The sequence below is a fragment of the Arachis hypogaea genome, chromosome 11, assembly GCF_003086295.3.
Source record: "Arachis hypogaea cultivar Tifrunner chromosome 11, arahy.Tifrunner.gnm2.J5K5, whole genome shotgun sequence".
NCBI lineage: Eukaryota > Viridiplantae > Streptophyta > Magnoliopsida > Fabales > Fabaceae > Arachis > Arachis hypogaea.
The window spans coordinates 32,145,358-32,289,536 of NC_092046.1; the positions used below are offsets into that span (position 1 = coordinate 32,145,358).

At 36.1% G+C, this 144,179-nt stretch overlaps 5 protein-coding genes, 5 long non-coding RNA genes and 1 other non-coding gene across 35 annotated transcripts; 10 read left to right on the forward strand and 1 right to left on the reverse strand.

Annotated features, from left to right (window-relative positions):
- Positions 1-5,106: 5,106 nt before the first annotated feature.
- On the forward strand, positions 5,107-8,166 carry LOC112720629 (uncharacterized). 10 transcript variants are annotated; one of them, XR_003812229.2, is made up of 5 exons: positions 5,125-5,554; positions 5,674-6,560; positions 6,768-7,293; positions 7,424-7,521; positions 7,941-8,166. It is a non-coding gene; the product is annotated as an uncharacterized lncRNA (long non-coding RNA). The 10 variants fall into 10 exon arrangements; XR_003162299.3 differs by having other exon boundaries at positions 5,137-5,554; positions 5,674-5,837; positions 6,328-6,358; positions 6,459-6,560; positions 6,768-8,166; XR_003812226.2 differs by having other exon boundaries at positions 5,124-5,554; positions 6,768-7,521.
- Positions 8,167-19,900: 11,734 nt separating this feature from the next.
- LOC140176336 (uncharacterized) lies at positions 19,901-22,146 on the forward strand. The gene is made up of 4 exons (XR_011867468.1): positions 19,901-20,079; positions 20,171-20,225; positions 20,314-20,442; positions 21,871-22,146. It is a non-coding gene; the product is annotated as an uncharacterized lncRNA (long non-coding RNA).
- Positions 22,147-26,394: 4,248 nt separating this feature from the next.
- Positions 26,395-28,646, forward strand: LOC140176337 (uncharacterized). Its single transcript, XR_011867469.1, has 4 exons — positions 26,395-26,573; positions 26,665-26,719; positions 26,808-26,936; positions 28,365-28,646. It is a non-coding gene; the product is annotated as an uncharacterized lncRNA (long non-coding RNA).
- A 4,244-nt stretch (positions 28,647-32,890) lies between these two features.
- On the forward strand, positions 32,891-35,142 carry LOC140176339 (uncharacterized). Its single transcript, XR_011867471.1, has 4 exons — positions 32,891-33,069; positions 33,161-33,215; positions 33,304-33,432; positions 34,861-35,142. It is a non-coding gene; the product is annotated as an uncharacterized lncRNA (long non-coding RNA).
- A 4,244-nt stretch (positions 35,143-39,386) lies between these two features.
- LOC140176338 (uncharacterized) lies at positions 39,387-41,638 on the forward strand. The gene is made up of 4 exons (XR_011867470.1): positions 39,387-39,565; positions 39,657-39,711; positions 39,800-39,928; positions 41,357-41,638. It is a non-coding gene; the product is annotated as an uncharacterized lncRNA (long non-coding RNA).
- A 3,077-nt stretch (positions 41,639-44,715) lies between these two features.
- LOC112720630 (uncharacterized) lies at positions 44,716-45,986 on the forward strand. The gene is made up of 2 exons (XM_025771634.3): positions 44,716-44,886; positions 45,252-45,986. Exons 1-2 carry the CDS (start codon positions 44,847-44,849, stop codon positions 45,689-45,691), a joined length of 480 nt encoding a protein of 159 aa, XP_025627419.1. The 5' UTR covers positions 44,716-44,846; the 3' UTR covers positions 45,692-45,986.
- An 8,115-nt stretch (positions 45,987-54,101) lies between these two features.
- Positions 54,102-55,067, reverse strand: LOC140176080 (uncharacterized). The gene has a single exon (XM_072205942.1). It carries the CDS (start codon positions 55,065-55,067, stop codon positions 54,102-54,104), a length of 966 nt encoding a protein of 321 aa, XP_072062043.1.
- Positions 55,068-71,638: 16,571 nt separating this feature from the next.
- Positions 71,639-71,742, forward strand: LOC112724527 (small nucleolar RNA R71). The gene has a single exon (XR_003163685.1). It is a non-coding gene; the product is annotated as a small nucleolar RNA R71 (small nucleolar RNA).
- A 4,520-nt stretch (positions 71,743-76,262) lies between these two features.
- LOC140176081 (uncharacterized) lies at positions 76,263-79,876 on the forward strand. The gene is made up of 6 exons (XM_072205943.1): positions 76,263-76,986; positions 77,194-77,732; positions 77,832-77,972; positions 78,539-79,165; positions 79,243-79,374; positions 79,574-79,876. Exons 1-6 carry the CDS (start codon positions 76,263-76,265, stop codon positions 79,874-79,876), a joined length of 2,466 nt encoding a protein of 821 aa, XP_072062044.1.
- A 47,937-nt stretch (positions 79,877-127,813) lies between these two features.
- On the forward strand, positions 127,814-131,084 carry LOC112720631 (glucan endo-1,3-beta-glucosidase 13). Its single transcript, XM_025771635.3, has 3 exons — positions 127,814-128,069; positions 128,406-129,473; positions 130,758-131,084. Exons 1-3 carry the CDS (start codon positions 128,015-128,017, stop codon positions 130,787-130,789), a joined length of 1,155 nt encoding a protein of 384 aa, XP_025627420.1. The 5' UTR covers positions 127,814-128,014; the 3' UTR covers positions 130,790-131,084.
- A 4,792-nt stretch (positions 131,085-135,876) lies between these two features.
- On the forward strand, positions 135,877-141,796 carry LOC112720632 (chloride conductance regulatory protein ICln). 16 transcript variants are annotated; one of them, XM_072206688.1, is made up of 10 exons: positions 135,880-136,374; positions 137,540-137,587; positions 137,984-138,281; positions 138,404-138,657; positions 138,765-138,883; positions 138,971-139,085; positions 139,176-139,235; positions 139,325-139,384; positions 139,492-139,577; positions 141,429-141,796. In XM_072206688.1, exons 4-10 carry the CDS (start codon positions 138,537-138,539, stop codon positions 141,498-141,500), a joined length of 633 nt encoding a protein of 210 aa, XP_072062789.1. In that variant the 5' UTR covers positions 135,880-136,374; positions 137,540-137,587; positions 137,984-138,281; positions 138,404-138,536; the 3' UTR covers positions 141,501-141,796. The 16 variants fall into 16 exon arrangements, with proteins under 16 accessions (XP_025627428.1, XP_025627427.1, XP_025627429.1 ...); XM_072206690.1 differs by having other exon boundaries at positions 135,899-136,374; positions 137,540-137,607; XM_025771639.3 differs by having other exon boundaries at positions 135,915-136,374; positions 138,760-138,883.
- Positions 141,797-144,179: the final 2,383 nt, after the last annotated feature.

Consider the following 144,179-nt stretch of genomic DNA (forward strand, 5'->3'; position numbering starts at 1 on the left):
TTAATTTTGACTTTAGCTTGATTATTGGGTCTTTATTGATTAATCAATCAATTAATTAATTAATTCAAGACAGTTGATTTTATTCTATTCTTGATTTTTTCTGTTCTTACTATAGTTTATTGTTCTTTACTGTTATTTATTTGTTATTCTTGGCTTCTTGCTATTGTTTGTTTGTTATTGATTTTCTGTTCTTAATTTGTTGTTCTTCGTTGTTGCTAATTTTTTATTTGTTAATTTTTAATTTGTTGTTCTTTACTGTTGGCTACTTTTACTGTTATTTTTTTAATTTGTTAGTTTTTTATTTTAATTTATTGGTTCTATTATTTTTTGTTCTTGATTTTAATTTTTTATCTTCATTACTGTTCTGATAGCTACTATGCGTTTAATTTATTATTATTCTATTTTTGATTTTGATTAACTGATGTGATATTATTTGCTGATCTTATTTTTCTGTGATATTTTGCAGTTTGATCCCAGTATAAATGACAATATTAGTGAAACTGAAGGTGAAATTGGTGGACATATTCTTTGTGTAATTGATATGCCAAGTTTTAGGTGTTGTTTGTATTTTTATTTTTATTTTTAATTTTCAATGTGCAATGAAAAACTTAGATGTGTAATGTATAATGAATTTTATAAAAGCAGGAACACATTTGTGTAGCCAGATTGAAACATCTCTAAAAAAGTGAGTGAATACTTACTTTTACATTATATTATAAGTGAGCTTTTTTCTTTATTAGTTTACTAAATAAGTCATGTTATTGAGAGCTATTGAAAACATAGAGTAGGCATTTGATCAAGCCCAAAAGTTTTATTATTATCAGGTTAAGCTTCAATACATAATTTCTTAAAACATGGTTTGAACTTTTTTAAACATGTATAATTTTGATAAACTCATTTATTCTGTATGTGATATAATTTTTTTAGTTCAGTGACTAAAATAAAAAAATATGAGGTTTATTTTAGTATAGCGATATACTCGCTATTGATGATGGTGGCAAATTAAAGATTCTATTGCGACTGAAACATTTGTGAGATACCTATCGACTTGTTACTATTTTAAAAGGAATTTACAATGACATTTTGCGATAGTATTGCAACTAATTGACTATATATTATTTCCTAACAAATTAGCGACTAATTCATAACTCTACTTTATCATTTCGAATAGCTTTGGTTTAGCGACAAAATTCCTACAAATTTGATTAAGGATTTTCAAAGATTAACTATAGATTTGCTATAAAATGTGACAGATTTGCGACCATATTAGCGGACAACTTGCGACGAGTTAGGTTCGGAAAAATTTCTCGCTAATTAGTGTCAACTAATCTTTCTATTTTGTCTACGAAGTTAGCTTGCATTTAGCGATGAGTCTGCTATAGTAGAGTTTGTCGCTAATTAGCGACTACTGTTTAGTCCAATTCTTCTATGGAATTAGCTTTTATTTTAGTGATTGATTTGTGACTATCTAATAGCTAGCTAAAAAACTTTCCGATGAATTAGCGACTGTTGTGTTTGCCTCACTGATCTGCGACTTGTAATTAGCGAGGAAAGCATTAGTTGCTAGGCGGTAGCTAATCCGTCACAAATTATATTTTGCGTCAGATTAGCGATGATTTTACGACTCTTTTTGTGGTAGCTAATTGGCCATATTCTTGTAGTGATAGCGAGTTGCATCCGATGCATTTGCCAAGTATATGCAGCTTTTAAAATTTCTCAGATGATGCCTCGGATCGGTGGTTCCATTATAAAGATCCATGTCCAAGCTCTGAAAGCTTCTAGAAATTTTAGCCCGCATGATATCTTCTATGAATAGATCTTTACCCATCAAGAGTGTTTCTTCTCGGTCAGCTCCTCATACCCTTTAAGTCGGACTCCAATTTCAATAGCTTTTCTTCTAATTCCCCTCGTACACCTCCCTTCTTAGGGCTCTTTTAGATTTTCGTTATCGCTCTAGCACCTCCTCGAGTTATTCCAACCGACCTTGATTTTCGTGGACAAGTCCCATATCTTCGTGGGATCTCTTGGTCCAGATCCTTAAGGTCAGTGTACTTCCGAGCTTATCTTGTGTCCTTCCGAGTTCAAAGGATTTGTATCTCTGGCTACACCTTTTCCTCTATCAGCTCAGGAAGGTATGACTAATGCACGTTCATCGTTATGCTACTCCTCTTCTAGGGCTTTAAAGTCAAAAGCTGTATGTCCATTTTTTAGGATGTCGTCCGCCATCATATAGTCTTGAGGTCTCTGACAACGACGCCAATGTTTCGAGGGTTACCTGAAATGAGTGAATTTAGGCCTGAACATCAGGTCCAGACTCCTTTTTGAGGGGCAGTGTCTGACGTCTTCTGGAATTGAGGTGCCAACGTCCGAGTTCCTCGTGAGAAAGTGGAGGTGATACCTTTAGAAACTTCGATGCTTAAGTTAGTAAGGGATTTAGGCAGGTTTTTTGTATATTGGAATTCGAAAAATACCTGAAGATGTCAAGGTATTTATAAGTATAGGTGTAGAGTCAATAATCACTTTTTGATTAGTCTCACATTTGATGGTGGATTAGTTACTCCATTTTGGTAGGGAGGTTATTAGAATCTCCCTTCTAGATGAATGGGAATGATAGTAAGAGTTGATTACTTATTTTGATAAGTAGGGTTAAATTTACGTCATCGCAACAACCTCTGTGAGGTCGGGTATGGTATCAGGCTGGCTTATTATTTGTAAATTGGGTTTTATTCATTTTTGATCTAGTTAGGTAGTGAGCCAAAATATGAATAAGTATAATTGAATTCAAAATTTTTTTTAATGTAAATGATCAATCTCAGAGATCACTTTAAAATTTAACTCTATTAAATTTATATTGTTTACAAACCACATTCGATATAATTTTTTGTTGCTTAGTGAAAATAAGATACTTATATCTCTTTCATAATGCAAAAGAAATAAGTTATGTTATGTAAAAATTGTAAATAATTTTAAAAAAATATACAATATTATATAATAAATTTATTTTTTTTATTTAAAAAATCCGTTGTATATCTTTGTATTGTATCATAAATAAAACAAAAATAATCGTATCGGTCACCATCAGTAGAAAACATATAATAACACAAGTAAAAAGATTTTTTTATATTAATAAATATTTTATTATTTTTCCCCCAAAAATGGTAATCGTAATAATTTCAAAGGAAACAGCTGTAAAACAAATATATTTAGTAGAGAAATGTGTTGGTGGCAGCAAACCTTAGCAGTGGATTTTTCTTTGCCATTTTGGATGCAGTTGTCTTGTAAATATATGTTGGTCTAATTTTTTTTTTTGGTCTGTAGCAGTGGAATGATAGATATATTTAAATATTGTAATTTTTTGTATTTTTTAAAATTATGAAAGGTATATAAATTAAAAAATCTGATTTTTGTATCTCAAATTTTTAATTTTTTTGAAATAGAAATTGGACGATCTAATTTCAAAAATTAAAAGGTTCAATTTTAGTACTTCAATTAAATGGTCTAATTTATGTGCCTCTTAAAAATAAAAAAACTGATTTCTTTACCCAAAATTAAATAGGATCATATTTGAGATTAACACGTTAATAATTTATAATCTAAAAAAATGTCACTGTCAACAAAGTATCAAAAATAAAAAATTTAAATATCGATCCAATTCAACTTGAAGAAAGTGTGCTAAATAATAATGATGTTATATCAACGATTAAGCATCAGTTATTGGTAGTTAAACAAATTATTAACATAATTTTGGTGTTTTTCAGGTTCCACCCGAGTTAAGAGTCAAGACAAATTAGAACTTCCAATTTTCTTAGCCTGATAATTTCATTCCTCTATGTTATATTATATGTGCTTCAAATATATATTTTCTGCATTATTCTTTAGGTAAGATTCCATAGGTAAGAGAACTCGCCTAATAATAATAATAATAATCTATATATATATACCAAGAATATTGAAAAAAATATATTCTAAAAGACTGTTAGAGATATTTTATTATTAAAAAAGATTTTTAGTACTAAAATTATTAAAATTAATTTTTATAATATTTAATAAAAAAATCAAATTTTTTTGTAAAGAAATAAATATATTTTTTAAATTATTTTTTTATTTATTTCTTTTTTATGAACATATCTATTTTCTTTTTATTACTTATTATACTCAATTTTTTATTAATTTATATTTATCTATAACAAAAATTTGTTATTATAAATCATCAATTTATCGCTAATAAACAACTTCATTATTTTATTATATTTTCAAAAATCAACACATCACCATAAGAATGATGAAGAGATAAATAAATCATAAAATAATTATCGTAGTACTTTAATTTATTGCAAGTAATAATCATTCTATTTTTCTATCTCGATTCTTTTTTTCTCTTTATGTCTTGGTTTTTTTTTTGTCAGGAATATGTGGTTTCTTTGAGTGTATTTGATGTTTTTAGTTTTCTTATGTGTTCGCATCTTTTATTGTTTTTCTTGCTTTTAATTCTTTTTTTTAGGTTTAATTATAATTTCAACTTCTAATCTCATTATTTTTAGTTATCTTTTGCTATTAAGATGTTTGTTAAGTATTTTCAAGAAAATATAGTTAAAAGAAAGGCAAATCAAGTAGCAAAAGAAGGTTATTAAGGGAGCAAAGCATTGTATGGAAGATCAAGAGCCTAGCACGTAAGAATCAAGCCATGCAAAGCCATGCAGAAAAAGGAGAAGTTTAGGCGTGACATGCCTTAGAGAGGCAAGTAAAGGGGTGCCAAACCCTGAACATTGAGAAATAGGCGTGCCACAAGGATGCAGGGGCGTGCCACGCCCTGTCAAAATCAAACCAGACATGCCACATGAAGAAAGGAGTGTGTCACGCATGAAGGCAAGCCAATCCCTGGGAGCAAGCCCAAGCCCAGGCGTGCCACGCCTAGAATGGGTTGTGCCATGCTCTAGCCAACTAAAGAGAGGGCGTGCCACGCAGAGAAGAGGGTGAGCCACACCCTGACCCAAACACAAAGGGCGTGTCACGCTTAGTATCAAACTGTTTAGCCTAGTATGCTTCTAATGCTAAAGTCTCAAGGCCCAACTTCAAGGATTTGATCACTACAAGATTTCTGCTTGTTATTGGGATTTTTTTGCGGAAGTTTTAGAAAATCTCTACAACATATTTTATTTATGGCAAAATATGAAATCCCCATTGATTAATGTTAGTTTAAATTCTTAAGCCCAATTGTCCAAACACATGGCCCGTCCCTAACCTACTTTGATTAAATCCAAACAAATTTAACTCTAAACAAAAACTTGTCCAAAAAAATTAGAAGAGGAAGAAGAGTGAGAATGAAACCCTAGATCTACTCGCCGCCACCGTATTCATCTCTTCGCCATTGTCACCATCAATCTCGCCGTAGCATTTGAGATCAGAGGGAGAGTAACTGGCGACGCCCGCGACGCCATCCTTGCCGACATCCAGGAGCAGGTTTCCATCCTCAACTCCACTTTCTCATGGAAGGAGTCAGATCGAGCCGCCGCCAAGTGCGCCACTCACGTGCTCGTCGATCTTGCCAAAAACGGTAAATCCTCCGTTCTCATTCTTCGATCTCCTAGCGTGTTGCTCTCTTCATTTCGGTCTTTGGCAAATTCGGTTGTGCATGTCTCTCGATGTAAATCCTTTGGTGGTTGTATCTTACAGAAGAAGTGGTGAACGTGATTGTTGAAGGTGGAGCAATTCCAGCTTTGGTTTAGCACCTCCAAGCTCCTCCCGTGACAGAAGAAGACCTCGTTCAGAAGCTGTTGCCGTTTAAGCATGAGGTTGAGAAAGGGAGTACTTTTGCACTTGGACTTCTTGCCGTCAAGGTAACTTCTACTCCTCCCTCCCCTAGCATTAATTATGGTTTAGGAATTATTACATTAGAACTCATTTGTGCCGTGGGTTTTGTACTCTGAGGTGTATCTGATGTTTGATGTGATTCTGCAAAAGTGCAAGTTAAGATTATGGTTATTCTTCGATAACTACCAATTACTAGATAATATATTCCTGTAATAAATTACCAGAAGCGTTAGTTTATTTAAATTCTCTTACTCAGTGTTAATTTTAAAATGTTATATTTATGTTTTTTGGGAATACTAGGAAAATAATAACCCAAATTATCTTATTTAACTTAATATTTAAACTCTTGCATGTGTTTTATTTATAGTTGTTGTATTGAAAGGTTGAAAAGAAGATTGATTTGGTTTATGGTGGAAGAAGATTAGGACTAATGACTTATATACTATTATATATTGTTTTTATTGTAAATTTTTTCTAAACTGTCTTGAACTTTATTTCTTTATCTTTCATGGTTAGAGTGATTCCTAAAGCTCTGTTGCATTGTGAGGTACAATTCCATCTTTAGTTACTATATGATCATGTATGTGAATCTTTTGATCCGAATTTTTGCTTATGAAAAGCTTATGCTGATCAAATCCCTCGTTTAGATATCTGGAGAAACCTTTGGAAAAGTAAAAACAGTTGTGCAAACATGCATGAAAGGAAGTCAATAATGGCTAAACACGCTGATGCATTCATAACTCTTCCTGGTACATTCTCAATGTTTTTGTGGATTCTATTTCATAGCACTTCCTTTAGATTTGGTTTTTGCGTTTAAGTTTCACCTAGGTCTTGCTGGATTGTTCGTAGGGCTCTTGATTGGTGTTGTTAGCTGCTTTATTTTGTTATTAACATTCATTGCAAGAATAAATTGGATGAATGAAGCTGCCAAAGCTCAAACATTGGTTTGTGTACAGGTGCAGGATGTTCCAAGACATGACGTAAATCATGTCCATGAAGAAGAATAAGTTTAGAAGTATGTTTTAACATCCTCATCATCCCTTAATGCATGTATATCTCCAAATACTTGGTGTGGGGTTGAGAACAAATTTGAAACGTCTCAAACACCCTATGTACGAGAGGCTAGTTTTTGATGCTGTTAGTTATTTAATATCTAAAGATAGAGATGATGACGTGGCTTATGAATTACATGCTAAAGTGAGTTCACCTTCATATATAGTTTTCCCTTAATTCATTGTTCTTTTTCTATATCTATGCTTATTTATCTATAACAGTTATGTTCTACTTAATAACTGAGCTTTTATTCTCGAGTTTGAGGACTAGTTGTTACTCATGCTTGGAAAATTCAATATTAAATTTTGACTTATTTTATTTGGTATGCTACAGCCCTACTGCATATTCCTGCACTATGAGTGTTTAATAGAAATACCAATACACCAATTGACGGGATTTGAATGATCTGCTAACATAAAATATATACATGTATGTGAATGTAATTCACAGAAAATTATTATGTTATGCTATTTTCTCTTTATTAATTATTCTCTTTTATTTTCTTATTTTTATTTTACAAATTAAACTCACTCATGGATTTAATTTCTGATTTTATTAGGCATTTGCTTAGGTTTCTTCTATTTCTGGAATTAAAGTGGGTACTGATTTTTTTCTCGCCAGTTTTTTGCTATTGCTTTTGAATAAGTGCTTGTTGAGGTAAGATAATAATCATATCCTGTTTTATTGTAAATATGTTAGAAGTCTATTATAACTTTGTAGTTTATTCCCTGTTCTGAAAAGAAAATGAGTGTGAACAGAAAGGGAAAAAGCAAAGAAAATGTCCCTATTCTGTTGTGAATTTTTCATTCTCTTAATCTATACTGCTTTCACCCTTTTTCTGGCACCATTTTGTTTCAACCTCTTTTCTAGTTCCAACCTAATTTCTGAAAACTTTAAATTATTTAGTATAAAATTTCTCCTGTATCTTGATTCCTTTATAACATTGGATACGGGTTAGCCATAATGTTATGTATTTGATATCATGAAATGAATAGAGTAATTGGTTATTGATTTTGTTTTCATGGTTATTTGAAGTTAGGGTTGCAAACATTGAAAATGCTTGCATAATTGTGTAGGTATGAGTTCCAAGGTTTACCAGATGCATTCTCTCCTTCAGTTCCAAGGTCTTTTGGGATTGCATTCATATTTTCATTTTGAGATTTTTATGTAATTAAAATTTAGATGATATTGAAATATTGAAATTGTTGTTTTATTTTACTTTTTAAAGAAAAACAGTAATAGTTATGTAGAATAATACCATATGCAATTATGTTTGGAACTATTGATGTTGGGAATTTTTTATATTTAGAATCATGTCTTATATTGAGGAATTGTGTTATAAAAAAATTTAGTTTTTAAATTTTGATATTAAAAAATAAATTTTTAATTTGAGAATATGTAAATGAGATGAGATTAATGAATGATTTGAAATTAAAAATAAAATAATTACAGGATTTGTAGAGGTTTGAAAATCTCACAAAATAGTTAATTTGTGTTAAATTAAAAAATCAATTTGTGGGGTTTTAAACTGCCACAAAAGTGATTTAAAACTGTCACAAAAGTTTAATATAAAACCCCCACTAAACACACACAAAACCTCCACTGAATCGATTGGGGAGGTTTTTAAAAACTCCCACAAAAGATCTCGTGGCACCTCAAATTTTAGGGGTTTTAGAACCCCCCCCCCCACAAACCATTTGGTGGGGGTTATAAACCTCCACAAATAAGAAAAAAACTGCCACAAATAAACAAAAATCTTGTAGTGGATTTCAAGTGAAGATTGAAGAAGATTCTGTAATTAATTAGTTTTTTGAATTTGATTTGATTATGTTTTGAATTCTAGGATTTGAATTAATTAGAGATTATCTTAATTATTTTGATTAAGATAAGATTAGGTTTTAAGATTTCAATTAGAGGAAACCTAGGTATAAATAAGTGAATTACATTCACAATCGAAAGGGAGTTTCTCGCAGCAGTCCATTATTGATTTTGCACCCAACAGAAGTCACTAAACCCTTGTCAAAAGGTTAGGAGCTCTGTTCATGTTTCAATGGTTAATTAATCTAAGTTTTTTTTTCTTTTAAAGCTTTGCATTAATCTATTTATGATTGAGTATTTCGTTCTTCATCACTAAAGATTTAGTAGCATCGACAGGTGTGCTAATTCTGTTTTGGATTTGTTTACTGATTCGATAGAACTAATTTTCAAATCGTGCTTGAAAACTCTTTCACATAACTTTCTGAATCAACTAGACGTAGTGATTTTCTAAGTGTGCGACACAATACATGATTTTTTATTACCTTAGTTTTGAATACGTGGTATATAATTTGGATTAGGACAATTTTCGAAAATTGTGTTTTTTCATTGAGAAACTGAATCGGATTTTTGAACTTAACCTCTTTGATTAATTGATCGACCAAGACATTGGCGGTTGATTGATTAAAGAGAAATCGAGGAGCCGAAACATTGGAAATCGATTACTTTAATTCGTTATGAACAAAGATTTGCAAGCTTTAGAATTAAGTTAACAAGGTTTAATTCTCCTAAGAACATGAACATCTCCGAAACCCTAGACATCCATTACTATTAATTTTTTCAAACTCAACAAGCACTTTTCGAAGTATTCATTCTTTAAGTTTCAAGCCTTTCAAGTTTTCAGCAAGTTCCAACATTCATCAATTCTAGATTCTATTGATCTAATTAGTTTAATTCGGTATTTGCATACTCAGTTCTTTAATTTTTGTGAAAACAATATTCACTCAACGTGATATTACTTGAACAATTTGGTACACTACTTGTTGATATTCGTAAACTTTACTTTTTACTCATCATTCTCTAAATCTTATATTATGTATTTTAGAGTAATTTGTATATATAATTATGTCTATAGGAGATAAATAAATAAAAAAATAATTTAAGAATATATTTGTGTTTTTACAAAAAAAAAATTGGTTCTTTTTTTTAAATATTTTATAAGTTAATCTTTTTTAATAATTTTAGTATTAAAGATTCTTTTTAATAATTAAATATCTCTAACGATCTTTTACAGTAATTTTTTCAAGAATGTTAGAAAATTTTATATTCCTTTATATTGTGTTTCCAAGTTTTATATCATGATTTTTATAGTGTTTCAAAATATTAAAATTTTAAAAATAATTAAATCACGTTTCATTCATATTTTTTTAGAAATCCTTCTCTAGCTCCTCATGTCTCAGTTGGAAATAATATTTTTATTATTTATTTATATAAAAAAAATCCCTAAATAATAACATGTAAATATAAGTATTATAAAGTAAAACCTAAGATAATTTCAAAATATTAACTGGTGGAGACAGTAAAGTCATAACTATGAGTCTTCATCCAAATCCTAGTAATAATGTTCTTTCTTTTTTAAAAAAAAGATATGCTACTTATCTTTGATATTTGGGCCAAAGTTTTGAAGCCCAGCAGGTAAAGTTTTTTTTTTTCCCCTTTTATTCATGAGATTTCTTTTGATTTTGTTAATATTTATTTATTTATTATCATAAATTATATTTATCGTTAAAATAATAATATAATATATCTAATTTAGACTATATATATATTTTGTGTTTATTTTTTATATTTTATAACATATATATACTATATAATGTAACGAATTATATATATATAAGCTTTGATATTATTTTTTATATTTGACTATTGTGTTATATTTATATGAGATTGTGAGACCTTGTTTGGTATTGTATTTTTAATTTGTGTATTTTTTAATTATTTATGTACTTTTTAGGATTATATTAAATTATATTTATGATTTTGTGTGCTTAATTATAGTTTTATATATTATTTTTAAGAATTCAGTTATTCAGGTTAAATTATAGTTGAATTAGTTGAACCTCTAAACTAATAAATTAATAGTTAGAGCGGTTCAATAATCGGTTCGATTTTCACAACTCTAAAAAAAATATTAATTATTCCTCCCTTCTAAAATTACCCTCATTTTTCTCTTATATATTAATTTTTTTATTTCGAAAGCCATTTTAATATCTCTCTCTGATCTCTCTCTCCGCGATATAATACTGTCAATTCTGTAAAAAGATTTACAAACCAAAAGCAAAAATAATGGTAGTTTTCTTTTATATTACATTAGCATTTATTAAACCATACTTAGCTTTATAAATAGTGATTTAAAACTAAATATGAGATTTGTCACTTTAATATATTAATTTCTCTACTTCCAAGGACACTTTAATCACTCTCTCTTTCTCTCTCTCTATCTTTCCATAATATAATGTTTTTAATTCTGTGAAAAATTTGCCAACCACAAATAATTCTAATAGTAACTTTCATTTCAATTTTTAGATTCTATATAATATCACATCATTATTTATAAAATTATATATTATAAATAATAATTTAAAGTACTTCGTCTTAATTCAATTTATATTTTATATTATTTTTAATTATTTTATCAAAATAATTATATAAATAACAAAATTTTATTGGCTTTTATCAAGATATATAATACCGCCCCACTACAATAAGATCGATTTTATTTCATTAATATAAATTTTAATTTTAAATTAATTTTTTTAGAAAATAAAAAATAATATTTTTAAGAATACTTCATTGAAATTGCTCTTAACAATAGGCAATATTAGCACAAAAGGAAAAAATTTAAGGATGACTATTTGGAAAAAGTAACTAAATGAAGAAAAGTATATCCACCATATTCATCTATATATACGGGCAAAAGATATAACTTCAATGGAATTAAAGCAAGGTTTAGAGGTAAACATAAAGAGAATTATTCAAGAAATAAAATTAAAGAGGAGAATAACCTAACATTTATTCCATAATAAGCTAAGGCTCAAAAATCTCACAAAGTATGTCTCTTCACATTCAACCTAACGAAACAAGCTAGCTTGAAATATAAAATATTACCATATATTAAACAATAGAATATTTTATATAAAGTAAAAAAAAAATGTCTGACGGGATTGAATCAATTCAAAGTTTGTGTACTGCATCACAAGATGTGGTTACAATATATTATATTTTTGAATTATGTAATTTGATCACAATGTAACCGCATTAATTAGAACTTCAAGAAACTCTATAAAATCACCCTCGGTAATATTAAGAAGATAAAAAATAACTAAAATTTACTTTATTTAAAATTTATCAATTCTACCAATAATTAATAAATATTAAATAAAATAAATTTTAACTATTTTTAGTTAATTTTTTTATTTATTAAACATTTTCGATTCATAATAAATCATATAAACTTTGCAATTAGTTAAAATTTAAATTGTAAATATATATTAAAAAATAAAAAATACAAAGAATTAATTTTTGGTTAGTTAATATTTGCTAACTTTGTTTTAGAGTTTATATCTTGAGATTTAGAGTTAAATTTTTATAATTTAAAATTTAAAATTTAAAATAAATAAAATAATTTTTAAAACATGGGCTGATGTTGTCTAAAAACAATTAGTTTTCTAGCATTACTATTTAGGGTAGGTTGTATAATCAGTAACATCATATAGAGATGAAATTGCAGTCTAACATGAAATTGAACAAATCATGTCTAATTTTGAAAATCCCACGAGCAATTAACCTTACCCTCGGTCAATAAGTTGAGTTATCTAGTCATTATAGATATTTTCATTTAGAATTATGCTAGGTAATTAATGATTATTTTGAACAATATGAATAATGAAATTTAAAATTGGCCTAATTCAAGTAAAATATATTATACTCCAAATTACTCACCTAAATTTTAATATTAAAATAATTATTCGCACACCTGATAAATTGAATATCCAATATATTTATTATTTATATTATTTAATATTTTTATTGTCTAACTATTTTTTTCCTATCATCAATGGTAGAATTATGGAATAACATGCATATGGAGTGGATTAGACGTAAAATGTATCCGATTAAAGGTGAGTGCATCGGCATGTCTATAAACATTCCTTTTCCATATCCCTTTCTTAACATTCAGTTAAGAATATATACAAGAGAAACATTCTAGCTTCATCACTCTAGATTGGTCTAAAGCGGCTTCCTTTCCAAACTTTGTTTAAAGAACAAGATATATACATAACTGGACAAAGAAAAATTAAATTTGCTGTCACTCTCAAGAATTTATATGTAAATTACAGGATATTTAATATTATTAATGAATATTAAATAAGATAAATTTAGTTATTTTAATATTTATTAGTTCTAATAATAATTAATAAATATTAAATAACAAGATAAATTTTGGTTGTTTTTAGTTAATTTTTTTTATTATTAAATATTTTCGTTAATATTAATGTATCAAGATACACCTTCCTCGTGCAATGTTTTCTATATATAGAATGGTTAATGGTATATTGATTTTAGGAAAATAATAAATTAAACATGGTGTACATACATCAAATACAAAAGATGTAGGCCAGACATTAATTTAAAAAACAAAGGTAAGGGAAAACAAAAATATTACTCCTTTCTTTTTTCGTATGCAATATTGTTTTTTATTAATGTATGTCTCTATTTGTATCTAAATATATTGGTCTAAATATGTTCTACAAAATAAAAATGTTATTATTTTACAAAAAAGATATATAACACATACAATTGTTGGATTATACTGGGTTTAATATTTTTAGTATTAGGTGACATTATACACAATATCCTTTATATATATATATATTAGTCATCATCCTAAAAAATAGTTTATACACATTTGTACTATTCACTTTTGAAAATTATGATAATATATATTATCCTTTAAAATTATGGCACTCCGTGTATAGAAACTAAATAACAAAATCAAAAGTTGTGTTATGTGTAATATCATCTAGTATCATATCCTATCATGCGAGTTTTCGCACACGGATAGTTGTCCACGATGTTTCTCAGGTCAGGAATCGGTTTTACATTGTATTTGGGATTGTCTAAAAGTCCAATTTGTTTGGCAAGCTTTAGGGATCTCCGATCAACCAGTGGATTTGATGAATTGGTTCTTATATAATAGCAAACAACGCCCTTTTAGATTCTTTTCTGGTCTCTGGTGGATTTGGTGTTCGAGAAATAACAAGATCTTTCATCCTCACGAGCATTGGACCACAGACAAGGTGATTGGTATGGCTTTGTCCTTAGAAAAGGAGCTCCGAAATATTTTTTAGTTGCAACGACTATCTATCCCCTCAACCATTAGTGGCTCTTGGATTCCCCCCTCAGTGAGTACCTTTAAGATTAATTGTGATGCTAGCTATCCTGGCAGTGGTGCTCGAGTTAGTTTTGCTTGTGTTAGCAGAGATTGGAAGGGAAGGTGGCAACGAGGCTGTCTGGGAACAATTGAGAGTCGTAGCATTTTGCAAGGAGAGTTGTTTGCTATTTGGAGAGGCTTTCTTTTAGCATGGGACTCGGGACAAAGAGACATTATATGTGAGACAGACTGTGTGGAGGCATTTACTATTGTCAATAATTTACAAGATTGCTCTGGGTTTATTAATCTTTTGGTGTTAAAAATCCGAGATATCATGTCTTGGAAATGGCGTGCTGATCTTCGGTTGATCTTGAGAGATGCAAATACAGTAGCAGACATCATGGCAAAGACTGCAATGAGGACTATTTCTCCCCAAGTGGAGCTTCCATTGCCTTGGAAGGAGTTTGAGAGTAGTATTCAGCGGGACTGCCTTTCTTAAGCAGTTTCTTTTTTTTTTTTCTTTCTTAGTTTTTGTTTATTTTCTTTTAAGTCACCAAAAAAATATCCTATCATGCGAGTAAGTGTAACATGTCTTATTTTATGTGATTTAATTTTTGTAATGGCATGACCGATCACACACGCACGCGCACGCGCAAGTGTAACATGTCCTATTTTATGTGATTTAATTTTTGTAATGGCATGACCGATCACACACACGCGCACGCGCACACACGCGTGCACACACATATATTACATTCTGAAAATATCAAGTTAATAATATATATTTTATGTTATTTTTGACAAAAAAATGTTGAAATATTAATAAAAAAGTAAAATTTTTATTTTTATTTTTATTTTTTATTTTTTATTTTTTTATTAATTTTTATAATTATATATTTTATTATTATATTTTTTTAAAAATTTTTATGTAAAAAAATTAAAATAAATTATATTTTTATAATTTATTTTTTTATATTTAATTTATCACCAAATAATATAAAAAATACTAATTTTATAATTCTATTTTTTTAATTTTTATAATTCTATGTTTTTAATTTTCCATGTGAACATCCACATGGTTTGATCTTGTATCACAAAGTAGAAGCTCATTTGACTATAGAGTATAGATCACTTTTTAATTTAAATATGGAGGGAGAAATGATGTAGGATACAGTTATAGAATATATGAGTGTTTTATGCAGTTGTGGTGTCAAAAGCAAGTCAGACTCTTCGATTTGTGTTTAAAAATTTTAAAAAATTTGTAGTACACAAATTGGACGGTCCAATTTATGTTTTAGACAATTAAAAAAAAATTAATATTAAAATTAGACCATCCGATTTTTGTTTTCAAAATAAAAAAATTTTAAAATACAAATCGAATTCTCCATTTTTTTCTCCCACACAAATCGAACCGTCCGATTTGTGTTCTTAATTTTTTTAATAAAAAAATCAGACCGTTCATTTTTTTCACTTTTATAGTTAAAAAAAACTGTCCCCACATTCATATCTAACACTACCCACTTTCATAATCATGCATAAAATACACAGAATTTATATATCCAAAAAAAACGACGAGTATAGACAGTAGCAAATTAAATATGATGCCAATGGCCCAATATTGAAAGCAATCTTATTATATATGGCTTTTAAACTCTTCTGCTTGTGTTACTGTGCAAAGCTTCCATAGATTTGCTGATTCAGCCATATTTTCTGATTTTTCTAGTATTGTTGCTCTGTCAAAGAATTTGTTACACCATATTTTATTGATTAAATAATTGTTTGAAGATGAAATGTAATGTCGTATAAGGTGTATAGGCAATAGCGAAGCTTGAAAAAATATTTTAGGGGTCAATAAAAAATTTAAATATAAAAATTATATAATGATATTTATATTAAAATAAAATTTATAAATAAATTTATTTTTAAATTTGTTAAAAATATGACAAGAAATAAATAATTTTACAAATAAAGATAGTTTTAAAATACTACTCTTTGAATCTTGATTAACTTAAAATTTTTAATAATAACTAAATCAAAATAAAAAATTTTAGTAATATTTTTAATATAAATAAATAACCTATCATTAAAAAATTTTCTTCTAACTTATTTTTTTAAGGGTAAAGTATACTTTTCGTCCTAGAAGTTTGGTAAAAGTTTTAAAAATACTCTTAAGTTTTATTTTGTTTCAATTTTGTCCCAAAAGTTTTCGATTTGCATTAAATATACTCTCGACGGCTGCATTTTCACAAAATTTTAAGACCAATCTAACAATAATGCATGAAAATTATGTTTGATTTGCTTGTATTGAGGGTTGTTCTTATGTTTTGTTGTTGAATTGATCTTAAATTTTTTAAAAAATTAGCCGTCAGGAATATATTTTATGCAAATTGAAAACTTTTGGGACAAAATTAAAACTAAATAAAATTTAGGGATATTTTTGAAACTTTTATCAAACTTTAAGGACAAAAAGTATACTTTACTCTTTTTTTAATTTTGTCTACATTAGTTTTAAAATAACTAATTCATTGAGAGAGTGTGTAAGAACTTTGTTGACCTTCAATCAATTAGTGGTTATTTATTTGAAATAAAAAAAATGTATTGAGTAAATAATAAAGGTTTTTAAATTTTTTTAAAAATATGACAAGAAATAAATAATTTTATAAATAAAAATAATTTTAAAATAATACTCTTCAAATCTTAAATGACTTGAAATTTTTAATAATTAAATCAAAATAAAAAATTTTAATAATTTTTTAATATAAATAACCAAACTATCATTTAAAAAAATCATCTTCTAACTTATTTTTTAATCCTACCTATTTTAGCTTTAAAATAATTAATTCATTAAGTTGTAAATGTTTTATTGGTCTTCAATTTTATATAAAAAATATACTAATTGAATGATAAAATTAAGACTTGAACGCAGAGCACCTTAAGGTTGATTGGTTTGTAAAAATATTTTTTGTTTTCAATTTTTGTTTTTATTTTTAATTTTTCACGTTTTAGAAAATGTGATTAGTTTGTGAAAAGAATATTCATTTTAAAGTATCGAAAATAATAAAAATATGTTCGGTCGGTTTATTTTTAAAATATATTTTTAATACTTTAAAATCACATAATTATATTTTTATTAAATGTACCATTTTATTTATTTATTTTTATTAAATTAACAATTAATTTTTATACGATATCAATATGAAATAAATTGTTATCTTATTATATTATTTTAAAAAAATTTGGAATCTCTTGTATATATATATATATACTAAAGATAGAAAGACTCAAAACTATGTCATTTGAATTATAGTTCGTTGGCTATATATATATATATAGTTTTATATTTTTTATGACACTATATAACATTTAAAAACATCAATTGAAATAAAAAAATTACAATTAAAATTAGTTTTACACCAGACAAATCAATTAATTAATATTAAAATTTATTGATATAAATATTTTTTTAACAAATAAGTTATTAATAAAATAATAAATAATTAGATATTAAAGTTAAAAAATTTTAAAACAAAAAGCCAATTTTTTTAATCAATATTTTTAAGTTTTTATTATTGATATTTCATAATTGATTATTGATTTAAAAAAAATTTATATTAAAATTATTTTTTTAAACAAGTTGGTCTTGCTTTTGAAAGAATGAAGGTCAAAAACAAAAGAATTCAATAAATACAAGTTAATTTAGAGAATACATACTTTGTATTAAATAAAATAAAAACTTAATAAATACATATTTTAATTTTAATTAGTGCTTCACTTATTTCTTAATTACTTTTTGTTTATATAGTACAAAGATACAAAAATTAAGTCTAAAATAAATAAAAATTAAAAGGATCAAATAAAATTAAAAAAAAATCTTTATCTTTTCAAGAAATGTATATATAAATCGGAGATAAAAAATTAAATACCTTATCAACAAAACGGGTAGAGAAGGGTGGAGTTGATATGTAAAACTGTGACGGTAAAGAACAATAGAAAAAACCTAGCGTGAAAGTACACCACGTGAATGTGACGTGAGAAAAAAAAAAGTTTAATTATTCTATTGATCTTTATAGTTTTATAAAATTTTTAATTAGGTCTTTATATATATATTTTTTTAATTGGATCCCTATACCAATTTTTTTTAATTAAGTTTCTCTTAATAATAATTGGCTTAATTTTATAGGGATCCAACTAAAAAAAATTGGTATAAAAACTGAAATAAAAAAAATATATATAGGGACCAATTAAAAAAAATTTGATAGAAAGACTCAATTAAAATATATATATATATAAGAACCAATTGAAAATTTTGCAAAACTATAAAAATTAATAGAATAATTAAACAAAAAAAAAATATATAAAAAAGAGTATGAGAAATTTAAACATTTATCCCAAAATAAAAAATACCGTATTTTGAATTGAAAATATTTCAAAAGTTAAAACTGAAAATATTGAAATATAAAAATAACATTTTTAACTTACTCTTTTTTTAAAAGAAAATATTTTTATTAAAAATTTTAAAATATTTAATTAATCATATTTTTATGCTTTATTTTTATTTTCATAAAAAATAAAAATAAAAATACCCAAACCAATCAACCCTTAGTTTGAAAGAAAAACTCTAACTAATTGACTAATTATCTCAATTGATTAAGAATTACGGCTCATCCTTAAACGCTCCTTACTAAGTATGGAGTGCTGCACATCTTTTGTTAATTTGTTAAATCTGAAGTCTTTATTTATTATATTTTATTTGAATGGTCTGAATTTAAAAAGGTAACCTTTTAATCAGGTTAACCATTTTTTCTTTATAAATTTTAAATTTTTTTATAAATTTCAGATATTGGGCCGAAACAAAAAAAAGTATATAAATATTAAAAGCAACATATCTGTACAACAAAAAAATTACTGGGCTTTAGAATTAAAATAAATAATACATGAAAAATAAGTTAAAAATCTATGTAATAAATTAAAAAAAATATATTAGAATCTTAAAAAAAATAATATTAAATATATATTATTTATATAATATTAAAATTTAAATAAATTTTATTTTGTGTAAAACAAAATTATAATATTAAATATAAACACAATAATAAAAAATTTTGTGTTATATAAATTTAATTCATATATATATATATATATATATATATATATATATATAATTTTATTTTATATAATAACATTAAATATGAAGTGAATGATAAAATATTTTGTATTATATAAATTTAATTTAAAAAACATATATACAACGTAAGAAACAAACAAACATATAATAATTTTATTTTGTGTGAATAAAAAATTATATAAAAAAATATTTATATAATTTTTTTATTAACAATTTTTTTATTAAAATATGTTACTTTACTATATTTAAAATATATTATTTGAAATAATTATATTATTTTAGTTAATATATATTATTTAAAAAATATTTAAAATTTATTATTTTGTATTAAAAATATAATTAAAAATATATTATTAGTTTTTCTTAAAATAATAATTTTTTTTGTTCAAATATTATGACAAAAAAATTTTACGTAACTGTGACTATTCAATAAATATTATATAAGTTAATAAAGAAATAAGTACCTTTTTTTTTTATCAAAAATAGAAAGTGTAAACCCCGGTTAAATTAGTTAGTAAATTAGTTTTTAATAAGGAGGATTAGAAATGTGAATATTATATTAAATTAGGATAGAGCTCATCGAAACGAGAATTTTGACACCAATTTCGAAGAAAACGGTCTAAAATTGGACCGAACGAGCCGAACCGGTTGAACCGGACCCGAACCGGGCCGTCGGTCCAACCGGACCAACATATTAAATGAGCACGAAGCTCATTTCCTTCACAACACGCAATAGAGGCAGCAGCGCTCCAGGGAAGAAAAAGAAGGGAAAACATTCCCGAAACACTTACGGTGAGTTCCCGCTCCCGTAACTTCTCCGTCCGAGCTCCGATTACCGCACCGTTTGCGGCCACGCGTTCACCGCGTCGAGCTCTACATTTCTACCGGAACAATTTCTTTGGTAAGCCACTAATCACTTCCAGCCATTCTTTTCCCCCAATTTTCAAATAATTGGAAGAGATGTTGAATTCCTTTGATTTCTGATGTTTTAGGATCCAATTAACTTGAGGAAAACGTTTACTCTTGCTTATGTGAAGCTTGGATAAGGTGAGGATACCATAATTCTATTTTAATTTTACTGAATTTGAGCTTTGAGTATTAAATTGGGTATATATGTGTTATAAATGTGTATTAGGTTGTGAATAAATAATTGGAGCTTGAAATTGTGAATACTGGAACTTGGAGAAAGCGGATTAGTTGAGTTTTGAGGGGTTGTCTTGGTTTTGAATAAATAGCTTTGGTCGTTACGTGGAAATCGGCTAAGGTATGGTTTAGGTTTCTTGCATTTAATATATAATGTTCTGTGAAAACTTAGGCTAGACGGCCATTGGATAAGTTGGAATGCAGGTGTATGTTTAATGTTTAGTAATTTGTCGATGAATATATTTGGTTGAAGTTTATTGGATAATTAGTTATTAATCTTGGATGGTGAATGTTATTGTTGATGAACATGGTTGGTTTAGTGCTAATGATTTGGTGAATTATTGATTTGACATATTTTGTGTTAGAAGCCTAGGATTAGTGAACTATGATTCTTAGTTGAATTTTGGTTGTTAGATTTGAATATTGTATGAATATAATTGTTAATCTGAAGTAGATTTATTGTGGTGACTATTATGATGATGAGGAAGGGTATGTTGAATTGAAAAGAAAGCAGGTTTGGACCCGAAAAGGGTGGCAAAGTCCGAGTTTTAGAGGAGATGCTGCCGAAATTTTATAAAAAATTAGAGATTTTATTTAGATGATTATTTAAAAGAGATTTAGATTTAAAGGTTATATGGTTTGATTTTGAGTTATTAAGATAGTGAGTATGTTTTAAGTTTGAAGTTTGATTCTTAGAAAAGAATGAATTATGTTTTGAATTGAAACTATTGATGGATGGAATGGGAGGTGATATAATGAAGGATAAGGATTGAATATGTTTAATGTATGATGATGAATGAGATGCAATTGAGAATGATGTGGATGTTGATGAATTATAATTGAATTATTTATATGGCTTATGAATTTGAATAATCTGAGATACGAGATTCCCTGGATTAAGTGCCGTGGCTTGCCACCACGTGTACCAGGTTGAAAACTCGATACTCTGTTGACCCTACGACGTAAGTGTGACCGGGCACTATATAAATTCCCGGGAATGTTACCCCCATTGAGCAATATTGATTATTTGAGAAAAATCTATGCATAGACTCTTGGGGATGCACGTCGGGGGACAGTCTAAGGACAATTCAGACTTGTCGGGTTGGCTGGATAACCGACAGATGAGCCTCATCAGCCATAGGACAGGCATGCATCATATGCATATTACTTGAATTACTTGCTTGTGCTCTAATTGGGTGTGCCTATCTGTATTTGTCATGCTAAATGTGTATTTGCTACCTGCAATAGTTGTAACCTTCTTGTGTTTGCCTTTATCTGTCTATCTGTCTGTGAAATGCATGATGGAGTTGGAGGTATGGAGGAATGGCAAAAATGGGATTTAGAATTACGGTTAAGTTAAGTTAGGTCTAAATATCCTTAGTGAACCACCCTTTATGGCTTCTGTTTAATACTTTAAGCTCTATAATCTGAGTGTCGGTGTTCTAGGATTGCCTCCGGCATTCCCAGGACCTTATATATTATGTGTGTGGCACCTTTACCATACTGAGAACCTCCGGTTCTCATTCCATACTATGTTGTTATTTTTCAGATGCAGGTCGAGAGGCATCTCGTTAGGCTTCTGGACTCTTGAAGCGGAGTGGTTACTGGGATATTTTGTTATGCTATGATGTATATATATGTACTTTGCTTTCTCTCCGCATGACTTATTCTTTTTGATCCTCTTAGAGGTTTATGGAGAGGCAGGATTGTGTATATGTACTTTTGGGTTTTGGATATGTATGTATATATGTGTAAATATTCTCCGGCCAGTCTTGACTTCGCAGGCTGAGTCAGGAGCTTGTTATTTTGTATCTTTGGCACTCTATTCCTACTTCTGTTATCTTATGTTTGACAGTTACAGTTTTCTTAGCACGCAAGTTAACTCGTTCCTTGAGCGTTGCGCTTTTATCTTGCGAATTTTATTTCTCCTATTCTTCAAGGCTCCTAGCATATTATAATTCTTCTGCTATTATATGTACTCATTCTATTTTAGAGGTCGTAATACCACACCACCTCTGTTTTACGGCTTAAGCGTAAAGCTTAGTGTGGTAGGGTGTTACATTATGGTATCAGAGCAGTTCGTTCCTATAGAGCCTGAAAGACGGACTGATTGTGCTTCTGTGCATTCTCTGTATATGTGTGTATGTGCTATTAGGATATCTGATTGATATAAATGGCATAAACGTTTGTGAGCATGCATTTGGAACTAAAGCATTAAACCTGCGATATTAAGACTGATCAACTTAATATCACTTGTTTAGTGTGTATAAGAACCAGATGTCGACTCGCGGACGCGGTCGCGGGCGAGGTAGAGGTAGGACAGGCACCGTTACTCCTGTACCCACAGGGACTGATCCAGTAGACTTTATGGCTGCCTTGGGAAATATGGCTGCAGCTATGCAGGCAACAGCTGAGGCACTAGGTAATAAGATAAACCAGGGTAATCACGGGAACAATAATGATGAGGATGGTCCTATGACACTTGCTATATTTCTGAAAGTTTGCCCTCCAACTTTTAGGGGAACCTCAAATCCCACTGATGCAGATAATTGGATTCAAGCTATGGAACGGTCGTTGCAGGCCCAACAGGTTCCTGAGAAGTAATGAGTTGAATTTAGAACTTATCAACTGCAAGGTGAGGCTCAGTATTGGTGACAGGGGACACAATGTATCCTGCAGGCAGGTGACGCTGTAATAGTCGAGAGATTGGTTATTTAAGAATCATGTTTTGCTTGATTGTTTTGAGAAGCCAGTACAGTTTATGCCAGAAGGGTCAGAAGCACCGGTTGTGGTGAATAGTTACTATTTAAATTCTATGATAGTAAACTGTTATGGAACCGAATGTCAGGGTATTATGTTATTAACTGCGGGAGTATCAGGTGATGATCAGAGTTTAGCGCAGATTCCCGTTGTATGTAAATTTTCAGATGTGTTTCCAGATGATATTAATGAATTTCCACCTAATCGGAAAGTTGAATTCGAAATTGAGTTGGTGCCTGGAGCCGGTCCGATTTCAATTACTCCTTATAGGATGTCACCTTTAGAAATGGCTGAACTGAAAGCTCAGCTGGAAGATCTGTTGGGTAAGCATTTTATCCGACCAAGTGTTTCTCCGTGGGGAGCGCCAGTGTTACTGGTAAAGAAGAAGGATGGGAGTATGCGGCTGTGTGTCGATTATCGGCAATTGAATAAGATCACTGTGAAGAATAAATATCCGTTGCCTAGAATCGATGATCTAATGGATCAGCTACAGGGTGCCAGTGTGTTTTCTAAGATTGACCTGCGATCCGGATATCATCAGATAAGGGTTAGAGACGAGGATATTCCGAAAACTACTTTCAGAACCCATTATGGTCATTATGAGTATACAGTGATGTCTTTCGGGTTAACTAATGCCCCGGCAGTATTTATGGATTATATGAACAGGATTTTTCGACCGTATCTGGACAAGTTTGTTATTGTCTTCATTGATGACATTCTTGTTTATTCTAAGACTGAAGAGGAACATGCTGATCATTTGCGAACTGTGCTGCAAATTCTGAGAGACAGGAAGTTATATGCTAAGTTATCTAAATGTGAGTTCTGGAAGAGTGAAGTGAAGTTTCTCGGCCACGTGGTGAGTAAGCAGGGGATAGCTGTGGATCCTGCTAAGGTGGAAGCAGTGATGAATTGGGAGCGACCAACTTCAGTGACAGAGCAGAAGTTTCTTAGGTTTGGCGGGGTATTATCCCAGATTCATTAAAGGATTTTCACAGTTCGCCTTACCTTTAACTAAGTTGACTAGGAAGGATACACCTTTTATCTGGACTCCAGAATGAAGAGAGTTTCCAGGCATTGAAGCACAGGTTGACTACTGCACCTATATTGGTATTACCTGAACCAAGTGAATCGTTTGAAGTGTATTGTGATGCATCTCTAAAAGGGTTGGGGTGTGTTTTGATGCAGCACCAGAATGTTGTAGCATACGCCTCACGGCAGTTAAGGCCGCATGAGATGAACTACCTGACACACGATTTAGAACTTGCTGCTGTTGTGTTTGCTTTAAAGATTTGGAGGCACTACCTCTATGGTGTTAAGTTTCTTGTTTTTTCAGACCATAAGAGTTTGAAGTATCTTTTTGAGTAGAAAGAGTTGAATATGCGTCAGAGGAGGTGGATGGAGCTTTTGAAAGATTATGATTTTGAATTGAATTATCATCCAGGAAAAGCGAACGTTGTGGCGGACGCCTTGAGTCGAAAATCTTTATATGCAGCTTGGATGATGCTACGGGAAGAAGAATTACTAAAGGCATTTCAAGATTTGAAGTTGGGAATTAGAGAAGAATCTGGAATTTTGTGTTTGAGTCAGTTGCAGATTTCAAGTGATTTTAAATCAGAACTTCTGAAGGCTCATCAAGATAGTGAAGCGTTACGTAAGGTACTACCAGCAGTTGAACAGGGAAAACAGTGGAGAATGTCAGAAGGTCATGATGGTTTATGGAGGTTCAAGAACCGGATTATTGTGCCTGATGTTGGAGACCTGCGACAAAGTATCTTGAAGGAAGCTCATAAGAGCGGGTTTTCAATTCACCCAGGGAGCACTAAAATGTATCAGGATCTGAAAGCGATGTTCTGGTGGCCAGGTATGAAGAATGATGTGGCATTGCATGTATCTAAATGTTTAACGTGTCAGAAGGTTAAGATTGAGCATCAGAGACCATCAGGGACCCTTCAGCCTTTGGAGATTCCACAATGGAAATGGGAGAGTATCGCAATGGATTTTGTGATAGGTTTGCCTAGAACCCGATCTAGTTGTGACGCTATTTGGGTGGTTGTGGATCGACTAAAAAAATCAGCTCATTTTCTTCCTATCCGAATAAGTTGCACAATGGAGGAATTGGCTCGAATGTATATCAAAGAGATTGTCAGGTTGCATGGTGTGCCTTCTACTATCATATCTGACAGAGATCCTCGTTTCACATCAAGATTCTGGGGAGCTTTTCAGCGTGCATTTGGGACTCAGTTAAGCTTGAGTACTGCGTATCACCCTCAGACAGATGGTCAGTCAGAAAGAACTATTCAGACCTTGGAGGATATGCTAAGGGCTTGTGTTTTGGACCAGCCTACGAGTTGGGATCGGTATATGCCATTGATAGAATTTGCTTATAATAATAGCTATCATGCGAGCATCGGAATGGCTCCATATGAGGCTCTGTATGGCAGAAAATGTCAGTCTCCACTATGTTGGTATGAAACTGGAGAAAGGAGTTTATTAGGGCCTGAAATGATAGCTGAAATGACTGAGCAGATAAAGAAGATTCGTAGTCGAATGCTTATAGCCCAAAGCCGCCAGAAGAGCTATGCTGATCAGAGGCGAAAGCCTTTGGAATTCGAAGAAGGAGAACATGTCTTTTTGAAAGTTACACCAACCACTGGCGTGGGAAGAGCTATTAAGACCAAAAAACTGAATCCTCGTTATATTGGACCGTTTGAGATTCTGAAGAGAATTGGGCCAGTGGCTTATAGAATTGCCTTACCGTCATACCTTTCGAATTTGCACGATGTATTTCATGTATCACAGCTTCGGAAGTATACTCCTGATGCAAGTCATGTTCTAGAACCAGAACCAATCCAAGTGAGAGGAGATCTAACACTTCCAGTAGCCCCGGTAAGAATTGATGACACCAGTGTTAAACGATTACGAGGAAGGGAAGTATCATTGGTAAAAATAGCTTGGAGTCGAGCTGGTATCGAGGAACATACCTGGGAACTCGAATCAGATATGCGAAAGGACTATCCAAATCTCTTTTCAGGTAACTAGATTTGAATTTTGAGGGCAAAATTCTTTATTAGGTGGGTAGGATGTAAACCCCGGTTAAATTAGTTAGTAAATTAGTTTTTAATAAGGAGGATTAGAAATGTGAATATTATATTAAATTAGGATAGAGCTCATCGAAACGAGAATTTTGACACCAATTTCGAAGAAAACGGTCTAAAATTGGACCGAACGAGCCGAACCGGTTGAACCGGACCCGAACCGGGCCGTCGGTCCAACCGGACCAACATATTAAATGAGCACGGAGCTCATTTCCTTCACAACACGCAATAGAGGCAGCAGCGCTCCAGGGAAGAAAAAGAAGGGAAAACATTCCCGAAACACTTACGGTGAGTTCCCGCTCCCGTAACTTCTCCGTCCGAGCTCCGATTGCCGCACCATTTGCGGCCACGCGTTCACCGCGTCGAGCTCTACATTTCTACCGGAACAATTTCTTTGGTAAGCCACTAATCACTTCCAGCCATTCTTTTCCCCCAATTTTCAAATAATTGGAAGAGATGTTAAATTCCTTTGATTTCTGATGTTTTAGGATCCAATTAACTTGAGGAAAACGTTTACTCTTGCTTATGTGAAGCTTGGATAAGGTGAGGATACCATAATTCTATTTTAATTTTACTGAATTTGAGCTTTGAGTATTAAATTGGGTATATATGTGTTATAAATGTGTATTAGGTTGTGAATAAATAATTGGAGCTTGAAATTGTGAATACTGGAACTTGGAGAAAGCGGATTAGTTGAGTTTTGAGGGGTTGTCTTGGTTTTGAATAAATAGCTTTGGTCGTTACGTGGAAATCGGCTAAGGTATGGTTTAGGTTTCTTGCATTTAATATATAATGTTCTGTGAAAACTTAGGCTAGACGGCCATTGGATAAGTTGGAATGCAGGTGTATGTTTAATGTTTAGTAATTTGTCGATGAATATATTTGGTTGAAGTTTATTGGATAATTAGTTATTAATCTTGGATGGTGAATGTTATTGTTGATGAACATGGTTGGTTTAGTGCTAATGATTTGGTGAATTATTGATTTGACATATTTTGTGTTAGAAGCCTAGGATTAGTGAACTATGATTCTTAGTTGAATTTTGGTTGTTAGATTTGAATATTGTATGAATATAATTGTTAATCTGAAGTAGATTTATTGTGGTGACTATTATGATGATGAGGAAGGGTATGTTGAATTGAAAAGAAAGCAGGTTTGGACCCGAAAAGGGTGGCAAAGTCCGAGTTTTAGAGGAGATGCTGCCGAAATTTTATAAAAAATTAGAGATTTTATTTAGATGATTATTTAAAAGAGATTTAGATTTAAAGGTTATATGGTTTGATTTTGAGTTATTAAGATAGTGAGTATGTTTTAAGTTTGAAGTTTGATTCTTAGAAAAGAATGAATTATGTTTTGAATTGAAACTATTGATGGATGGAATGGGAGGTGATATAATGAAGGATAAGGATTGAATATGTTTAATGTATGATGATGAATGAGATGCAATTGAGAATGATGTGGATGTTGATGAATTATAATTGAATTATTTATATGGCTTATGAATTTGAATAATCTGAGATACGAGATTCCCTGGATTAAGTGCCGTGGCTTGCCACCACGTGTACCAGGTCGAAAACTCGATACTCTGTTGACCCTACGACGTAAGTGTGACCGGGCACTATATAAATTCCCGGGAATGTTACCCCCATTGAGCAATAATGATTATTTGAGAAAAATCTATGCCTAGACTCTTGGGGATGCACGTCGGGGGACAGTCTAAGGACAATTCAGACTTGTCGGGTTGGCTGGATAACCGACAGATGAGCCTCATCAGCCATAGGACAGGCATGCATCATATGCATATTACTTGAATTACTTGCTTGTGCTCTAATTGGGTGTGCCTATCTGTATTTGTCATGCTAAATGTGTATTTGCTACCTGCAATAGTTGTAACCTTCTTGTGTTTGCCTTTATCTGTCTATCTGTCTGTGAAATGCATGATGGAGTTGGAGGTATGGAGGAATGGCAAAAATGGGATTTAGAATTACGGTTAAGTTAAGTTAGGTCTAAATATCCTTAGTGAACCACCCTTTATGGCTTCTGTTTAATACTTTAAGCTCTATAATCTGAGTGTCGGTGTTCTAGGATTGCCTCCGGCATTCCCAGGACCTTATATATTATGTGTGTGGCACCTTTACCATACTGAGAACCTCCGGTTCTCATTCCATACTATGTTGTTATTTTTCAGATGCAGGTCGAGAGGCATCTCGTTAGGCTTCTGGACTCTTGAAGCGGAGTGGTTACTGGGATATTTTGTTATGCTATGATGTATATATATGTACTTAGCTTTCTCTCCGCATGACTTATTCTTTTTGATCCTCTTAGAGGTTTATGGAGAGGCAGGATTGTGTATATGTACTTTTGGGTTTTGGATATGTATGTATATATGTGTAAATATTCTCCGGCCAGTCTTGACTTCGCAGGCTGAGTCAGGAGCTTGTTATTTTGTATCTTTGGCACTCTATTCCTACTTCTGTTATCTTATGTTTGACAGTTACAGTTTTCTTAGCACGCAAGTTAACTCGTTCCTTGAGCGTTGCGCTTTTATCTTGCGAATTTTATTTCTCCTATTCTTCAAGGCTCCTAGCATATTATAATTCTTCTGCTATTATATGTACTCATTCTATTTTAGAGGTCGTAATACCACACCACCTCTGTTTTACGGCTTAAGCGTAAAGCTTAGTGTGGTAGGGTGTTACATTATGGTATCAGAGCAGTTCGTTCCTATAGAGCCTGAAAGACGGACTGATTGTGCTTCTGTGCATTCTCTGTATATGTGTGTATGTGCTATTAGGATATCTGATTGATATAAATGGCATAAACGTTTGTGAGCATGCATTTGGAACTAAAGCATTAAACCTGCGATATTAAGACTGATCAACTTAATATCACTTGTTTAGTGTGTATAAGAACCAGATGTCGACTCGCGGACGCGGTCGCGGGCGAGGTAGAGGTAGGACAGGCACCGTTACTCCTGTACCCACAGGGACTGATCCAGTAGACTTTATGGCTGCCTTGGGAAATATGGCTGCAGCTATGCAGGCAACAGCTGAGGCACTAGGTAATAAGATAAACCAGGGTAATCACGGGAACAATAATGATGAGGATGGTCCTATGACACTTGCTATATTTCTGAAAGTTCGCCCTCCAACTTTTAGGGGAACCTCAAATCCCACTGATGCAGATAATTGGATTCAAGCTATGGAACGGTCGTTGCAGGCCCAACAGGTTCCTGAGAAGTAATGAGTTGAATTTAGAACTTATCAACTGCAAGGTGAGGCTCAGTATTGGTGACAGGGGACACAATGTATCCTGCAGGCAGGTGACGCTGTAATAGTCGGGAGATTGGTTATTTAAGAATCATGTTTTGCTTGATTGTTTTGAGAAGCCAGTACAGTTTATGCCAGAAGGGTCAGAAGCACCGGTTGTGGTGAATAGTTACTATTTAAATTCTATGATAGTAAACTGTTATGGAACCGAATGTCAGGGTATTATGTTATTAACTGCGGGAGTATCAGGTGATGATCAGAGTTTAGCGCAGATTTCCGTTGTATGTAAATTTTCAGATGTGTTTCCAGATGATATTAATGAATTTCCACCTAATCGGAAAGTTGAATTCGAAATTGAGTTGGTGCCTGGAGCCGGTCCGATTTCAATTACTCCTTATAGGATGTCACCTTTAGAAATGGCTGAACTGAAAGCTCAGCTGGAAGATCTGTTGGGTAAGCATTTTATCCGACCAAGTGTTTCTCCGTGGGGAGCGCCAGTGTTACTGGTAAAGAAGAAGGATGGGAGTATGCGGCTGTGTGTCGATTATCGGCAATTGAATAAGATCACTGTGAAGAATAAATATCCGTTGCCTAGAATCGATGATCTAATGGATCAGCTACAGGGTGCCAGTGTGTTTTCTAAGATTGACCTGCGATCCGGATATCATCAGATAAGGGTTAGAGACGAGGATATTCCGAAAACTACTTTCAGAACCCATTATGGTCATTATGAGTATACAGTGATGTCTTTCGGGTTAACTAATGCCCCGGCAGTATTTATGGATTATATGAACAGGATTTTTCGACCGTATCTGGACAAGTTTGTTATTGTCTTCATTGATGACATTCTTGTTTATTCTAAGACTGAAGAGGAACATGCTGATCATTTGCGAACTGTGCTGCAAATTCTGAGAGACAGGAAGTTATATGCTAAGTTATCTAAATGTGAGTTCTGGAAGAGTGAAGTGAAGTTTCTCGGCCACGTGGTGAGTAAGCAGGGGATAGCTGTGGATCCTGCTAAGGTGGAAGCAGTGATGAATTGGGAGCGACCAACTTCAGTGACAGAGCAGAAGTTTCTTAGGTTTGGCGGGGTATTATCCCAGATTCATTAAAGGATTTTCACAGTTCGCCTTACCTTTAACTAAGTTGACTAGGAAGGATACACCTTTTATCTGGACTCCAGAATGTGAAGAGAGTTTCCAGGCATTGAAGCACAGGTTGACTACTGCACCTGTATTGGTATTACCTGAACCAAGTGAATCGTTTGAAGTGTATTGTGATGCATCTCTAAAAGGGTTGGGGTGTGTTTTGATGCAGCACCAGAATGTTGTAGCATACGCCTCACGGCAGTTAAGGCCGCATGAGATGAACTACCTGACACACGATTTAGAACTTGCTGCTGTTGTGTTTGCTTTAAAGATTTGGAGGCACTACCTCTATGGTGTTAAGTTTCTTGTTTTTTCAGACCATAAGAGTTTGAAGTATCTTTTTGAGCAGAAAGAGTTGAATATGCGTCAGAGGAGGTGGATGGAGCTTCTGAAAGATTATGATTTTGAATTGAATTATCATCCAGGAAAAGCGAACGTTGTGGCGGACGCCTTGAGTCGAAAATCTTTATATGCAGCTTGGATGATGCTACGGGAAGAAGAATTACTAAAGGCATTTCAAGATTTGAAGTTGGGAATTAGAGAAGAATCTGGAATTTTGTGTTTGAGTCAGTTGCAGATTTCAAGTGATTTTAAATCAGAACTTCTGAAGGCTCATCAAGATAGTGAAGCGTTACGTAAGGTACTACCAGCAGTTGAACAGGGAAAACAGTGGAGAATGTCAGAAGGTCATGATGGTTTATGGAGGTTCAAGAACCGGATTATTGTGCCTGATGTTGGAGACCTGCGACAAAGTATCTTGAAGGAAGCTCATAAGAGCGGGTTTTCAATTCACCCAGGGAGCACTAAAATGTATCAGGATCTGAAAGCGATGTTCTGGTGGCCAGGTATGAAGAATGATGTGGCATTGCATGTATCTAAATGTTTAACGTGTCAGAAGGTTAAGATTGAGCATCAGAGACCATCAGGGACCCTTCAGCCTTTGGAGATTCCACAATGGAAATGGGAGAGTATCGCAATGGATTTTGTGATAGGTTTGCCTAGAACCCGATCTAGTTGTGACGCTATTTGGGTGGTTGTGGATCGACTAAAAAAATCAGCTCATTTTCTTCCTATCCGAATAAGTTGCACAATGGAGGAATTGGCTCGAATGTATATCAAAGAGATTGTCAGGTTGCATGGTGTGCCTTCTACTATCATATCTGACAGAGATCCTCGTTTCACATCAAGATTCTGGGGAGCTTTTCAGCGTGCATTTGGGACTCAGTTAAGCTTGAGTACTGCGTATCACTCTCAGACAGATGGTCAGTCAGAAAGAACTATTCAGACCTTGGAGGATATGCTAAGGGCTTGTGTTTTGGACCAGCCTGCGAGTTGGGATCGGTATATGCCATTGATAGAATTTGCTTATAATAATAGCTATCATGCGAGCATCGGAATGGCTCCATATGAGGCTCTGTATGGCAGAAAATGTCAGTCTCCACTATGTTGGTATGAAACTGGAGAAAGGAGTTTATTAGGGCCTGAAATGATAGCTGAAACGACTGAGCAGATAAAGAAGATTCGTAGTCGAATGCTTATAGCCCAAAGCCGCCAGAAGAGCTATGCTGATCAGAGGCGAAAGCCTTTGGAATTCGAAGAAGGAGAACATGTCTTTTTGAAAGTTACACCAACCACTGGCGTGGGAAGAGCTATTAAGACCAAAAAACTGAATCCTCGTTATATTGGACCGTTTGAGATTCTGAAGAGAATTGGGCCAGTGGCTTATAGAATTGCCTTACCGTCATACCTTTCGAATTTGCACGATGTATTTCATGTATCACAGCTTCGGAAGTATACTCCTGATGCAAGTCATGTTCTAGAACCAGAACCAATCCAAGTGAGAGGAGATCTAACACTTCCAGTAGCCCCGGTAAGAATTGATGACACCAGTGTTAAACGATTACGAGGAAGGGAAGTATCATTGGTAAAAATAGCTTGGAGTCGAGCTGGTATCGAGGAACATACCTGGGAACTCGAATCAGATATGCGAAAGGACTATCCAAATCTCTTTTCAGGTAACTAGATTTGAATTTTGAGGGCAAAATTCTTTATTAGGTGGGTAGGATGTAAACCCCGGTTAAATTAGTTAGTAAATTAGTTTTTAATAAGGAGGATTAGAAATGTGAATATTATATTAAATTAGGATAGAGCTCATCGAAACGAGAATTTTGACACCAATTTCGAAGAAAACGGTCTAAAATTGGACCGAACGAGCCGAACCGGTTGAACCGGACCCGAACCGGGCCGTCGGTCCAACCGGACCAACATATTAAATGAGCACGGAGCTCATTTCCTTCACAACACGCAATAGAGGCAGCAGCGCTCCAGGGAAGAAAAAGAAGGGAAAACATTCCCGAAACACTTACGGTGAGTTCCCGCTCCCGTAACTTCTCCGTCCGAGCTCCGATTGCCGCACCATTTGCGGCCACGCGTTCACCGCGTCGAGCTCTACATTTCTACCGGAACAATTTCTTTGGTAAGCCACTAATCACTTCCAGCCATTCTTTTCCCCCAATTTTCAAATAATTGGAAGAGATGTTAAATTCCTTTGATTTCTGATGTTTTAGGATCCAATTAACTTGAGGAAAACGTTTACTCTTGCTTATGTGAAGCTTGGATAAGGTGAGGATACCATAATTCTATTTTAATTTTACTGAATTTGAGCTTTGAGTATTAAATTGGGTATATATGTGTTATAAATGTGTATTAGGTTGTGAATAAATAATTGGAGCTTGAAATTGTGAATACTGGAACTTGGAGAAAGCGGATTAGTTGAGTTTTGAGGGGTTGTCTTGGTTTTGAATAAATAGCTTTGGTCGTTACGTGGAAATCGGCTAAGGTATGGTTTAGGTTTCTTGCATTTAATATATAATGTTCTGTGAAAACTTAGGCTAGACGGCCATTGGATAAGTTGGAATGCAGGTGTATGTTTAATGTTTAGTAATTTGTCGATGAATATATTTGGTTGAAGTTTATTGGATAATTAGTTATTAATCTTGGATGGTGAATGTTATTGTTGATGAACATGGTTGGTTTAGTGCTAATGATTTGGTGAATTATTGATTTGACATATTTTGTGTTAGAAGCCTAGGATTAGTGAACTATGATTCTTAGTTGAATTTTGGTTGTTAGATTTGAATATTGTATAAATATAATTGTTAATCTGAAGTAGATTTATTGTGGTGACTATTATGATGATGAGGAAGGGTATGTTGAATTGAAAAGAAAGCAGGTTTGGACCCGAAAAGGGTGGCAAAGTCCGAGTTTTAGAGGAGATGCTGCCGAAATTTTATAAAAAATTAGAGATTTTATTTAGATGATTATTTAAAAGAGATTTAGATTTAAAGGTTATATGGTTTGATTTTGAGTTTTTAAGATAGTGAGTATGTTTTAAGTTTGAAGTTTGATTCTTAGAAAAGAATGAATTATGTTTTGAATTGAAACTATTGATGGATGGAATGGGAGGTGATATAATGAAGGATAAGGATTGAATATGTTTAATGTATGATGATGAATGAGATGCAATTGAGAATGATGTGGATGTTGATGAATTATAATTGAATTATTTATATGGCTTATGAATTTGAATAATCTGAGATACGAGATTCCCTGGATTAAGTGCCGTGGCTTGCCACCACGTGTACCAGGTCGAAAACTCGATACTCTGTTGACCCTACGACGTAAGTGTGACCGGGCACTATATAAATTCCCGGGAATGTTACCCCCATTGAGCAATATTGATTATTTGAGAAAAATCTATGCATAGACTCTTGGGGATGCACGTCGGGGGACAGTCTAAGGACAATTCAGACTTGTCGGGTTGGCTGGATAACCGACAGATGAGCCTCATCAGCCATAGGACAGGCATGCATCATATGCATATTACTTGAATTACTTGCTTGTGCTCTAATTGGGTGTGCCTATCTGTATTTGTCATGCTAAATGTGTATTTGCTACCTGCAATAGTTGTAACCTTCTTGTGTTTGCCTTTATCTGTCTATCTGTCTGTGAAATGCATGATGGAGTTGGAGGTATGGAGGAATGGCAAAAATGGGATTTAGAATTACGGTTAAGTTAAGTTAGGTCTAAATATCCTTAGTGAACCACCCTTTATGGCTTCTGTTTAATACTTTAAGCTCTATAATCTGAGTGTCGGTGTTCTAGGATTGCCTCCGGCATTCCCAGGACCTTATATATTATGTGTGTGGCACCTTTACCATACTGAGAACCTCCGGTTCTCATTCCATACTATGTTGTTATTTTTCAGATGCAGGTCGAGAGGCATCTCGTTAGGCTTCTGGACTCTTGAAGCGGAGTGGTTACTGGGATATTTTGTTATGCTATGATGTATATATATGTACTTAGCTTTCTCTCCGCATGACTTATTCTTTTTGATCCTCTTAGAGGTTTATGGAGAGGCAGGATTGTGTATATGTACTTTTGGGTTTTGGATATGTATGTATATATGTGTAAATATTCTCCAGCCAGTCTTGACTTCGCAGGCTGAGTCAGGAGCTTGTTATTTTGTATCTTTGGCACTCTATTCCTACTTCTGTTATCTTATGTTTGACAGTTACAGTTTTCTTAGCACGCAAGTTAACTCGTTCCTTGAGCGTTGCGCTTTTATCTTGCGAATTTTATTTCTCCTATTCTTCAAGGCTCCTAGCATATTATAATTCTTCTGCTATTATATGTACTCATTCTATTTTAGAGGTCGTAATACCACACCACCTCTGTTTTACGGCTTAAGCGTAAAGCTTAGTGTGGTAGGGTGTTACATTATGGTATCAGAGCAGTTCGTTCCTATAGAGCCTGAAAGACGGACTGATTGTGCTTCTGTGCATTCTCTGTATATGTGTGTATGTGCTATTAGGATATCTGATTGATATAAATGGCATAAACGTTTGTGAGCATGCATTTGGAACTAAAGCATTAAACCTGCGATATTAAGACTGATCAACTTAATATCACTTGTTTAGTGTGTATAAGAACCAGATGTCGACTCGCGGACGCGGTCGCGGGCGAGGTAGAGGTAGGACAGGCACCGTTACTCCTGTACCCACAGGGACTGATCCAGTAGACTTTATGGCTGCCTTGGGAAATATGGCTGCAGCTATGCAGGCAACAGCTGAGGCACTAGGTAATAAGATAAACCAGGGTAATCACGGGAACAATAATGATGAGGATGGTCCTATGACACTTGCTATATTTCTGAAAGTTCGCCCTCCAACTTTTAGGGGAACCTCAAATCCCACTGATGCAGATAATTGGATTCAAGCTATGGAACGGTCGTTGCAGGCCCAACAGGTTCCTGAGAAGTAATGAGTTGAATTTAGAACTTATCAACTGCAAGGTGAGGCTCAGTATTGGTGACAGGGGACACAATGTATCCTGCAGGCAGGTGACGCTGTAATAGTCGGGAGATTGGTTATTTAAGAATCATGTTTTGCTTGATTGTTTTGAGAAGCCAGTACAGTTTATGCCAGAAGGGTCAGAAGCACCGGTTGTGGTGAATAGTTACTATTTAAATTCTATGATAGTAAACTGTTATGGAACCGAATGTCAGGGTATTATGTTATTAACTGCGGGAGTATCAGGTGATGATCAGAGTTTAGAGCAGATTCCCGTTGTATGTAAATTTTCAGATGTGTTTCCAGATGATATTAATGAATTTCCACCTAATCGGAAAGTTGAATTCGAAATTGAGTTGGTGCCTGGAGCCGGTCCGATTTCAATTACTCCTTATAGGATGTCACCTTTAGAAATGGCTGAACTGAAAGCTCAGCTGGAAGATCTGTTGGGTAAGCATTTTATCCGACCAAGTGTTTCTCCGTGGGGAGCGCCAGTGTTACTGGTAAAGAAGAAGGATGGGAGTATGCGGCTGTGTGTCGATTATCGGCAATTGAATAAGATCACTGTGAAGAATAAATATCCGTTGCCTAGAATCGATGATCTAATGGATCAGCTACAGGGTGCCAGTGTGTTTTCTAAGATTGACCTGCGATCCGGATATCATCAGATAAGGGTTAGAGACGAGGATATTCCGAAAACTACTTTCAGAACCCATTATGGTCATTATGAGTATACAGTGATGTCTTTCGGGTTAACTAATGCCCCGGCAGTATTTATGGATTATATGAACAGGATTTTTCGACCGTATCTGGACAAGTTTGTTATTGTCTTCATTGATGACATTCTTGTTTATTCTAAGACTGAAGAGGAACATGCTGATCATTTGCGAACTGTGCTGCAAATTCTGAGAGACAGGAAGTTATATGCTAAGTTATCTAAATGTGAGTTCTGGAAGAGTGAAGTGAAGTTTCTCGGCCACGTGGTGAGTAAGCAGGGGATAGCTGTGGATCCTGCTAAGGTGGAAGCAGTGATGAATTGGGAGCGACCAACTTCAGTGACAGAGCAGAAGTTTCTTAGGTTTGGCGGGGTATTATCCCAGATTCATTAAAGGATTTTCACAGTTCGCCTTACCTTTAACTAAGTTGACTAGGAAGGATACACCTTTTATCTGGACTCCAGAATGTGAAGAGAGTTTCCAGGCATTGAAGCACAGGTTGACTACTGCACCTGTATTGGTATTACCTGAACCAAGTGAATCGTTTGAAGTGTATTGTGATGCATCTCTAAAAGGGTTGGGGTGTGTTTTGATGCAGCACCAGAATGTTGTAGCATACGCCTCACGGCAGTTAAGGCCGCATGAGATGAACTACCTGACACACGATTTAGAACTTGCTGCTGTTGTGTTTGCTTTAAAGATTTGGAGGCACTACCTCTATGGTGTTAAGTTTCTTGTTTTTTCAGACCATAAGAGTTTGAAGTATCTTTTTGAGTAGAAAGAGTTGAATATGCGTCAGAGGAGGTGGATGGAGCTTCTGAAAGATTATGATTTTGAATTGAATTATCATCCAGGAAAAGCGAACGTTGTGGCGGACGCCTTGAGTCGAAAATCTTTATATGCAGCTTGGATGATGCTACGGGAAGAAGAATTACTAAAGGCATTTCAAGATTTGAAGTTGGGAATTAGAGAAGAATCTGGAATTTTGTGTTTGAGTCAGTTGCAGATTTCAAGTGATTTTAAATCAGAACTTCTGAAGGCTCATCAAGATAGTGAAGCGTTACGTAAGGTACTACCAGCAGTTGAACAGGGAAAACAGTGGAGAATGTCAGAAGGTCATGATGGTTTATGGAGGTTCAAGAACCGGATTATTGTGCCTGATGTTGGAGACCTGCGACAAAGTATCTTGAAGGAAGCTCATAAGAGCGGGTTTTCAATTCACCCAGGGAGCACTAAAATGTATCAGGATCTGAAAGCGATGTTCTGGTGGCCAGGTATGAAGAATGATGTGGCATTGCATGTATCTAAATGTTTAACGTGTCAGAAGGTTAAGATTGAGCATCAGAGACCATCAGGGACCCTTCAGCCTTTGGAGATTCCACAATGGAAATGGGAGAGTATCGCAATGGATTTTGTGATAGGTTTGCCTAGAACCCGATCTAGTTGTGACGCTATTTGGGTGGTTGTGGATCGACTAAAAAAATCAGCTCATTTTCTTCCTATCCGAATAAGTTGCACAATGGAGGAATTGGCTCGAATGTATATCAAAGAGATTGTCAGGTTGCATGGTGTGCCTTCTACTATCATATCTGACAGAGATCCTCGTTTCACATCAAGATTCTGGGGAGCTTTTCAGCGTGCATTTGGGACTCAGTTAAGCTTGAGTACTGCGTATCACCCTCAGACAGATGGTCAGTCAGAAAGAACTATTCAGACCTTGGAGGATATGCTAAGGGCTTGTGTTTTGGACCAGCCTGCGAGTTGGGATCGGTATATGCCATTGATAGAATTTGCTTATAATAATAGCTATCATGCGAGCATCGGAATGGCTCCATATGAGGCTCTGTATGGCAGAAAATGTCAGTCTCCACTATGTTGGTATGAAACTGGAGAAAGGAGTTTATTAGGGCCTGAAATGATAGCTGAAACGACTGAGCAGATAAAGAAGATTCGTAGTCGAATGCTTATAGCCCAAAGCCGCCAGAAGAGCTATGCTGATCAGAGGCGAAAGCCTTTGGAATTCGAAGAAGGAGAACATGTCTTTTTGAAAGTTACACCAACCACTGGCGTGGGAAGAGCTATTAAGACCAAAAAACTGAATCCTCGTTATATTGGACCGTTTGAGATTCTGAAGAGAATTGGGCCAGTGGCTTATAGAATTGCCTTACCGTCGTACCTTTCGAATTTGCACGATGTATTTCATGTATCACAGCTTCGGAAGTATACTCCTGATGCAAGTCATGTTCTAGAACCAGAACCAATCCAAGTGAGAGGAGATCTAACACTTCCAGTAGCCCCGGTAAGAATTGATGACACCAGTGTTAAACGATTACGAGGAAGGGAAGTATCATTGGTAAAAATAGCTTGGAGTCGAGCTGGTATCGAGGAACATACCTGGGAACTCGAATCAGATATGCGAAAGGACTATCCAAATCTCTTTTCAGGTAACTAGATTTGAATTTTGAGGGCAAAATTCTTTATTAGGTGGGTAGGATGTAAACCCCGGTTAAATTAGTTAGTAAATTAGTTTTTAATAAGGAGGATTAGAAATGTGAATATTATATTAAATTAGGATAGAGCTCATCGAAACGAGAATTTTGACACCAATTTCGAAGAAAACGGTCTAAAATTGGACCGAACGAGCCGAACCGGTTGAACCGGACCCGAACCGGGCCGTCGGTCCAACCGGACCAACATATTAAATGAGCACGGAGCTCATTTCCTTCACAACACGCAATAGAGGCAGCAGCGCTCCAGGGAAGAAAAAGAAGGGAAAACATTCCCGAAACACTTACGGTGAGTTCCCGCTCCCGTAACTTCTCCGTCCGAGCTCCGATTGCCGCACCGTTTGCGGCCACGCGTTCACCGCGTCGAGCTCTACATTTCTACCGGAACAATTTCTTTGGTAAGCCACTAATCACTTCCAGCCATTCTTTTCCCCCAATTTTCAAATAATTGGAAGAGATGTTGAATTCCTTTGATTTCTGATGTTTTAGGATCCAATTAACTTGAGGAAAACGTTTACTCTTGCTTATGTGAAGCTTGGATAAGGTGAGGATACCATAATTCTATTTTAATTTTACTGAATTTGAGCTTTGAGTATTAAATTGGGTATATATGTGTTATAAATGTGTATTAGGTTGTGAATAAATAATTGGAGCTTGAAATTGTGAATACTGGAACTTGGAGAAAGCGGATTAGTTGAGTTTTGAGGGGTTGTCTTGGTTTTGAATAAATAGCTTTGGTCGTTACGTGGAAATCGGCTAAGGTATGGTTTAGGTTTCTTGCATTTAATATATAATGTTCTGTGAAAACTTAGGCTAGACGGCCATTGGATAAGTTGGAATGCAGGTGTATGTTTAATGTTTAGTAATTTGTCGATGAATATATTTGGTTGAAGTTTATTGGATAATTAGTTATTAATCTTGGATGGTGAATGTTATTGTTGATGAACATGGTTGGTTTAGTGCTAATGATTTGGTGAATTATTGATTTGACATATTTTGTGTTAGAAGCCTAGGATTAGTGAACTATGATTCTTAGTTGAATTTTGGTTGTTAGATTTGAATATTGTATGAATATAATTGTTAATCTGAAGTAGATTTATTGTGGTGACTATTATGATGATGAGGAAGGGTATGTTGAATTGAAAAGAAAGCAGGTTTGGACCCGAAAAGGGTGGCAAAGTCCGAGTTTTAGAGGAGATGCTGCCGAAATTTTATAAAAAATTAGAGATTTTATTTAGATGATTATTTAAAAGAGATTTAGATTTAAAGGTTATATGGTTTGATTTTGAGTTATTAAGATAGTGAGTATGTTTTAAGTTTGAAGTTTGATTCTTAGAAAAGAATGAATTATGTTTTGAATTGAAACTATTGATGGATGGAATGGGAGGTGATATAATGAAGGATAAGGATTGAATATGTTTAATGTATGATGATGAATGAGATGCAATTGAGAATGATGTGGATGTTGATGAATTATAATTGAATTATTTATATGGCTTATGAATTTGAATAATCTGAGATACGAGATTCCCTGGATTAAGTGCCGTGGCTTGCCACCACGTGTACCAGGTTGAAAACTCGATACTCTGTTGACCCTACGACGTAAGTGTGACCGGGCACTATATAAATTCCCGGGAATGTTACCCCCATTGAGCAATATTGATTATTTGAGAAAAATCTATGCATAGACTCTTGGGGATGCACGTCGGGGGACAGTCTAAGGACAATTCAGACTTGTCGGGTTGGCTGGATAACCGACAGATGAGCCTCATCAGCCATAGGACAGGCATGCATCATATGCATATTACTTGAATTACTTGCTTGTGCTCTAATTGGGTGTGCCTATCTGTATTTGTCATGCTAAATGTGTATTTGCTACCTGCAATAGTTGTAACCTTCTTGTGTTTGCCTTTATCTGTCTATCTGTCTGTGAAATGCATGATGGAGTTGGAGGTATGGAGGAATGGCAAAAATGGGATTTAGAATTACGGTTAAGTTAAGTTAGGTCTAAATATCCTTAGTGAACCACCCTTTATGGCTTCTGTTTAATACTATAAGCTCTATAATCTGAGTGTCGGTGTTCTAGGATTGCCTCCGGCATTCCCAGGACCTTATATATTATGTGTGTGGCACCTTTACCATACTGAGAACCTCCGGTTCTCATTCCATACTATGTTGTTATTTTTCAGATGCAGGTCGAGAGGCATCTCGTTAGGCTTCTGGACTCTTGAAGCGGAGTGGTTACTGGGATATTTTGTTATGCTATGATGTATATATATGTACTTAGCTTTCTCTCCGCATGACTTATTCTTTTTGATCCTCTTAGAGGTTTATGGAGAGGCAGGATTGTGTATATGTACTTTTGGGTTTTGGATATGTATGTATATATGTGTAAATATTCTCCGGCCAGTCTTGACTTCGCAGGCTGAGTCAGGAGCTTGTTATTTTGTATCTTTGGCACTCTATTCCTACTTCCGTTATCTTATGTTTGACAGTTACAGTTTTCTTAGCACGCAAGTTAACTCGTTCCTTGAGCGTTGCGCTTTTATCTTGCGAATTTTATTTCTCCTATTCTTCAAGGCTCCTAGCATATTATAATTCTTCTGCTATTATATGTACTCATTCTATTTTAGAGGTCGTAATACCACACCACCTCTGTTTTACGGCTTAAGCGTAAAGCTTAGTGTGGTAGGGTGTTACAGAAAGACTCAAATTCGCGACTTTTTAGGTGAATTTGAGAAGATTATATCATTTAAATTATACTTTGTTGGCAAAGAAAGAAATACTCTTAAATCTTAATTATATATTAAATAGACTAATTATTTATTAGGCTCATTCTTATACAAATAAAAATTTATCTTAGTTTTATATCTGTAATATTTTATACCAATTAGCTTTAAAGTTTAATTATTTTTTGAATAAACTAATAAAAAAGTAATACAAATAATTATTTAAATATAATTGTATTTTAATTTTTCATTCTATTACGTACACGTTAGGATAATTTGAAATAAAAGATAATGGACTTGTTGTAACTGCCATATATTTTGTGCTTTGACTGCGTCGTCATCTGAGAATTATGGCGCCTTCATAGAGACCGAATTTCTCCTACAGAGTCGATTTTGTGTTTGGAGATTCATGGCAGAGGTAGAAAAGAGTGGGTTCAAGAGCGTCAAAATCTATGGCTAACCAGAACGATAGTGGAAGCACCGCCAGAAATGAAGATGCTTAAAAGACATCGCATCGACAATAACAAAGTAATGGAAGAATTCGATCAAGTTTTCCTACATATTTTTGTAATGTAAAAGTCCTAATGTGTTAAACGAGAGAATTAGTTTTTTTTGTCAGTATCCAATTTGTTTATTCAGCCCATAACAAAAAAAAGAAAAAATAATAACAGTAATAAATAAATTTAATTTACCTCATAATTTTTAATAATATATTGACTTTTAAAGAGTACTGCACTTTTTACTTTACCTGAAATGCACCAGCTTTGCAAAAAATTACTAATAATTTTAATAAAAAAATTGGGACATATAAAGATCCGCCAGGGTGTATATATAGGGATAGTTTTGGCATTATGAATTATAAGGTGTATAGATACAAAGGTGTATGTATATGTGCATTTCAAGTGTAAATTGATCATTTGTCTTCCTTAACAATATAGTATATTTTAATAGCAGATTATTATTTTTACTCATAAAAATTTAGAATATCGATAAATCTATCCATAAATAAACAAACGAATATAATTTTGTACTCATGAAAGGTAAAAAACTGTCATTTCTATAAGAATAAAATTATATTTTTGGTATTTTTGTTATAAAAAAATTATTTTTTTGATACAAAACTAATTATATTTATTCATAATTAAATTTATTAGTATTGTAATTAGACTAATAATATACAGTTAAACACATATACATTTATACAAAAATTCATTATAAGATTTAATTTTTTTCTTTTTACACAGCACTTTTGATAGTGATACATATAAAAATACGGAACAACCATATATTTCACTTCAATTTAACATGTTAGAATCTTAACAATATTAAGGCTATTTATTTCTCTATCAGTGACTAATCCATTTTATAAGGCACGCTAATATGAGAATAAAGTTGTTTCAATCAATTTGATCCCATTGTTAAATCAATTTAATCATCAAGTATTAAGGAAAACAATTCAATTATCTTTATTTAACATTTAATTTACTAATACTACATATTATTAAATTTTAATATTATGTTAGGTAGCTCATAATTAGAACAACAAAATTTTTTAACTTTTTAATTAAAATATAAATAAATGATGTAATTATTACTTTTTAATTAGTAAATTTTAGTTAGAATAATTCTTCACATACAAATGTTTTTTTATACAAATCTTTACAACTCATTTAGGGGTGAGCACGGGTAGCGGGTACCCGAACCAATTAAATTGGTTTTGGAACCAATGGGTAATCGGGTCCAACCCAAACCAAACTGATGATCTTTGTTAGTGATTGGTTCGGATATCGGTTCTGGAGTGCGGAACCCGAACCAACCCGCGAATCCGATCATATATTAATTAAATAAAAAAATAAAAAATATATATGACTTTTTCATTAGACAAAAATAATCACTATTAATATGTATGGATTTTAATGAGTTTAGTTTTTAATGTATTTGGTATTTAACATGTTTGGATTATTTCTATTGATGTTACATGTTTATTGTACTTGTTGAATTTTTAAGATAAAAATTTGGTTTTTTTTATGAATTTCAAAGTCATTGGGTACCCAATTATCCGAACCGAACCAATCCATTCTTAATAGGTTTGGTTTGGTTTGGGTATATGTATCAAACAATACAAATCCGAACCAAACCAAACCAATTATATTTTGATCGGTTCGATTCTAATTTTACCATAAACCCGAACCAAACCAACCCATGCTCACCCCTAAAGTCATTTATATTAACGCGTTTCGAACCGTTACTGCACCTTTCTTCTTCTTCTTCTTACTTCACGTTCTTCTTCTTCTTCCTCTTCTTCTTCTTTTCTTTCGTTTCTTGCCATCTCTTTCTCCTTCTTCATTTACGTGCTTTTCTCTCTGTTTTCTTTCTTCATTATTTTCGATTTCTATTGTTTTTTGACATCAAGCTCTGAAATCATTTTTGAAGAAGAAGAAGCAGCAAAAGATGAGGAGGAGAAAGAAAAAGAATTCAGAATGAATTATGCATAAGGTGTACTTCAACGAATTTTGGGTGTATTTCTTAAATCCTTTGGGTATAGTTTTGTAATCCTTTTGGTGTCGTTTGGGTGTATTTCTGTAATCGTTTGGGTGTATTTCTGAAGTTCCATTATCTTCAAATATGGTAAGAAACTCGTTTTCATGGAGGAAGAAGAAGAAGAGTCGTTCATAATGTATGGTGAGTAACGCGCTTTGGAAACAGGAAATGGTTGAATAAAGTGCGTTTATTTACTCTTGAACGTGGGAGTATAATGCGTGTGTTTTGTTGAACTTGTGCCAATTTATAAGACTTATAATAAGCCAAAAAGACTTGTATGTGTACTCTTTTAATTAATTATTGTTTCCTTAACTTTATAGAGTTGCAAACTCCCGTTCACAACACATTTGGCAGAGACACGATTAACAGCTATTCATTCCCATTTGTTGAAGTCTTAGCTTCTAGCTAAATGGTTCGTAAGCGATTTCAGGCACAGGAACCCAAAACAGGTAGCTTTTCTAGCAACACAAAAATTGAATTATTGGATCTCACGTATTCTAGTACCATTTCAATTTCGGCTGACCATTTATAATAGTATCCAACCTTGCACACAAGCTGTTCGATGAAATGTTTCACACAAGTATCTTAGAGCTTTTGTTATTTTCTTTTAGTTTACAAATTGCATCACCAATAACTAGAATGCACTTAAGACTAGTTAATCTAGTTTGAGCCAAATCAGTTTATTATTTAGTTTTTTAATTTATTATTTATATGACTCACCCAACCACTTGAATCAGTCTGGAGGAAGCTTTATTTCATCTATTTATTGAAGTTTGATCGGGACATTGGGTTTCTTTACTGTTTTTAAATGCAGGTCTATACTATGCTCAGAACTTCCTAAAGAAAATTGGGTTAGGAAAAGAGAACTATTACTTCTGGAAACAAATCGGTAAGGCTTTGCTTTGCACCTACGCAATTGCAGGTGCAGTGTGGCTATACAACGAGACATCACCACTGGGGTGGTGGACATTGAAGCCGCGACCAAAAGAAGAGTGGGAACTAGCCCACTTGTATGAGTACCGGCAGTTCCCATACCCCGGAGATGAGGAAGCAATGCAGGAGTTCATTGCAAAGGGTGGAATGATTGGAACAACCATTGGTCCTAAAGGGACTATTGAGACTGATAAGGATGCATTGAATTACCAGAAACAGCTACAGGATAAGAAGTTTGAGCAAGAAGCTCTGAAAATGTGGATGAGGATGAGGAATGAGGTCATTGCTGAGCTTCAGGAACAAGACTTTGATTTGGAATGACTCTAGTGAAACTTGACAATTAGATAATATGAACTTTTTGTGTGGCTGAAAAACAAAATGTTGGGAAAACAGTTCATGGTAGTAAATAGATTTTGCATATTAAAGGGTTTCAGTTTTATAATCTCAATAAATAGACTTTGTATAAGTGTAAAAGGCTAATCATTCTGTTCTTTGATAATGAATAACGTGTCTTACCCTGTAATTTACCTTTTTGTTTGTAAGTTTTATTCTTTACAATGTTCATGCAGTTGGAATGCAATAGAATTATCAAATGGATAATTGCCGCTTTTGTAAAGCTTTTATCTATTCTAAAATAATAACAAGCAAACGCAAAACGAATATTCTAAAACGTGATTAGGAAAGTTTTTTTTTTCCTGCTGTTGGATTCACCAGTGAGTCAGTGACTTCTATTCTCGTTGCATAATGTAAATATTGTATAATTGGTAGAGTAAAGAAGAAGCAATCGGTACGCAAATTCATAGTAAAGCAATATTACTAACCGTGTATGGATGACTTAAACGGTTAAACCAAATGGAAAAAAGGAACACTTGGTTTGGTTGTTATGAACGGTGACGGTATACCAAAAATATAAATTTTTTGTATATAAATAATTTTAAAATGACTCAAAAATATGATAAAAAAAGAGTTAAATTTTTTTGAAAGGTGTTGGGTAAAAGAATGGAATCTAAAAAAAATACTTTGAAGAATTGAATTTTTTTAGTGGGAACTAAATGAGTGGAAATGGATTGATTGGATTTAGAGCGTAAAGAGTATCCTCTAGTTAAAAAGAAAATCAAACTAGATGTTCCTTCATTAATGCCACATGTCATGAGCATCCCTTTTATTTGGACACCTTCTTGTCATGGACACCCAAGAACTTTAGTTTAACTTGTGAGAATTAACTTCCTCTATTTTTAGTTAAAAAGACTTGAAATGATAGGAATACCTAAAAATATTTTCTGTCAACTACCTTATTTAGTAACAAGTCTTGAAGCAAAAGGAGTAGGTCAAAACATCACATTGTAATCATTGGACAATGGATTCTCTCCTCAAAATAGTTTTACACTATAAAAGGGCATCAAGCCACCTCTTTAAAGGATTTTTTTTTTCTGAAACTTAGAAGCTCAAAATCCTATCTTTTTCTCTCCTCAAATTTCTCTCATTGTTCTTCATTTTATTCATCAACTTTACAAGCAAAATTAGCATTTGGGTGTTACGTTCTACCAGAACACCCGACAACAAAACTAATCAACCTCTGTCCACTCTAAGAAAGTTTATTCATCCTCTTATGATATTAGTAGAGGTCTCAATACTTGTTCTCCACCTCTATTCTTCATCATTAGTTCTTGTATTATTTATTTGCCATTAATAAAAGTATTTTTCTTACAAATTTATTTACTCCAAATCTCTCATCTTAACCATTTTTCACTTAATCTATTTTTTCACAAAACTTATCCTACTCAAACGTTTTCCTCGAAAGAACGAGTGAATTTATAGTAAAATATTCACCTATTTTTACTCCACTTGTCCCCACTACCTATTATAAATAGGTGGATACTACAATGAAGACTTTATTATTGTCTTCATGTAAAAATATTTTCTTTTGACCTTTAAATGATGGATTGGAGAGTTAGATTTTGATATTTATAAAAGTGTTGTCTTTATTTAAAGTGTGGCTAAATAAATAAATCATACTTTTAAACAAAGCATTTTTATGAAAAGATGTTTTTGCCATCATTTAAGTAGTTGCCTTATAAATATCAAGTGTTTCATTGAAGTTATATAGGATGCACATTTTTATAGATAAATATCATTTATAATTTTACGCATCAAAACCGAACATGTCCTAACTGTTGGATGTTTCCGTTAATCTGAATAATTGTGATCAGCTTACAAGTTACAACCTTTTAGCTCATGCATCAGCAAGTTGTAAATACTATGAAGTAAAATGTTATTATAGCATTTGAGATATCATACTACCAGTTCATATAATTTCATACAACAAAATATAACATTTATTTTGTTTCTTTTACCAAAATCATTAGTAAATTTGCAACTAAAATTTATCATTGTAATTATTGTAGTTCATCTCTTGACAACAATAATTACATCTATATATTTTTCTACAACCAGATACAAATCCAAACAATACAATTTTAGAATACACTTCTGGATATTTGCTGCAAATCGTTGAGGCTACTACTCTTGCTAGACTTGCTTCTTCTATAACTCTTTGAAGATGTCAAATACTCAAATAGAATCTGTACAAGATGTCTCTGGTACAGATTGAGAGATGGATCGAGAACTTGCGGGTTGAGGCAGATGCCGGATCACTTGCCTGGAGCAATGGGGGGTGGTACCTGCAAAGACACTCCGACGCTCAAGTCAGAATGGATCTAAGAGGTAGAAAGTGTGAGGAATGAATGAATATCTGGAGGGACCTGGGTCCTCTATTTATAGACGATGATAGTTATCTTATCTTATCTTGTTTGGCTAAGATAAGAGAGGTGTTTGAATTTGAAAGTTGGTTAGGAGCTTTGAAGGGCCGGTTCTGGGCCTTCAGGTCGAAACGGTTCGTTCCCGAGTAACCGGGTACGAGGACCGTTCCGTGCGCAGGATCCGTGGGTCGGATCCGTAACAGTTGCCCCCGCAGCGGGAGAGCGAGCGAGATCGGTCTGTCGCTGGGAGACGTTTGTTTTCGTTGTGGGCTCAATTTTTTCTCGGGTGCCCGTCTGGTTCCTTTGAGATGAGGTCGGCGTCTTGGTTTCGTGTTGTGGAAGATTCGTCTGACCGTTTAGGTCTGACGTGACTCTTCCGTATCAGTCGCGCCCGTTGCGTTCTTCGAGGCGTCACTTTTTTCGATGGGGGTATTTATTGCGAGCCGCGTTTTTTCTTTTTTGCCCTTGCATTTGCTTTGCTTTCTGGGGGTATTTTCGTCGTTTTACTTTTTTCAAAAACCGTTTTGGTTTTCCTTCTTCAGTTCCCTCGTTTTTCTTTATTTCTCTATTGCTTCTTTTTCCAATCAGAGCATTTTCCATTCTCCATTTCGCATTCTGTGGTTTCGACTGGTCTTCTTCTGTGGCATTTTTCCTTTGGGTTCACTTCCTTTGATTTATCAGGTTGATATTTCTCTGTTTTTTTTGTTTCTTCTGCCTTATCTTCTTCTGCCTTTGTTTCATTTCTGCTAAGTGTGGATTGGGAGTAGTTTTATGGTGTAAGATAGCTTTGTTGGGGTAGTGGGTTCCATAAGGGGGGCGAGTGCCACCGTATAATTGGTGGTGTATGGTGGTGTTTGTTTTGGTTTCATCCGCCGTTTTCTGCCGTGGATTTTGGCTGACGGTGGTGCTCGTCGCTATTTTAGGTATGGCTCGTCGAAGGATGGAGGGTGTGAGGGCTCCGGTGGCCCCGGCGGGGGGTGTCCCCGGTCTTTTCTCTTGGGTCACTAGTGATGTCTGGGGGACGCCATCGCGGGTGACGGAGGCTGATCTCCAAAGGCTTCGTGATGAAGGGGCTGTCTGTGGGGGTGGCGATGCTGAACGCCACTATGAACTTTCTCTTCCTGGGGTTGACGAGAGGGTTTGTTATACCAATCTCAACTCCCCGACTGTGCCGGATTGGATGTGGGTGTATGAGGCGATGTTTACCCAGCTTGGTGTTCGGCTTCCCTTCTCCCCTTTTGTTCAGCAGTTATTGAGCCGGTGCTCCGTGGCACCGTCCCAGCTACATCCGAATAGCTGGGCGGCGATACGGTCTTTTGAGCTTGTCTGTGATTTTTTGGAGCTCCCTGCTTCCGTAAACGTTTTCCTTTTTCTTTTCTTGTGTACCCTTCCGACCAAGGAGGGAAAGCACAAGAAAGGGTATGTGTCTTTCAGTGCTCAGCCCCATCGTCGGGTTTTCGGTTTGTATGAAGATTCCTTTCATGGTTTTAAGAGTGGTTATTTTAAGGTTCGTCCCGTGAGGGGGCATCATCCTTTTTGGTTGACGTTGGAGGGTGAACGTCGATTCCCCACTTATTGGAACTTTAAGGCGGGTCCGTCCGTGTTTACTCGGGTTTCGAAGGAGTTCCTGTCCCCGAAGGAGCGGGATATCGCTCTTGTTCTGTGGCAGTTATTTGGAGAGCGTCCTCTTAATCCTCAGGACGTGATGGGTGATCCGGTTGCTTGCCGGTCGTATGTTGGTGTGTGTCTGTTTTTTCTTGGTTTTTATGTTTTGTTTCCCGTTTTCGTAACTTGGGATTTTTGTTTTCTTGCAGTTGAGATGGCTGGTGGCTTGACATCCTTGGCACGTTTGAAGGCGGCGATGGCCCAGGAGGAGAGGTCGTCGTCCCCGGCTACTCCTGTTTCTAACCCCGTCGTGGGGTCGCGGGCCGTTTCTCAAGAGGTGGTTTCCTCGGGTGTGCGGGCCGATGCCCAGGTTTCTCCTGGCCCTGCGAACTCGCCTGAGGTTGTCGTGGTGACGGCCGCTGAGGCTTCTCGGAAGAGAAAAAGGCATGAGGGGCCGAGCAGCGAGACCTTTGAGGAAGAGGATCTTGTGCCTAGCGTGATGGACCGACGCTTTGATGCCCTGGGGTTCCTCGGAGCCATTTTTTGATGGCTGTGATGTTTCGTTTCAGGCCAAGTCGGTGTATCGTGCCCTCCTTCGGTCTGCCGTTGTTGTTCGGAAGGCTGAGCCTGTGATGGCTCAGGTTGGTTTGTTGGATAAGAAGCTTCATCACTCCTAGACTGAGGTGGCTAAGTTGAAGGAGGAGCTTGAGGCTGCCGAGGCTGCGAAGGAGAGGGCAGTGAAGTCTTCTGAGGAAGCCGGGGCAGAGATTCTCCGACTTGCCGAGGTTGAGGCTTCGCTTCTTTCCCAATTGGCAGAGGAGCGGCAGCGGGATTCAGATGCGGGTTCTCAAGCTGCCGTGCTTCTCGCTGAGTCGGAGACTTTGAAGGCCGAGATTGTTGCCTTGAAGCGGGAGAAGACGGAGCTATTGGGTGATGCGAAGGATGCGATTGCGGCTACCGAGGAGACAATGAGGGCTCAGGCTTTAGTGCTGGCTCCGGGAGTGGATGGGTCCGTAATGGGAGCCTTCAAGACTGTTCGTGACGCCAGATTGTCGACCTTGAGTAGCTTTCTTATCTTTGTAATTTTGTATTTTTTGTTTAGACTTGATTTGTTTTTCGGAAATTTTGGTTTGGCCGTGGGCCGTGTAACCGTGACTTCATAATTTCGTTTTTCGTTTAATGACTATTTCGGCCGTTCGGGCCTTTTTATATATTCCGTTTAAAGCTATTCCGTTTTATTGGTTTCCTCGGGCCGTCGTTTGGTCGGGTTTTTGTGGATATCCGTGTGTTGGGCCTGGGGGGTGATCAGTCCCTCAATCGTGGCCGCGTTTTTGTTTTGTATTTGAAACGTTAAAAAAGGGTGGAAATAGCCTTTTGATGAAATATTTAAAGTTTGGGCCTCGTTAAAACCTTCCATTAGTGGGGGAAAGAGTACCCGAGTTTGATACTTAAGCGAAAGTAAAAGTTCAAGAGTCGAAAAATGGGAAGATACATAAATAAATAAAGGTGAGGGAAAGGGGGGGTGATTTAGTTGGGTTGGCCTAGGTGTAGTATCGCCGTAAATTGGCGGCGTTCCAAGTCCTCGGAACTTCGACGCCGTTAAGCCGTTCGAGTTTATATGCTCCCTTTCCGATTACCGCTTTGATCCTGTATGGTCCTTCCCAGTTGGGAGTGAGTTTCCCTTCTCCTGGGGTCGGGGGACCGATATCGTTTCGTCGTAAGATGAGGTCGTCAGTTGCGAATTCTCGCTGGATGACTCCGTGGTTGTATCTTAGGCTGATTCTCTGTTTTAGGGCTAGCTCTCTTAGATGGGCTATGCTTCTTGTTTCGTCAATGAGGTCTCGTTCTGCTTCTTCGTCGTTACCTCCGACCGTTTTTCTGGGGCTTGGGTCTCCGATCTCCACCGGAATGACCGCCTCCACACCGTATGTTAATCGGAAAGGTGTTTCTCCCGTGGTCGTCTGAGGTGTGGTTTGGTATGACCATAGGACCGATCCGAGTTCGTCGACCCATAGTCCTTTGGCTTCGCTGAGCTGCTTTTTGAGTCCTTTGACGATTATTTTGTTCGTGAATTCCACCTGTCCGTTTGTCTGAGGGTGTTCTACCGAGCTGAAGCGGTGAGATACACGTAGCCCTTCTAGAAATTCTCTGAACTTTTTGTCGGCAAATTGGGTTCCGTTGTCCGAGATAACGATCTCGGGGATCTCGAATCGGGTGATGATCTGTCACCAGAGGAATTTTCGGCATTGGGTTGCTGTTATGGAGGACAGGGGTTCGGCTTCGATCCATTTAGTGTAGTAGTCTATGGCAACGATGAGGTATCTGAGTTGGCCGGGTGCCGTAGGGAAGGGCCCGACAAGGTCGATACCCCAGGTGTCGAACGGCCGTTCTGCCGATATGGTGCTGAGCTGGTGAGGGGCGGCTTAGTGGATATTGGCGTGCCTTTGGCATTTGTCGCAGTTTTTAACTATTTGTATGGAGTCTCGGATGATTGCGGGCCAGAAGTAGCCTGCCCTGATGACCTTTTGGGCCAACGTTTTGCCTCCGACATGGTGGCCGCAGCAGCCTTCGTGGATTTCACAGAGTATGTACTCCGTGTCCCCGGGTTCAACACATTTGAGCAGGGGTTGCGAGAATCCGCGTTTGTAGAGTTGTCCTGCGACAATAGTATAGTTGGCGGCTTCCCTTGTTATTCGCTTTCCCTCTTTGGGGTCTGGCGGTAGTGTTCCATCGAGGAGGTACTGTAGGATAGGGTAGGTCCAAGATCCATGGTTTGAGAATGTCAGATGAGCGTTGGTGGTTGTTGACACGGAGGGTGATTTGACGACTTCCTGGATTAGCGACTTGTTACCGTGTCCAGGTTTAGTACTTGCTAGTTTGGAAAGCAGGTCTGCCCTGGCGTTTCGTTCTCTAGGAACGTGCTGTATGGTAACGTGCTCGAATCCTTCTTTTAGTTTGTTTACCTTGGCGAGGTATTGTTGGAGTAGGGGATCTCGTGTCTGGTAGTCTCCGTTAATTTGGGAGCTGATTACTTGGGAATCGGTATTTACCTCTATGATTTTCGCTCCGACCTCCCGGGCTAGGGCTAGGCCTGCCAAGAGGGCCTCGTATTCTGCCTGGTTGTTTGAGGTCGAGAATTCGTACCGTACTGACTGTTCGATTATGACTCCGTTGTGGCTTTCGAGTATGACTCCGGCGCCTCCGGAAGTGATGTTTGAGGAGCCGTCAACGTGTAGCTTCCATGACTCGGGGGTGGGGTCTCCTGGTGTCATTTCGGCGATAAAGTCGTCCATGGCTTGTGCTTTGATCGCGTATCGGGGTTCGAACTTGATATCGAACTGGGATAGTTCGATGGACCATGCTAGCATTCTACCTGCTAGGTCGGGTTTCTGTAATACCTGCTTAACCGCTTGGTCGGTTCGGACCGTCACGGAATGGGCCTGGAAGTATTGTCGCAGGCGCCGGGAGGCCGTAAGGAGTGCGAAAGCTAGCTTTTCTAAGCGTGAGTAACGGCTCTCCGCGTTCTGTAAGACCTTGCTTATGAAGTATACGGGTTTTTGCTCTTTTTTCTCGTCTTCACGGATAAGTGCTGTTGCGAGCACCTCTTCCGTTATGGAGAGGTACAGGTAGAGTGTTTCCCCTGTCTGGGGTTTGGCGAGGATTGGTGGTTCCGTTAGGACTTTCTTAAAATGTTGGAAAGCTTCTTCACATTCCGTCTCCCATTTGAAAGGTGTTCCTTTTTTCATTAGTTTGAAGAAGGGGATTGCCTTTTGAGCCGATGCCCCGAGGAAACGTGATAACGCCGTCAATTGGCCGGTGAGTTTTTGGATCTCTTTGAGGTTTTTTGGGCTTGTCATTTCGAGGATGGCACGACATTTTTCTGGGTTTGCTTCAACTCCGCGTTGTGTGATCATGAAGCCGAGAAATTTTCCTGCCTCCATTCCGAAGGCACATTTTGTTGGGTTGAGCCACATTTGGTGCTTTCGTAGGGTGTTCATGATGACTTTGAGGTCGTTAGTGAGTTGTTCGCCGGATTCAGTTTTGGCGAGCATGTCGTCTATATAGACTTCTAATTTGCTTCCGGACAGGCAGGAAAATATTTTGTTGATGAGTCTTTGATAGGTGGCTCCGGCATTTTTTAGGCCGAAGGGCATCATTGTGTAGCAGTATGTCCCGTCTGGGGTGATGAACGCTGTCTTCTCTTCGTCTGGTCGGTGCATCGGGATCTGGTTGTAGCCGGAATATGCGTCCATGAAGCTGAGGTATCGGTGGCCGGATGCGGCGTCTACTAGTCCATCGATGTTTGGTAGGGGAAAGGCATCTTTTGGGCAGGCCTTGTTGAGGTCCGTGTAGTCGACGCACATTCGCTATTTCCCGTTAGATTTCTTTACTAGCACGACGTTTACTAACCAGGTCGTGTAGGGGAGTTCCCTGATGAAGTTGGCTTCGAGTAGGGCTTTAACTTGCTTTTTGACCTCGGCGGCCCGGTCAGGTGACATTTTTCGTCTCCTTTGTGCCACGGGTTTGGCTTTGGGATCTACGGCGAGTCGGTGGGACATTAGGTCGGGGCTTATTCCCGGCATGTCGGCTGGTGTGAATGCAAACAAGTTTCTATTTTGTTTCAGGAGTTGAGAAAGTTCCTCTTTGAGGTCATATGGGAGGTTCCTATTAATGAAGGTGTATTCATCTTTGGTTGGCCCTATTTGTAGTTTTTCCATATCTCCTTCTGGTTCTGGCCTGGGTTGGCCGTCTTGTCGGGCGTCCAGATCGGCTAGGAATACCCCGGCCGCATCTCGGGACTTCTTCCTTAGGGCTAGGCTGGTGTTGTCGCATTCGGCTGCGACTTCTCGGTCCCCGTGGATGGTACCGACGGAGCCGTCGTCGGTTCTGAACTTCATAAGGAGGTATTTGGTAAAGATGACTGCGGAGAAGTCATTAATTGTTTTCCTTCCGAGGATCACGTTATAGGCTGTGGAGTCTTTTAGGACTACGAATTCAGATAGGATTGTTGTCTTCTGGCTACTCATTCCTATGGTGATGGGAAGTGTGATTGAGCCATCTGGTTTGAGAAAGTTGTCTCCGAGTCTCGTGACGCCGTTGCGGTGTGTTTGGAGGTTGTCGTTGTGGAGCCCAAGTTTATCGAAGGCTCCTCGGAAAAGAATGTTCGAGTCTGCCCCGGTGTCTACTAGTATCCTTCGCACTAGTCCTGTTCCGATTATTGCCGAGATGACGAAGGGGGCATCCTCGGGCGAGGTGCCGTGCTGGCAATCCTCTGGTAAGAAGGTTATCATGTTGTCGGCCGCAGCGGATGGGGTTTGGTTTCTGACAGCCATTACTTTGAGATCTTTTTTCATTGTTAGTTTTGACTTGCTTGATACGTCCTTGCCTGTGATGACATTTACTATGATGGTCGGATCTTCCTCCGGGCTTTCCCTGGGGGGTTGCTTTTGGGTTCTTGGGTTATGCCCTTCTCTTTCCGGCGACCTTTCTCTTTCCGCGCGTCTTGGTTCTCTGATGATTTTGGCAAATTCTGGGAGTTTGCCGTCTCGTATGGCTTGTTCAAGGGCGTCTTTAAGGTCAAAACAATCTTGTGTTTTGTGACCGTAACCCCGGTGGTAGTCGCAGTAGAGGGTTTTGTTGCCTGCCGTTCTTTCTTTGAGTTGTCGGGCTTTTGGAATGATGCCTCGATCTGCTATTTGGTGGTATATCTCGGTAATTGGTGCCGTCAGGGGCGTGTAGTTAGAGAATTTGCCGATTCTTGGTGGTCGGATGGTATTTGTCGGTCTGGGGTGGTCTCTTTGGTTCTCTCTGGGTGGTGGGTTTTGGCGAGAAGCCGAGTTGTCGTGTTGGGTGTTGCCGTTTGTTGGCGGCGACGACCTGGCTGACTTCTTCGTCATTGATGTAATCTCTGGCGACGTTCTGGATCTCGTGCATGGTCCATACTGGTTTAGTGGTGAGGTGTTTGCGAAAATCTTCGTTCATGAGTCCGTTGGTTAGGCAAAGGCTTGCGACGGAGTCCGTGAGTCCGTCGACCGTCAGGCATTCGTCGTTGAAGCGGTCGAGGTATTTCCTTGTGGATTCGTCTTGTTTTTGCGTGATCCCCAGTAAGCTGATGGGGTGTTTGGCTTTAGTGATTCTGGTTGTGAATTGGGCCATGAATTTTCGTGTTACATCGTGAAAATTGGCTATGGATCCGTTTGGGAGGGCGTTGAACCATTTGATCGCCGGTCCTGCCAGGGTTACCGGGAAGGCTCTGCATCGGACCGCATCGGCCGCTCCTTCCAGGTTCATTCTGGCCTCAAAGGCCGTTAGATGTTCCTGGGGATCTTTGGTTCCATCATATTTCATGTCGGTAGGTTTGTCGAAACCTTTGGGGAGTTTTGCTCTTAAGATTTTTTCTGTGAAGGGTGTAGCTCCCATTATTATATGGTCGTTTCTCGTGCGCTTGGTGTTTCGGTACCTCCGATCTTCGTCTGAGTAGTGTTGATGACTCGAATCTCGGGAAGCGCTGCGGTCGTGTTTCTTGTTGTATCGCCGTTCTGGCGATTTCTCGTGTCTGTGGTCGCGTGAGGTACTGCGACCGTTTCTACTGTCGTGTCGTCGGGTTGGCGACCTGCCGCGGTGAGACTTGGATCTGGAAGTTCCGTGGCTTCCGCGTTCGTTGTTGTGTTTTTCTCTACTGGTCAATTTGCCTTCGAGTTCCTGGACCCAGAGGCAGAGATCCTGGATGATCTGTGCTGCTTTGTCCCTAGCTTTCTCGGGATGTTGTTGGTCCGTGACGACGTGGTCGTTCGTGTGGTGAACAGTGCTTGCTATTCTTGCTTGGTTTGTGACCTCCCGGGGTTCTGGGGTTGGGTTAAGCGGTCGTGAGTTATCCTGGCTTGAGGGGGTTTCCTCCAGGACGTCCCCCATCCGGCCCAGCTGGCGCAAGTCCCCACAGACGGTGCCAATGTACAAGATGTCTCTGGTACGGGTTGAGAGATGGATCGAGAACTTGCGGGTTGAGGCAGATGCCGGATCACTTGCCTGGAGCAATAGGGGGTGGTACCTGCAAAGACACTCCGACGCTCAAGTCAGAATGGATCTAAGAGGTAGAAAGTGTGAGGAATGAATGAATACCTGGAGGGACCTGGGTCCTCTATTTATAGACGATGATAGTTATCTTATCTTATCTTGTTTAGCTAAGATAAGTGATGAGCGGATAATTTATACGCTTTTTGGCATTGTTTTTAGTATGTTTTTAGTAGGATCTAGTTACTTTTAGGGATGTTTTCATTAGTTTTTATGTTAAATTCACATTTCTGGACTTTACTATGAGTTTGTGTGTTTTTCTGTGATTTCAGGTATTTTCTGGTTGAAATTGAGGGACTTGAGCAGAAATCAGATTCAGAGGTTGAAGAAGGACTGCTGATGCTGTTGGATTCTGACCTTCCTGCACTCAAAGTGGATTTTCTGGAGCTACAGAACTCGAAATGGCGTGCTTCTAATTGCGTTGGAAAGTAGACATCCAGGGCTTTCCAGCAATATATAATAGTCCATACTTTGGCGAAGAATAGATGACGTAAACTGGCGTTCAACGCCAGCTTTCTGCCCAAATCTGGCGTCCAGCGCCAGAAAAGGAGCCAAAACCAGAGTTGAACGCCCAAACTGGCACAAAAGCTGGCGTTCAACTTCAAGAAGGACCTCTACACGTGCAACACTCAAGCTCAGCCCAAGCACACACCAAGTGGGCCCCGGAAGTGGATTTATGCATCAATTACTTACTTCTGTAAACCCTAGTAGCTAATTTATTATAAATAGGACCTTTTACTATTGTATTAGACATCTTTGATCAGTTGTATGCTATCTTAGATCACGTTTGAGAGCTGGCCTCTCGGCCATGCCTGGACTTTCACTTATGTATTTTTAACAGTAGAGTTTCTACACTCCATAGATTAAGGTGTGGAGCTCTGCTGTTCCTCAAAGATTAATGCAAAGTACTACTGTTTTCTATTCAATTCATCTTATTTCGCTTCTAAGATATTCATTCGCACTTCAACCTGAATATGATGAACGTGAAAATCATCATCATTCCCTATGAACGCGTGCCTGACAACCACTTCCGTTCTACCTTCGACTGAATGACTATCTCTTATATCTCTTAATCAGAATCTTCGTGGTGTAAGCTAGAATGATGGCGGCATTCAAGAGAATTCGGAAAGTCTAAACCTTGTCTGTGGTATTCCGAGTAGGATTCAATGATTGAATGACTGTGACGAGCTTCAAACTCGCGATTGCTGGGCGTAGTGACAGACGCAAAAGGATAGTAAATCCTATTCCAGCATGATCGAGAACCGACAGATGAATAGCCGTGCCGTGACAGGGTGCGTTGATCATTTTCACTGAGAGGATAAGATGAAAGCATTGACAAAGGTGATGCCTCCAGACAATTAGCCGTGCCGTGACAGGGCATTGGATCATTTTCCCGAGAGATGACCGAAAGTAGCCATTGACAGTGGTGATGTATCACATAAAGCCAGCCATGGAAAGGAGTAAGACTGATTGGATGAAGATAGCAGGAAAGCAGAGGTTCAGAGGAACGAAAGCATCTCTATTCGCTTATCTGAAATTCTCACCAATGATTTACATAAGTATTTCTATCCCTATTTTATTATATTATTTTCGAAAACTCCATAACCATTTGATATCCGCCTGACTGAGATTTACAAGGTGACCATAGCTTGCTTCATACCAACAATCTCCGTGGGATTCGACCCTTACTCACGTAAGGTATTACTTGGACGACCCAGTGCACTTGCTGGTTAGTTATGTGAAGTTGTGAAGATATGTTTAGACCATGGTTCTGTGTATCCGTTTTTGGTGCCATTGCCGGGGAATCAATTTCGAACAACAATTCACAACCTGAGTAGCAATTTCGCATACCAATAAGAGAGGTGTTTGAATTCGAAAGTTGGTTAGGAGCTTTGAAGGACCGGTTCTGGGCTTTCAGGTCGAAACGGTTTGTTCCCGAGTAACCGGGTACGAGGACCGTTCTGTGCGCAGGATCCGTGGGTCGGATCCGTAACAGAATCTTAACAAGCTATTGTCAAGATTATTTGGTGATGGCGAGTATCAAACACTACGGTTCCTCTAAACCATGAAATCTTGTCTTCATTCAACACATTTATGTTCCCTTTGCCAGCCATGCTACATTGGTTTCTACCCTAACACTATAATTTCGAGTAAGCTTCTGGCTAACATTCTCACTACCTTGCACATTAAGTTTCACCTTATCTTCTTCCCTCCTCTGCACGATTGAGCCGAACTTGCTCCACACTCGCTCGGCGCCACTTGTGGTCCTTCTTGGAACTCTTATGAATGCCAGTGCCAGCCCCATTGACATCATTATAAAGGTCATCATCCTTGGATGCAGAACCCTTGGAAGTGTGGTGACGGAGGATGCGAATGGGGGGAAGGGGAGGAGGAGGGGGATTGGATTCCTTTGAAGCTATTCATGGGAATGGTAGGGCGACGGTGACAAAAGGAAAGAAGGTGAGGTTTGGAAGTCGTTTTTAGTGTCAACATGTTATGTTAGAGTTGAATCTTGAAAGGGTATGACTATGGTAGTGAGTGAGAGTGAGCGCTGAGTAGTGTGTGAATTGAGAGATGGAATGAGTGAGTTCCAAGTAGTAGTAGCAGACACTTGATAGTAGCACTAGCTAGCTACTTCAGACACACGGTAGCACCACGTGTGTGGGGAACAGGAATGTTGATGTTGGTGCCCTTTTTTTCGCTTTTTGTTTTTTATTTTCCTTTTTCTTCTTCCATACTATTCTTGAATTTTATTTAAAGATTAAAATAGAAACTTTAAAAATATTATGAGTTTATTGATTTTTTTTAAATATTAGACTGCAGTTGATATTTGATATGGAAATGGCTCTTTTGGTGTGTAATCTGGATTTATGAAAAAAAAATTGCAGGACCAAAATCATCGGGTCCAACCAACAAGCTCAAATAGTGAGAACAACTTCGTTATTTGGACAACCAAGTGGGAGCAGCGTTGGAATTTACATGAGTTTGAGGAAGGGCAGTTTCATCAACTTGCTAAGAACATGCCATATGCACGCCTTGTTAGGCGCAGAGAAGAATTTTTTACCTCGTTGCCACTTGTCGAACATTAGATGTAGGTGGGACTGATTTTAAGTATGGACTCTCTTCTCTTCTTTCTTATACTCACTCAAACGAAACATTTTCCTTATCTCTTGAGTAATTTTCATTATCATAAAAGTTTGAGAGAGTTGAAAGAGTGGAAGTTAAAATGGTGATCTTATTCAACTTGAAGAATATATTATTGAATTTTTAAACTATTTTTATATGTAAGTTAATTTTTTTAATATTAGTTTTGATTAGTAATAATTATTGTTATTAATGTTGTTTAGAGACATATTTATTATATTAGTATTAGTGTAGTTTAGAAACTTAATTTAGTTATGTCAGTTATAAATGCTGTAATTTTTTAATATATTTAAGTATAATACAAAAAATCTATGTGATTAGTTAACATGTTAGAGTATGTGGAGTAATTTGTTTAGTATATTTATAGTTTATATAAAATTGATGTGATTAGTTAAACTTTAGATTATGTGTTATAATTTTTTAAAAAATATATTTAGGATTAATAAAAAATATTTTATTAGTAAGACTATAAATTAAAGTATAATTGTTAGACAAAAGGGAGAAGAAATTCATGTCTGAATCCAAGGAACATGGAAGAAGAGGAGAAATTGGTGTTTATGACAGAGGAAGATTATTTTAAGGAACTGGAGACATATACTAAGAGTCTATTTAGTCGTGTATTTGCAGATAAGGTATTTTTAATAGGAATAATTGACAATGCATTGAAGGTTGTCTAAGGAAGGCCGGATGGATTCAGATCCGTGGAATTAGGATCAAACCAATTCCAATTCTTCTTTGAGAACAATAGTAATAAAAGGGTGAAGGAGTCGATTCGGATGGCTGCTTTTGGAGGTAAGGTATTGAAATATGAGCGTATTGGGATCTTCTACACCTATTATAATCACTTTGGATATGATTCAAAGTACTATCATATCTTCATGTCAAACTCTATTTCAGGTGATATTAAAGTGGAAAGCATTGGCGACTAAGTCAAGGCTAATCAGGTAGGAAAAAGAATTGACAATAACGGTAGTGATAATGCAAGTAATTTCAGCAATCAACAATCTAAGCCTTCACAACAACAAAAAAAGCCTGCCCTTTCTTAATTACTTGAAAGTTTCTCTAAGCTAAATATGAAGGATGAAAGGAATGAAGTTTCAAGGAGTACAGAATCTCCCAACCAAATTTCAGAGTTAGCTTTGTAGTCAATGACAAAATCTGATTCTCCTATTATGTTAGAAGATATCACAAGCTCCATGAATAAAATTCAAGAAGATAATTGTAACACCCTACCATACAGAGTCTTATGCTTAAGTCATAATTTAGAGATGGCAAGGTATTACGACCTCTAAAACAAAAATTTAGTACGTATAGTAGTATGAATAATTGATTATAACTAGGAGCCTTTGTAGAAAAAGGGGTAAACAAAAACCGTAACTCGAAACGCAACACTCCGATCGATAACGTAACGAGCAAAGGATAAGCTAGTGCAAGATCATATATATAAAGAGTGTCAAAAACAGGAATATCAAGACTCAAAACCCGGTTGCGAAGATAACCGGTCCGAGCATAGCAATATATACATATAATAAAATAAGGAAAACCCCAAGAAAAACCCAAAGGGACACAAATACAAAAACCTATTCTCCAAAATCTCCTATAAGAGGAGTCATCACAGTTTGTATTATTTAATGGAGATAGAAGTATCTAAACAAGATATATAAATCACAATAGAGTCCCGAGAACAAAGGATCTTCGCTAATCCAGAAGTCTCCAGCATGCCTCAATGAGAAGCCTCGCGTCCTGCATCTGAAAACCACAAAATCCGCATGGGTGAGAACCAGAGGTCCCCAGCACGGTAACAGCTTCCACATATATAATACATAATAATAGAGGAAAGCCGAAGGCAATCCTAGAACTTCCTCCAGATAATATCAAAGCTTATAAACAAGCTAAACCGTAAGCGGCAACTGACTAAAGATTCTTCAGTCTAACTAATACTTCCCTTTCCAATTCCTTCAGACCTCCCAACCACCAGCAGGAGTATAATATGGCAAACACAGTTATATCAGACAAGAGATATACAAATAAGAACAGATAGGGCATTTAGACAATTAGCAAGTAATATGCAGTCAAATAGGCAATCTCAAACAATTCATGTAGAATGCTTATGATGCATGCCTGTCCCTAGTGGCTGATGATATCATCTGTCGGTTATAGAGTCAACCCGACAAGTCCTGGTAGCTAACCATTGGACTGTCCCTCTGTCGTGCATCCCCAACTCGAGTTATACTCATCATAAACTTGATCATAATCATGATCCATATCCATCACCCTCACTGGTGAATATTTATCCATCACCATCACTGGTGAATATTTACGGGGGCGAGCTCATCCGGGCCTTTCACAGTGCCCGGCCACACTTACGACATTGGGTTAACAGAGCTTCGAGTCTCAACCTGGAGCACGTGGTGGCTAGCCACTGCTACTACCCAGGGAAACCCTCATCTCCAATGGTGGAAGTGCAAATATTCACAATTCATTCAACAGCATATATGCATTTATACTTAGCCATAAACATGGCTCCACCGTCACACGGCATAATCCAGCCATCCGGCTCACGGTTAAATCCATAACTAGCCAATTCATTAACAATTACGGCCTTTCGGCCCATGGCATAACAAGCACTTCCACCGCCATCCTCCGCATCTCACATAATCATCCATGATCCTCAATGATCATTCATTTTTTTCCCTTGCTTCACTCGCAAGTTACCACATTCACTAGCCCTTTTTCTCATGCTAGGCATATCATAATGATTTAAGACATAAGTGGTGAGATCGGAGGCTTAGAAGTATGAAATTTGGCTTTTAAAACTCAAAAATCAACTTTGGGATGAAAACAGGGCCACGCGTACGCGCACTCCACGCGCACGCGTGGATGGCCTTAAAAACTTCTCGACGCACAAGCATCATACGCGTGAACGCGTGGATTGAAAATTAGCCAAACAACACGCAAGCGTCAGCCACGCGTACGCGTGGGTGCTCTTGCGCCCCAGGCACAAAACTGGCACAACTCTGGCACAACTCTTTGGAAAATGGCTGGGCATTGGGTGCAGCACATTCGGCGTGCCCGCGCACATCACGCGCACGCGTGGATGGCGCTTTCTGGAATAACGGCGCGTACGCGCCAAGTGCGCCTACGCGTGAGGGGTCATTCTGCTAATAATTTTCTAAGTTAAAAGCTGCAGAATTCACAGATTCAAACCCCAATCTTCCGACGGTCATAACTCTCTCATTTTAAATCATTTTTCACCCGTTCTTCGAACGGCATGGACATCCCGGATCCAATTTCATTTCTAAACAGATTTGGCACAAATCAGAGATCCGTAGTCCAAGTTATGTCCCGTCAAAGTATGCCCAAAAACCAGGTTTTCATACAAAACCACAAAGTACCATTTTCAAACAAGCCACTTTCAACTCTTTTCAAAATCAATCAAAACATGCCAATTTCATCCCTTTTCTTTGAAATCAATCAAAATGTACCAAAATCAACATCAAGCCATCCTCAACTCACACATTGACATTTTACCAAAATTCCCAAAACCACATCCAACCATTTTAACACTTCTCAATCAATGGCTAAAGGACAAACACAATGTCATGTCATACATCCTTCTCATCCCAATTTCCAATAATATCAATTTCCAATCAACCATCATTATACATAATCATCATCATACTCACCAACAATATGGTACCACCCATCAATTCAACCTCAATCATTCATCATGCATATATTACAACATGCATTTTCTCATATATCACACAATCAAGGCATCAATATTCATAATCACATATATGATCACATCATATATCTCAACCATTCAACAACATCATCAATTCAATGCCTATCTTAGGGCCTCTAGCCTAAGTATTTCCTACCACATTACATATTAGATACGGAAAACCGAAACCATACCTTAGCCGATTTCCCAAGCTCAACCGGAGCACTTCCAAACCACTTGTCCACAAGCTCTCAAGGTCTCAACACCTCCAAGAACAGATTTTATCACACAAAGCCCTCTCCCAAGCTTTCCAAAATCACCAATCAAGCTCCAATATTCACATATACACAACCTAAGCCACAATCATCATACCCATACACAACATCTCAATACCCAAACCACATAGAACAACAAATTATACTAGGGTTGAGAATCTTACCACACCCAAGGTCCAAGGAGACAAGATTAACCTTCTCCTTCAAGAGAGTTGGGTCCTATAACATCAAAGAACCCAAAATCTCAACATTTTTGCTCATGAAACTCGAAATCAAGGGCTGGAATTTTGAACAGTAAAACGTGACTTACCTCAAGATTGATTGTATGGGTTTTGTAGAGCTCTCCTTGGTGAACGCGTGGCCGCAAACGGAGCGGCAATCGGAGCTCTAGATCAAAAGTTATGGTGGTTTGAAGATCAACCAAGGGAGAGAACTTGAGAGAGTGTTCTTCCCCCCTCCATATTAGTTTTCAGCGTGTTTGAGTGTATTGTGAGGAGAGAGAGTGCTGAAAACTAGGGTTTTGGTTTAGTTATGTTGGGCCAAGGGCCCACTTTGGGTCCAGTTGGTCCGGTTTGGCCTGTTCGGTCCAATCTTGGTCCGATTTCTATAAAATTGGTACCGAAATTCTCGTCTCAATCTCCTCTATCACAATTAGCCATAAAAATAATATTTTTGGCTTTCTAGAATAAATTCTCATTTATGGGTTAATTAGCCTTTAATTAACCGGGTCTTACAATAATTAGATGATAATAGAAGGAGTTAGCAATAAAAAATTGAATCTAGAATAGGTGGCAAGACAGAGTCATAATTCACTTAACCAATTGGGTGGGACAAAGCGAAGAGTCTCTGGTAAAGAAAATGAGCTTGTAGCCAACATGATGTGTGTTGAACAGGAGCTAATTATTGATCAGAAGGTAGAGAGTGTCAGCCAGTCAATGATACCCCAAGGCCCATGAGAGTGTTATCGTGGAGTTGTCGGGGTTTAGAGAGACCCCTAACGGTTCACAACCTTAAAGAGATTGTTCAATCCCACTCCCTCGAGTTAGTTTTTCTTTGTGAAACAAAAAAAATAATCTCAACCGGTGGGAAGAAAATTTAGGGCTTGTGGCTACTCTAATTGGCAAATTATTTATCCTTCTGGTAGTGCGGGTGGACTTCATTGGCATGGAAGGATGATTCTGTTGTGCAGATTATGTAACGAACAAAGGAGTAGTAGCAAAAAGGGGAAACAATATAGTGGGGTGGTGCACGAAATCGTGATCGTTCATTCCTTGGTAACGGTACCAAAAACTTAATACGCACGTTCATAATCTTAGTTCTTTGTCACAACTTCGCACAACTAACCAGCAAGTGCACTGGGTCGTCCAAGTAATAAACCTTACGTGAGTAAGGGTCGATCCCACAGAGATTGTCGGCTTGAAGCAAGCTATGGTCACCTTGTAAATCTCAGTCAGGCGGATTCAATTGGTTATGGAGATTTGATAATTAAAATATAATTAAAATATAAAATAGGATAGAAATACTTATGTAATTCATTGGTGAGAATTTTAGATAAGCTTATGGAGATGCTTCTGCTCCTTCTGAACCTCTGCTTTCCTACTGTCTTCATCCAATCATTCATACTCCTTTCCATGGTAAGCTGTATGTTGGGCATCACCGTTGTCAATGGCTACATCCCGTCCTCTCAGTGAAAATGGTCCAATTGCGTTGTCACCACACGGCTAATCATCTGTCGGTTCTCGATCATGCTAGAATAGGATTCAGTAATCCTTTTGCGTCTGTCACTACGCCCAGCACTCGCGAGTTTGAAGCTCGTCACAACCATCCCTTCCCAGATCCTACTCGGAATACCACAGACAAGGTTTAGACTTTCCAGATCTCAAGAATGGTGGCCAATAATTCTAGCCTATACCACGAAGACTCTGATCGTAGATCAGGAGGCTAAGAGATATGTATTCAAGCTTGCTTTCATGTAGAACGGAAGTGTTTGTCAGACACGCGTTCATAAGTGAGAATGGTGATGAGCATCACATAGTCATCACATTCATCATGTTCTTGTGTGCGAATGAATATCTTAGAGAAGAAATAGGCTTGAGTTGAATAGAAAAATAATAGTACTTTGCATTAATTCATGAGGAACAGCAGAGCTCCACACCTTAATCTGTGGTGTGTAGAAACTCTACCGTTGAAAATACATAAGAACAAGGTCCAGGCATGGCCGAATGGCCAGCCCCCTAAACGTGATCTCAGAACACAAAATTAGTCAAAGACTAACCAGCGATATCAAATGATAAAGAGATATCTAAAATAAATCACTAAAAGTAGTTTTTATACTAAACTAGTAGCTAGGGTTACATAAGATAAGTAAATGATGTAGAAATCCACTTCCGGGCCCACTTGGTGTGTGCTTGGGCTGAGCATTGAGCTTTCATGTATAGAGACTCTTTTTGGAATTGAACACCAGTTTGTAACTTGTTTCTGGCGTTTAACTCTGCTTTGCAACTTGTTTCTGGCGTTTAACGCCAGAATAGGACAGAAAGCTGGCGTTAAACGCCAGTTTGCGTCATCTAAAATTGGGCAAAGTATGGACTATTATATATTTCTGGAAAGTCCTGGATGTCTACTTTCCAACGCAATTGAGAGTGCGCCATTTGGGTTTCTGTAGCTCCAGAAAATCCACTTTGAGTGCAGGGAGGTCAGAATCCAACAGCATCTGCAGTCCTTCTTCAGCATCTGAATCAGATTTTTGCTCAGGTCCCTCAATTTCTGCCAGAAATTACCTAAAATCACAGAAAAATACACAAACTCATAGTAAAATCTAGAAATATGATTTTTAATTAAAAACTAATAAAAATATATTAAAAACTAACTAAATCATACTAAAAACTATGTAAAAACAATGCCAAAAAGCGTATAAATTATCCGCTCATCACAACACTAAACTTAAATTGTTGCTTGTCCCCAAGCAAATGAATCAAATAGGATAAAAAGAAGAGAATATACTATAAATCCCAAAATATCAATGAAACTTAGCTCCAATCAGATGAGCGGGACTAGTAGCTTTTTGCCTTTGAACAGTTTTGGCATCTCACTTTATCCTTTGAAGTTCAGAATGATTGGCATCTATAGGAACTCAGAATTTAGATAGTGTTATTGATTCTCCTAGTTCAGTATGTTGATTCTTGAACACAGCTACTTTATGAGTCTTGGCCGTGGCCCTAAGCACTTTATTTTCCAGTATTAACACCGGATACATAAATGACACAGACACATAATTGGGTGAATCTTTTCAGATTGTGACTCAGCTTTGCTAAAGTCCCCAATTAGAGGTGTCCATGGTTCTTAAAGCACACTCTGTTTTTGCTTTGGACCTCGACTTTAACCGCTCAATCTCAAGCTTTTCACTTGACACTTTCACGCCACAAGCACATGGTTAGGGACATCTTGGTTTAGCCGCTTAGGCCATGATTTTATTCCTTTGGGCCCTCCTATCCACTAATGCTCAAAGCCTTGGATCCTTTTTACACTTGCCTTTTGGTTTTAAGGGCTATTGGCTTTTTCTGCTTGCTTTTTTTCTTTTTCTTTCTTTTTTCGCCTTCCTTTTTTTTTTCACAAGCTTTTCTCTATTCACTGCTTTTTCTTGCTTCAAGAATCATTTTTATGATTTTTCAGATCATCAAATAACATTTCTCCTTTTTCGTCATTCTTTCAAGAGCCAACAATTTTAACATTCATAAACAACAAATTCAAAAGACATATGCACTGTTCAAGCATTCATTCAGAAAACAAAAAGTATTGTCACCACATCAAAATAATTAAACTAGTTTCAAGGATGAATTCGAAATCATGTACTTCTTGCTCTTTTGTGATTAAAAGCATTTTTCATTTAAGAAAGGTGATGGATTCATAGGACATTCATAGCTTTAAGACATGGACACTTAGACACTAGTGATCATGTAATAACACATAAACATAAATAGACATAAAGCATAATAGACGAAAAACAGAGAAAATAAATAGACAAGGAGATTAAGAAACGGGTCCACCTTAGTAAGGGTAGCGTCTTCTTCTTCTTGAAGAACCAATGGTGTTCTTGAGCTCCTCTATGTCTCTTCCTTGTCTTTGTTGCTCCTCCCTCATAGCTCTTTGATCTTCTCTAATCTCATGGAGAATGATGGAGTGCTCTTGGTGCTCCATCCTTAGTTGTCCCATGTTGGAACTTAATTCTCCTAGGGAGGTATTGATTTGCTCCCAATAGTTTTGTGGAGGGAAGTGCATCCCTTGAGGCATCTCAGGGATTTCATGGTGAGTAATTTTCTCATGCTCTTGTTGAGGTCCATGATCTCTTATTTGCTCCATCATTTTCTTAGTGATGGGTTTGTCCTCATCAATGAGGATATCTCCCTCTATGTCAATTCCAACCGAATTGTAGAGGTGGCAAATAAGGTGAAGAAAGGCTAACCTTGCCAAAGTGGATGATTTGTCAGCCACCTTGTAGAGTTCTTGAGGTATAATCTCATGAACTTCCACTTCCTCCCCAATCATGATACTATGGATCATGATGGCCCGGTCTACAGTAACTTTAGACCGGTTGCTAGTAGGAATAATTGAGCGTTGGATGAACTCCAACCATCTTCTAGCTACAGGCTTAAGGTTCGGTCTTCTCAATTGAACCGGCTTGCCTCTTGAGTCAACTTTCCATTGAGCTCCTTCCACACATATGTCCATGAGGACTTGGTCCAACCTTTGATCAAAGTTGACCCTTCTAGTGTAGGGGCGTGCATTTTCTTGCATCATTGACAAGTTGAACGCCAACCTTACATTTTCCGGAATGAAATCTAAGTATTTCCCCCGAACCATTGTAAGCCAATTCTTTGGATTCGGGTTCCTACTTTGATCATGGTTCCTAGTGATCCATGCGTTTGCATAGAACTCTTGAACCATTAAGATCCCGACTTGTTGAATAGGATTAGAGAGAACTTCCCATCCTCTTCTTCTAATCTCTTGTCGGATCTCCGGATATTCGCTCTTTTTGAGCTTAAAAGGGACCTCAGAGATCACCTTTTTCTTGGCCACAACTTCATAGAAGTGGTCTTGATGGATCTTTGAGATGAATCTCTCCATCTCCCATGACTCAGAGGTGGAAGAAATTGCCTTTTCTTTCCTCTTTCTTGAGGTTTCTCTGGCCTTAGGTGCCATTAATGGTTATGGAAAAACAAAAAGTAATGCTTTTACCACACTAAACTTAAAAGGTTTGCTCGTCCCCGAGCAAAAGAAGAAAGGAAGTAGTAGAAGAAGAAGAAAATGGAGGAGATGGAGGGAGAAGGTGTATTCGGCCAAGGGGGAGAAGTGGTGGTTGTAATGTGTGAAAATGGAGTAGTGTTGAGGGGTTTATATAGGGGTGGGATGGAGGGTAGGTTTCGGCCATTAGGGTTGGGTTTGGGAGGGAAAAGAATTTGAATTTTGGAGGTAGGTGGGGTTTATGGGGAAGAGTGGATGGATGTGAGTGGTTAAGGGTATTTAGGGAAGAGGTATAGAGGTGATTGGTGAAGGGTATTTGGGGAAGAGTGTTATGAGAAGGTGTGAAGAGGAGAGAAGAAAAGGTGGGGTAGTGGGGATCCTGGGGGGTCCACAGATCCAGAGGGGTCAAGGACTTAACATCCCTGCTCCATTTAGGCGTTCAAACGCCCTTAGAATGCATGTTTGGCGTTAAACGCCAGCTTGCTACTTGTTTCTGGCGTTCAACGCCAATTCCATGCTCTGTTCTGGTGTTAAACACCAGTCTGGTGCTTGTTTCTAGCGTTTAACGCCAGTTTGATGCTTCTTACTGGCGTTTAAACGCCAGTAAGCTCTTCCTCCAGGGTGAGCTGTTCTTAATGCTATTTTTCATTTTGTTTTTAATTTTTCAGTAGTTTTTGTGACTTCACATGATCATCAACCTAAAGAAAACATAAAATAGTAATGGAAAATAAATAGATATAATTAAATAACATTGGGTTGTCTCCCAACAAGCGCTTCTTTAATGTCAATAACTTGATAGTGAGCTCTCATGGAGCCTCACAGATGTTCAGAGCATTATTGGGACCTCCCAACACCAAACTTAGAGTTTGACTGTGGGGGCTTTGGTTGACTCTGCAGTGAGAGTAGCTTTTCATGCTTCTTCTCCATGGTTACAGAAGGAGAACCTTGAGTCTTAAATACAAGGTAGTCCTCATTCAGTTGAAGGACCAACTCTCCTCTATCCACATCAATCACAGCTTTTGCTGTGGCTAGGAAAGGTCTTCCAAGGATGATGGATTCATCCTCATCCTTCCCAGTGTCTAGGATTATGAAATCAGTAGGGATGTAAAGGCCTTCAACCTTTACTAACAAGTCCTCTACTAATCCATAAGCCTGTTTCATTGATTTGTTTGCCATCTCTAGTGAGATTCTTGCAGCTTGTACCTCATAGATTCCCAGTTTCTCTATTACAGAGAGTGGCATGAGGTTTATCCCTGACCCAAGGTCACACAAAGCCTTCTCAAAGGTCATGGTGCCTATGGTACAAGGTATGAAGAACTTTCTGGGATCCGGTTTCTTCTGAGGCAATGTCTGCCTTATCAATGCACTTAGTTCATTGGTGAACAAGGGGGGTTCATCCTCCCAAGTATTATTACCAAATAAACTGGCATTCAACTTCATGATGGCTCCTAGATATTTAGCAACCTGCCCTTCAATGATGTCTTCATCCTCTTCAGAGGAAGAATAGTCATAAGAGCTCATGAATGGTAAAAAGAGGTTCAATGGAATCTCTATGGTCTCTAGATGAGCCTCAGATTCCTTTGGTTCCTCAAAGGAAAACTCTTTATTGGTCAGTGAACGTCCCAGGAGGTCTTCCTCACTAGGATTCACGTCCTTCTCCTCCTCTCTGGGTTCGGCCGCACCAAGTAAGGTTATGGCCTTGCACTCTCTTTTTGGATTCTCTTCTGTATTGGTTGGGAGAGTACTAGGAGGAGTTTCAGTGACTCTTTTACTCAGCTGGCCCACTTGTACCTCTAAATTTCTAATGGAGGACCTTGTTTCATTCATGAAACTTAGAGTGGCCTTAGATAGATCAGAGACTATATTTGCTAAGCTAGATAGATTCTGCTCAGAATTCTCTGTCTGTTGCTGAGAGGATGATGGAAAAGGCTTGCTATTGCTAAACCTGTTTCTTCCACCATTATTAAAGCCTTGTTGAGGCTTTTGTTGATCCTTCCATGAGAAATTTGGATGATTTCTCCTTGAGGGATTATAGGTGTTTCCATAGGGTTCTCCCATGTAATTCACCTCTGCTATTGCAGGGTTCTCAAGATCATAAGCTTCTTCTTCAGAGGATGCTTCTTTAGTACTGTTGGATGCAGCTTGCAATCCATTCAGACTCTGAGAAATCATATTGAATTGCTGAGTCAATATTTTATTCTGAGCCAATATGGCATTCAGAGTATCAATTTCAAGAACTCCCTTCCTCTGAGGCGTCCCATTACTCACAGGATTCCTTTCAGAAGTGTACATGAACTGGTTATTTGCAACCATGTCAATGAGTTCCTGAGCTTCTGCAGGCATTTTCTTTAGGTGAATGGATCCACCTGCAGAATGGTCCAATGACATCTTTGATAATTCAGACAGACCATCATAGAATATATCCAGGATGGTCCATTCTGAGAGCATGTCAGAAGGACACTTTTTGGTCAGTTGCTTGTATCTCTCCCAAGCTTCATAGAGGGATTCACCTTCTTTCTGTTTGAAGGTTTGAACATCCACTCTAAGCTTGCTAAGCTTTTGAGGAGGAAAGAACTTGGCTAAGAAAGCCGTGACCAGCTTATCCCAAGAGTTCAGGCTATCTTTAGGTTGAGAGTCCAACCATATTCTAGCTTTATCTCTTACAGCAAACGGAAAAAGCATAAGCCTGTAGACCTCGGGATCAACCCTATTGGTCTTAACAGTATCACAGATCTGCAAGAATTCACTTAAGAACTAAAAAGGATCTTCTGATGGAAGTCCATGAAACTTGCAATTTTGTTGCATCAGAGAAACTAATTGAGGCTTTAGCTCAAAATTGTTTGCTCCAATGGCAGGGATTGAGATGCTTCTTCCATGTAAGTTGGAATTTGGTGCAGTAAAGTCACCAAGCATCTTCCTTGCATCTCCACCATTGTTATTATTTTCGGCCATGTCTCCTTCTTTTTCGAAAGTTTCTGTCAGATTTTCTCCAGAGAGTTGTGCTTTAGCTTCCCTTAGCTTCCTCTTCAGAGTCCTTTCAGGTTCAGGATCAGCTTCAACAAGAATGTTCTTATCCTTGTTCCTGCTCATATGAAAAAGAAGAGAACAGAAAAGAAAATATGAAATCCTCTACGTCACAGTATAGAGATTCCTTATATGAGTATAAGAAGAGAAGAATGGAAGAAGGAAAAGATAAGAATTCGAACACAGAGGAGAAGATTGGGTTCGAATTTTTAAGTGAAAGAGGGGTGTTAGTAGATAAATAAATAAATAGAAAGAGATGAGAGGGAGAAGAACTCGAAAATTAAATAAAATAAAATAAAAATATTTTTGTTTTTATTTTAAATATTAGTTATAATTCGAAAATACGAAAAGGAATAAAATTAAAATTAAAATTTAAAATAATTAGTTAATGAAAAGAAATTTTGAAAAAGAGGTTAGTGATTTTTGAAAATTAGAGAGAGAGAGAATTAGTTAGGTAGTTTTGAAAAAGATAAGAATCAAACAAGATAAGATTAATTGAAAAATATTTGAAAATCAATTTTGAAAAGATAAGAAGTTAGAAAAGATTTTGAAATTGATTTTGAAAAAGATGTGATTGAAATTTATTTTGAAAAAGATTTGAAAAAGAAATTTAAAAAGATTTGATTTTGAAAATTAAAGTTGATTACTTGACTAATAAGAAACAAAAAGATATGATTTTAAAATTTAAAGATTGAACCTTTCTTACTAGGCAAGTAACAAACTTAAAATTTTTAAATCAATCACATTAATTGTTAGAATTAATTTCGAAAATATGAAATAGAAATAAGAAGAAGATTTTGAAAATAAATTTTGAAAATTTTGAAATTATGAAAAAAATAAAAAAGATTTGATTTTTGAAAAAGACTTGAAAAAGATAGAATTTTTAAATTGAAAATTTGATTTGACTCATAAGAAACAATTAAATTTAAAAACTTTTTGACTAAATCAAACCAAATTTTTGAAAATTTATGAGATAAAAAGGAAAAGATATATTTTTTTATTTTTTGAATTTTTATGAAGAGAGAGAAAAACAACAAAAAGACTCAAAACATGAAAAATATAAATCAAAACACACAATGCATGCAAGAACACTTTGAATGTCAAGATGAACACCAAGAACACCTTGAATGTCAAGATGAACACCAATAACTTATTTTTGAAAATTTTTAAGAAAAGAAAAACATGCAAGACACCAAACTTAGAAATTTTCAAACTTTAGACACTAACAAATTGAAAATGCATATGAAAAACAAGAAAAGACACAAAACATGAAAATGCAAAGATCAAACATGAACAATCATCAAGAACAATTTGAAGATCAATGAAGAACATTTGATGAATTTTCAAAAATTAAAGGGAAATTAAAACACATGCAATTGACACCAAACTTAAAAATTGACGCTAGACTCAAACAAATTTTTGGTTTTTATGATTTTAATTTTTTTTTTGTATTTTTCAAAAATTAATTGGAAAAGAAAAATAAGGATTTCAAAATTTTTAATAAGAATTCCAAGAATCATGCAATGTTAGTCTAAAGCTTCGGTCCAGGAATTAGACATGCCTTACTAGCTAGCCAAGCTTTCAGTGAAAGCTCCGGTCCAAAACACTAGACATGGCCAATGGCCAGCCAAGCTTTAGCAGATCATTACACACAAAAGCTAAATTGCTGAGAAAGACAAAGAAGCTCTTCTCTAATGATAGTTGAAACCTCGGTCCAAAGGATTAGACATGGCTTAAAAGCCAGCCAGGATTCAACGTATCTCATGAAACTCTAGAATTCATTCTTAAAAATTTTGAAGAACATAGAATAATTTAAAAATTTTTTTTTGAACATTTTTCAAAAATAAAAACAAAAACTTAAAATTAAAATAAAATTACCTAATCTGAGCAACAAGATGAACCTTCAGTTGTCCAAACTCGAACAATCCCCGGCAACGGCGCCAAAAACTTAATACGCACGTTCATAATCTTAGTTCTTTGTCACAACTTCGCACAACTAACCAGCAAGTGCACTGGGTCGATCCCACGGAGATTGTCGGCTTGAAGCAAGCTATGATCACCTTGTAAATCTCAGTCAGGCAGATTCAATTGGTTATGGAGATTTGATAATTAAAATGTAATTAAAATATAAAATAGGATAGAAATACTTATGTAATTCATTCGTGAGAATTTCAGATAAGCTTATGGAGATGCTTTTGTTCCTTCTGAACATCTGCTTTTCTACTGTCTTCATTCAATCATTCATACTCCTTTCCATGGCAAGCTGTATGTTGGGCATCACCGTTGTCAATGGCTACATCTCGTCCTCTCAGTGAAAATGGTCCAATTGCGCTGTCACCGCACGGCTAATCATCTGTCGATTCTCGATCATGCTAGAATAGGATTCAATAATCCTTTTGCGTCTGTCACTACGCCCAGCACTCGCGAGTTTGAAGCTCGTCACAGCCATCCCTTTCCAGATCCTACTCGGAATACCACAGACAAGGTTTAGACTTTCCGGATCTCAAGAATGGCAGCCAATAATTCTAGCCTATACCACGAAGACTCTGACCGTAGATCAGGAGGCTAAGAGATATGCATTCAAGCTTGCTTTCATGTAGAATGGAAGTGTTTGTCAGGCACGCGTTCATAAGTGAGAATGGTGACGAGCGTCACATAATCATCACATTCATCATATTCTTGTGTGCGAATGAATATCTTAGAGAAGAAATAGGCTTGAGTTGAATAGAAAAACAATAGTACTTTGCATTAATTCATGAGGAACAGCAGAGCTCCACACCTTAATCTGTGGTGTGTAGAAACTCTACCGTTGAAAATACATAAGAACAAGGTCCAGGCATGGCCGAATGGCCAGCCCCCTAAACGTGATCTCAGAACACAAAATTAGTCAAATACTAACCAGCGATATCAAATGATAAAGAGATATCTAAAATAAATCACTAAAAGTAGTTTTTATACTAAACTAGTAGCTAGGGTTACATAAGATAAGTAAATGATGTAGAAATCCACTTCCGAGCCTACTTGGTGTGTGCTTGGGCTGAGCATTGAGCTTTCATGTGTAGAGACTCTTTTTGGAGTTGAACGCCAGTTTGTAACTTGTTTCTGGCGTTTAACTCTGCTTTGCAACTTGTTTCTGGCGTTTAACGCCAAAATAAGACAGAAAGCTGGCGTTAAATGCCAGTTTGCATCGTCTAAACTTGAGAAAAGTATGGACTATTATATATTGTTGGAAAGCCCTAGATGTCTACTTTCCAACGCAATTGAGAGCGTGCCATTTGAATTTCTGTAACTCCAGAAAATACACTTTGAGTATAGGGAGGTCAGAATCCAATAGCATCTGCAGTCCTTCTTCAGCCTCTGAATCAGATTTTTGCTCAGGTCCCTCAATTTCAGCCAGAAATTACCTGAAATCACAGAAAAACACACAAACTTATAGTAAATTCCAGAAATATGATTTTTAATTAAAAACTAATAAAAATATATTAAAAACTAACTAAATCATACTAAAAACTATGTAAAAACAATGCCAAAAAGTGTATAAATTATCCACTCATCATGGGGGAAAATGACCATAAGGGGGCAGAGTTAGTTAGAAAAAGTGGACACGTGGAGCATGGTCCGAATGTATAGGGTTTGAGACGCAGTAGCAGAAGACGCACTATTAGTAGGAAATGGGAGAATCATGGGCAGTAGATGATTGTGGTATTTGCCTCTCTCCCTTCTGAATCCTCGTCTCTCTTTTCTACCTTCTTTCCCTCTTATAGTCTCTCCTCTCTTCTTCTCGCAGGTTCTAGCAGGGCGTCACGGCTGCTACCCCTTTTTATTTGCCTCAATTATTCCATTGTTATAGCTTCATAATAACTGTCTTACTCTCTTCTCTCTCTTGCTTATGTTTTGTCACTCAATCCCTACACTTATTAATACAATTTCACCACAATTTTGAGGCATTTACCACTGCTTACTGTCTATTGCATTTTGTTATAATTTTTGCACCATTCCATTTGGTGCTTTCATTGGCCATGGCAGAAAACACTCGCATGAAGACGATGGAAGCTGAATTGAAGCATTTGTCTCAAATGATAGAAACTGTGGCTGAGAAAAACAGAGCAGAATGTGCTCGAGCGCAAGAGGCGACGAATTTGAAATTCAAGGCGATTCATCAGTCATCCCTCACTCAGCTCCTTTTCGATCGGTCCCGAAAACACTCCATCTCTCATGAGTCTCCGCTAGGTTCGAACTCTGGAGTTGACAATTACTCGTGTCCTTGGTCACAGCCTCAAAGAGTGAGCTTCGATCTTCCTAAATTTGACGGTACTGATGCGTCGAGTTGGATTTTCTCCGTAGATCAGTATTTTGAATTCTTTAGAGTACCTCCGAAAGAGCAAATTGGCCTTACTGCGATGCACATGACTGGCTCCGCGATTCCGTGGTTTCAGATGTCACAACGCACCGCTCAGTTTCGTTCATGGACGCAGCTCAAGCGTGCTATTCAATTAGAGTTAGGCCCCTCCTTATTCGAGTCTCCCAGGGAGCTTCTGTTCAAGCTGCAACAACAGGGTTCCGTAAGTGACTTTTACGCTGAATTCGTAGCTCTTGATAATCGAACTCATATCGAACCTGCTGATGCGTTACGCGATTGTTTCATTAGCAGTCTCCAGGCCAATATTAGATGTGAGGTAAAAGCTCAATGTCCACCCTCAGTGATGCGTGCCATAAGCTTGGCTAGGCTCTATGAAGACAAGTTTTTGACATCTCCGTGGCATACTTCAGGTCCGGCAACCTCTAAGTCTCCGTCGCACGGCTCCTCTACACCTGCGCGTACCTTTCAATGGAACAGCTTGCCTCCCCTACTTCCCACACCATCTCAGAAGCCAGCTCTCCCACCACCTAAGAACCCCATTTGCCATTTGTCTCCAGTAGAGATTTAGAGTAAACGAGAGAAATGTCTTTGTTATTGATGTGATGATAAATTCACAGCTGCTCATAAGTGCTCGAATCGGCAATTCATGCTTATGCAAGTTGAGAATGATGAGGTAAATGTAGTGGTGAATAGTAGGGACATAGTTGTGTCTAAAGGAGAAAATTTACAACAGCTGGATGCAGAGGTGATAGACCATCATCTCTCTTATAATGCCATGCATGACACGTCGGGTCACTCCACTATTCGAATCAAAGCTCACATTGGTGAGCTAGAAATCCAAGCACTCATTGATGGTGGGAGCTCCGATTGCTTCATCCAGCCGTGGATTGAAAAATTTTTGAATATCTCCATTGAGCCAACTCCGGGAGTCCAAGTTGTAGTGGGAAATTTTGACATTATGCAGGTTGAAGGTCGTATCCCTTTGCTAGAAGTGACATTGCAGGGTTATAAAGTGCTAGTCCCTGATGTATTTGTTTTAAATGTTGCTGGTGGTGATCTCATCATTGGTACCGCTTGGTTGAAACAATTAAGAGCCCATATTGTGGACTATGAAGCAGCTTATATTCGATTCATGTATGAGGGTAGTTTGATTACAGTACATGGGGAGAAGACCAATGCTATAGCTTAGGCAGAATTCCACCACATCAGGAGACTTGTGCATACCAATTCTATTGCTGAGGCTTTCACATTGCAGCTGCAGCCTCAGGTTGAAGTTACTCATTCTTCCTTGCCTCTGCCTGATGACTTACACCTGGAATTGGCGAATTTCTGCACTCATATGCCGGGGTGTTTGCGCAACCTTCAGGCCTACCACCACAGCACCGTCATGATCACTGTATTTCTCTAATCAAGGGTGCTGAACCTATTAAGGTTAGACCCTACTGCTACCCTCACAGTCAAAAAGCCCAGATAGAATTAATGGTCCAATAAATGCTTGACGACGGGATTATTCAACCAAGCCGGAGTCCCTTTTCCTCTCCAATATTACTAGTCAAAAAGAAAGATGGTACATGGCGCTTCTGTACAGACTATAGAGCCTTAAACAATATCACTGTTAAGGATAGTTTTCCAATTCTTACGGTTGATGAATTACTTTATGAGTTGTTTGACGCCTCCATTTTCTCCAAGCTTGATCTTCATTCTGGTTACCACCAAATTCTGGTCAGCCCTGAGGATAAATACAAAATAGCTTTTTGCACTCACCAAGGCCTTTACGAATGACTGGTCATGCCATTCGGCCTCACTAACGCCCCAGCAATGTTTCAGAACTTGATGAATGATATGTTTCGGCCTTACTTGCATAAATTTGTGTTGGTTTTTTTCGATGACATTCTTATTTATAGCCATTCCTTTCCTTTACATTTACAGCACTTAGAGACTGTGTTAAAGTTATTGCAACAGGAATGCCTTTTTGCTAAGCTCTCAAAGTGCTCTTTTGGAACCAATGAAATTGATTATTTAGGGCATACGATCTCAGACAGTGGCGTTCACATGGAGAAAGACAAGGTTCACGCTATTATAGAGTGGCCTCAACCAACCAATGTGAAACAACTGAGAGGATTTTTGGGTATAACCGGGTACTACCGTCGATTCATTCGTTACTATGCCTCCATAGCTAGTCCTCTTACTGATTTACTGTATCAAGATGCCTTTGCTTGGGATGATGGAGCCACAATAGCTTTTAACAAATTGAAGGCTGCTATTACATCCAAACCTATTTTAGCTCTTCCAAATTTTGAGCTACCCTTTGAAGTCGAGACTGACGCCTCAGAAACAGGGGTTGGTGCTGTATTGATTCAAGAAAAGCATCTTATAGCCTTCTTCTCAAAGAAGTTGTCTCCTTCGCTGCAGAAACAATCATCTTATGTTAGGGAGTTCTATGCAATTACGGAAGCTGTAGCAAAGTTTCGGCATTATTTGCTGGGAAAAAAATTCATAATTCGTACTGACCAGCAGAGTTTGAAGGCATTGGTAGATCAAACTCTACATACACCTGAGCAAAAAAAAGTGGCTCCACAAGCTTCTGGGGTATGATTATGAGATACAATACAAACTGGGACAGGAAAATACGATTGCTGATGCCCTGTCATGATGTTTTTTTGTAGCTTGGTCTCGTCCTAATGCTGAATGGATGGGGACTCTTAAATCAGAAATTGAGGCAGATGCACAATTACAAGAATTGTGGTAGCAATGCCTTCAAAACAGGCAGGTTGATCTACACTATACGATCCGAAATGGTATTCTATTATGGAAGATAGAGTAGTGCTCCCTGTAAACAGCAGCCTCATTCTTCTTATCATTCATGAGCACCATGATAGTCCGGGCGGGGAACATTCTGATATCGCTAAAACTGTTGATCGGATCCGTTCCTCGTTCTACTGGCCAAATATGCATAAGGACATTCAAAATTATGTCTAGAATTGCTTGATATGTCAGCAAGCTAAGGCTGAAACTACCAAGCTAGCAGGACTGTTGCAGCCCTTCCCTATTCCCCACCAGGTATGGGATGACATCTGCATTGATTTTATTACATCCTTACCCACTTCTCATGGATACTCGGTGATCATGGTTGTGATTGACAGACTCACTGAATTCGCCCATTTCATTGCTCTGCGTCGTGATTTTGATAGCAAGACAGTTTCCGATGCCTTCATCAAGCACATTGTTAAACTCCATGGTTTTCCCAAGTCAATTGTCTCCGATCGTGGTAAAGTGTTTATTAGTAAATTTTGGCAGTAATTATTCCATGCTCAAGGAACCACTTTAGTGATGAGCTCAGCCTATCACCCGCAAACGGATGGAAAAAGTGACGTCTTGAACAAGACTTTGGAAATGTACCTTCGTTGCTTTTGTTTTGAGAATCCCAAGCATTGGCTTGACATACTTCCATGGGCACAATTTTGGTACAATTCCACTTATCACAACAGCATAAAGATGACCCCATTCAAAGCTTTATATAGACGTGACCCTCCTTCCTTGGTCAGATATGAAATTTCAGCAGGAGATGAACTTCCATTACAGGAACTATTGCTAGCTCGTGATAAGTTGATTGAGCAACTTAAATCTACCTTATTACGCTCTCAACAATTCATGAAGACTCAAGCTGACAATCATCGGCGGTTTGTTAAATTTGAAGAAGGAGACTTAGTATTGGTTAAGCTCCAACCATATAGGCAGTACTCGATTGCATTACTTCGCAGCCAAAAGTTGGGAATGCGTTATTTTGGACCCTTTCCCATCTGCAGAAAGTTGAGTTCAGTAGCTTACCGCCTAGAGTTACCAGCCGAGGCCAAAATCCACAATGTGTTTCATATTTCTGCCCTCAAGAAATTTAGGGGTGAGAAACATGAGCAATACTTGCCACTTCCACTCCGATCGAGTGAAGAAGGCCCTATCCTCAGTCTGCATACCATTATGGACCGCCGAGTCATCTTTAAACATGGCCAAGAAGTGCAGCAATTACAGATACAATGGGGACAAAGTACATGTGCAGAGAGGACATGGGAGGATGCAGCAGAATTCCTCCAAGCTTACCCAGATTTCAACCTTGAGGACAAGGTTGAAGTTGAAGAGCGGGGTAATGTAACGAACAAAGGAGCAGTAGCAAAAAGGAGAAACAATATAGTGGGGCAAAATGACCATAAGGGGGCAGAGTTAGTTAGAGAAAGTGGACACGTGAAGCATGGTCCGAATTTACAGGGTGTGAGACGCAGTAGCAGAAGACGCACTATTAGTAGGAAATAGGAGAATCATGGGCAGTAGATGATTGTGGTATTTGCCTCTCTCCCTTCTGAATTCTCGTCTCTCTTTTCTACCTTCTTTCCCTCTTATAGTCTCTCATCTCTTCCTCTCGCAGGTTCTAGCAGGGCGTCATGGCTGCTACCCCTTTTTATTTGCCTCAATAATTCCATTGTTATAGCTTCATAATAACTGTCTTACTCTCTTTTCTCTCTTGCTTATGTTCTGTCACTCAATCCCTACACTTATTAATACAATTTCACCATAATTTTGAGGTATTTACCACTGCTTACTGTCTATTGCATTTTGTTATAATTTCTGCACCCTTCTGGATTATCAATGCTCTAAGTTTTATATTGCTGCCTTGATAAAAGATGTCCCTTTTAACATTGAATGAAACTTTGTAGGCATTTGTTTAAATTACAATGAGAATATTTAGCTATCCCAGTTCTAAGAAATCTCTTTGGTGATCTCCCAACTCCAAGGTAAATCAGTTATTGTTGGTGATTTCAATTCCATTATTGATCAAGGTGAGAAACTTAGTGATAATCCTAAATCTCATCCTTCTATTGCTGCCTTTTGTTACTTTATTGGAGATAACACGTTGATTGATTTGGGAATTGTGGGTAAACCATTTACTTGGAGTAATAAACTAACAAGTGCAAGGAAGGTGAACTAATTTAGAAAAGGCTTGACAGAGTACTTGTTGATGAATCTTGATCCCAATGATATTCTCAACCCACGATCTTTAGTATATCAGAGACAGGTTCATAACTCGTAACTTCATCAGCGAGGCTTGGAACTCAGATATAAAAAGTTTAATGATGTTTAGATTATTTTAGAAACTTGAATTGGTTAGACACTGATTGGTTCTCTAGAAAAGGAATAGCTCTGCTAATTCTAAAAAGAAGATTGTAGAAGTTATTGCTCTCCTAGAACAAAAACAAATATTAGGCATCATGGAAGGAACTGAATTACTTGAGCTTGAACATCGGCTTGAAAAAGCATATTTGTATGAGAAACTTTATTAGAAAGACAAATCTAGAATTAAATGGATAAAAAAAAGAGACCAAAATACAAATCTCTTGCATCAGAAATTTAAATCTAGAACCAGAAGAAATAAGATATGGCATATGTGGAGGGATAATGGGGATATGGCAACAACCAATACTGATATTGCTAGGGTGGCTGAAGACTACTTGACAAACCCCAATTTGACGGTTTGTTTTGCCTTGAATTTAGAACATTTTGATAACCTTTGTCACATTTAGCCTAAGAATTAGCATGGTTTTGTTATCTCTTCCATGATTGTGCTTAAGTGTAAAAACATGCTTTTAAGCCTTATTTTGGTGAATTCTAGTTTCTGTTTGATTCCATACGATGCCTTGATGTGTTTGCTAGTAATTCCAGGGTTGAAATAGGCTAGGCATGGATCAAAGGGAGCAAGGAAGGGAGCATACAAGTGGAAAGAAGCATAAAAAGTCAAAGAAGCAAAGTCAGCCATGCACGCGCACGCGCATAAGGCGCCCGCGCGCACATTGCAGAATCGACCAGGGACGCGCACGCGTACCATGCGCGCACGCGCCGATGATGGCATATGACCTCATTAATGCAACACGTGCCTGGCGATTTTGAGAGGTTTTCTGAACCCATTTTGGCGCCAAATTGCTAAGGGAAAGGAACAAAAGGATGAAGGACTAAGGGAGGATGAATCATTCATCATTGGAGGATCATTGATCATTTTTAGAAGTTAGTTACCATTAGTTTAGTTTTTAGTTTTTTAGTTAGTTTCTAGAGAGAGAAGCTCTCTCTTCTCTCTAGGATTAGGATTAGGTTTAGGTTAATATCTCTTCTTAGATCTAGGTTTAACTCATGCTTTGATTCACCTTTCATTTACCAATTCTTAATCTTCTCCTCTTCCTCTTTCTAGATGTGTGCTTTAATAATTGTAATCCTCCATTTTGTTTTGGATATATTGTTGTTCCTCTTTCAATAATGCAACTTGAGGTAATTCATGATAATTGTGATTTCCTTGATTGTTGTTGTTAATTCCTTTCAATAATTGTTGATTAGACTTCATTCTTGTTGTTGATTTACTATACTTTTCTTTTGTGCCTTCCAAGTGTTTGATGAAATGCTTGGTTGGATTTTAGTGTAGATTTTGTTCCTCTTGGCCTAGGTGGAGTAATTAGTGACACTTGAGTTATCTAGTTCCTTTGTTGATTGATAATTGGAGAGATTGCTAATTGATTTGAAAGCCTCCAAAGCTAGTCATTCCTTTAGGAGTTGATTAGGACTTGAGAAATCAAATTGATTCACCCACTTGACTTTCCTTTAATTAGTAAGGGTTAACTAAGTGGTAGCAATGAACAAATCTCATCACAATTGAAAAGGATAACTAGGATAGGACTTCTAATTTTCATACCTTGCCAAGAACCTTCTATAGTTGTTAGTTTATTTTCATTGCCATTTATTTTTCATGCTTCTTATCCAAAACCCCAAAATAACCCATAACCGATAACAAGACACTTCATTGTACGTCCTAGGGAGAACGACCCGAGGTTTAAATACTTCGGTTTATAAATTTTAGGGGTTTGTACTTGTGACAAACAATTTTTTGTATGAAAGGATTAGTGATTGGTTTAGAAACTATACTTTACAACGAGATTTCATTAGTGAAATTCTAAACCGTCAAAAATCCAATCGTCAAAATGGCGCCGTTGCCGGGGATGTGCAATGGTGTTATGGTATTGGTTATTGTACATATGTGAATAGTGTAAATAGTTTGTTTTTTTTTGCTTGTTTACTAGATTTTGCTAGTTTTATTTTGTTTTTCCATAATGAATTCTCACTTTGGCTTTGAGTTTGGTTCTAAGTGTGTTGTAGGAAATGTGGTCTTTAATGGCAACATGCACCAAGGATGGAACACTCCAAGATGGGAGGAGCCTCAAGGAATTGATCACTCCTATTGGCATCCACCTCCGGACACTTATAGGTATAACCCTCATCCTAATGCATGTCAATTCAATGGCTATGGTGAACCACTTTGTGACTTCCAAGCACCACCACCATATGCCTATGAATCTCATCCTCAACATGAACCTCAACCATTCTCACAAGCCTTTCATCACCAAGCACCACCCTATGATCCATATCCATCATATAACCAATCATCCTTACCATATTTTTATGGCCATAATGAGCAAGAACCTCTAGAATCACCACAACCATGTCAAGACTACTCCCAAGAACCACCTCAATACTCATCATTTCCATACCCTTACCAAGAAGAACCACCTTCCTACTATGAACCCTCTCTCCAAAATAATGAACCTTCCTATTCACCCCAAGCCCCAATAGACGATCCTCTCACTTTGTTACTCCAAGGACAAGAAGCCATGAAGCGGGATACACTTGAGTTTGTGACCAATTTGACCAAGGTGGTGCACACTTTAGCCCACCAATGCTTGAATACTCAAGGTACTTCCGTGACCACATGTGAAAAGTCAAAAGAAGAGCAAAGTGTGAAGAAGAAATTGGAAATTTCAGTGGAGAAGGAGGAGTCAATTTTTGTGTTGGAACAATTGGAGGAGCCTATGATCATTGAAGAAAAGGAAGAAGTGGTTGAAGATTTAGGAGATGTTGAAAGTCCAAGGGAATGTAGTCTCATGGAGCACTCTTCCAAGGAGCTTGATATTGATGTTGAGGAGGGTGCGCAATCTCCAAGGCATATCATCGTTGGAGACTTGGAAGACGTTTATCAAGAAATGGATTCAATCATAGATGAATTGCTCTCTACAATGGAATCCTTCCCCGTTGGACATGGAGTTGAAATTATAGAAGAGTGTGCACAACCTCCCAAGGAAGATGAGAAGGGCATGGTGTATATTGAAATTGAAGAGTATGAAGAGGTTGATCAAGAGATGACCTTGTTCATCAATGAATTTCTATCCAAAATTGAATCGCCTCTCATTAAACAAGATGAAGTTCTTGAAGATAACACCAAGCCACGTAACAAAGAGGATGCGGCTGAAAGTGAGAAGAATTGTGAAGAGGTGGAAATACACAAAGAAGAGCAGAAGGAAGTAGACCTTGCATTGTCTAAGTGTGGGGAAGTCCCTCTTCCCAAGTCACCATCCAACACAACTTTCAAGTGGGTAACATTCTTATCCATAAGCTTCACTTTCTCGCTTGAATATGGTTTGATTGAAACGGATGGACAACTTAGAGCTCTTTGTGGAATTAAAAGCAAAAATGAGTTGTGTAGTGGTTGCAAGTTAGGAATTAGGCTCATCAAGGCCAAGGCCTCGAGGTATAGGGATGATGTTGGGACAAGGATCACTTTACATGGATCTAGGAGGAAGCATTGGTGGAGCAAAGAGAATTCTATGAGTCAATCACCTCTATGCCAACCGCTCATCCGACAAAACCATGAAACTCAACTAACGAATGGGTGTGAAGACAAGATATGGGATCCCGGTTCGCTAAATGAAGACCAACTATGGGGACTCATATCTTGGGTAGAACTTTGCCCAAGTTTGATGAATATGGTTGGAAATTCTGTCAACCAATTGAGAAGCAAGGATCCTTGGAGATTCAAGGATGAGTACAAATATAAGCCACCATGACAATAAGCATCTCAAATGTCCAACTTAAGGACTTAAACTAAAAGTGCTAGGTGGGAGACACCCCACCATGGTAAACTCTTTCCATTCCCTTTTAAATTTGCCTAATAAGTGATTTGAGTTACCATTGTAGGTAGATGTTTCATACAAATTTGTTTATACAATTTAATTGTTAGCTTAGTCACATGCATGTTGTGTTTAGTAGTAGATGAATAATATCAAAAATTGCATTTTTGTGAATTGTGTGATGGTTGAGTGAATAAGAGTTGTGAACACCAAGGGGAACACCCAAAAAAAAAAAAACAAGAGAGAGATAGAGATGAAGAAATGGGCATGGACGCGCGCGCGCAACGTGCGCGTACGCGTCCTGACGCGCATGCACCATAAGCCACATTCCAGAGAGTTGGGCCTCTCCGGGGCCAGCGTTGTGCCTCCAGCCCAACTCATTCCACGCTGACGCGCGCTACGTGCGTACGCGCACATACAGCTATGGGGAACTACACGCGTACGCGCACTTGCCGCGTCCGCGCCGATCCGCTGCTGCAACTGCTTGGGCCAAATTCCAGAGAGTTAAGCCATTTCTGGGCTGGCTCTAGGCCCCAGGCCCAACCCCATCTGCGCGAGCGCGCGCATCGCGCCTGCGCGCCATTTCCCGAATTCGTCAATGCACGCGGACGCGCACTTGCCGCGCGCGCGTCCTTGCGCGATGCCACCAAACTAGGCCATGGACCAGAGAGTTGGGCGTGCCTCAAGCCCATTCTAAGCCTAAGGCCCAATCTCATGTACGCGTGCGCGCACTGTACGCTCACGTGCAGTTCTCCATTCCCCTCAATGCACGCGGACGCGTACTTGCCGCGTGCGCGCAGGTCTAGTAGCGCGACTCCCAGGCCAGTCTCCAGAGAGTTAGGCCTGGGTTGGGCCAACTCTAAGCCCCTGGCCCAACTCCATGCACGCGTGCGCGCATGGTACGCGCACGCGTCCTTCCCTCTTTCGCTCACCCTCGCCTAAGCGCGTTGAACGCGCATGCGTAAGACCCCATTTTTCTTAATGGGCGCGGACGCGCAAGGTGCGCGCACGCGCCAATTCAAAAATCGGGATAACCCTACCTCGCGAAGCACACTGCGCATTCGCGCAAACCCACCCCCCAACCTCCCTCTTCTTCTCCTCGCCCCATCTGTGCTCACAGCAACAGTGCCGCCTCTGCCGCCGCGCCATCGTCATCGCCGGCGACTCGCCCTGCTCAACCTCACCTTCTCTTCCCCCTCACCCCCACCCATTCTCGCTCTCTCACTCTTCTCTCCCTCTCCCTCCTCTCAACCGCGCCGTGACTAACCCCTCCGCCGCCACCCCGTCCTCACTGCCGGCGGCTCGCTCCTCCCTCTCTGTTCTCCCTACACACCCTCATATCCTCCTTCCCTCTCGCCATCACCCCCCTCCTCCCTTTCGGCTCTTCTCCCTCCGGCCAAACCACCGCGCCACCGCGCCACTGTTCACGGCGGTGCCAGTCTGTCTCCGTTGCCCCGGCTCTATCGTGGTCCCCATTTCCATTTTCAGTTTTCCCGGCTCCCAGGTTCCTGCTCCATTTCTGCCATCTCTGTTTCTATTTTCCCTTTTTCTTTGATTCAATTATGTTAGTTCCTAGAGTTGCCTGTTAATTAGCTAAATTCCAATTTTGCATGTTAGGTTTAGTTAGAAATAATTGCGGTTAGGTAGCTAGGGCTGGATAGAGGATTCTAGGCCTGATAAGTGCTCCGTATGTGCTTACTTGCTGTTTATCTGTTTGAATGCTGTATGCTGGTTTTGGCTTGCTTTTTATGCACTTCTTGTTGCCTGATTACTATACCACTGTTGCTGTGCTTCATTGATGCTGCTTTCTTACTGTTTGTGCTATTCTGTTATCCGGGAACGTCCAATTCTAAGCCGGAATGCTGCCCGATTTTTCAAGGAATTAGTTTCATTTTGATCTTTATTTCAGTTTTGGGCGACTTTCCGTTTCCTTTTGACTTCCCGGATTTGCACCATCATTGTGAACATGAACCACAATCTCTCGTTCAATTGAGCCTATATATCATCATATCGCTAATCCACTTTTCTAACTCACTAACTTTTTTCACCATTTTACTTACACTTACTTTTAACCCTCTTTAACAATTCTTTCATGACTATGATGATATTAGTGCCTGTTGCATATGAGGTGTTACCTTTGATAAGGATTACGGTTTTGGTTCATTCACTTATGCTTCCTTGTTCACTTTTACATATTCAGTGCAATATCATGATTGCTCTTTGATAATTGTATCCTGAACATGCTTTCTCGTTACATGCTAAATGTTTTATATATTCTATCACATTTTTTTTCAGGATGTCGGATAAGGGCAAAGCCGTAGCCACCACCTCTAAAAAAAGAAAACACTCTACCCCCTCCACTCCTTCCATCTACAAGAACCATGCTAGGAATCCATTACAGGACGAGGATAAGGAGAATCAGCTGTTACCTTCTACCAACCCGGGTAAATTCCCCAATCTCTACTGTGAGCTTCGGTTCTCTAGATATCGGACCACGAAGCTGAATGTTGAGAAGAAGTTGCTCCTACCTAATGATGTAAGACGAAGCATTAATGGTCGGATCCTTGAGTTAGGTATCGATTTTGTTGACCGGGACTTGGGTGATATCAATATATCTTGGGTGAAGGAATTTTACTGCAACTTCTTCCGTCTGACCTTGGATTCAGTTCAGGTGAGGGGTAGAGAGATTCTGCTCACCGAGGCCGCCATTGGGGAAGCACTTCATTGCCGCCACATTCCACATGACCAGTGTGCCCATCATCAGGCTGAGATAGCCATCCACACCATGACTTTTGATTATGAGGCGCTTCGGCGCGTGATTGGGATACCTGAGGCTTCTTGGGTTATGGATGCGGGCAACACCAAGCCAAAGGGGATGTTGTTCACTCATTTGACTAGGGAGGCCAAGACTTGGCAGATGATCTTCGCCCACTACGTCCTGCCTACCACCCATTTTTCTGAGGTCCCCATGGAGATGCTTCTGCTGATTGGGTGTGTTATGGAAGGGAAGGAGGTCTCCTTCCCTAGACTTATCCGACAGTGCATGTGGCGAGCGCATATTCGTGGCCTACTTCCGTTTCCTACATTGGTCACGAGTATGGCAGCCCTGGCTGATGTCCCATGGTCGGATGATGATGTGCGACCACCACCCGCTGATGCTGATGACAGGGAGGTTACTATCCCCTGGGGTGTTTGGGTACACGAGAAGCCGCCTGCTAGCCGCCGCTCTCGGGCTAGAGCTGTCTTAGGGACAGCTTCACCACCAGCCCCTGCAGCTGGCCCATCATCTTCTACAGCCGCAGCTCCTCCACCATCTACAGACCCTCCGGCCGCACCTGAGCCTACATATCTCCTGGTCCAGCGTCTCTTCCGGTTCTTGGAGCGAGAGCGACGCCATGTCAGACGCCGTTTGGATCGGATGGACCAGGCACTTATCTCTCTAGGCGCTGAGCTACCTCCGCTTCCCGATTCTCCGGCCTCCGATGAGCAGGATCATCAGGAGGAGGACGCGGAGGCACCGGTTCAGCAGGATGCCCCTGACACTACGGAGCCAGCACACATGGAGCCGGTCCCACAGCCACAGACAGAGCCCGAGCCTATCGTTGCACCTCCCACTGATCCTCCGGTTTAGCATCGAGGACGATGCTTGGTTTTAAGTGAGGGGAGGGCACCGGTAGCATTATTTGGGAACCGGTGAACTCTTTTTCGGCCTAGTTATCTCATTTTGCACATTTTTGTATATATTTTGATGCATTTCTAGTTTGCTTTGGATACTTTTATTGCTTATTTTGGATTTTAGATATTTTGATGCTTCTGGATATTTTTAGATATTTTGGATGATAGATTCCATATTTTAGTTTGATTTTCCCCTATACATTTTTGCATATCTCCTTTTGTATATTCTCCTTTTAGTTTGTGGTTGTGATTAGAAATCATGTTTTAAGTAAAACTTAGTCACCCTTTTTGCATAAGAAATTGGTTTTGAGTGAAAAAAGAAAAGGGTAAACTAAGGAAAATTTTTGAATTTTTCAATCACAACAATGCTTAGTCAAACATTGAGGTTTTTCAAGAAAGTTTAAATATAGGGCATTAACCCAATTGATTGAAAGAAAATTTTTGAAACTTGCTTGAAATTCATACCTTTTGAAGCATGTATTGAATTGAGAACACAAGCTTGTGAGACTTGAGCTTATTGATGTGGTTACATTTTATAACCACTTATTTTCCATTCTTGTGTGAAATTGTTCTCTTTCCATGATTGTGATCCTTAATTTGCTTGATTCTATATATCCGTTTATTTCTTGTGTTTGTGCATTTATATGATTGAGGCCATTATTTCATTTGCCACTTACCCAAATAGCCAACCTTTTACTCTCCATTGTTAGCCAATTTTGAGCCTATGCTTAACCAACTCATCCTTATTTTAGCTCATTACAAGCCCAAGGCGGAAAACCAATGAAAGGTCCTTGTTTGGATCTTTGATTAGCCTAGGCTAGTGAGAGTATGTATTATTCAAGTTGGTGAGGCTTGGGAACATTGGACGGGATAAAAAGGGGCAATACACTTGTATGTTTAGGAATTGGGCACATACTCATGTATTAATCAAATATAGAGACCTTATGCATTGATGTTCTTGTATTTAGTTTGAAAGAAGAAAAAGAAAAAAATATATATAAGAAAAAAAAAACAAAAAAAATGAATGATGAAAAGAAAAGAAAAAAATGTATGTAAAAAAAAAAAAAAAGAAAAGCAATAAAGGGGACAAAATGCCCCAAAGTGAAGTCAATAAAAAGGAATCAATGCATAAGTGTGTGAAATGAAAAGAGAATGCATGAAGTATGTAAGAAAAAGTGAAGAATGGGTAGTTAGAATAGCTCGCATTTGTATAGGTCATTAATTAGGTTAGGTGGGAAAGTCTATGCTAATCAAAGACTCAAATCCTAGCCCACTTGACCATAAATGATCCTACCTTGACCCTAACCCCATTACAACCTAAATGAAAGACCTCATGATGAATGTATGCACGCATTGAATAAATGTTGATTGTTAGAAGAAAATCAAATCTTGGAAAACATGATTAGAAGAGAATTGAGTGGATTAACCCTTAAACACTTGAGTGAATAGAGCGGATACACATCCGGTGAGGGTTCAAAAGTTCAATTACATGCATTTCACCTATATTATCTATATTCTTGCAAGTTTGAACTCCTTTTAACAATTCAATACAATTGTGGTTTGGACTTGGTCCTTATTACTTAGCTCTTGTACTTACACATGCTCTCTTGGGATTTGATTTGTTTGAACTAAGCATTTCCAATTGCCTTAGATAGTTGCATTTAGATAGGACTCATATAGTTTAGTTGCATTCAATAAATGCCATACCCCTTAGTTCCTTCTTATTTTAGCATGAGGACATGCTAAGGCTTAAGTGTGGGGAGGTTGACAAACCCCAATTTGACGGTTTGTTTTGCCTTGAATTTAGAATATTTTGATAACCTTTGTCACATTTAGCCTAAGAATTAGCATGGTTTTGTTATCTCTTCCATGATTGTGCTTAAGTGTAAAAACATGCTTTTAAGCCTTATTTTGGTGAATTCTAGTTTCTGTTTGATTCCATACGATGCCTTGATGTGTTTGCTAGTAATTCCAGGGTTGAAATAGGCTAGGCATGGATCAAAGGGAGCAAGGAAGGGAGCATACAAGTGGAAAGAAGCATAAAAAGTCAAAGAAGCAAAGTCAGCCATGCACGCGCACGCGCATAAGGCGCCCGCGCGCACATTGCAGAATCGACCAGGGACGCGCACGCGTACCATGCGCGCACGCGCCGATGATGGCACATGACCTCATTAATGCAACACGTGCCTGGCGATTTTGAGAGGTTTTCTGAACCCATTTTGGCGCCAAATTGCTAAGGGAAAGGAACAAAAGGATGAAGGACTAAGGGAGGATGAATAATTCATCATTGGAGGATCATTGATCATTTTTAGAAGTTAGTTACCATTATTTTAGTTTTTAGTTTTTTAGTTAGTTTCTAGAGAGAGAAGCTCTCTCTTCTCTCTAGGATTAGGATTAGGTTTAGGTTAATATCTCTTCTTAGATCTAGGTTTAACTCATGCTTTGATTCACCTTTCATTTACCAATTCTTAATCTTCTCCTCTTCCTCTTTCTAGATGTGTGCTTTAATAATTGTAATCCTCCATTTTGTTTTGGATATATTGTTGTTCCTCTTTCAATAATGCAACTTGAGGTAATTCATGATAATTGTGATTTCCTTGATTGTTGTTGTTAATTCCTTTCAATAATTGTTGATTAGACTTCATTCTTGTTGTTGATTTACTATACTTTTCTTTTGTGCCTTCCAAGTGTTTGATGAAATGCTTGGTTGGATTTTAGTGTAGATTTTGTTCCTCTTGGCCTAGGTGGAGTAATTAGTGACACTTGAGTTATCTAGTTCCTTTGTTGATTGATAATTGGAGAGATTGCTAATTGATTTGAAAGCCTCCAAAGCTAGTCATTCCTTTAGGAGTTGATTAGGACTTGAGAAATCAAATTGATTCACCCACTTGACTTTCCTTTAATTAGTAAGGGTTAACTAAGTGGTAGCAATGAACAAATCTCATCACAATTGAAAAGGATAACTAGGATAGGACTTCTAATTTTCATACCTTGCCAAGAACCTTCTATAGTTATTAGTTTATTTTCATTGCCATTTATTTTTCATGCTTCTTATCCAAAACCCCAAAATAACCCATAACCGATAACAAGACACTTCATTGTACGTCCTAGGGAGAACGACCCGAGGTTTAAATACTTCGGTTTATAAATTTTAGGGGTTTGTACTTGTGACAAACAACTTTTTGTATGAAAGGATTAGTGATTGGTTTAGAAACTATACTTTACAACGAGATTTCATTAGTGAAATTCTAAACCGTCAAAAATCCAATCGTCACTACTTGAAGGGTATTTTTACGTCTTCCAATCAGGTGGATCCTAGGCTTTTTTTTTTTTTACAGACTTCGAGCCTAAGGTTACAACTAATATGAACCATAGGCTCAGAAGACCTATTTCTATTGATCAGGTAACAAAAGCTATTTTTAGTATTTACCCCCAGAGTGCACTGGAGGAGGATGGTATAATGGTTAAATTCTTTCAATTCTACTGGGATATAGTGGGAGAAGACGTGTTCTGCGCTGTGAGGAGTTTCTTTGCTGGAGGTAGAATTTTGAAAAGCTTTAACCACACCAATATCTACCTAGAGTTAAAAGGTCCCAGATGCGAGCGATATGACTCAAGTAAAGCCCATCAGTTTGTCCTCTGTTATCTATAAAATCATTTCAAAGGTGCTGGTTCACAGACTCCAAGGGAGTATGAACAAGGTAATTAGCCATACTTAGGATGAATTTTTTGAAAGGTAGACTTATTTCTGATAATATTCTTATAGCATATGAATGTATGTACAACCTTAAACAAAAGAAGTGAGGCTTAGAGTACGAAATGACACTCAAGCTTGATATGAGTAAAGCCTATGACAATGTGGAATGGCATTTTCTATGGTTTATTATGAAGAAGTTGGGTTTTGAATCGAGATTCATTGACTGGATTCGTGAATTGATGACACACGGGTCTTACTCAGTTGTTGTGAAAGGTCAACCCTATGATTTTTTAAAACCAAATAGAGGTATCCATCAAAGTAAACATCTATCCCTTTTTCTTTTCTTATTATGTGCAGAAGTACTTTCCTTCTTAATACACAAAGCATAGCAAAATAGTCTCATTCAGAAAATTCGAATAAATAGAAGATGCCCAACTATAAATCACTTTCTAATCGTTGATGATTCCATTATATTCAGTAAAGCATCAGAAGATAGTTGTGCCTCTATTATAGAATTATTGAATCTTATGAGAGCTTCAGTAGGCAAAGAGTTAATCTTACTAAATCGGTCCTGTTTTTCAGTAATAACACTCCAGGGCTGATTAGAACCTTCCTAGCAGTCCAACTAAATATTTCTCACATAGGTGCACAGGATAAATATTTGGACCTACATTCCCTTGCCAACCACTCTAAGAAAGCCACCTTCAACTCCGAGCAGTTGGTGAAGCCATATCAATCTACACCTTGCCATGTTTTAAACTTTCAGATAGCTTGCTAAATAAAATTCATAGTATTCTAACCCAGTTTTAGTGGGGGCAGAAAGGTTCTCAAAGATGAATGGTGTGAATTAGTTGGGATAAGATGACTAGACCTAAGAAAGAAGGCGAGATTGGTTTCAAATATATTAGAGCTTAAAACCTGGCTCTTTTGGGTAAACAGTATTGGAGAATCATGACTCAACCTAACTCTCTTCTTGTTAGAATACTTAAAGGTAAATATTATAAATTTAATTCTATCCTTACAGTAGAAGTAGGAACCTTACTTTCTTGGGGTTGGCAAAGTATTCTTGAAGGGAGGCGAGTTGTAGAGAAAGACATCAGTTGGAAAGTAAGTTCTAGATATCCAAATCTTTAGTGAACCATGGCTCTCTCCTCCTTACCCCTTCACTGTTGCACCATCTACGACACTACTATCAGATAGTTACCATCTGTTATGGGTAAAAGACATGTTTTTTTGTCAAATAAACAGGAGAACCAAGCATTAATCTTAGACCATTTTTCTCCAAATATTGTTCAGCGAATCTTCTCCATAACCTTAGAAGAAGGTGAAGACAATTCAATGGGTGATGAATAGAGTAAAAACATATAATGTTAAATCATGGTACAAGACTGCTTACTAATTTTACTATGCTTCCATTGAATATGTCTAAATTTCATGCAATAGAGGCCAATTTGAAACCATTTATGGAAGCTGAAAATCCCTCACAATATTCTGCTCTTTGCGTTAAAAATCTTCCAATGGTAAGCTTTCTGTTCTTCTTCTCATCCACCAACAGTTTTCATCCACTCCAGCAACTTGTCTAATTTGCAATTCAACACCAGAATCACTCATGCACTGAATCTTTTTTTTTTTTGTGAAAAAGCTAATCTAGTGTGGAAGAAGAGTCATTTGGGTTACCTCATCCTAGACCCTAGATGTTCCTTGTTCTTCAATTAGTGGATAGATTTGGTATTATAAGCAGGACTTCAGAAAACAAGCTTTCATAGAGCTCGACTAGTTTTGATTATAGCTTGGAATATCAGGATGAAGAGGTGTTGGTAAGTCTTCGAGCATGTTTAGGAGCCTCTGGAGAAGTGCTATCAACATTGCTTAAGTTGAACCAGGAGCTATCTAATTTGCCTTATGCATAATGTCCTAAGTTATCTTTTCCTATTTGCTTCTCTATGTTATTTTCTTTTTACAACTTTATCTGTTCATGAATATCTAGCAATCTTCTTTTTTCTGTTTTTTCTTGTCCTAATTTTTGGACATTATATTTGTTTCTCTATTGAATAAAATATCATTATTATCTTTAAAAAAAATTGTTAGACAATTCAAGTTAACGTAACTAAAAAATTCATTTCCTGTAACATAAAAGATTGTAGAAAGTTATATCTAAGAAATATTAATTATAACTTTATATGACGATGATTGTTTTATCAATAAAAAGGATTAGGTATGTTTTTAGTCTTGTAAAATTTTAAGTACCTATTTTCAAATTGATATATACATGTGTTATGATGATAATAACTAATTTGATTTTTCTAAAAGAACGACTAAAGCTACACCAAAAAATTTAATTAATATTTTTTAATTTAAAAATATTTTAATTAATATCTTGATAGATGCAGTATAGAGTTATAATTAATATTTTTTTAAAAAATTTTTTCTAATGTTATTAATATGTTTATAATAATTAGTATGATTTATATATTTTCATATTGAATTGTAATAATATATGTATGAATACATTTTTAATATATATTATTATGTTAATAATAAATTTTAGGTAGGAAGCATTACCTTACCGAAAATAAAAAAGTTAGTAATGTGTATAATTAATTAAGTGTAATTGTTAGAGTAATTTTTTGATATGGCACAGAATAAAATTATTTGATTTTAAGATTGTTAGCGTAATTTATTAAAATGCTAGTTTCTGGGCACATGTTTATTTATTATATGATATGCTAAAAATCTATTTATTATTGTTAATTTTTCTGTTTGATTTTTAGGATTCAAGATTACTAGAACCCAGACATCTAAACGTACCAAAAGTCTGTGATCTAGTTGCTATTAAACTTCTAAACGAATGTAAGGACATTTGGCAATATTGATATCCTTAGTTGAAAGATGATATCACATATTTCCATCTTTCGACTAGTGAATGCACCATAACTTTAGAGGATGTAGCAATGATTCTTGGCATTCAAATTGATAGTATGCCAGTTTCATGGTTAATGATTAGTTATAACCTCCTAGCAGATGAGTGCACAGATCAATTTGGAAGCGCACCCAATGCAAGTGATTGTCGGAGAAGTTTCATTAAGTTAACGTGGCTTGGGAGGTATAAAAGTGGTGTAGACTTGACTGATAGTGTTGCCATACAAAGGTATATCAAAGTTCACATTATGTTGCTATTTGGTACGACCTTGTTTTGTGATAAATTTGGCACCAGAGTTTATTGAAAATTCATACCATTGTTTCGTAACTTCAACCGGATATGTGAATTTAGTTAGGGTTTGGTATGTCTTGCCCATCTGTATCGATCATTGTGTCAAAAAATACGTTTTGATTGTAACGACATAGATGGTCCACTATTTCTCCGCCAAATATGAGTTTGGGAGCAGATGCCTTTACTAGTCTTAATTCTCTGATCCCCACAACTTTCACTAGCTTACCAGTATTTTTACTTGTATAATGTGATGCATTTGTGTCTTAAATTTATACTTTTTATTCATTTTATAAATTTTACATAATAACTTAGTTATTTGAGTAATAAAATTTGTATCAACAGGTGGATTGATTAGATATCTCCATCAAATGATACTGACAATGATGATGATCATGATGATGACAACACTGATGAGGATGATGAAGATGATCATGATGAGAATGTGGAGGATGCATATACACCTGCAATAGGTATTCTAACTTGTTTTTACTTTAACTGAATACAACTAAAAAGTAATGTGATTGTTGTTTATCTTACTTGAATTTTAGATGTAATTCATAAATACTTCATGGTTGTGTTCTAGATAGGACTTGTCTTTACTTTATGTACGTATAACTTTATAGTGATGCTATATTTGTTGTTTCATTATGTAGGTACTACATGTGCTCATGATAAGGATTACGATTTAATGATTGATCCTTCGCAGCGAGCCTGTAACTAATTTACCCCAGCAACAATCAAGAAGAATGTTAGGAAAAAAATTGAAGAGTATGACAAAGGTTGTGAAGAAAAAATTTAGCAAGTAGCATATCCTCTTTTGGTTTGTCATTGTTAGGACTAGGTTATTTTTTCTATCTATGTTTTATTCGTGGATTATGTTAAACTTTATTCCTCTTGTAGTTTGCCACTTTTAAGACTATATTGTGATAAATTGAATTACGTTAAATTTGATGTATTAGACATTATTTTACTTGATTTATAGTTAGTGATTCTTCACATGGTGATTTAAACTATACAAATTTTATTAGACAATATGTTGACAATTAAAAGCAAAAAAGCAATATACTAATAAGACAATGCATTCGGCACACAAATATTTTTGCACTAAAACGATGTGACTACATACGTTAGGCATAAAAGTCTTAACAATTTAAAACATTGCCTCCTAAACTTGATCCACCCCTATAAGGACATCTAACTATGATTGTGACCCTCCACACCACATACTCTATACTTCCTTGGAGCATGCATCTCATGCATGTCCATTTCATTCAAAAAACGAGTCATTTTTTGCACGCCATTTGCTTACTCGTCTGAGGTTAGGATTAGGTATCATCCTTGGTCCTTCAACTACTAGCCATGTTATTGGGTTTTTCAATGGCCTAAGTTTGGCTCTATAAATTTTTCTGACATCCTTTATTCAGTAAACCTCATGGACATAAACTTGTCAATCAAGGCGCTAATTCGTATGACATGAAAGCACATGGTGACATAGAATTCAATCCACCTAAAAATCACCATAATCATAGTGTCATCAGTGTAGATCGATTACGTACTTTATATCGGATGGCATCTCATGGACCTCGAATACCTCATTCCACCTATCAAACATACTAAATTAAATGTTTTTTGATGCTCGCTGATTTGCTTCAAGTCTAATCATCACAGCATCCGAAAATACATGTCCAGTATTAATGTGAGCCTCGGCCTCGGCCCTCATTCTGATAAACAACTTATTGAGTTTGTAAAAAGTGGCTTTAACAAGTGATTTCACTAGAAGATTGCATACCGCTTTCAAGACCCTATTGATGCACTCAACCAGATTCGTGGTCATATGGCCCCATCTATGTCCACTATCAAATGCCAAAATATACTAATGGCAGAAGATCCTATCCAACCACCGAATATATACCTTGCCCCGATGACGTAGTCATTGGTATCACATATTAAATTCATGGACTCTCCAAGAATAGTCTGACACAAAAAATAACCATTAGGCATTTACACACTATGAAAAAGTTTTAAACTATTATAATACTAAATGTTATTTACATATGTTGAAATAATAAGTTTTTACAAGTACGGTGCCTTGAACTTCCTCAAAAAGTTTGCTGTTATGTGCCTAATACAAATCATATGGATAGCTCTCGGAGAATCTCAGCCTTCATTGCTATGGGCTATGACTGAACTAATAAACTCATGATGATAAAAAAAATAAGACCCACACTATCCCAAGTCACAACGTGTATTCTCAAATTAGAAAGAATAGAGTATAATGCATCAGCAGTCTCCTTTTCAATAATGGCAAAGGCAATAAGCACAATATTCTCGTTGCCATCCTATAATACTGTAACCATTAGAACTCCCTTATATTTTTTATATAAGTGTGTGCTATCTGTCTGCACAACTAGTTTGCAGTATCTGAATACTCTAAAAGACCGTCTGCCATATGAGAGCAGATGAAACATGATTGTTGTTTGGGCTTTAGTGCCAAATGTATAGTGGAGACGCCCACACATTGTGAACTATTTTTCAAATGTAATTATATTACAACACAGTTAAAAGTCACATTATATGCGGTTTGACCATAAGACTTATATGCACACTGTATGTATCTGAAAAGCCATATCTGGGACTTGTATCCAGGTAATGTCGGGAGCGGGTAGACAACTGACACATGAGCTCATGGCATGCGTAGGGCTAGACATGCATCATGTTTGTTTTCGCATATCTCTGTGTTGTGTAATTTTGTGATTGTGTGTGTGCTATATGATTGATTAACTTCTGTGTTCTTTTATTTATTATGTTTGTATGTGTCCTGTTGTTAGTTGTTGTTGGCTATCTATTGAAGATTGTATGTATTATGTTGTGGGATTGTTGTGTAACAAAGAATAAAATGAACCTAATTATCCACCTCGACCCTACTAAGAACTCCCTAGTTCTTACCCCTTATTTCCACCCCTTTTAGCTACAGGTGTAAAGGTTTATTGCGAAACTGCAGGAGCATAGATGAATATATTTGCAAGTTGAGTTGTTAAAATTTAATTCTTTTCCCTCGCCTTGTTAGTTGAAGTTTTATTCAGAGGGGTAGGTTTTGTAATTGGTTTTTTATGTATTACTATAATGTATTATTAAGTATGTGAATGTGTTATTTGTTCTTGACAAAAAAGTTTTAACTTTTTAAAAAAAATCGACAGATTAACACGTAAAGGCACAATATTAAATACATAATAAAGGAATTAGGTTGGTAACACCTTACTTTTGGTACGATCATGACGTATTGTAAGTTAGGTCGTTACATGAGAGCTCACCGAAACCTTAAGCTCGCTCGATAGACATTTCCACCGACCTCTCCATCGTGCCTCCACCACCATTGCCACCATAGCTGCCGCTAGAGTTCACCTCCTTTCTCCTTCTGCCATAAAGTAGGGGTATTCGCGGTGCAGTTTGGTTCGATTTTTTAAGGAAAAGCCATCCGATCCAATTTTATATTAGTAGTTCGGTTCGGTTTGGTTCGGTCTTTTTACTGAAATCATCCAAACCAAACCAAACCAATTAAAATCAGTTTGATTCGGTTTGGTTTGTTCGGTTTTTAATTCAAAAAAAAGTATTCTGTTCTTATTATTTCCCATTACTAAAAGCTCTGTCCTATGTTATTTTCAACAAAAACATATGCAACAAAATAACAAGTTTAATTTCACAAAGTTATAAATAAAGTCATACAATATAATAACTAACGAAAATCTCGATACAGGAAGTTCAATAACAAAAGAAATGATAATACAACAGTTGAAAAGCATGAAAAATTCAAACACAACAAAAAGAAAAAAAGTTGCTTCCATTAATTTTTCCTGCAAAGCAGCCATATTTTGATGTTCTCTATCTAGATAGCAAAACATTGTTTAGCAAACAAAGAACCTGAAATCAGAAATTAAGTTATAACACAAACAATTAATACCAAATGGGGTTCTATATTCAAGAAAAAAAATGAATATTAAACAGTGGTATGACTGCTTAAATAAACTAAACATGTGCCTCTAAATGTTAAGTATTTTCGATTCTCAATGTTCAAATTAAGGGAACAGGACCCATGCTTCAATTTTTGCATTATTTTCAAAATTAGAATCATAACAAGTTTCATCAAATAAACATAGTTTTACAAACAAACTCATTGATTCACTTTATTAAAACTGTAGAATCATTATAGTACAAGGCAACAACCTTAAACAAATGTCAAAACAGAAGATAAAAACCAATAAATTTCAACAAAATAAAAAAAGGAGAATATTATCAAAGAATAAAAACCAATACCCCACTTTTCATCTGATCTTGAGTTATTATCCAATATCACTTGCACTTTTAAGAAGATTGAGACTGATTTGAGATGCAAAAACCTCTGTTCTTCCTCCTATAAGTGACCTCAAGCACAACTGCACAATCACACCAAAGACAAACACATCCAATTCATAACAAAAAAACAGAACAGAACCAAAACCTTAAACCAAGAATCACAACCAAGAAAATAATGAATTCAAAAATCAGCATAAACACACAAAAAAAAGAATAAAATCAAAATAAACCCTAAAATCTAATAAAAATAGATCAAAATCAAAATAAACTAAGAACAGAACCATAAAACATAATCATAAACAAAAAACCCCAAATAAATATTATTACCAATAATCATAACATATTGAAAATTATCATAACAACAATTAGAAAATCAAAACCAAGAACCAAGAACCAATAATTATAACAAATAGAAAAATCATCATGTCACAACATAAAAAAAATTAGAACTTAGAACAGAAAAAAAAAGTTCAAAAAAATCAAATAGACAAAAAATCAGAACAAAAATTGAACAAATCATACCTAAGGCTGAGAGACTGAGAATGATGGAGCACAACTAAGAATAATGGAGAACCACAGCACTAAGATGATGTGGCTGCTGAGGTCGACGGTGCTGAGAACGACAACGCTGAGAGACGTGACTTCTGTATAGCGTGAGGCATCGACGAACGACGAGAAGGAAACGGCGGTTGCTGAATGGCTGGACAGCGATAGCAGACAAGAGTAGAGGACTGTGACTGAGAGATAGGAAGTGAGAGAGAGCAGTTTGTGTGTGAGCAAGAAAGAGCAAGGAGAAGTGGCGTGAGTGTATTAGGGTTTAGGTTAGGGATATTTTGTAAAATTAATTTTTATATATATACACCGGTTCGGTTCAGTTTGGTTCATATTTTCAGTATCAAAACCAAAAATCGAACCAAACCGAACAAAAAACAGCAAAATTTCATTTTTTTGGTTTTTTCAGTTTTCAGTTTGTTCGGTTATCGATTTTTTCGGTTCGGTTGATCGGTTTTGTTCGGTTTTGAACACCCTTATCATAAAGCTACTGAGATCGAGCAAAGGCGCCTCCTTCATCGATGTGTTTCCAGATCTAATCTCAATGCCCAAGCCTCTGAGATTGAGAGAAATCACCTCTTTGGTCAACTCTCCTCCACCAATGACTCTCGTGTTCTCCATCGGCCTTCTATCCCTTCTGTACACTCTTCTTTCCACTCATTATCAGTTTTTGGTTCTCCTTCTTTTTTTTCTTTTTTATTCATTTTATTTGTTTTTCATTATCAGATTCTGAATGCTTTGATATATGATATAACATTCGATAAGTTTTATTATCTCTTAATTGATAACATTATTTCAAATTCTCAAGAACTCCAAGTGTTTGATGAATTGTTTATTCTCTTAGTTGTTTTATTAATTCATGTTTGGTGAATGACATTGTACCTTACTTGCTCCTTGTAAATTAAATCTGATCATATCATAGATTACTAATTGAATTAAGCAATTATATGCAAGGAATTAGTGATTTTTGCTCTTTTTTGGATTTCAATTTCATGACAGTCTTTAGTTTGATACTAATGTATATATTTGAAATCCTGATAAATTGATTTTATTTAGAAATAGTTATGTTGCATGAGGTGTTTGTTAAATCTCAAATTGGCTACGTCTATATTCACATAAACTGCACTTTCTCTGCTAAATAAATATGTTTATCACATGATGCTTAGGTTTTTCCTTTTTCTTTTCTTCTTCCTTTAAATAATCTTGCATTCTATGTTACTTACATTGCTTACTCTATATTTTTTTTCATATAGGGTAAGGGGATAAGTAGATAACCGAAGTGGCTAAGAAAACTGCATAAGAGCACCGAGCACACTGATGCAGAATGTAACCATTTCAATAATCATTTATTGTTTCTAGATTATTCTGTCACAGTTTAATTTATTCATCATGGAGGTACATGTTGTTACTTAAACACTTCATATTTGGCCATTTCACTAAAATTATTAGTACTATTTAGATATTGATTGATTATTATTATTATTATCTCCCAGTATGTTCATACATTCATCTTCGGTATTCTTTCTGATGCTATAAGCATCTTTTGTTCATCACTCGTCAAAGAATTCAATTTTTTTTACTTGAGAAAGTTATGTTTCTTTTTTGTTTCTCATTTTTAGTAATTTGGCATGTGATTTGACAGGTACTTGATTTTCTTGGAGCTGTTGTGGAGTTTAATGAAGCAAGTTGATCTAATGCTAATAGTTGAAATTTTCATAGTTTCATGTAAGCTAATCTTAGGTCATTTTGATTGATGTAATGTAATAATATTCTAAGGTTTTATAAAGCATGTGTTCTTTAATGTGTTATAGTATTCTTATTCTTTTTTTTTTTATTTTTTTCTCTAATTAATTTTTGCATTCTTATAATACCCAATTTGCCAGAAGGAAGTTATATACCGCAGATGGCTAATGCAATAGAGAAGTTGGAAGCTCTTATAAACTTTGTGAATTAGGTAATATATCACTTTTCTTGGTAGCCAATTAGCCATTACTTTTAATTTGATAAAAAAATTTCTTTTTACTATGCTATTTATTAAAGTATTCTTTCTGAGGGATTAATTTTTTGCACATGATTGTATTTACATGCGCATGATTAATTTTTTGCCATCATTTGATTTTGACCTTACTTAGCTTGATTATTAGGTGAAGGCATTGCAGATACCGCCATTCCTTGGTTGCTATATTTTCTCTATACTTGTATTAATTATTTTTCTCTATATCCCCATTTCTTGGTTGCTATATTTTCTCTTACATGTAATATTCATTTGTCTTTTTATTTTATAATTTTTCATCATATAGACAAAATGGCATTTATGATCACTCAAAATATTATACATGCTTTTGAGTTGTGACATATTTGTGCCTAATGGGTTTTGATATTATAAGATTTTATGTTCTCTATTTATATAATTAGTATTGTGATTGTTTGAGACTGTGTCATCATGGGTTACTTCAAGTGTTGAAGAGGTTGCTTCAACCGGACCCAAAATTCAGTTTTTCCAACTCTATGTATGGGATGCTGAAGAATTGGTTGAAGTAGAATAACGCAGAATTGGTTTATGCACAATTTGGGATATTTTTAAGTAATTTAAGTTCAATTATATCTTATAAAGCCATTTTCATTCACATTTTCTTATCATACATATTTCTTTATTTCAGATATAAGGTAAGAGCTTGGACCATATTTTGTCTCACTATAATATAAGTTTTACATTAATGTGCTTGTCTTTATTTTAAATTGGCCCTTGTTCTCAAATTTTACATTTTTACTTATTAATTTGGTTGAAAAATGGTTCAAGATTTCCACAGTAAACAAGCCAATTAAACTATATTATTTTATCATGTGGCCATAAGCTTGTTTTCTCAACTCAAATATGAAATTCATTTCTTATTTTCCACCACAAATTCATTTCTTTGTTAAGTTTGGCATTTTGTTCAATATCTCTTAGAGAATAAGGAAGTTGCTTTATTCAGTCTTTTTTATTTTGGATGAATTATATTTGGTCTTTACTACAACTTAATGCCTGTTCACTAAATTTTATTTATTCTCATTGTTTAGAAATTTATTTTTAGCCTATGATTTTGGATTGTATTTAAGTATTTAACTAATCAGTTTGCTTGTATTTAGTGAAGTCTAGGTAGAGGGATTAGAGACACTAGATTATCTTGACAATTTGCAGAAAAATAAATGCTTTACTGATAGGGGAATGCTTTAACATTTGAATAAGAAGGGAGACTGCTTTATGACATTCATTTAGCCAATTCAAATGTACTGTTATTCCCCATGCATTCATGAGTTTCAAATTGATATATCTCTTTTCTTTATATGATAGGTTGACAAGATATATCTCAACAGTCCTACAAAGTTTGCTATTATTGATCACGAGAAGAAGTGAACATATGTATTACGTAAAGATGGGCTTTCTGACTATTATCTTTTCATATATTTTAAGTTTGTGCTATTTTTTATCTTCTCAAAGTCTATGAATATCATTATTTGAGAATGTTTGAAACGCAAAGGATGAGAAGAACTGAGTGGAAGACAGCCAGGGTTATCAATTATTTAGGAATGGAGTTTACGATTCACAATGAGGTATGAAAGACCTTTTTATGTGTTAATAGAGGAAGAGGCTGGAAGGGAGAGCCAGGCTCCAAGTCCCAAATTTTCTCTTCTATTCCTTCTTGTTATTAATTTTTCTACACTTTTTTCATGGGTTGGGCATTTGCATAACCCAGTATATATATTTGCTTTTATATGTTTTGAAATGTTGGGGTGGTAAAAATTTGTTGATGAGAATGTAATTTTTATTTTATGACAACTCATTTATATGTCAGAAAAATCTTTAATTGATATGGTAATAGGTAGGACCATATGTTTGGAATACATACAAGGAACTTTATGATCAAGTTTTGCATATTGGTTCTGCTTTAGGAGTATGTGGTATTGAATCTGTAAGTTTGTTTAGTCATTTTTCTTGAATGAAATCATATCAATGTCTATTGTGGTAATCTTGTTTCTGTCATACACAGGGCTTTCAAATTGGAGTTTATGTATCTAATTGCCCTTAATGGATTGCGGCAATAGAGGTTTTGGACTACTTCTACACTTTGCTATTAGAGATCATTGAGAAATAGATTTTGCCTTTGTCCAAGACAAGAAGATTAAAAAAGTAAGAATCATTTGAGTTATATATTAAGATAGATCATATATCCAAGAATTTAGAGATAAGTTCTTATTAGTGCACATGTGTTGTTGGAGCTTTTGAATCCTAAATGTAAATTAAGTAGATTGTTCAAAGTTAAAATAATCTTTAGCTTGGTCGATATAGTTTGTTCAATCAATAATAGTGGTTTATAGCTTTCAGATCTGTTTAGTTTCAATTTTAAATGGTTTATAACCATTTAGTTTGCTGTAACTTTTTTATTTGAAAATTTAGTTTTTGTGGGGGTTTTAAATTGTCACGAAAATTTGTCAAAAAAATTAACTCAAAACTCCCACAAATGAGACAAAAAATTGCCACCAAATTATGTCCTGTAGGTTTTGTAAAACCGCCACAAATAAGCTTGTGGCACCTCAAATTTTGGAGGTTTGAAAAACTCCCACCAACCATTTTATGTGGTTTTAAACCGCCACAAATAAAAAAAATGTCACAACTCAATTTGAATTTTATAGTGTTGGAGAGATTAATTTGAGTCACATATGTCAAATTTAAAATTAAATTTAGTAAATTAAAACCTGGACCTTGAATATTAGTTCAATATTATTTGATAACTTTAATTAATCAAGAAATACAAAAATAGTGCTAAACAAAATTAATTAGATATTTATTTCAATTTTCATTCATATCTCTATACTAGAGTTAATATTGCCTTACTCCTTTTTTTTCTAAAGATATAAATTTTTTATTGCATAAAAAGAACTTTACACTTGGAGTACATTATGTTAAGACAAAGGAATTTTTCCAACCAAGATCTTAAAGAAACATTATCTAATGGGTAAAGGAGAGAAAGAAGTTCCAAAGTACTAGTTACTGCTGTTCATAGAGAAGGTAGTTTGAGGAGATGATGTCACCGGTATTCCTCCTCCAACAATTTCACCTGAGACAGAATTTTTCCAAGTTTCTGGCATTGGTCCTCAAAGACTAAAGCATTCCGCGCCAACCAAATCTGCCATAGAAGGTAAGCCACCAGAGCACTTCTGATTCTGAAATTGGGTTTGGATTTCTCAGCTTCCATGAATTGACTCCACCAATAATACCAAGCTTTTAGGTTAGGGTCGCAGGGAATAGTGCTTGCTACTGGGGAGCTGTTCCAAATTTGAACTTCTGGGCAGAAGACAATGGCATGCATCGGTGTCTTCAGCGCCGATTGACAGCGAGGACAAAAGCTGTTAACTTGTGGTAATCTCTCGTTCAATTTTGCTTTAACTGCAATGCCTTCATGGGCTAATCTCCAAGCAAATAATCTGACCTTTGGTGTTACTCTCATTTTTCATAAGGTTTTCCACATTTCTGAGTCTGCATATCGAGGATGGAGTGAATTCACTGGATGGTGAAAGAATTGGTATGCTATACTATATCCAGATTTTACCGAGTACTCCCCTAAGTGGTTATTGCACCATATAATCGAGTCTTCCTCTTCTGTGATAGAAATTTGTTGAATTTGCTGAGCTGTGTCTAGTGGGAAGGCTTCCAGAAGGAGTTGGCGATTCCATTCTCCCTCGGCTGTGATTAGCTGTCTAACCCAGGTAAACGATTCATCTCTGCATTCATTAACTGCAATGTGAAATGGTGATTGGTCCCCAAACCATGGGTCTTCTCTGATTCTGACAGATCCCTGAATTGAAACTTTGCATTTAACTCCTTTCTCCAAAATTTTTCTTTCCTCCAAAAGACTCTGCCAAGCCCAGGATGGTCAATTTTCTGGTTTGGCTTTTAGATTAGAACTGTATTTGAAGTACTTATTCTTGAAGGTTTTGTAGAAAAGAGAATGTGGTTTAGTCATCAGCCTCCATCCTTGTTTAGCTAACATGGTTAGGTTGAATGCCTTTAGGTCTTTAAACTCTATACCCCCAAAATTCTTTTCTCTGGTCATAGTGTCCCAGCTGATCCATTGCATCTTCTTTTATTCTGTTTCTTTTTCCACCAAAATTGCATCATCATTCGGTGCAGTTCATTCAAGAGGGTATTTGGGAGTTTAAAACAGCCTAGAGTATAAACTGGTATAGCTGAACCCACTGCTTTGATCAACGCCTCTCTTCCACTAGCAGATAGAAATGATTTCTTCCAATGCGAGAGCTTCTTCGCCACCTTCTCTTTTATGAAAGCAAATGTTTCTTTTCTAGATTTGTGTACTATAGAGAGTAACCCCAAATATTTATCCTACGTCTCAATATTTGGAACTTCTAAAGATGACACTAGTTCGGTTCTAAATTTTAAAATTGTGATGTATACTTTAAAATTTTCATGTCGAATCTTTTGTATTTTATTGTTAATCAATTTTTTATTATCAAAAAATATGTTTTACATTGCTATAAATATTTAATATTTATTAATACATTGATCACAAATAAAAATATAAAATATTATGATATTTTTCATAATTTAATGATTTTTTTTGGTGACTTTTCATAATTTAATGATGATCATAATCAAGATGCAACATTGTATATAAAAATCTTAAATTTTCTCAACGATTAACTGCACTTTCGATTATATGTTTAAATAAGTTATAGATAGAAAAAAAAAGTGGTCAATATAATTATTATGATTATAAGAGTTTGTCCACGTCAGTCAGAAATACTTATAATATATCTGAGAAAATAAACTTGTATGAAAATTAAGGGTTGGGTTAGAAAATATATAGAGCATAAACTTAATTCAAATTAAATAAATAAATCAATAAAAATATGCAATTGTCTTAATTTTACATATATTCACGTTACATAAAATCTTTTTAAGGTGATATTAACATATAATCAATCTTAATTTCTAGGCAACAATTTGATATTTTCATTTTTAATTTCATTATACACTTTTTAAGTGATAATCAATAAGCATCTATTCTGTTTATCAAAAACAAAAACTTGAGTATTAATTTTGAACTTATGGAATATTCGAAAAAAAACAAATGTATAAATTAAAATAAAAATAAAAAAACAAATAAAGTGTTGGAGATAAGTGTATATGTCCAACAAAATACTATCACGAATTATTATTATTATTATTATTATTATTATTATTATTATTATTATTATTATTTACAAGAATAAACTTTTATAATTTATGATAGTGTCCTTAATTAAAATTAGAAACGAATAATTACGATAGGAATCGTAATAATGAGATATACATTTTTTGAGTACTTTTAATTTAAATTGTTCTTAATCGTAGAATTACTAAAAATGGAACTTTTAATATATATATATATATATATATATATATATATATAGTCTTCATTGGATGAAGATTAATAGATCTCATTTATTAAATTATATATATAAATGGTATATATAGATCTATACTAGCAGAGGCAGAGCTTAGCGGCGCTTTTTTCTCCCTTTAGCGGCGGTTTTAAACTGCCGCAAAAAAAGTTGCCGGCGGCTATGGAGATCGCCTTGGTTATGAGCGCTGGGAGTGAGTTCAGCGGCGGTTTCCAGCAACCGCTGGTATAACCGCCGCTAAATACGTATTTCGCGGCATGCGTTAAAAAAACCGCCACAAAATTAACGTTCTACGATTGTCATATTGTTTATCAGCGGATTTAAAACCGCCGCGAATCAATTCAGTTTTTACAATTTTGAATGTATTTTGCGGCTATGTTACAACCGCCGCAGTATAGGTCTGGTTTGTGTACATCTTTATAGGCGGTTGCGAACCGCCGCAATCCCCGATACAACTGTCCTATTTTTTTAGTTTTTTTGGCGGTTTAAAACCGCCGCCAAGTTAAGAAAAAAATTTAAAAAAATGCAAAATTTGGGTTTTTATTTATGAAATCACATAAAATTTTCTTAAATATTATCAAGTTTTGTTCCTTGAATTTCTAATTATTTTAGGAGTGATTGTATTCACGGATAGAATATAAACTTGTGACAAAACCAGAAAAATATCCGCAAACCAAAATGTATTTATCAAAATATCAACAAAATAGATCTCTTGCTAAGAGTTGCATAGTCTACTTCAAAAAAAAGTATGTATCAATCCAAAATAATTTCAATTCTAAAGTACTATTTTCTACTGTATCATTCCATTGAACACATCCCTGCAGCAATCTCTGGTGGCAGCTCCTCACCCTGCCATTGAAAAAGATAAATCAAAGCACTTTTCATTACCTTTATCCTTTTCTTGTCTGCTGCTGCTTCATCTTCCATCGCCTTCCTTTTCAACTTCTCGGCTTCCAGTTTTGTCTGTAGTTCATTCAGCTTCCTTTGCGTCTCCTCTACTTGGACTCTATTTACTGACAGTTGCAAATTTGTACGAAAGAGTTGACTAGGAGTCGGTCCAAAACCCACTCCATGCACTCTACCTGGTTTCTCTCTTCCGAAAACCTGAGCAATGGAATCATTTTGAGACAACACTCTAGAAAACTCATCCTGTTGCTCGATCTCCAGAAGTCTTTCCTACAGACATAAAACAACAATATGGATCCGATTCAAGTACATTCAACTTAATTAAAACTTAAACTGAGTTTATATTTGAGGCACACGATAAGCATAAGCATGCATAGGGATATACATCTGAAGTGAGAGCAGAGAATACTTTTGAATGGATTAGATTCCAGTTCTGTCACAAAATCAATTTGAGGAACCACAAGACACCCAAGTATGCTATAGTTTTCATCATTCAGAACTCCCTGGATTCCAAGACTTATACTGTTCTTCCTCTATTACTAAACATGGATTCCAACCTTCTATTATTCTCTCTCTATTATTAAACTTAATACCTATTACACGCTCTCAGAATATCGCTCATTTAAGTAAATGTATAAATACATAAATAAATAAATAAAATGGGCAAAGAAATAATTCAATACTAGTATTCTAGTAATTTTGATAATTGCTCCTAATCATATGTTACATATATATTTTGAAACAAATAATTAGAGCTGTTAAAACATCATTATTCATAAAGCACTTAACAAAATTTCTGCCCAAATAAAGAACCTTTTCGGTCATACAGATATTTTGTAAATTAATTGAATCCTTCACATGTAACAACTTTATATCATGGTATAAGCGTTGGACCCAAAAACTTATTTGTAGACATTGAATGAAAAGAAACCCACAACTTATTTTCAGCTCAGCACACAAGGAATGGGCAACTAAGAAGTAGCAATGAACTATGGATGCATTAGATATCATAATTTTGATGACTAATCATATTAAGTTGTACTTACACTAATTTCTCTTGCCTCATCATTAATATAAGAGCCATCCCTTCTTTTGTGAACCTTGATCCATAACTCTCCTCTACTGACTATCCTTCCTTCTTGTTCTGACTGAAATAACAAAGTTTAATCCATCACTGAAATCCACGCAATCAGGGAGAATGTAGACACAGAGATAGTCCAAAGAGTGAATTATGCAGATCAGTACAAAATCGAAGAGTGAATAAAAAGTACACTACCTCTTTTTCCCTCCACTGAGCCAGACTTTTCGAACCGCCAGTGTGGGTATACAGCTGTTTTGATCGATTTATCGCATTTTTCCTGCACTTCTCCTATTGGTCCATTAGAGATAAACGGGAATTAGAAACTGTTTTAAAAAAAGACACAATGCAAATGTGATTGTACTATATTATACCAATATAAATACTATTTTTACCTTCGTCTCAGGTTTGGCGCGATAATCAAGGTACCATCTCTAGTGATCTTGATCAATTCCCGGCGGACAGTTCTCGATATTTTCTTCAGTCAACAATGTTGGCTCGTAGCAATCATCATACAACCTCAACCTTGTATCTTTTCAGGACTTTCCCATACTTTTCAAAATATTTTTTTTATAATTCCTTCACTATCTTCATCAAACTGAAAGATTTGCTGCATAAATGACACGATTTGTTAAAAATATTTGCTGGAATACTCCCTGGTCAATGAGTTGGTCAAAGGTAGCCACCCATTACAAAAACATCTTTTAGCAATAAAGAATAAATCGAAGAAGCTGCACCAACCGACGTGAACCCAAAAAAATAGAGTAAAAGATATCTATTGACTCAAATATAATACTGATTAAAAAAACGCACAAAGGATTGAAAATTGTATAATGTCATTAACAGCAATCCATAAGCCAACAAATTAAAAAGAAGAAATGCCAACTCAGCTCTTAAGAGTACACACAAGTTTGTGAATAAAATCGGTGCATTCATGAACATTTCATATACAAACACTTTGTGTTATAGTTAAGTTATTTTTAATTTAAGAATAAATTACTATTCCTAAAATAATCAATTCTAATCATGAATAAGCAGATCTTAAATTACTATTACTTTGACACATTTGTTATAAACTTTGTCTTTAGTGGTAAAATGACGCCAACTTTCCTCACAGATAGGAAATTTTTCGTAGTCAGATCCCAGCATACCAAGAACGCCACTCAACAGTCCAGCTTCATCTCCAACTGCTTGCTTTTCATTGTTGAACCTAAGCATGATCCTTCTACCATTGGGTCGTTCCATAGCCTCCCTCACACTCAGTTTAGCCAGTTTGATTGTGCCATCGGAATCTACAAGCCAATTATAAACCTTTATATATGTATCTGTTGAAGACCGTATGCACGAAGAAAAATAAATAACACATACTCTAGCGTAAATTAAGCAGGTTAAATCTAATAGATACATTACCGATGATCTTAACCGTCCAATACTCTGTGATCTTCCGTCCTTTTCGACTCTGAGCTCTGTGGACGGAACGGGCGTACGGTTGTATGGACACTACCACAGCTTTCTGGGGGAATTTCAGAGTCATCTTGGTGGAGAGCCGAAGCCGGAAATGGAGCCGGAGCCGGAGCCTTTTGAGATTGCTGGCATACTGGTCCTGATTTAGCTTTTTTGGTAAACCAGCCTTTCCTAGCCATCTTAAATTCATAATAACATGATGCAGGCAAAAAAATCATCACATTAACTCCAACAACACATAATGCAAGTAAATTTTGTTTATATAAACTAGAAAAAAATTAACTTGTATACAATGCGAGGAGTTAATCAGCACAAGACATGGTTATAAGCTAAAATACTCTACTTGTTCTTTATAAGGGAAACTAAACTGAAAAGATGAGGAAAAAGAAGCACATCAATCCCAGAGCATGGATATAACTGTGTACGTTTTGTTAAATAATTATACTATTTTTGAGTACATCAGAGATTTTGGTTTGCTAGTACGTTAAGAGTTGTCATGCATTTACTCCATGGTAGGCAGTGGGCAACTCAATTTTTTTCAAAATTGTAGGTAATCATACATGAAATTGGATAAAAAACCTCAACTATCTCAATATTAGAACTTTTGTGCAGAAGACAGGGGAGAATTGTTAGCACGATCGATATATGCAAGAGTTTCATTGACTGTAACTCAACAAACCCTAATCACATTTGATCACTGTGAATAGAACGAAATATCGGGCCTTACCAGTGAAGAGTGGACAGGCCAACAGCAGGCCGGAATTGACGTTGACCGCTGGTGCAAAGACGACAACTTGACAAGCAGCTTGTGTTTGAGGAGAGTGTATAAGGATTGTGGGGCGCTGGGATTGGGGCGCGTTGATGCTTGTTACAAAATAGGTATATATATATAACCGTCCAATACTCTGTGATCTTCCATCCTTTCCGACTCTGAGCTCTGTGGACGGAACGGGCGTACGATTGTATGGACACTATCACAGCTTTCTGGGGGAATTTCAGAGTCATCTTGGTGGAGATCCGAAGCCAGAAACGGAGCCGGAGCCGGAGCCTTTTGAGATTGTTGACATGCTGGTCCTGATTTAGCTTTTTTGGTAAACCAGCCTTTCCTAGCCATCTTAAATTCATAATAACATGATGCAGGCAAAAAAATCATCACATTAACTCCAACAACACATAATGCAAGTAAATTTTGTTGATATAAACTAGAAAAAAATTAACTTGTATACAATGCGAGGAGTTAATCAGCACAAGACATGGTTATAAGCTAAAATACTCTACTTGTTCTTTATAAGGGAAACTAAACCGAAAAGATGAGGAAAAAGAAGCACATCAATCCCAGAGCATGGATATAACTGTGTACGTTTTGTTAAATAATTATACTATTTCTGAGTACATCGGAGATTTTGGTTTGCTAGTTCTGAGTACATCGGAGATTTTGGTTTGCTAGTACGTTAAGAGTTGTCATGCATTTACTCCATGGTAGGCAGTGGGCAACTCAATTTTTTTCAAAATTGTAGGTAATCATACATGAAATTGGATAAAAAACCTCAACTATCTCAATATTAGAACTTTGTGCAGAAGACAGGGGAGCATTGTTAGCACGATCGATACATGCAAGAGTTTCATTGACTGTAACTCAACAAACCCTAATCACATTTGATCACTGCGAATAGAACGAAATATCGGGCCTTACCAGTGAAGAGTGGACAGGCCAACAGCAGGCCAGAATCGACGTTGACCGCTGGTGCAAAGACGGCAACTTGACAAGCAGCTTGTGTTTGAGGAGAGTGTATAAGGATTGTGGGGCGCTGGGATTGGGGCGCGTTGATGCTTGTTACAAAATAGATATATAATAATAATAATAATAATAATAATAATAATAATAATAATAATAATAATAATAATAATTACTGAGATAATATAACACACCGTGCTAAACAGTTGTAACACTAGTGGTTTAGATTGCTATATCATTTATTTGATTTTAGCTTTGTTTATTTTTAAAATAAGACTATTTTAAAAAATAGGTAATTTGGGTGCAGTTTATTATTTTGATTTTTTTATTAGCAGGCCATTGACCACTATCACATTCTCTCATTCATTTTAAGAGTTATCAATAATGTACTTGATCAGTCAATGTGTCGTTGAATTGTGTTTTAGTGGAAGCAATTGATTATCAACTTGGAGAACTAGTTCTATCACGATTGGATTTGATGGGAAACTTGTTAGAATGGTCATGACTATGGCATCACATCCAATAGTGAAGAAGTGTTTCTAAAAAGAGACAATCACTTTTGGTTGGTTAAACAAACAACTCTTTAATAAATACAACTATACAAGCTTGTAATTTTAAGCAGTTACCAACTAAGTGTCAGTTGTGACTGTAGTACCATTACTTGTGACTATGGTGGAACTAACAATGTAGCAAATTTTGACCTAGAGGCTTGCATGGAGAATTTCAAGATGGAGGATGGTTGTGCTAACAATGTTGATGATGGAAGAAACAATCAAATTGTTAGGCCTAAAGGAGAATTTGAAGACTGCAATGCTGGTTTCATAGACTTCCACTTTTTGGATATTGTTGGATCATTGGTTTGCTCTTCTTCTCCTTTTGAAATAACTGAGGAAATGGTAGGGCCAATAGTGAAAGAGAATTATGATGTGGATGATTCATCATTGCTTAGGATGAAGTATGAAAGAAAATTCTCAACATGTCTTTATACATTCATTGGTGTTGGTGAGTGTTTGAGGCTGAAGGATTGACCTGAATAGCTTTGACTTTGCAGTTGCACTAACAGAATTAGCATCTTATTCAATTGATTTGGATCTATCTTATTGGTTTTCATTCTACTTAGATAGCCAATAAATTTGGCATAGCATAGGTTATTTTTTTTTGTAATTGAGGATGGCATCTTAGCTTATATTCTTTAATTTGATTAATGGTTATGAATAAAGCTGCTCTAGTTTTGCTATGTGATCAGAGGTTTATTATATTTATATATATAAGCCCTTCAAAAGATTTTGCGATCTCTTTGGGAGAAAAAGATAAGGTAAAAATGACAAATGACTCTGAAGAAGGTTTAAATATAAAAACCAGATGAATTATTGACTCATTTTAGCTGAAGAAAACTGTAAAACCGAAAGCATAGATGAAGTTGATCAAGATAAACATGTGTTTTGTTGTAGAATAAATAAAATGTCTCTATTAAACTTTGAAGATATAAAACATTAAACAAACGTTGGATGTTGGACCATCACTGTAATATGATAGTAACCCTGAATTCAGCATATTGCATATGGCCTAACCTAGGAATGAATTATCCACTAAACTTCTACCTAAGAAAAGAAAAAAAAGTAATATAAACCACTACCAGTGATGAATGTATTAGTCTACATAAATCAACTACAGTTCATTAATTTTTTTTAAATTGAAGATCAATTCACCAAAAACATTTCCAAATGCTACCCTATACAGTGTTCAAAGATTGGAAGTCACTATGTATCACCTAGAAACAATAAATTGAATGCTTGTGCTCATTTTGAAAAAAAAAAATTCATTTCTTTTTTCTACAAAAGTATTAACTTTTTCATTGACATTACGGAAAATAAAACATTGGGTACCCTGTTTTAAGCCTCTCCATGTTGGTAAAATCACTGAAAGAAGCCATTACCAAGTTTTGAAATAAGCTATCTCGTGAAGTTGAACGCCATATGAATACTAGAAAATTGTTCAGGGTTATTACTAACAAAACTTCATTCTTATGCTGTCATGAAACCTGAATTCTAAAACCTTAACATGTTCACATTTGACACCATCTAGTTAATTATTAAACAGAGGTTTATATACGGCTTATAATTATAATAATAATAACAATATAATTGGCATTAATAATAATAATCGTGTCTCACCATATGGCAGTAATAATAATAAGGTTTCACCAAGGTGGAGAAATAAGAAACGAGGAGACCAATGGCCTTCTATGTAGCATAATAACAATCCAAGGTAATGTAGAAAATAGTTATAAAGTCAAGATAAATTTCAACCAAGGTTTCAAGTATCTAAACTACATATCCTAGGCCGCAATTCTTCATCTAAACTACATATCCTCAAGGTTTCAAGTATCTAGTAGCCCACATAGCCAAGTGCCACACATTTCTCTTCTCAGGAGACATTCCACTATAAAGATATTCATTCTCTTCTGGCGTCAAATTCAGGTCATATGACAGCATGGAAGCCTTGGGTCCATCAGCATCTTCGCCATCAGAGCTATCGAAAGGGACAACATCCTCCCCCTCCAATGAATCTGGAACCACCTCCCCCGGTTCTTCAGACTCCTTCTGAATATTCTCTCGAGACATTCCTGATAGTTGCAAGGTATCCAAGCAAGCCCGGATTAGGAGGATTTAGTGTATGAATTGCGTAATCAAAAATATCAACATTTAGAGTCAATTGCTTCCTTAGTCAGCCAACAATGGGATTATTATTAGTGAAGGCACATGATTAAAGATAGGAAAAAAATAAAAAACAAATAATAAGTAAAAAGAAAGTGTTAACCCAATTATCAAAGTGATCTCAAAAAAATTCAAACCAGACAAATTAGAACAGGATGATCTGCACGGGTTGGAACTTGAAAGAAACACGATAATAAGAGTAACAGCTAATGTGCTGCTACGAATAATTTACAATGTTGGATTTATGACAAGGGTCACTGTCATAATTATCTGAGGTGAGTTCCTTAGGGTGTATCTATTGGTTGAAATCATGAAAAGGAAGGGAAGACAGTGAGGGGGCTAGGAGAGTGAAATTCAGCAGATTTTATTCATGAAACCATTCATTTTCTCCCTTCCCTTCCCTTCCCTTCCAACATCCTAACTCTCAGAGGAACACTTACAAAGTTATTTATTTTAAATAAGACTAACGTGTGACTTAATTAGGTATGCAACTTAACTAGGCCAAAGGCGTACAGATATGCTACATATTGGGATTTTCTCCCTATGCAACTTAACTAGGCAGAAGGATTACAAAAAATTAAGAACAAAAAGACCGTAAAATATTATGATGTACATAAAATTAGTTATCATGAATGTAGATATATATATATATATATATATTAGGGTTTAGGGTTTAGGGTTTAGTTATCATGAATGTAGATATATATATATAAGTCACACGTTCATATATGTGTTAATTAAATTTTTCGTTCTTGAAATAGTCAAACTCATAGTGGATTAAACATATTCAGATTATATAACTATTATAAAAGCCGAGTCTTTCTTACTGTCCCATAGTCGTTCAAGGCCATGTACTATGAGTTTGAATTCCTCCCGTGCCGCAATATCTAGTTCAACAACAAGAGAGTTTTCATGGCGTGACTGCAAACATACACAAGTGATTCTAATTTATCACAGTAACAAAATTGAAATTAGAATTTAACTATGTAGTTCGAGAACTTTCATGTACACTAGTTAAATACAAAAGTAAATCATGAACATTTACCTTCACCTCGTCAAGTATTTCATGTGAGCACCACCTATCCATACTTGTTATAAACTAAAACCCAAATTTAGCCCGGTACATATGGTCCCATTGATTCAATTCCTAAAATTTAAGCAGAATCAACTGAATTGGATTTCATCCATGAACATGAAAAAGAAATCGGTTATAAATTGGGCAGCAACAATCAAACCTTCATCATTGAACCCGACACATGACCAATGGCTTGAGTGAGGTGTTTGTGACCAGAAAAGGCATCCAGCCATGATTGTATACTGGACTCATTGAACCACAACTGCCTTACAAATGATGTTGCATCATCCAACGAATAGAATGGGGACACCTCTATCATCTTCTCTACGAAACAACAGCTGCTGCAAATGAGATAGAAGTCTCGGCACTCCAATTTTCCTGATAGGCCAAAGACATAGAACCATTAGAACAAGGACAATAAAAAAATTTGAGTGTAAGAAGACTTGAAGGAGAAGTTACGGCATTGTGAAGAACCAGTTAAATCTAAGAGCTTTATATCAGAAGATAAGTTGTAAAAAATCTACAATAAGTCGATATATTCGTCCCATTGTACTATTTTAAAATATGAGCTACATGCTTGATGGACATCTAATATTTTAGGAATCGGCGTCCTCATCACAATCTTCAACCCCGTCATCAGCGGATTCCTCTAAATCGTCATCTCTTGTCAGCCGCAGGCCTTCGACATCAAATTCAGGCAAGGTAGTCATACAAGCCTGGGGGTGAAGGTTGACCTCACAATGTTAAAAATCCTCGCCCATGTCAAACAAATCTCGTGGCTTCGCATGGAATACTACACTCCATCCGTTGTCCACCTCATCCTCCACGCCTCAGATACCAGGATGTACGGCTCATCGTCTTCTCGATCACCGGTGTGAATCGGAGTGGCAAAATTGACACAGGTGTGGCCCAACACGTCGTGTCAGATGCCTCTGCCCGACGTGGTGTCTGCCCAAAGACACTTGAACAACACTACAGTGAATTGACCGCTGTAATTTAGCTCGATGATGTCCACTAATCTCCCGTAGTACGAGACCCCGCCAACAGCAACATTGGCATCCCATTTACTTGCATAAGGATTAAAGCCATCACTGGCCAGGGCTAAGCGAACACTGCGCGGATCGCCAGAAAAGTCAGTATATCTCATGTCAAATGCTTTCCAACCCTCGCCGTCTTTAGGATGCCTCAAGGAACCGTTAGAGTTGGTTCCTCTCTTGTTCCGTAACATGTCCACAGCTGTCTTGCTTGACATGAATAATCGCTGCAACCGTGGGATCAGAGGAAAATAACGAAGAACTTTCGCCGCCTGAGGTTTACCATTCTTCTTGACAACGGCGTTGATCCTTACTAAAGAATTCTTCCTGGTCTTTTGCTTCCACCTGGATGCTCCACACCGTTTGCATTTAAACATGTCGTGGTCGGAACCCTGGAATAGTATGCAGTCATTCGGACATGCATCTATCTCCTTGTACTCAATACCCAGCTTCCTTATGATCCTCTTGGCATCGTGCAAGGTCTTCAGGATCCGTGCATGCTCAAAGGCATCCCTCAATAGCTCTAGAATCAGTCTGAAATCCTTGTCGCTCACTCCGCACATGCACTTGATATGGTACAGCCTCACCAAGAAAGATAGCTTCGAGAATCTTGAGCATTCTGGATATAACTCCTGCTCGCCGTCCTTAAGCAAGTCTTAAAAGACACGAGCCTCGTGACTAGGTTCATCAGATAAGTTTGACAACCCATCCGCAACGTCTCCAACATGCCCATCTATGTAGTCTTCATCCTCACTCTGCAGTCCTAGCAAATTGAATGCGTCGTGGACCATGTCACGCATTTGATCTCCTGAATTTATAGTGGGATCTAGTTCTTCCCTACCGCTGGGTCTCTCGTCTACGATCCTCTCACCGTGATGTAACCAAAAGGTATAGTTAGGGGAAAATGGTTTCATCAGAAGATGATTGTATGCATCTTCTCTAGTCTGGAAAAATCGGAACCCACACATAGGGCATGGACAATGTATCATCCCATCGGATGATGCATTGGCAAATGCGAAGTCAAGGAATCTATTCAGTCTATCCTTATATTCTACACTACCTCGTGGCTTTGTAATCCAGCTCTTATCAATGTCTAAGTAAATGAAATAGCACATACAAGTTGATAATTAGTAAAAAAAGACATAGAACTAAAAAAACCAAATAAAAAATGGGGTGTGTGTCAGGTGAACCAATAACAGTCTATCACAATTATGATATGGGAGAGTACCATACGTAATAAACTCGACAATATATTACAAGCAAAACCATGTAGAGAGCAACGCAATAACTCAAAATGGAAACAGAAACAAAGTTACTTGTATCCCAGATAACATGAAGAACAGGAAAGGTATTGGGAAGGAGGCTTACTCATGTTTAAAATTCTGTACTTTCTTAAAAGAATACTGGTAGAAAGAATTGCTGGTTCCAAGTCCAAAAAATGAAAAGATAAAGAAAAGCTACCTTAAAAATTGAAAAAGAAAACAAGAATAACTGTTAAATTTAAAAAATAAATAGGTCAACAAACATAACTAAACAATGATAATGTATAGTGAATAGAATCTTCAAAATATCTCAAAAATAGAAGACATAACAGGATTAAGAGTTAGAATTAAAAGACAGTTAATAAAAAGGGGTTAAAATAACAATTATAACAGATGGAGGATAGAATCTTAAAATTTAAGGATGTATTATGCCTTGTATGCTTATAAGAAGGTCATATTATAGTTCCCCTGACTTGAATTCGACCGTGTAAATAGAATAAATGAGTTCAGTGAAAAAGAATAAATTATTAACCCCTAAACTCAATTTCAATATATCGAAAAAATCACTTGTAACAGGTTTATTACAATAAAAGCCTTTGAGTTCCTTATTTTCATGCAGCATACACCTCCATTAGAGGCTCCTCTAAAATTGATAGAAAAAGTACTGGTGGCCAGGGATATAAAGTGCCAAGATGATGGTGTTCTTTCTACCTAAAGTGATATGGATAATATTTTCTGAAAAGGGTTAAACGCAAGCTTCTCATCAAGATGATTTGTTTAGAACCATGCCTGATCCATCCTTCAAGAATCATTCAATGGACTTCAAGCACAAAAAGTTTGTCTATGATTTTACTTCGAATCCAGTTGCGATTATTCATATATGTTGCTAGTCACATTGTATAAATTATTTGTAATTTAATTTGTATCAGTGCCACCATTGTAAAAAAATGATGAGTTTCTGCTGTAACTTAAATTCAATGAATACAGTTGTTAAAAATAGTACCCTTAAATGTGTCTTAAATTTCTGTCAAAGAATGAGGGAATAAATAGAAGAAAATCCTAATCAAACTCGGAATTAGATTTGTTTGGACCACCAATAAGGAATGGTTTCTCCTTGTGCAAGTTATTGCTTCTTGGTTTAACAAGTAATTAGTGTTTGTAAAATATGTGGTATATCACAGATCAAAATCTAAGACACATTCAAGAAAAATGCTCCATAAATACCAAATGAAATGTATGAATAAAAAATATCATACATTTAAGAGAAATCAATATTGTTCCTTTAGAAAAAAAAAGGGCAAACAAGAAAATTTGGTTTTGAGCCATGGTAGGGAGATGCTATAACATTAATAATTATAGTAATAATGATAAAGAATATAATTGAGTTCTTTTGATATTTTGGCTTCATTTGCAAGGTAACAGGAAACTGTATTACCCAAGAAAGAAGTAGAAAGAGGATACTATGGTCAAGCGAATGAAATTGAAGTCAATAAAAAAAAAGGAAACTTTATAAGTAAATACGCAGAGTCCATAATATCTCCATTGTTTTTCATACATGTAAAAACATCAAAATCCTATCTTATGTAAACCAATTTCTCTATCAATAATTAGTATATAAACCAGCCAAGCTAGCTAGCTGCGAAAACTAGTTAAGTACTATTTTCAAGTTTCACATAAATAATAATACAAAGGAAACCTCTATATTCTGTTCCAATTTGTTGAACATAACAGGTATCAATCAGTCAAACTAAAAATGGAATAAAGACTCATGTATCTATATGTTTGTTAGAACTTAGAAAATCCTCTTGATCTCAACATTTCATTCATTAGTCAGAGTTTATGGAAATTAGAATGTCACCAAATATACTATATTATCAATTATCCAACAATATCCAAAACTCACATAATATTGCTTATTTCACTTTAATAATACTAATAATAGGCAAAAGATGCAGTGGTGAGAAGTTGTCAATGCAGGTAAGTATTGGTTATAACACATTTACAATATTATGGTTACATCAGGCTGAAATCCTTCTTAGTATAACCCTTTTCCTAACTAGGAGAATGATCAATTCCACTACTCACATATGCAAAAGATGAATAGATGCAATATTAATAAATCAAATTTATCATAATGGATTCAAATTTCCAAGCTTAGAGGCAGAACATAGATGCAGGATAGAATGCAAAGAGAACAATGGAGATCATTATGAAAACTGTAGCGTTTGTTTGTATTCCAGTTCTGTACATGCACCTAAAAGGAATGATGACAACCACTTTGCATCTATATATCAGGATTAGCCCAGAACCTTGTAACTAGATTAGTCTATTTAATTTCTCACTTTAAAAGCAACATACACAGGGAGGGGGTTCAGTGATGGTTCAAAGGCTAATGGGATTTTCTTTTCTATCAGCCTAAATATTGCTTGATTCAATCCAACTCACACGATTACCCTTCAAGTTCAACTAACTATAGCCGGTTTAAGGAGGCAATATAAATTTGATGATCGATCGTAAGAAAAAGGGGAGGAAAAAAGCAACAATGAACAATTAATTGAGCATCACAGAATCTATAAAATTAAATCAATCCAATGGTATCAACATGCTTTTTTGTTCACTTAAACCACTCAACCTTGTTTCTCAGCTCCACACTCATCATACAGAGCGAAAAGTACTATATCTGTCTACACAATAAGAGATTGACTCAAGGGTGAGAGATAGACGATATTAAGCTAAACCAATCAAGTCTCCATACTGAATATAAAAATTAACAGAGCAATTCATCCTTAATGATCATGGACAGAGGTATTATACTCTAATTTTTGTTATCTTTTAGAAGATAAACTTTTAATCTGCTAATTAATCGTACTGAATGAAATCCCTAACTCGAAACAGCTTCAATTAACCCCAATTTATAAAAGATATAGACAAATACATGTTCAGAACTATGAACCAATAATGAAAACCAGAAGAAAAGCTCAATGTGGAAGAATGAACCAGTGAAAGGGGGAGGCAGCGATGGCTAGGATTCGCGCACGGTGGAGGACGGTGTCGCGGTTTCACGTAGGGGTGGCAATGGGGTGGATAGGGGCGGGTTTTTATCCTACCCGACCCCGCCCCGCCGTCCCGTAACTCAAGCACTACCCGCCCCGTCAGAACCCGCGGGTAGTAAATTACAGTACCCGAACCCACCCCTGCGGGTACCCTACCCGCCCTATAAAAATTAAATATTTTAATTTTTACATATTCATATCTAAATTAAAACAAAAACTTAAAATTCATAAATAAATTAAAATACAAACATAAAATTCATACAATGTCATTAGCTCAAATAACTTGAAATTAAAAAAAAAAAGTGTTAGATCACTACAAATTTAACACCATAATAAAGAAATTACAATATTAGATATAAATGAATCTTCAACCTTTATTCTTGATCACTTTCAACATCTTCATCATCATTGAAAGTTTGCAAATCAAGATTTAAACCTGAAAATCAAAAGATGTAACAATTAGCAAATTAATTGGTACTATATACAAAACTAACATAAATGAAAATTAATCAATATATCACCTTTACTTCCCAAAGGTGCCCACAACCAACTTTGGCCACACATCAAAGCTTCAATTATGTCTTGTTTGAGCTTTGCGCGATGAGGAGAAATTACACGATCACTTGTACTAAAAGCAGATTCAGAGGCAACAGTGGACACCAGAATAACATATATATCCTTAGCTATTTTTGCAAGAACTTTAAATTTCATCTGATTGTTCTTCCACCATTTCAAAACATTAAAATTAGGATCATTTGGAGGATGAATTTCCTCTTCAAGATAATGATCAAACTCAACATTCACATATGAACTCCTTGTCATTTTTTTCTTTTAAGATACACCATATAATCATCACCCCCAAATAGACTTGCACTAAAAATCATAATAAGCCACATAAACCACCTGACATAGTCATTAAACTATGCAGCAGGCAACCACAAATAGAACCAAAGCAGCTCGGAATTGTGAAGATAAGATAAAAAACATTAAAAATATTTTTTTTTCCTTAAAGCAACATAGTTAAATGAAGAAGATATAGCTTTATAAAATTTTCACATGAAATGCAAATAAACTAAAGGCAATTTGACCATACAGCATGCATCAATTTTCAAAAGAAAGGTTTTAATTGTGAAAAAAGAACCTAATTTTTTCCAAGGAAACAATACCTGAACTAAGTACATAAACTAATCAGCTATGTTCTACCCTGTAGTGGCAATTCATTTGCCTGTAAGCAACCACACTGGGTTTGAAATTTAGTTGAGACTAAGTAGGAGATAAAAATTATTAAAAATGTTGTGTGCATGAGTGTTTAGTGTGCGTGAATTTCACTTCTACTGATGAGAAATTTTGAAAATTTTCTATTTTATCTTTTGTTTTTAACCTGAATTATTGACCCAGTTTGAAAAATTATAAAGCAAAATCAGTCAATGAGATTCAACTAAAATTCTATTTTCCTTTCTCAATTTAGTGCAGAAAAGAAGGTAGAAGCTACATAACTATTTTAATAGCAAGATAAGATTAAAAAAGAGCAATGAATTGAAGTCACACCACATAACCAATCAATAAGCAAAAGTCAATACATAAAATAAATAAAAAAAAAGAAGTCATGATTGTTCCACTATGCCTCTATTTTGGCATTCTATAGCCTGGTGTGGAAGTTTGGTACAAAAATGGAAAAAAATTATGAGTAAAACTTTTCCAGCTTACAATAAGCATTCATCAAATTATCACTGGGCACATAAAAAAGGCTCAAATGACAGCAAAATATAGCCTTTACATTTTGTAAAACAACATATAAAAGGATCCATTCTGGATCCATTCTGCTACAAAGAGAATAATACAGCAGGAACATATTTATACTATCCCGCACAAAAAAAGAAGCAGCAAACTAAAACCATAGAATATGCAACTGAAGTACTCAATAGTAATCCAAGCTTGCTTACACTATCATTTATTCAAAGCACTTCACCCAGCATACATGAAAAATTTATTCTATAAAGGCTAAATACTTTGAACCTACAGATTCCCTCATATCTCATAGATACAAGAAATTCATATACAGCATTTGCAGCATCAGTGGTAAGTATTGAGCGAGAAGTGCTTAGTGCTTACCAGTTACCAGAGAGACGACGACGGAGGAAGGAGGGATGACAAGGTGAGCACAGACCAGAGACCGCAGATCAGAGAGGCGAGTCGGCGAGGATAGTGACGGCGAGAAGTGGGAGCGACGCCGACATGAGCTCCGTGAGCAATAGCGGTGAGGCGACCAAGATGAATGAAGAGGGTTGGTGTCTTCGTGAGCGACGGCGAACGATTGGACGATCTGTGACGGCGGCGCAGCTGAGCAGAGGATGTGGTCCTTGACAGCCTTGGAGAGTTGGAGAAGAGCTGAAGGCCTGAAGCCTGAAGGAGTGAAGAGAGACGCAAAAGTGAGTGAAGCCTGAAGGAGTAAAGAGCGACGAAGTGAGTTTCAGAGTTACCCTAGTGCCTAGGTTTGAGAACAGAAATGAAATGAGTGACGCGAGAAAGTCAAGTAACCCTAATTTTTAAATTATATATATATATATATGCACTCCGGGGCAGGTTCACCATAAACCCGACTCCGCCATGCTTCAAACCCGCCCCGCTGCGGGTCGGGTTTAAACCTGTCCCGACCGGGTAGGTGCGGGTCGTGTACCCGCGGGTTCGGGTATTGCTGCCACCCCTAGTTTCACGCACTACCGATGAGATGCTCAACTTCGTCGCCGCTGATAGAACCACGGTTGGCCACTGCACGATTCGACAGCCAACACGGAAGCGCCGGGTGGAGCAGATGGTACGCGGCTCTGCTCCCGCTCGTGTTTGGCGCGCTACCAAAATCAAGTGACGGGTTTCTGCAAAATTGGGGGGAGGGGGTTTCAATTAATGGTAGTAAGGTAAAAGGGGGAATTGAATTAAGGAATTGAAACTCACCTAGCGGCGTTTCTGGGTGTACTCGCGGGTAGGTTGCGCCAGAGGGGAGGTTGGGTGCTCTTCGCACATCTGCTCGTGCTTTCGTTCGCGCCAAGATTTTAGGTAAAATCAGGAGGGTTGAAGATATATACACCAAATTCGCAGCGGTTCTGACTGCACGGCCGCTATCCAGGGGCGTTTAACGGTACCTGCCAGACCACCGCTAACCTCTGCCCGGATCTTTTCAACTAGCGGCGTTTTTGGCCACGGCTGCTGTTTAGCCGCCGCTAGGCTCTGCCCCTGCTGCAATGAGAGATATAACCATTGAACTGACTCACTCTAAAAATTCCTAATGGTTATAGTTACCGTATATTTGTCAATAGGATATTCTTATAATGAACATAATATTAGAATTTTCCTTTGACCTGCGACTATCATAGTAATTGACAATGTATTTGTTATACTTTGATTCCGGACACCTAACACCCTACGGTGTTAGTTGAATGGACATTGAGTATGATTTAAATACTTGTAGAATTAATGATTAGTCAAAATGGAATCCATCAACTATGATAATGAGTTTGAGCTCTACGATTATAATGAATGAAATAAACAATGCCTTGGCCAAGGTGTTTGAATGAATTAAGAAATGAGTTTCTTAAGTCATTCATAATTCATTATAATAATGGTAACAAGTTAGAGTTTGACAATCAAACCGTACTCTAAAAGTTAGCCAAGAGCTGAAAGGATGGAAGGAGTTGTATTTTTTGTTTATCTTGGGTTCTTAGTAAAAAAATATTATTACTTCATACTATCGGGTCATCGAGGAGCATTGCTAGACGTCAACCTTGATTAGTAAATTTAGTATGACTAATTTACTACCCGCTTAGTATTGAATCTATGAGGTCACACACTAACGAGTGTTCTAATCCTTGGTAAATAATCATTTAATTATTATTTTGATTAGATCAAATAAATAATTATATTAATTCAAATAGAATATTATTATATTCTTTGCTAGCACCATGAATATAATAATATGATAATTGAGAATATTAAATAATTAATTATTTATTCTATGATGAGTTTTAAATATGGATAAGATTCTAACTGATTCTGTTTCAAATTAAGTTGTAATTTGATTCACAAATCAGTTACCAATCTCATACTATATATATGTGTAAATGATAAAAGAAAGACAACACAAGTTTTTTCTTTTAGCTCCACATACACAAATATTCCCATTCTTAGTGAAGAATAACTGGTGCAAAGAGTTGCAAGAAATTTCTCAATTAAATCCATTGGTCAAGGAGTTGACAACAAGGATCAGTCTCGGTGTGGATACACATAGTACCTTCGTATTATCGAAAAAGAAAGTTTTTATTCACTAGGGTACTCAGATATTAGCATCCAACCCATCTTATTTCAATAAAATTTTAAGCACAAAAATAGATCAATAGGATTACTTTATATTATTACTTCTGCTGTGTGTTATAAACACTTATAATCCTTCATAAAGTATTAAAAGAAAGAAATAAAAATAGAAAATAAACACAATATAATTATTAGAAGAAGAAAAAGTAACAATTTAATGTATTTTTTGTATATAAACAAGAAAAATAAAAAGAAGATATATAATACTTTAGGTATAACTTACAGTAAATTTTTATAGAGATGAACTAATAATAATAATAATAATAATAATAATAATAATTTTATCGTAATAAACATTTAAATTAACATAGACAACAAAAAATAAAAATTGATATGATAATAACGATATAATAATAATTTTTATCATAATCTTAATAATTTAATATAATTAATTTTAATAAAAATATATTAAATTCAACTAGCTACGACGTCTAATCATATAACCAAATAGTAATGTTATACAATTATATATATATATATATATATATATATATATATATAATGCCATATTATATAAAAGTAATAATTTATCAAATCAAAGCATATACATAGCTTCTTCGGAAAAAAGTCTGATTAATCTCCTGATTCTCTTTTTGTTCATGAAGCAACAAACCTTAGGGAGTAGGAATAGATGAAATAGTGAACTAAGAATAAACCTTTGCCACCTCACATAGATTACTTCCTTAATTCCACAGCAACCTTAGCTTCAAAAAGATCTCCTGAAAAGGGCTTCGGATGGAGAAGAGAAGAAGCATTAATAGAAGCAAGCAATAACAATAACAATAACGAACTAGCAGCACACCAGCTTGCAGGAATTGTACGGTGAAGAATATGGGGTGGCCGTGGCTCTTTCATCTTTTCCTTCTTTCTTTGATTTGTCTTTCTGGTAAGAAAAACTTGGAGCCTTGTTAGCTTCTCTCATCTCTTAATAAAGTGAACCAACTTCAATTACATGTCAATATTGCTTCATTCATATAATGCCAGATTCATTTTTGTTTTCATCATTTCTTGATTTTAATTTTAATTTTAAAGTTATGAAAATAAATAAAATAAAAAAATACGATCTCAATTCACTTTTTTGAAAGTTCACGATTTCAATTTCTTTAAATTATCTTATAGTTTTTATATTTTCAAGTTGAGTAATGCTAAGAAATTAACATTATATATATATATGCCCGATTTGTTTCAATAAATTTTTCCTTTTTTCATTTCTGGTTTTCAGTTTCTAGTGAAGAATCCATTGAGCTACTAAACCTATGTGAAACAAGTGAAGATGTTTTACAAGCATCATCTCAAGATTCAGACCTATCCTTAGCTATTTCCATAAGTTATGGAGACATCAATGGCGTCTCAAGCAACATCTTAATGGCAGAAACTTGGCTCAAAACCAACGTTCTTGCACACTACCCTGCCGTGAGGATCACCACCATAGTCATAAACTTGGATCTTTGTAACCTCGGTGTCAAAAACAACAACTACAATCATGAGAGAAAGTTGAATTTGGTTCTTCCTTCTTTGAAGAACATTTATCACTCTCTAAAGAGATGGGGTTTGGAAAATGACATCAAAGTTTCAATTTCTTTCTCTTTGGATTGTTTCCCAATCCACTCTCTTCGCCATTTGAAAATGGCGAAATATAATCTCAAGCCACTGTTAGAGTTCCTTCAAAGTGTGAATTCCACCTACTCTTTAATCCCTCATTCCGGATTCTCTCATTTCTCGCAGCAGAGTTTGAGTCTGGTGTCTTCTCATTTAGATTTCATGAAAAACCTAGGGTTTCTTAATCTTAAAAAGGTTAATGTTTTAGGCATTGCTTCAAAAATTAGAAAGCTTTCAGAAATTTCTGAACCACCAATAATGGAAGCAGACTATCCCTCTCTTGGTGGCTACGCAATAAAAAACCCTAATTTTCCTCCAACTGGTGCTCCATCAAAATCACCTTTGCCTTCGCCTTCGCCTGCGCCTTCGCCGAATTCTTTCAATACTCTTCCTCCCTGTAAGCCAATAGGGCATCATGGGTCGCCGGAGGCGGAACTAGAGCAGGCGCAGAAGTCGTGGTGCGTGGCGAAGCCGAGTGTTCCGGCGCAGAAGCTGCAGCAGGCGTTGGAGTATGCTTGTGGAGAGGGTGGTGGTGATTGTGAGGAGATTCTTCCAACAGGGAAGTGTTACAACCCTGATAGTGTGGTTGCTCATGCTTCTTATGCTTTCAACAGTTACTGGCAAAAGAATAAGAGGAATGGGGGAACATGCTACTTTGGTGGAACTGCTATGTTGGTTAATTCTGACCCAAGTAAGTCCATCTTTTCATTTTTGAGTAATGTTAGAGAATTAATTTTTTTTTTAATAAATTGTTAGTTTTAGAATTATTTTATCTACTTTAAATTTTATATCTTTTATTATAAATTTTTATTATTAAATCTTAAATTATAAATTTAAATTTTAAAATTATTAGTTAATATTCACTCATTAAAAATAGATATATATATTTTTTAATTTTTCACTATGTTTTTCTTAGGGAAAAAAATTGAAAAATTATTTTGGGATTTTTATTATTTTTATTTTCATTTATTATTTATCATAAATAATAAAAAAGTTTAATTGTTTTTATAAGATATTTAATTATTCTAATAACAAATTACTTCGTTAGAAAATATAAAACAACATATATAAATATGCATGATGACAGATGCCTATTTTTTATGGTTACAGAACATTTTTATGTCGGTTAAATTAATTGACAAATACATTCAGACAATCCATTACTGGTTGTGGTGTGAGATTTATATCAAATGATGAGTAGTCTTACATATTATTTAATGATAAATTAGTTTGTTAAATTAATATTAAAACAAAATAAGTTCACACAATATTTTTTATTTTAATTAAAATATTATCTATATTATTCATACTTTTTCGTGTTAGATAATGTCACATGTTTTATTACTTTTGAATTTGTCAGTAGAAATCATCAATTGTGTTTGGTTATCACTTTGATTCAATGCCAGTGGGTCATGAAATCAGGATTTTTCCATTGTATAGTGCCCCTTATTATTTTTGGTGTGAGAGAGAAGATAAGATGATGTGAGGAGAGAAATATTTTATATTGTTATAAATTATATAAATTAGTGTCTCTGATTTATTTATATTGTTTTGTTTTTTAAACAAATAATCACAAATCAGACGGTTCAATTTATGTCTTTGAAAATTAAAAAAAAATATTAATATTAAAATCGAACTCTCCAATTTTTATTTTCAAAAATAAAAATATTTAAAAATATAAATTAGACTCTTCGATTTGTAATTTATTTTTTTTAAATAAATCGGATCATCTGATTTGAATATTATCAATTAAAAAATGCCATATAAAAAAATAACTAATCTTCCAATAATAACATATTACACATATATTTAATCAATATAAAAAAAAATTAGCCGTACAGTGCTTTCCATATATGTTAAGAATTTTCTCTGTATTCTTTTAGCAAATTGACATTAGTCATTTCTAATTATTAAGTTTAAAATGAGTCATATTTTGGGGCTTGCTATTTTTAACATAGAATGATGATGGTTGCAGGTTTCCTTCACTGCCGGTTTATTCTCAGCTAAATACAGGGCAGCAAATGAAAGAAGTATGGCTTTTAATTAATTTCTTTGTTAATATTATGAAGTTTTGTGTTGCAAACTGGTAGCTCAATAATATTATAGAAACATGGATCAACTTAGTGTGAAATGTGATAATGGATTGATTTTATAATAAGCTTGTCATCCATGGAAAATTTTTTTTTTTTTTAGTTGTAATAAGTTGATTTCACATGTTACCAGATCATGTAAAAGTATTAAATAAGAGGATGATTCCCAAAAATATTTGAATAAATAAAGGTGTTATCACTTTTAGAATATATATATTAAAGTATTAATATTTATCATCTTAACTAGTCTCATATTTATTATTGTTATACATATTTAATTTATAAAAAAATTAAATTGATAATACACAATATATATAACACATCAAATAATATTAAAGTATTGTTAATGAAAATCTTTTTTGGACCAAAATATTAATACTTAGATATCATTTTTTTAATAAATTTTTTTAGAATAATACTATACATCCAAGTCTTTTTATAAATCAAGTTCAACTAAGTTAAACAATAAGATTTGAAATAATATTAGTCATAATTGATTTTATTATATTAGACTAAATTCATTAGACTTGATTAACAAAAAGACTTAGATATATAGCATTAATTTTTTTTTTTTTGGTTCATACTTAGCTAGTATTAATATTTAATAAGCATAACTGGCTAAGGGCAGCTCAAAAAAAGAAGCATAACATCATTTTTGTACTGATATGTGTGTTTCATCTTTTGGGACTGAGACTTTTGGCCAATTTTTATTGGATAAGAAAACAAAACAGTAGATCATGGGTTTGTTGGTTATATACTTCTCTTGTATATGGGTCCGTCTTCATGGCAGTTTCAAGTATAAGTTTGTTTCGTGGTGGTTATCAAACGACCATAAAAAAATTAAATCAGACTGGAAGCCACTCATATCAGAGCCAGGTTTCGATCCTGGGACCTGTGGGTTATGGGCCCACCACACTTCCGCTGCGCCACTCTGATTTGTTGTTATGAATTTGAATACAGATTATATTTATTAAATGAGATATTATTATTCTTCCTTCAATTCAACCAAGCCCATAAAATTAGTCCAGAACTCAATATTAAATTTAGACCAAACTAAATAACTAATATGGGCCCTTACACAGGCCTATGTATGTTCTCTTTTCAGTTTTCACTAAAAAAACAAATATATATTATTGAGGAGAACATGCCACCCTTTAAGACAAGTTGTGGGGTGGGAGGTTTTTGGAAGAGACAAAAGGGACAGAAAATTAAAAGCATGAAAAAGAGGTACGAGTTAATGGCTTACTCGTAAATCATCATCATAATAATACCTAAAAAGAGTGTGTCATGATCAAAAGTTTGATGCTTACTTGAATGGATAGCATTTCGTCTTTCAGCATGTGATTTGATTCTATTTTCTTTTTGGTGAATCCTATTTAAATTGTCTAATTTATTTTTTAAAATAAAAAATAAAATATTTAAAATAAAAAATAAATTATTTAAAATTTATTAAATATTATTTATTTATTTTTTTCAATAATTTAGATATAATATGATAGGTACCATAATATTTACCTTTTTTTTTATAGATATGTTAATTGCATTGGTAGCTATATATAGCTAGTCGATGTTTTCATTATTCTGTCTGCTTAACTTCTTGGTAAATTCTCTTTTAGCTTTTTCATTTGATCGAGTAGTTTCAATATATATAAAAAATGGATAATATTTTACGAATAAACTCAATTTCAGCTCAGTGTCACACTGGACTATTTAGGGCTGCTCACCATTAAAACAAGCAATCTTTTTATTAAAGTTTAGCAATTTTTTAGGAAAAAGGAAAAACTAATTATAATCGACTAACTATTTTAAAATAATTTTTTTAAAAATAAATGATTTTTTTTAATGAGTTTAGCAAATTTTGAAAAAAAAAAAAAGAGAAAAACTAACTTATATTTTGTTCTGGGCAAGAATCAACACCATTATTAACATTTAACGAAAATATTATATTACGAGTTAACAAGTATATCACGAGAAAAAAAAAACGACAAAACCACTTTAAGTCGTTACATTATGGCATTAAAAGACGAATATTGAAGACAGTAAATGTCTAATAACGTCAGATCGGAAAAACGGTATAAAGGAAAAGAGAAACTTAGAAAGTAGGAGTCTGTCCATTTTAGCATCTAAAAGCACTATTAACTTAAGTGTCGGAGTGTCATCGTAGGTAGCCTTTTCGGCCTAGATACAACATTGTGCAAAATAGGATCTCTGAAACTCATAAAATTGTAACCTCAACTCAGGTACGAATATTTGGCGTTGTCTATAGGGATTCTACATAGTTATTTCCATAGCTGACCCCAAGATGCAATCAGTTATCAACCCCAACCCTCCTCACAAGGAGAAGCTCCATGAAGATGGGCATGAAACTGATCCCAACACCACAGAAGAACAACAAGTTCCTCCTATATTTGAACATCAACAATCCAAAATGTTGAAGAGCAACATTTGGTAGGGTTAGCAGAAAATTATCTGCATGCAATGCAAGAAATGCAATATCGCATGCAGGAGCTGGAGCGTCAATTGGCGGAACGATCAATATCGCGACAATCTCGATCCTAAGTCGAACGAGAGATTGACGAGATAGTTGTAGCAGAAGGTCATTAGATCGTGACAATAGACGCCATCAGGGGATGGATTGGTATCAATCTCCTTCGCCCCCAACGGGAGTCTCCTCGACGTAAAGAGGAACATCGTGACCTTAGAAAAAGAGATAAAGTCGATTCCCATTCCTCCAAGTCTAGAAGGAGGCGGGCTCCATAAAAGAGGCAGACTCCATAAAGGAGTCCAAGTCTCAAAAGGCATAGGGATGCCCGGAAGCATGTTATTATGGGACAAACCCCAATTGCTTCACATATCCTTTAAGTCTGGTTACCAAAACACTTTGATAAACCAATAGACTTGAAGTACGAAGGGAAGTCGGATCCTCAAGAGCATATAGATACATTTGAAGTAAGGATGGATTTGGAAGGGGTTGGAGATGCTATTAGATGTAAGGCTTTTCCTGTTATACTATCTGGACCAGCCATGACGTGGTTCAACACTCTTTTTTCTGGCTCTATATCATCGTTTGGGGATTTAAAGACAAAGTTCTTAGCACACTTCATGACTAGGAGAACTCAAACTAAACACCCAATCTCGTTACATGATGTAGAACAGAGAATGGGCAAAAGCGTCCGAAATTAATTGGATCGATTTAATAAGGCTCTGCTAGAAGTCAACACACGAACTCCAGAGATCGTATATTTGTGCCTTATTGTTGGCTTACTAGAAACGAATTTTTGGAGACACTTTACTTCCTGAGATGAGAAATCTATGGAGGAAATCCATTAGATTACCTTGGAATATATGAAGGATGAAGACGTCTCAGAGGTGGTTGCGACCAAAAGGAAAAACCCTACCCCATCGTCTAATAAGATTGGGATTCCGGGACAAGGTACAACCCCAAAGCTGTCAACCCTGTGAGTTGGAAAGTTTTTAACATATACGCTGTTAGTGGCCTCATTAAAGGAAGTATATCAGCACGTGTCTCACAGGGGTATCCTTCCTAAAGCAAGACAAATTCTACCAAGGGCCTCTTTGAATAAGTCATATATTGTGACTATCATAAGTTCTGTGGTCATCAAATTGAAGATTGCATCAATTTAAAGGATGCATTGGAAAAAGAAGTTCAAGATAGGAAGCTCCCTAAGTTTGTTTAACATGTTAGGCTGCCTAGATGGCAAAATAATGATGAAGATAGGGAGGTCAAAAACCCTAGAAATGGCAAGCCTGTGGAGGTTCGCAATGAAACCACCCAAGTGATTGTGAATATGGTTGTAGGTAGAAATGGGTTGGAAAAATCTAGGAATGTCGTTAAAAGAGACGTTAAAGAAATGAACTCAGAGGTTTTGAAAGTAACTAGCATTCCTACTATATAATTCACATCTAATGAATTTTAGTTTTCTACGTCGGATGATGATGAGCCATTAGTAATTATTGCCAAGTTGGGAAACGGCATTGTAAAAAGAATCTTGGTAGATACAGGGGCAGATTCGAACTTGCTTTCTAGAAATACTTTTGATGTATTAGGATTGAAAGACCAGCACTTGAAGCCACACCTTCTTGGGGTAGTGGGTTTAGGAGATCATTACATCAAGCCAGATGAGATTGTTGATCTCCTATTTACCGTGGAGGAAGGTACGGATGTTAAAGCAGTTCCAGCAGAGTTTGTTGTTTTGAAGGATTCAACATCGTATAATTGATCTTTGGAAGGAAGACATTGAATGATTTGTGTACATTTGATTCAACAAAATTCTTGTTTATCTTCTCGTTCTTATTATATTTTCTTATGATTTTTTTTGTTTTACTTTCTTAACAAGAATAAAAACACGAAAAAATCAAACAAAAAAGAAGAAGAAATATATAATACTGTAAAAGTACTAGGAAGAGGAGGGAAAAAAGAAAAAGAAAAGCGCAACAGAACAATGCGAAGAAAAAGAAGGAGAAGACAAAAGAGGAACGAAGGATACAAACGTCCACGGATTAGTGAGGATAGTTGGAGCGTGTATTTACGCTTTCAATAATAAAATTGATTTTTGATAAATTTGGACTAATTTAATTAGATTTAATTAACAAAAAATTTTTAAGGTATAATAATACTGTTAAAGTAAAACTCATAATTGACCACAATTCGGTTTGCAAGGAAAATCATCTAATTCTAAAACTAGAGTTCAATCATTGAACTGGCTAAGAACCAGTCAGTTGAACCAAATCAAAACCCGATCGGTTTTGCCAAAACGAAAAACAACATCGTTTTAGGGTTTAGATCAATGTTTTGAAAATCGAACTGGACCGGTCGGTTCGACCGATCTAACCGTGAATCGAAAGTAATTACAGTCCGGTTTGTCTCCTAAAACCGCTTCTCTAAAAATAGGAAGAGAACTGTCGAACCGGCCAGTTCCGGCTGGTTGAACCGGACAGCGAACCGACCGGTTTAAAAGAAACGGCGTCGTGTTTGCCTAATTTGCTTACTTTCACTCTTGGTTCTGAAGCTCCGTTTCTTTGTCCCTTTCTCTCTCCCTTTCTTTCATTCACAGAAACTCAGCCAAAAAACCCTAGCACTGTAAGCCTACACCACCGCCGCCGCAAGGAGTGGCATACTGCCGCCTTCCGTCCGTCTATCTAGCTTCCCTCGTGCTCCAAGTCTTCAACCCCCGTTCGCTGTCACCGATCGCAGCTGCTTCCTCGAGCTCGGCGTCCGTCGTCTTTGTCTGCTCAGCCGCGCTTCCGCCGCCGTTGGTTGCCGTTAACGTTCGCGTCTTCGTTCAGCCGTTGTCATCGTTCAGCCGTTGTCTTCGTTCGCGTTCTTCCCCGTTCAAGTTTGCTCGGGGTTCACCGTTCGCGTTCACTCGCCTTCACCGTTCGGGTTCGCGTTCGTCTGGAAGCCACGTTGCCCTGCTTCAAACTCTGCGACCAACCCGCGCGCTCCACCTAGCCGTCGAACTGCTCTCTTTTGTCGCCGCCGTGAGTTCCCTAAACCCACCACCAGACAATACACTCACACAACACCAATACTCTGCTTCAAACTCTGCAACTTCTTATTTCTATTACAATAAGTAACTATTTGATTTGGCAGTGGTTTGGATTTTTTTTCATAGACTGAATTAAAGTATACAATAGTTATGTTCTCTTCTCTATCACATTGATACTAAGCTTTGAATTCTCTTATTTAGTTTCAAGTTTACCGCACTCAACATGTTTGATGAAATGCTTTAACCATATTTCGGGTTGGTTTTATCATTTCTAGCTTTTAGAAACTTAGTAAGTTGATTGCATGTGAAATTAGAATTATTGGATCTTAGTAATAGGAAATTTTAGCTACACAAATAGCATCTTTGTAGAAAACATACTAGCACGATGATTCCACTTGCATTAGTGTTCTTCTGGTAAATTTTAACTGTTAGTGTGAACTTGTTTATTTGCTAATTGTTCTTGTGTTGTTGTTCTGTTGTTCTTCTGTTATTTTTATTTTATTTTTTTTGTTGTGATTTTCTGTTCTTGAACTTGTTAAGTTGATAATTTGCTAAATTGTTGGGCTGCTGTTGTTTTAATTTGCTAAATTGTTAGGTTTCTGTGATTTAATTTGTTGGATTTTCTATTTAGGTCTTGTTCTTGTTTATTTGCTAAATTGTTGTTGTGTATTTATTGTTGTCTTTGAGATTCTTGCTGGATACTGGTGATCATTGATTTATTATATGCTTCATGTTTTCATTGTTTTCTTCTTCTGAAGGAAAAAAAAAAATCTGTTTTCATTGTTTTGTTGATTGTTTGTTTTGTTTCAGAAATTAATTTTTTGTGATCAATGCTCAAACTCTAAATGCTGTTCTGTTGGTTTTGCAGTGTTTGTTTTGTTTCAGAAATCAATTTTTTGTTATCAATGCTCGAACTCTGAATGTTGTTCTTCTGTTTTTGTTTTGTTTCATAAATCAATATTTTGTGAGCAATGCTCAAACTCTGAATGTTGTTCTGCTGTTTTTGTTGTTTCAGAAATCAATTTTTTGTGATTAATGCTCATACTCTAAATGTTCTGTTTTGTTTTAAGGCTGTGTTTAGAAGAGGTGATTGATTTCTGAGTGTTGTTTTGTTTTTGTTTTAAAGCTGTGTGTTGTGTTCAATTTTCATTTTGTAGGAAATTCTTTGAGGTATATAAGAATTAAGAAGGAAGACTATTTTAACGGTATTATTCTGTTGATTCTGGTATGCTACAAGCTTGAACATAGAATTGAAGAGAGAAACCCTTTATTATTTTATCATTGGCCTATTTTTGGCATTGCATATCATTGTAGTTTGTTTATTCATAGAAGTAGTTGTTTATGATCCCCTTTTGAAGTAAAAAAATGCAGTAGAAGAGTGTTTAGAACCAGTTGCTTTATTCATTGAATTTTTATAGAATCAGGTGTTTATTATAAAACGGTTTTTTCAGTTGAACCGGTTAAACCAATGAACTACTGAACCAGTAACTAGAGCGGTTCGATGACCGGTCCGGTTTTCTGATTAGATTAAAAGTAAAATAAAAACAAAAACAAAAACTAAAACCCTAAATCCCGAGGATTCCTGTTCTGTGAATCTCCAGTTCTCCACATCTCCTCCATCCTCCTCCAGCGACACCAACCCGCCATTCCGCTCTTCTCCAGCCCCAGCCGTCACCATTCTTCCGGGCCCCTGAGCTTGAAGGCTTGATTCAACCTCCAGTCCCTTGAGCTCTGCCGTTGCCGTCGCCTTCACGTGGTGCTCGCCAGCCGTCACCTCCTCTAGCGGTGCATTCCAGTTCCGGCCGTCGCCTCTCTTCTGTTCTGCTGCTCCTCTCTGTTCTCCGCCGCTCTCCCCTTGCCTCCCACTCTGCTTCGCTGCCTCTCCTGTTCTCGCTTTAAGTATGCCTTTTTTTTTAATTATAAATTTACTTCTTTTGTATAAATTTATATTTCTGTGGTTTTGTGTGTGTGTGTGTGTGTGTGTGTTTCCTAAAATTGTAGTCTGATTCTGTTAACCAAAGGTGAGCTTGAGCTGACATAACCGTGTGCAACCGTAATAGCTAAGCTGAAGTTCGTTGTAAGAGTCAATAGATATTCGTGGAATCGGTGATAAAATGGGTTTAGGGTTGAGAAACTTCACTGAGAGAAACAATAATGGACAACCTGTCCTGGACACTGAGAATGGGGAGGAACTCATGCACATGCAGCGTGGTGTGGACCTTGTGCTTGCCAACCTCCCTCCCATCTCCTCCGGCACACTCTATATTACTACCAAGTAACTAAATCACTTGTTATTTTCCATAGCTCTTTCCTTCCTTTTACAGTTACATACTCAATTTTACTAAACATCACAATCTGGTGACTCTGTTTGTTGCGGGCAAGTGATATGGCTCAGCGATGTAGACAACACCAAGGGATACGCTGTTGATTTCTTGTCTATTTCCCTCCATGCCGTCTCAAGAGACCCAGATGCCTACCCCCATCCTTGTTTATACACCCAGGTATCACCTATCATTTCTTAATTAATGTGTTATAGTTTAGTCGTTTTGTTATTTTCAAATCTCTGACTAGTAGGGCGCTTCCTGAAGATTGACATTAATGCCGAAGAGGATGGTTCCGAAAACTCCGACTCTGAATCCAGTGACATACAGGATTTATCCAGGATCACAGAGATGAGGCTTATTCCCTCTGATCCTACTCAATGTATGTTGCCAATTTACACTTTGGTACTTTTCTTGTTGATAGATTATTAGTTTGTTACTCCGGGGTTTGCTTATATGTATATTTTTGCAGTGGATACTTTGTTTCAAGTATTCTGTGAGTGTGCAGAGCTTAATCCAGAACCAAATGATGGTTAGCGCTAACCTCCCATACTGTTATTAACACTGTGTTTTTACTTTTTACTCCTTTCTGAGTTGTTTGTGCTGATATTGTTCTTTTAGAGGAAGGAGAAGAGCATGATTGGGTTTTCAGTGCTGATCAGATGGAAGGGGAAGAGGAAGGTATATGCGGGGCTTCGCTTTTTACCTTGTTTGTTAAAATTTGGAAAGGTTTGATCCCGTAGATTGTTCTAGTTGTTACCTTGCTAAAGATCTTCATTTTCCCCCAGAGGAAGAAGGTTATATCTCTCATAATCCAGCGAACTCTCTTGGTCAGTCAAATGGACATCATGATCTAGCGCGTACAGTACTCGAGGTTGGTTGCTCTTCCTCATAGTTCCCTATCCACTTTTGTTTGTGCAGTCTCACATTCTGACATATAATCCTGCAACTTCTCTTGTGATTAAGTTTCTGCAAATTCAGTTATGGATACTTCAAAGTTGTCTATCACTATTTTATGTCTAACCTTCAAAGTTTCTGTAAATTCAGTTATGATACTTTAGGTTATTTGTTAATTGTGCTTTCTCTTTTATTTTGGTGGTTGTTTTTATTTTTCCTTTTATATGGTGTTATGCTTGAGTCTTGATCTACTGAGTCTCTTGAATCAATTTTAAAATTTGCAGATTAATTGTTCCTCTCTTGATATGGAATAATTATCATTTGCTTTCTGTTTTAACACATTCAAACTAGAACTTCATTCTTTTCTTGCCTAAAATCCTTTAGAGTGTTGTTTGGATAGAGTATTTTAAAATTTTTGAAGAATTTAAAATATTGTGTAACTAAATTGATGTAATTCTGAAATGTCTTGTTTGTGCAACAACAAAAGATGATATATATGTATCAAGTTTGAGAACAAATTTGTTGTCAATCAAGTTTTAAAGGAAGAGATAATGGACGAATTTGAGAATTCCCTTTCTTATGGGGTCTTTTAATTTCTTTATTTAAACTAAAAAAAATTACTCTATAAGATACTTTTGTAAGTTGTAAAATTCTTTCTATTAATATCCAAACAGCATTTCCAATGAAAGGATTTAAAAGCCTCTTAGAAAATACATTTTGTCCTCCAAATGCTTTATTCGAAGACACTCTTAGTTCAGCACTGTGGGTTATTGAATGGTCTGTGATATAGGGAGAGGCCAGGTCAGGAGGGAAGATGTCAGATGTGTTTAAATTGTTTAAATGCTTGTTGCTATTGCAAACATCATGAACCTTGTTTTATTTCGTTTCCTTACTTTTTTAAGTATCTAGAACAAATCAGGTTACTATATACTTTTTGGATCAAGTACCATTTTCTGAATTCTGATTAAAGGAGAACCTTAGGCATGACCTGAATATTAATGTAAAATACATTGCATTTTATGATAATCTATTAAATATTAAGGAGTTTGGCAAAATCTTTTTGTTTTTTTCTCCTCTGCTTTGTTTTCTTGGTAGGCTTGAGAGACTGAGCTAGATATGGATGCGAAAAAGTTGTTGGCAGTTGTTATAAGAACAAGATAGCCACACATTTCATTTGCTCTTTATTCTACTTGTTTTAGGGGCTGACTATTTATTGTGTAGTGTCTTCACTGCATCTAGTGTATGAAAGTTTTCCAACTGATTTTACTTCCCATTCTCTAAAGAATTTTTTACTAATAACTGGCTTGTGCTTCGGAGGGGTAGACGACCTATCTTTGTTGCAAAAATTTTGATAAGTACAATTTTCTGATATTTAAATGATGAATGCTATTTTATGGAATTTCATTCTATTGACACTTTCAAGTTCATGGTAACCTAATTTCTAAATTCAAATATTGGAATATAGATTTTTGTTATTATTTTGAAAATTTGAAGCAAAAATGATTACACTAAGACAATTTATTAACTGGTTGAGGGCATATTTTTATTCTATTTTGTGTATTGATGTGGATAAACACAATGCTGGTTTGTAATGTGTTTCTCTGTACCGGAATCCTTATCTATTCTCATGACTTGTGAAGCTTTAATGCTTCATATTGATGATTTTGTATTTGCTTATCTCCGAAGTAACTGGTAGAGGGGCCGGGGAGGAAAGACTAGTGGTTATGGCGAATTGTCGATCTGTTATATAAGAAACCCATGTTCAGTACCAGATTTTAGATTTGTTTCGAAATTATCCCTTATTTATATTAAGTTTGATTGATTGCAGCTTCATATTAACGATCAGCGTTTTGAGGATGCAGAAGAGATGGAGCATGATGAGGATGGCACCCATAATTGAGTGGCTGTGTTTAGCCGAACATAGCATATGAACTGTTGGTTATGTTATGTAAATTAGTATGAAAATCTGATTAGGGGGTTATATACTGTTGATAATTGATGGACAATTATGCGCGACTATTGAATTTTGTTTCATGTTTAGACTGATGAAAGTGCTTTGAAAGTGTTAGCAGGTAACAATATTAAGCCCCCCTAGTTTTATTCTAAACCACCAAGAATAGGTGAGTCGAGAGTAGATTTGTGCTAAGTCGTGGCTGATGATTGGTTTAATTTAAATAATTTCCTTAAGGCTTTAAAGTTTAAATTTATAGATTTACGCCAGTATTTTGTCCATAATAATATTCGAAATTATAAGTTTTATAAAATAAATTGTATGTTAATATTTAATATTTACTATGAAATAAAATTTTTTAATAATATTTAATGTTTTTATAATAAATATTAAATATTTTATCAAATTAGAAGGGGATCAAGACCAAAAATTTATCGAAACTCTTACAAACACGGAACTTTTAAAATTTATTTAAAAAAAAAATTAAAATTCAATCTTAATAAAAACTCATTTTTAATAGGTTTTATATTGGATTTGTTTGATAATTTATCGAATATAGGCATCAAAATAAATATTTTGTAAGAAATGAAAGGAACTTGATAATTTTATTATGGGTTTATGTATCTTGTACCCTTAAGACATATGTTAAAATTTATAAATTAAGGAAGTTTTTATTGAAAATATAAAAAGTTTTAGTTTTCAATGTATTTGTTTCGTATTCATTAAATGAAAACATTTAAATTTTTTCACTAATAATAAGTTTATTATGTGCTCTTAGGACACATGTGACATATATTAGCTAAACCTTTTTATTATTATTGAGCACAATCTCACAAACATGATTTTAAAAGTGTTTGCTTGAAACAACAAATCAAAGATATAATTGAAGAAATAATAAATATTAGAAATAAGAACAAAATGCAAAAAAAAAAAAAAAAAAAAAAGTTGGAGAACAGATGAACTAATTGAGGAACAAATTTAAAGAAATTGCAAGACAAAATGAAAATAAAGTGCATAAAGAATAAAATGACTCCCAACACTCACATTCACCTACATTTCATTGCTCATTTCGTCAGAATGACTAGAAACATTCAGATATCTAGTGTGTTTTTGTGAGTTGTGAAATGAAAGTCCCTTCTCAAACTTTGGCTTTTTCTATTTATAGGAATTTGTTCTTACCTTTAATCTTTTTCTTCGATGTTAGGTAGATTTTTCCATGTTCTGCTTTAGATTAAGTTCCAAGGTTTTAATCCCTGTTCTATTTAAGCTTGAAGATTAACCAAAAGACCCACGTCTTGGTGCGATTATTTTTTTAGAGGTTTATTTTTGCCACCCACATTCTTGACGGTTACTGACTTGGATCCGATTAAATATTTGAGTACGATTTAATTGTGATCCTTTGCCTTTTACTTTCAACGGGATTTGTTTCACTTATCTTTTCAAGAATTTGTTTGAGTTTTTCATCTACAGACGAAAGAGAGAGACCCAATCCAGATCATAATGAAAGATTTTCGTGTTTTCCTTCAAAAAGGTAAAAATTAAGACGAAAAAAATTGACTTGGGATTTGTTCGACTCGATAAAAACCTAATCTAATAATCCTAAATAATATAATATAGAACAATATAATAGAAATCATAGAATTCATTTTAGAATACTTAATCCCTCCCTTTTCAATTTTTTTTCCAAATTTCAAATTATCAAAATTATATATATAGATTTCTATTATATTAATAGGGAATTTAAAGCAATCCCTATGGTACCCTTCTCAAATTCCACTAACTCTCCCGCTATTACTTCATCAAGACCAGAAATACAAGCAATACCGTCACCTACTTGAAGTACAGTACCAGTATTTACAATATTTACCTCAGTATTATATTGTTCAATATGTTCACGGATAATTTTACTAATTTCATCTGCACGAATAGTTACCATGAGTATTTCTTAATTTAATTCTAGAAGAGAAAAATGATGCCTGTACTCTAAATTTACTAAAGAAGAAAGACTAATGGGTTATTTTATATCTTTCATTTTCCCAAACACTGTATGTTGCTTTTTTTACTTTCACTCTTGCCAAAATACCTTTCACGACCACTACCTTAGTGTTACTTGTCACTTCATACTAAGCTACGATTTACATCTCACAAGCTCACTTGGGAGGTCTCAAAATTCTCTTTCGACTCTTGTCGATATACTAGATCAAAATATAGCATGATATGAACCCAAAGCTTCTTTATTTCGACTCTTTCTCCTTTCGACCTTTACGCTTAGCATACCGCATTTGCGTCGAAAGTGACATTATTCCATCCCTTTGTTCAAGAATCATTTTTTATGTGAAAATTAGTAAAGCTAATTTTAGAAAATAAAGAAATAAATAATAACTAAATAAAATGAAAGGTAATAAACAATCTTAGTTTATAACCTTAGAATTTTAATGGTTGAAAAAGAGAAGAATTATATCCTCTAATTGACGGATGGTTCATATTGAAGAGACTCACCTATAAATTGAGTTTTTATTTAATTCATTTCAATCAATTCATTCAGATAGAATAACATAATATTTCTTTGAGTAGTTTTCTCCTATATATAGAGAGAGAAGTGTGTTATCCTTTTGTCAAGAGAGAGTG

Coding starts and splice junctions, on each gene's coding strand:
- LOC112720630 (XM_025771634.3), top strand. CDS start 44,847: ATGGTTCGTAAGCGATTTCAGGCACAGGAACCCAAAACAG. Junction 44,887..45,251: donor GGCACAGGAACCCAAAACAG/GTAGCTTTTCTA, acceptor TTTTAAATGCAG/GTCTATACTATGCTCAGAAC.
- LOC140176080 (XM_072205942.1), bottom strand. CDS start 55,067: ATGGCTGTCAGAAACCAAACCCCATCCGCTGCGGCCGACAACATGATA.
- LOC140176081 (XM_072205943.1), top strand. CDS start 76,263: ATGGAAGCTGAATTGAAGCATTTGTCTCAAATGATAGAAACTGTGGCT. Junction 77,733..77,831: donor ATGAGGGTAGTTTGATTACA/GTACATGGGGAG, acceptor TTCACATTGCAG/CTGCAGCCTCAGGTTGAAGT. Junction 77,973..78,538: donor ACAGCACCGTCATGATCACT/GTATTTCTCTAA, acceptor TTATTGCAACAG/GAATGCCTTTTTGCTAAGCT.
- LOC112720631 (XM_025771635.3), top strand. CDS start 128,015: ATGGGGTGGCCGTGGCTCTTTCATCTTTTCCTTCTTTCTTTGATTTGT. Junction 128,070..128,405: donor TTCTTTGATTTGTCTTTCTG/GTAAGAAAAACT, acceptor TCTGGTTTTCAG/TTTCTAGTGAAGAATCCATT. Junction 129,474..130,757: donor GTTGGTTAATTCTGACCCAA/GTAAGTCCATCT, acceptor TGATGGTTGCAG/GTTTCCTTCACTGCCGGTTT.
- LOC112720632 (XM_025771642.3), top strand. CDS start 138,497: ATGGGTTTAGGGTTGAGAAACTTCACTGAGAGAAACAATAATGGACAA. Junction 138,884..138,970: donor ATCCTTGTTTATACACCCAG/GTATCACCTATC, acceptor CGCTTCCTGAAG/ATTGACATTAATGCCGAAGA. Junction 139,578..141,428: donor TAGCGCGTACAGTACTCGAG/GTTGGTTGCTCT, acceptor GATTGATTGCAG/CTTCATATTAACGATCAGCG.